Source organism: Caretta caretta, chromosome 13, assembly GCF_965140235.1.
Source record: "Caretta caretta isolate rCarCar2 chromosome 13, rCarCar1.hap1, whole genome shotgun sequence".
Classification (NCBI taxonomy): domain Eukaryota; kingdom Metazoa; phylum Chordata; order Testudines; family Cheloniidae; genus Caretta; species Caretta caretta.
In genome coordinates this window covers 8,796,253-8,940,431 of record NC_134218.1, presented here as the reverse complement: position 1 = coordinate 8,940,431, position 144,179 = coordinate 8,796,253, and the positions used below count along the sequence as shown (strand labels likewise).

The 144,179-nt window shown below is 42.1% G+C and overlaps 2 protein-coding genes across 5 annotated transcripts; one reads left to right on the top strand and one right to left on the bottom strand.

Annotated features, from left to right (window-relative positions):
• Window positions 1-32,852: 32,852 nt before the first annotated feature.
• Window positions 32,853-102,681, bottom strand: TAF4 (TATA-box binding protein associated factor 4). 2 transcript variants are annotated; one of them, XM_075118729.1, is made up of 16 exons: window positions 102,562-102,681; window positions 95,473-96,561; window positions 69,893-70,059; window positions 69,198-69,317; window positions 67,094-67,210; window positions 65,885-66,007; window positions 64,673-64,762; window positions 61,408-61,650; window positions 57,651-57,798; window positions 55,850-55,964; window positions 53,476-53,645; window positions 52,667-52,797; window positions 49,581-49,706; window positions 48,190-48,246; window positions 47,972-48,091; window positions 32,853-34,390 (listed from the first exon to the last, which is right to left on the bottom strand). In XM_075118729.1, the coding sequence occupies exons 2-16, from the start codon at window positions 96,386-96,388 to the stop codon at window positions 34,223-34,225; spliced, it is 2,811 nt and encodes a 936-aa protein (XP_074974830.1). In that variant the 5' UTR covers window positions 96,389-96,561; window positions 102,562-102,681; the 3' UTR covers window positions 32,853-34,222. The 2 variants fall into 2 exon arrangements, with proteins under 2 accessions (XP_074974830.1, XP_074974829.1); XM_075118728.1 differs by lacking the exon at window positions 102,562-102,681 and adding an exon at window positions 98,595-98,940.
• Window positions 102,682-126,426: 23,745 nt separating this feature from the next.
• On the top strand, window positions 126,427-143,564 carry LSM14B (LSM family member 14B). 3 transcript variants are annotated; one of them, XM_075118726.1, is made up of 10 exons: window positions 126,427-126,761; window positions 134,515-134,678; window positions 135,125-135,260; window positions 135,743-135,859; window positions 138,123-138,278; window positions 138,469-138,546; window positions 139,394-139,555; window positions 139,744-139,897; window positions 141,590-141,766; window positions 142,165-143,564. In XM_075118726.1, exons 1-9 carry the CDS (start codon window positions 126,641-126,643, stop codon window positions 141,759-141,761), a joined length of 1,260 nt encoding a protein of 419 aa, XP_074974827.1. In that variant the 5' UTR covers window positions 126,427-126,640; the 3' UTR covers window positions 141,762-141,766; window positions 142,165-143,564. The 3 variants fall into 3 exon arrangements, with proteins under 3 accessions (XP_074974827.1, XP_074974828.1, XP_074974826.1); XM_075118725.1 differs by having other exon boundaries at window positions 126,429-126,761; window positions 138,123-138,290; XM_075118727.1 differs by lacking the exon at window positions 135,743-135,859 and having other exon boundaries at window positions 138,123-138,290.
• Window positions 143,565-144,179: the final 615 nt, after the last annotated feature.

Here is a 144,179-nt window from a genome sequence, read left to right as displayed (position 1 = left end):
GTCTGTCAGCAGCTCTCTGTGCTGAAGAGCCCATGGAACAATGTGAGTGCCCAAGTAAAGAGAGAGAGGAGACGCACCCAACATGGCTGCATCTGAACTGCCAGACACAAGTATAGGCTAAGTGCCATCCCCAGATCTGCAGGAGAGGCTCATTAATATTAATGAAGGTGTGATGCAGTGGGTCTTTAGCAGATTCCATTAGCACTCAAAGAGGAAGGAAACATATTCATCCCCCAAGACAGGCAGTAACATATTTATGCCCTTTCTGCATTTAGCCTTACACATTCCAGTTTCTTTGTCCACCCAAGTGTTATGTTGAAATGTACATTGAAAACCATTTAAAAAACCATTCCCCAACCCAAACAATTCAAAAAACATTTTGGTTAACTTGACTCCACACGTTTAGGCCAAAAAATAAAAATCAGCAGAAAAAAATTTCTCAGCTTTACGTAGAACCCAGCTGTGGTGTCCTTTCTGGATGTTACAGGACAGAGGTGGAAAGTCGCCCACTTGTTGAGAAGGGGTTTGTTAGGTGGCAAAGATACAAAAGCTACCTGTAGGATTCTAACTGCCCCCATGATTTTTAAATCAAGGACAAAAGTGAACAGATGTGTAAGTTATAAAAATAGAGACAAATGCGCAGCCTTGCCTAATAATTATGGTCTTAACTTGAAAAACTTTGATTAATATTCTGATTACCAAGTGTCTGATCCAATATCCATTGACGTCAATGAAAAGACTTCCACTGATTTCAGTGGGCTTTGGGTCACCCGCTTACAGCCAGATTTTGAAAGTGTGCCCAGCGCTCAAAAGTGACTCCCGATTTTCAGAAATCCACTTAGGCTCTTAAGCAAAGTGGAGAGACTTTCAGAAGTTCTCAATGGAAGCTGCTGGATGCTGAGCATTTTCGAAAGTCTGTCTGCTTCATCAAGGTACCTAAAAGGAGGCTGGACCGCTTTTGAAAGTCCAGCCAGTTACTTAGGCTAAATGGGAACAGCTGGTTTTGAAAATCTGGCCCTATATGTTCAGAAAGCTGGCTTCCCTTCCGTAGCTGTGAAATAGTAGTATCTGGACAGCGAACAGCCTGATCTGCGGCTATTCAAATGCTAATATCTGTGCCCGCAATTAATTTGCAGGCATCCAAAAATTGTCTGCATGGGGTTTTTTTAGTGCAGACTATGCATGCCAGCAGGAAGGTTGAACCTCACCACACCTGAAAACTCACCTTTACGTCTATAATGACACATCAGGAGAATTTTTTTCTCAATTGAGCATGAAATCCTCATACTAATCATTCGAGTCGGGTTTGTCAGTTCTTGGAATGCAATAGTTTCCCTCCCCCTCCTAGACAGCCGATTCTTCCCATAAACCCAGAGGCTCCTGCTGTGAAGATAGCTAAAGTCAGAAGGGCACCATGTGGTTTTTTGTTGTTGAATGAGAAGGGAGCTTATGGAGGCTTGAGTTATTGAACTCCAAGCAAACCTTCAGGGATCTGTTCCCATGAGAAGCTTTTAGTGAACCAAGTACTGCAGGGCTGCCCCAACTCTCCTCTTAGCATCTCTCCAATGGCAGCCTGACTCTCACCCTTACTTTACAAGGTGGTTCATGCTTTACAGACATTTCAGTGCAGGTTCCCACTGCCCTGGAGCCCGGGGAAATCTCACAGTACTAAATTAAACCCAGTAATAATGTGTAAATTGGAGACAAAAGTACAGATGTGCTGTAAAAAAAGATTCCTGCAGGCAGATATTCCTGTTGGGAGACCATAGAGACCAACATGGCTGTTGTTTTTTTACACCCTCCAGAATCCGCCTGAAACCATCTGGCCTTTCACAGAAGGAAATTGTGGGGGCGGAGGGGAGGGAAGCTAATGCACCTGAAAAGAACAGGGTTTGTATTACACAGGCTCCTCCAGCATGTGCATATGCAAGTGAAGCACAGAGTGTGACCAAGGGAAGCTTGGCAAATGGTCCAAAGCAAGCCAGGGGACACGTCCCAAGCCGAAGAGAAACGTGAAAGCAGAAGTCTGTACATCAGCTCGCGACACGGTTGCATCTGAATCTCGGCATCTTTTTGGAGGCCACTGCCTTTTGATTTTGTGCAGTGGCAGAGCAAGCCCCTTTTGCATACACAAACTTCAGCCCATGCTGTTAGAAAGTCCCTAAGGAATGAGGGACATGGGACATTAAAAGCTTTTTTTTTTTTTAACGTGTATCTCTTTGCAGAATATCCATTATCTTTGCAGTTTTTGATGAGAAGGGAGGATGTGTACCACTCACTCTTGATTTAACCCCTTCTCTTCCCTTACTTTCCCTTGAAAAGAAAAATCCCAAAACTAATTTTTATTTCTTATCTATTTTATTCTTAAGTGGTTACTATAGAAACCACACACACACACACACACGCACACGCACACACACAATGTAGCGGTGGCTAATGTCAGTATAGGTGTCATTCCCTGGGTTGTATAACCCAGCTGTAATCCTGGCAAGGTTTATAAAAAGGGGTGAATTGGCCAAGCCCTTGGGGTGGAGGGAACACCGCTATGCCTTAAGGAATGATATTTGATAGAAATCATCTCCCCAACCCCACAAGAGGGACACTTACACCTGTGACTCAATCAGTCCATCTGAATATCAATTTCTCACTGCAGCCTGACAAGATCCAGAGAGTCCATTGTTCCTTTTCTGGGCAACAGCCATATATTTCAGAGAGCATATGTATAATGAAATATAAGCTATACAGAAGGAAGTGGCACTGAACAAATGGCTCTGCAGTATAATGTATTCAAAGAAGTTTGATTTAAATCTAGGTGAGAGGTAGGTGGAGGTCCTACAATCTGTTCAGCAGGCGTCTTGCCCTGCCAAGGGTTTAAAAGTTATTCACAACTAAATCAGATATGACACGAACCTGTGCTAAACTGCATTGGGGAAAAAAGACAACGGAGGAAGACTGCAAGATGCATCTTGTTTTATCCTCTCTGGATCTGAGAGAAGCAATTCAGGCTGCAGGAGTGAATCAAAGCTGAGCATCTTTCAGTGGGTTTTCTTGAGCTCACATTTCTCAAGCTGGCAGGAGCACATTACTAGGGCACATCTGTAATTTCCTTTATTTGGCTCTGTATTTGCTGGCATATGTACAGTCTCCCCCTGCAGTAGGAAGACGCATATGTTTGGACTCTTTTCTGGGTCAGAGAATGCTGCTGTAGTGGGAAGATCTAACACAGGATATTTGGTGTGTCTCTTGCAAAGTTATTAGTTGGGCAAGTAAAAAAAAAATCTGTCTCTAAGTAGCCTTCTGCTGATTGGGTGACCTTAATTAGGCTTTAAAATGGAAAAGGCTAATAGGAAAGAATGACATGCCTGTCGGGGTGAATAAAATATATCGATCTCTAAGTAGCAAGCTGGCAACCATTCGCTAGGAGGAAAATCTATGATTAAAAAGTAGCTTGGTGATAAACATAGCATAGCTCCTAATTCATTCATTTAGATCTACGTTAGTCAAACACATGTGATGTGCTCAATGTAGGAGCAACTGGAGGATATTCTACAGGCATGTGTTATACAGGAGGTCAGAGTAGATGATTAATGGTCCCTGCTCTGCCCTGAAAGTCTGTGAGTTCACTAAGCTACCATCAGGCTGATGGAAGATCCCATGTTATCTCAAAGAGATGCCGCCAGTAATCTCACAAAGATTTAGATACAGAAAAAGACGGAGGCAGCTACTGTCCCGCACATAAGGGATGTATATATTGTTACCCAGACCCTCATCAGCCTCCAGAAATGGGACTTTATTCCTCACAAGTGCTGTCAATCCCCAAAATGCGAGAAATTCTATAACCCATGATCAGTACTGAGCACCTCGCTCCAAATGAGCCTGAGGACTAGCCAGCCCATCCTGCCATGATCAATGAGCTCAGCTGGATTGCAGCAGGAGCACCTGATTGGCCAGCCCACCTGATCTGCTGGCCCCCCTCCGCCAACCTGCCTTTAAGTTCAGAACTGCAGTTCAGAACTGCTCAGTGCTTTGGCCCCCAGCTGCTCTTGTGCTTGTCCTGCCTCAGCTCCAGCCTTCTTCCTGGTTTCTGACTGAAGCTCCCACCCTTGGCTTTGGTTTCCAGCCCACTCAGCTCAGTTCTAACCAGGTAGCAGGACTGCTCGCACCCAGGCCTGACACTCATAACTATAATGTCTTTGACAGGAATGCCACTGTCTGGATTCTGTGTAGTACTTATGGGGAGTGGCTTTGAGACAAGATGGGTCAGCGCAAGGGACAAGCATGTTCTGGGGGTGCCTGACAGTAAATGGAACAAAGTATTTAATACCTGCTCATCACTTTAAAAACTGATTTTCTGCACACGAAGGAGAAGATTTATTACTCGCCTTGTTTGCTGCAGTAGCAATTGAATTCTCAGGGGCACACGTGTGAAAAAGCAAAGGTCAATCTAAGGAGGAGAAAATAGAAGAAGGCTGTTGTAGCATCCCTGAAGAAGGACAGCGTCTCAGATTTGAGTGAGTTAAACTATTACCAGTCACATTATGAATGGAACTGGATTTGGTTTCTCACTCAGAGATTCCCCAGATTGTCCCCATATAGCTTTCTAGCCTACTTCCTCCACCTCTGCACTTCCTGGTAGATCCTTGCAATGTCCACAAGTTAGTGGATCAACTGACACATCCATCATTTGAAAACAATTATTTCCATCTGCCTAATATTGCCATCCTCAATCATTCAAAATTCATTCAGAAGTCATGATATTGACTAAAACACCATGAGATCTTAAAAATAATACATTTGGAGTTCTGATTATTTACCTTAGTGGAACCTTTAGGTTTCATGTTTTCAAGCTTACTTCTACAAGGGCTAGAAATTTTCATTTAAAATAAAAGCTGAGATTCTAGTGTATTCACATGACTCCAGGAGTTGGGGCTTTAAGATAAACATCAAATGTGACAAAGGTTGGCAACAGTGAACACCAGTGCCAAAAGCTAGATGTACAGACACAGGTGTTATCACCCATGTCTCCTTCAGTCATGTGAGAAATGTTGTCTCTCTCCTTTAGCAGTGAAAGCAAAACAACATTCACATACTGATGTTCATGGGGGGGGGGGGAGCAGGTGGCAGGGAGAGTATCATAGAATGTCCTGAATGCACAAAGGGGGATTTCCATGATGACAGACTGAACAAAGGGTTATCACTGTGTATAAAAGAGACTACAAGGCCCATTTGCCAGTTCAGGGAGTACACTCAACAAGAGACTCACTAGGACATTCCCCTCTGGTATCATGTAACCCACATACTATATTCTGCCAGATTTGATTCCAAAGAAAGGGCAAGAAGTCATGGACCTTAGTGACTCTTTGGTGTCTCTGCATTTATGCAGAAAGCAGCAGCGTTTGTGAAATATTTCAAATACTGTTTAAAACAGGGATTGCTGTATGTAGTACTGTAAATGTTTATTTACTAACCCGTTGTGTGGTACTTGCTTTGAAATCGACTGGAAGATGTTCAAACCTACGGTCAGGATTTTGAATATTACAGCCCTGCGGTTTGACTTCAGGTAAAGCTCTCTGAAAAGTCCTGAAAAGACAGAACCTCTGCTCTGTGCTTCAACAAGAGCTAAGCTGAGACACAGGAAAGAGAAGTGTATGTGATTTACCCCAGCACCCGGCACACTCACTTACTAGCAGAAATGTCACAATTAACTTTGTTTTCTGAACCTAGGATCCATCCTGTAAGATTTAATTATTTTGTTCCATTTACCCTGAATAGCCCAGGGATTGCTGCTAATATAATAACACAACAGTCCCCTTTCCAGTCGGTGATAAATCCATGGCCCACAAGTGCATGCATTTGCAGAGAGTGGGGATGAAGGACTAGGGAATTTATTCTTTTGTTTTCCCATTTGAAGAAAACCTTTTTCCATAGTCACGACGGAGGAGGGGACAGGCGCACTTGGCAAAGAAACCAGTAGCAAGCCGCACTTTGCTGTTTAATATTTACACTTTGCTATACAGTCAGTATTCTCGGGGTATTTTGCAGGACCACAGTGTTCCACTGCTGTGTTCTGGAGAGGGCTCTGCGGGATGAACACCATTCAGGGAGCTGTGAGCATCCATTTCCAGGAGGACTGGGCTTTTTAAAACAAATCATTTGGTGCAATGTGATCCATTGCCTAGGCAAACAATTTGCTCTTCAGTGGGATTTTGTGAGCCAAGGAATAACTCAGTGTGATAGGGGGTACGGACCCCACACTGGGCCTAATGAGAGCCTGTGGGTGCAATCAGCCATAACCAGCTACACCTGCAATAGGTGTCAAGCTCCAAGGGAGGAGTTAAAATGGCTGAACCTGGCTCAGTTAGGCCCTGACCAGGAAGAGCAGATCTCTGGCTCCCACGCCACTGAGAAAAGCGTGGTTAGGGCGAGGGAGCTGAGTGGGACTGGGACAGCTGGCAGACAGGGCCTCCCTGGAGGAAGGTACGTCTGCAACAAGCAGCCCAAAGAAGTTGGGAAGGAGTGGCAGGATGTGACTCCGCCCAGGAATCTGTGTGCTGATGAACAGGATTGCATGGGGGAAGATGCCTGCTGACTACCCTCCCAGGGGAAAGGAGAAATCTCCCCTGGGGAAGAAGCAGCTGGGTGGCAGAAAGTGCTACAAAGCTCTGCAGGAAGCTGATGGCCAAGGCTTAAGGAGAGTGGAGGTGATACACTGGGAGCCAGCCTGGGAAGAGGTTGAGGCAAAGGCCCAAGAGAGGACAAGGTAGGAGGTGGTTCAGGGAGGTAGGAAGGGATCTGTGTAGTGCTGCCTTCACTGCCTATTCAAAAGGATCCTAACCCAGGACGCAGTGGAGAGAGCCTGGGTTCCCCTACTGGCCCACCTAGGAAGATAAAGAACCCACTGCTCTCTGAAAAGGGGGGAAGGACTACTGAAGCCCCTCTGATAACAGGGGTAAGGGCTAGTGAGTCTGGACTTGGACCAAAATGACATGGACAAACTTTTGTTGGACTACAGATTTACCCCAGAATGGGCAGGACTCTCTGTGACCCAGCTGGAGCAGCAATCAGCAGGGGGTGCAAAAGGAGAAGTGGCCAGACCTAGGCACTGTGGGGTGCACCAGATGGGGAGTCTCATGCTTACGGGCACCTCTAGCAAGTGCCTCCCAAGCTTCAGAGATCATGTAGGCTAGGTCCCCGCTTGCAACATGACATACCTGCACAGGTCATCAGTTGAACCCAGTTGGACCTCTGGATGTAAAACCACTGCTGCGAAAGCTAAAGATCCCTGTTTCCATAGAGTCAAACCCCTACATGTGGAGTCTCCACTAGAGGAGGGCAGAAACTCCTGGTACGAGTTACACTTCCTTTCCCTTCGTTTTCAAGGCAGGGGCTCCCAGATGTCTCCACCGATACGCCAGCCAGCAGTTTGATCAGAGCCCTGTACTCATTCAGCTTCGTAGCCATTCAGCACCTGCCTAGAGGAAGGACCGCATATTACATGTCTAGCGCATTGCCCGCCCAGTCACGGTGACACGCCAACCCCTGACCGAAGTAGTGCAGTGGAGCTGCGGAAACGGTTTCTTTCTTAAGTACTTTAGTTTATTAAAATCAACTGGAAGTAGAGTGGAGAGGGGATGGCGCTTAAGGGGATGTGTCAAATATTACTGCATTTGTGCAAACAGCCAAGAAACAGACAATAAGGGCACATTCACACTTTGAGCTGAGGGTGAGATTCCCAGCTCAAGGAGACATATGTGTGCTAGCTCTCATTGACCTATACACTATAAAAATATGGGATAGCCACAGCATCACAACCAGCAGAAATGACTGGCTGTCCCGAGTTCATGAGCCTAAACCTCGGATCCTTCAGTCCCATTGACAAGACTACTCACATGACTAATGGTACCAGACATGCTTAAATCTTTGCAGGATTGAGGCCTAAATGCCCTGTCCTATCAGCTGAGAATCTGGACAAACATTTCTAGTTGCTTTATATTTTAGCACCTGTAACGTTCTTGTTTATTACACAAAACACTTTAAGTTTTATTTCTTTGATTTCGACACTACACAGTGGCTAATCTGAGGGTTTAAAGATGTTCAGACATTCTATAAACAATATTCTCGACAAGCGTATCTGTCCAAATTGTTTTTAATATATTCTCTGGCTTAATCAGATTTCAGTGTCAGAATCTTACTACAATATGGAGTAAATACAGCCAAAAAAACTGCATGCATTTTAGAATACATATAATCTACATATGATAAATATATGTAATAATTAAGATGCTTAAAAGCTTTTTTTAATTAAGTGAAAATATGTAATGCACAATGCAAACTGCAAATATTTTTAAATGTTTAACCCCCACTATGTTATTTTCTGCTTCCTATTCTTCTACAAGTTTCTTCCAGGCATGCTGACAGCTAGCAACGTTAGCATTAAAATGAATCTTTTTTAAACAAATACAGCCTCATGTTGCTTACTGTAGTTGTGAATTAATATCACTTACTCAAGGTCTTGATTACATTCAATCATAATGTAATCATTTTATTTCCCAGTGGTTTAAATACATAAATAGCTGCAGCATATTTATTACGTTTGCATTTTAATATTTTCTTTAATTAGGTGCCAGTGTATTACAGACTATAACATAATTACACAGAGGGAGGGCATATTGTTTATAGTTAACTTCACATACTTGGGATTTTTTATTTTTTTTTGCTTTAATCTTTGTAAGGTGCCCCCAGATACTATGTACCTTGAAATCTATAAATAATAGGTCTTAATAAACTTCATTAATACTCACGGTTGTTTATATTCTGAATAAACAAACTCCAGATGAGGGTGCGGAGTCTCATTTAGGCCACATCTACGCTACAGATTTCTGCCAGCATAGCACTGTCAGTCAGTGGCATGAATTGGTGTGATCCCTGATTGAGAGCTGTGCTGAGAAGACCCCTTACCATATTATACTGGCAAAACTGCACTTTTGCTGGTGTCAGCCCCAGCTGCTCACCGTACCGGTAGGAAGTTATTCAAGATGGGGTAAATCTGCCTAGTGGCTTTTTACCCTGGTCTAACTAGTTTTGCTCAAGAGGGGGCTGGAATAATCTATACTGGTAAACGTGCTGCTTGGCTATCGCAGGAGAGCTGTAGCAGCAAAGCACTCCTAGACCCTACCCACGCTATGAGGACGCTAGTGGTATAGCTATGGGGCTGTAGCTAAGCTGGCATAGCCCCATAGTGTAGACACAACCTAAGAGGAGAAAAACAGGGCAAAGGACAGAGCCCACACAGGGCTCAGGAATGTCAAGAGTGTTCTCCCTACCCTACAGCCAGGCTATAAAGGGAACAAGGAAGCAGCAACCTCTCTGATAAGCCAGTTATTTAAAATCGATATACTAGCACTGGCAGATAGACCAGCCCTGCGGCAGCACTCCACAGTCTCAGAGGGGAGTCTTGCTTTAATTCATTTTATACAGAGTGACTTTTCAAGGATGCAGATCTTGAATACTGTGCAGTTCTCTAGACCCTTTCCTCTCAGCTTCTCCAAGGGCTGCACATACAGTAAAGACTTATGCCTCCACATACGGAAGTGACACATGCGCTGTGGGACATAATCTGTTTGGTTATCCCCATTTTACAGAGTGGAAAATCAAGGCAAGGAAGCCACCAGGTCCCAGTGAGAATCTGTGTCAGAGCCAGGAGGAGAACCCAGGCAGCTTCGTCCTGCGGTTCAACCACAGGTTTAGTTTCCCTCTCTCAGAAACACATTAATGCCAATAACGTCAGTGGGTCCAATAACAGAGAAACGTGGGTTCTAATAAAATATCAGAAAGGACAAGAGGTGCCATGCAGGGAGAACAAAACACTTGAACTTCAGGTGGTTGACAAGTATGAATTTGGCTTGGAGCCAGCTAAGACAGCCAAATCTAAACACACACAGATGTAGTGAATCAGAGTGCTGTCAATCATCCAGGGCTCTTTAAAACTAACAACAAAAACTCAGCTGTAATTTACACAGTCACTCTGTTTCCTGTCATGTGCCCTAACCCACAGGGATCCTGCAGGAGAAAGCAGATAGAGCTGATTGTGTGGGTGACTCAGGCCCTGATCCACAAAGGTACCTCGGCACCTAAACCTGAGACTTCGGTGTTTAAAACGTGGGTTTTAGGCTCCACTCTGATCCACCAAAATTCCATCATAGCCCATAGACACCTAAACTCACTCAGTGCCTACACTGACTGCATGAAAGTTCCCTTGGTGCCTATGTGTCGGCCTCTGGGCATGAACATTGCTGCCTCATTCTAGGCATCTGGTTGCCTGTCTCCTGCCTAAGCCCCAGGGTGATTCACGGATCAGCGGAAAACAGGCATTCAGCCACATAAATCGCGTACTCAGAGTGCCTACCTGATCAGGTCCCATTTAAAATCTGGCTGCTGGAGAAGATGGTGCCACCCACCTGATAACTTTTAGCCCAGTGGTTAGAGCCCTTGCCTGGAGTGTGGGAGACCCACCCGCACCACTTTCTCCAGCCATTTCTCTGTGGACCAAGACATGTACCCAACTCATTCCCGCAAGGAACAACTCAGGTACCTAAGCCACCTGACTCCAGAACAGAGGTATGCGTTCATGAATTGCTAAGCAGAGAGAGGCACCTCTCTCTGGACTGGACCTAGATGCCCATCTCTGAGGAGACAGGACTTAGGACACACACCTTTTGCTGGCCTCTCCATTGGTTAGCTTAGGTGACTCCCTGCCTAGCACGCTTGCTTTTGTGAATCACATTGTACTGTATCTCTCCCCCTACCCCCATTCATTATACAGGGAGTCTAAGCACCTAAGTCGAGCTTTGTGAATCACAGTGTCGTTCCTGTGATTTTCTAGGTGCTTGAAGGTAAGGCACCATGCCTGTGAGAGTTGCAACACTGCAGTCCCTTTACAGATCCAGGCCTTAGTGCTTATCCCAGATAAAGGAAGCTGTAAGTCTGGAGGCTTCCGGCCCGTGAGAATGGTATTGTTCTAAGGTCACATATACAGTTATATTTACTCCCCAAATCCAAACAACGGGCGCAGACTTGTATCGAACGGGAGAGTGCTAATTACAGGAAAGGTACAATAAGCTTAGCAGAGCTGGTCAGCTGCAGCTCCAGTTGTAAGCATTGTCAAGCAACCTAGCCAGCATTCAAGCTCTTGGGGACTAACACCTGCTTGGATGAAAGCCCAAAGCAAACCACCCCTTTCGGCCTCTGGCACACAGAGGCCTGCCTTTATACCTGGGTAATTGACACAGATGTTATCACTCATTAAATTGAGCATAGCTGGAATCTGAGTTATCAACCAGCTGATGCCCATTCTTTCTGGTGCTTCCCTGTGTTAATGCTAACCCAGGCAGCAAGCTGAGAGCCAAACCCACTGCCTTCCCTGGCACAAAAGGACTTAAGAAAGGTGACTAAGGTCCATAGCTCCCCATCCCAAGGAGGAATGAGGAAAGGGATGTGACATTTCTTCCACGTTATCTCCTCAGATGAGGAGGGGTTTGATCGCACAGCTGCAACAGGTGGCCTAGCCCGGACTCAGTAGATCCCCCAGGGGATCTATGGTCTCTCCTATAGCTGCAGCAGGTGGTCTGGCCTTCAGACTCAGTATATTGCCCATGATTTATGCAGACCTGTGGGATCTGTTAGAGGCACTAGGCCAATTCCTCTGCATTGGCTTTGCTTCTCCCTGTGCCAGCTCTCTGGCTGTACAACTGCAATTGAGCCTCTCTGTGCCTGTAGAACTGTCATAACAATAGTAGAGGGAACAACTGACAATGAGTGACGTATCCGATTGACTTAGCCTCTTTCCCTGCTCTCGGGATGTTAACTAGCAGCAAGTAGCTGCCTCACATTTATTTGTGGTTTTAAATAATTCAAATAGTTCTTTGTGCCAATTTTTTTCAGCTCTGTGGGTTGATTGCAAACAGTTCTTCGTAAGCATTCTCTGTTCCAGCTGTGCTGCTTGGTTGTGATAGGTCACGTAGACTTGTTTCTGCTCCCTGATTAGATGAGTGCACAAACACTTCCAGTGATAGGGCCCAACATGCAGTAATTTAAAATTTGGCTTCTGCAAAACCTCAAACTTATAACTTGGATGTTCGCGGCGGGTGGAATTCACCCAGGTGTCTTGGGCCTGCTGCTGAATCTCTGCACAGAGATGAGTTCTACCCATGCTGCCAACATTCGCGCTAGTAAAACTCAATGGCAGAAATGCTAAAACATATTAATCTTCCTCATGGGAGTGTTTGCAAAGGTCTTTGAAATCCCTGGGTAAATGGGGCTATGTAAGTGCAAACTAAGGCCCCCCGTCCTAGCAGCTGCTCAGAGTGAGCAGATCCCTGTGCAGTTCCCCATCAAAGCCATGGGGTTCTGCATTGGCACAGGAGAAAAGAAGGGCTAAAGTAGAGATGTTAAGATAATGACTTACTTAAATGAGATATAGGGTAAAAACCTTGTCTGCTTGTTGAATGGATTTCAAGGTTATTTCTGATGCTGTTGAATGTGCAACTCTCAGATTGTCTTGAAAAAGTTTTTAACCCCCATCCCCCAAATTTAAAACAATGCAAATTAAATCTAAAAATTCTAAATAGTATTTAGACTTGGACATATTTAGAATTGGAGATATTGCAATGTCCAGGTTATGAGAATGGAACTTACTCCTTGCTCACTGGGAAAGCTGCTCTTGGACTCTGGGTTTAGAGCACGGCAGCAAGCTCCCTGGGGTGAAATCCTGGCACCAGTGAAGTTGATATCAAAATTCCCATTTCTGAGACTGGAGGTCAGGATTTCATCCATGGAATGTTCTGCATACTCATGCTTACACAGACAGAAACGCTGCTTTTTTCTCTGCAGGCTGTTCAGGTTATGCAAAGTATTTAAAAGACTATGGGCTCTGTTTGCAATGTTTCTAAAGGCTTAAGAACTCAGCACCTACATGTGGCACTAAGTTCTCAGAAGGGCTCAGTTCCCTTTTAGGCACCAAAATAAAGGGTAGGGGTGCAATCCTGGCCCCACTGAAGTCAGGGTTTCACTCCTGATTTTTCAGAAGAGCTCAGCTCTGAAAAGCTTGCCCATTAGACCTATATAGGAATGGGACCTCTTGTCTCTCTCTGTTGTGCATGTACTTCATACTGCCATCTCCCAAGGACTTCTCTCTGCTTCCACAGTCACTTCAGTGAGAGCAGCAATGGCTCAGTTGGAGCTGTGCACCTGCCTATCAGGGTGGAATTGAGCCCTGTCGCTTTACTTGTGCGTCCGGAACTGGAAAGGATTTGCACGTGCAAAACAGTTGTAATTAGCGCCCTTGAAAGTTATACCAGTATAACCATATTGGTCAAGGGAGTGATTATTTTTTATTTAAAATGATATAGTTATGCTAGTACAAGCCCTAGTGTGGACACAGTTATAATGGTGCCAATAACTATACTGACAAACCCTCAGCGTAGATGCATGTTATGTTGGTCTAAAAGCTTCTGCTGGAAAGCTTACACCTTGAGACACATAAGTAGACTTGGCAGAGTTCAATTTTTACTTTGTTTAATTGACGGATAATATTGAATCTAAAGGTTTTCTTTTATTTAAATTTTCATAGTTGCACAAAATTATGGATTTTAAGCTATTTTATCAATTTAAATTTTCACAGCTGCAGGAAATTATGGGGGAATCAGACCATGGCGGGGAAAGAGGTCAGACAATTATTTAATGACAGGAGACATCGAGATTCGAAAAATTAAAGCTTTGTAAAACAGTAACGCACAAATTGTCAGCATCATATGTCAAAATATACAAAGTAAATAGCAATAAATGAGACTAATTAGTTCTCAAGCCACGTTTTTCTTACTTTTCCTCTGTGTATGTTTCAATTATTATTGATGGAAATATTTTTTCATCAGTTGGTGCATGTATGGTGAAATCAACGTTTCCAAATGCAACGGTTGCTCAGAACACACGCCGACCCTCTTGCAGCACCTAGAAAGCTGGCTTCAGCCTGCCTTCCTTTGCAGACAGAGGGTCCGCAGCTGTGATCATTCCTGTCATCCGCCCCACACCTTGCTCTCTTCTGTGCTTGACTGGTCTTGGGAAAGCTGCTGCATGTTCCTTCTCCAGAGGAGCAATGAAGCAGAGCAGGGCATTGCCGTTGATATCGTAATGACCATATCCAGACACTAGGGGTGCTTCCAGGCTCCCTCTGCCCATTCACCGCCCCAAACATGCAAACCCAGCTGGGGACGACACTGTGCTCAGAATAAATCAGTGGTGATGAACAGGGGCGAGTAATCCTGCAGTGGCACGGACATTGCCTGAAGGAGATCTACGCCGTGCAATCCTACACCAAACACAGCTTTAATTCTACCTGCTGTGTATTGAATGAGCAAGCTCTCATTTCTCACATATCACCACTGTCCACCGTAACTGTCCATAAATCACCCTGTGATGCTATACTTAGCAGGAGAGTTGGGAACCACCCGGGCTGCATTACACAACATCCTAATGAGCAGAGTGTCACATGAAGACATCCCTGCATCAGCCCTCAGACAGAGCCAGGGGTTCATCTCCAACACCAGGGGCTAGAAATTCCGCCGGTTGGGGTTTTTTTGTTTGTTTGTTTTCTCCATAAGTTGGCATGAGAGAGTGGCTTTGCAGCCCAGTTTGCATGCTGGGCACGCAGCCCACTTGATCTGCCACCTCTATTTTGAGCATCTTTCTCTATTGCCTGGGAAGATCGGGTTTGCTGAAACAATGGAGTTTAAAATTGCTTTGCAACCCACAATAAGTGGGTTTTATTTTTATTCCTCTGTGTTTTTCTAAACGCACATACACATCAAAAAAGTAGATATTTCAAGAGCATGCAAATGGATATACAGCTATCTATCTTGGATATTTATAATGGCCCCCAGTACCCTGGTATCGGAGCCATTCACAGTCTGTACCATATTTCTCTTCACAATATCCCCAGGTGGTAGGTAAGGGCTACTTTACAGATTAGGAACTGAGGCAGAGAGACTAAGAGACTTACCCAAAGTCACACAGGCAGCCTGTGGCAAAATAGGAAATGGAGTCCCTAAACACTGGGCCATCCTTCCTCTCTATGGAACGACTTCTAAACACCTCCACACTTCGAGCTCCTAGGCACAATCACATCCTTCCTTAACATCATGCTCACTTTGCTCCTTCGTCCACAATTAGCAAGATGGAGCTGCAAAGCAGAGGAAAAGACCTCACCATGTGTCATGATACAGCAGCCTTTCCTAGAATCCACTCCCCAGTCTCCAGAGGCAACTGCTGTGTTTGGCTTCGGAACGTCACAGAGTCTGCCCTAGAAAACATGAGCCATTTGGCCCCGGCCTCCATTTCGGCAGCAATACTGGAAATTGAATGGGGAAAAAAAGATGAGATGGGAGGAATTTATTTTCAGTTTCTGTTCATTATAGTGAGAGAGTAGGATGCTACAGAGAAGGTCTATATCCTGCAAATACTTAACTTTACTAAAAAAGAAAAGGAGGACTTGTGGCACCTTAGAGACTAACAAATTTACTTGAGCATAAGCTTTCGTGAGCTACAGCTCACTTCATCGGATGCATTCAGTTTTTCCACTGAATGAGCTGTAGCTCACGAAAGCTTATGCTCAAATAAATTTTAGTCTCTAAGGTGCCACAAGTACTCCTTTTCTTTTTGCGAATACAGACTAACACGGCTGCTACTCTGAAACCTTTAACTTTACTGACATGACTAATCCAACAGACTTTAATGGGACTAGTCACCTGGGTAAAGTCAAACATCTGTCTATGTGTTTGCAGAATTGGGCCTACATGGTCAAACCCATCTGTTCGTTTTTATTTCTCATTTCCTTTTATTGAGGAGACATTACACCATCTCCAGTCTCCATTACAAGGACATGGCAAGAGAGTTACTGCTGGTCACTCTTCTCACTGTCCTAATGAGCCCAGTTTTACTCACAGAAGCTAAAGTTATGCAGCAGAGAGCCCTTTGGAAAAGATGTAGCCTCCACTAGCAGATGGTTGACATGGTGACCTTCAATATGGAAATGAACTAAATGAAGCATTCTAGAGTTTACTTCAACCTGCTAACATATGTTGAAGCTAAAACTGCCTTTCTACCCCACCTTAACCAGCATGTGATTAAAAACCCTTCCTTTCTCCACAGTGAAGACAAGGCTACACATTGAACTTTAGCCCCCGTCACAGCCACATGGCTACAGTGCAACTTGGGAGAGTAATGAGAGTGTCTAACACAGCTGGACACCACAGTTCAGACTGTACTGTTGTGCATGGTTAGCTGGAGAAGTGTTAAGGTGATGGCTCTCCCAGCCACACGTTTATCCCTGATGGTTTTTCTTGCACTCAGATCAGAACACCTGCAGCCAGAACCCACAATACTGAAGCTATGCAGAAAGGACATTTTGTATTGGCTTAATGGGCCAGATTCACCCCAGTGGAATTCCACTGGGGTTAATGGAATCCTACCAGGGCCAACTGTGTCCCTTTGTCCATACAACACCAACAACCACGCACCGTCCTTCGGGCTTTGCCATTCAGACTGACATGAGGAAATGACCTTCCCTCAGCCCATTTTCCATTTTACAGCTCCTATGTTTGATGTTTGCATTCCAAGCCAATCAGCTGAGCTTGCTACTCCATATTCAGCCCAAAGGGTAAGCAGTGAGTGACCTCCCTTTAACTCCATGGAGTTGCACTTCATTTATAATTTGGCCCTTTGCCACATTTTATACTCCTTCTCTCAAGTTCAATTAAAAACACAACACGGAGTATCCAGGCCTAAGGCTCAGTGATTAACTGGGATAATACGTGCAGAGGGGCTGAAGCACAGCTGAAAAGCTGGTGGATTGCAGGTTTATAACCACTCTTTCTCAACTGGCTTTTAAACCACCATATGCCACAAAAAAAAGTTTCTTTGCATGTAGGATATAAAGGAGTATGTTCCTTTGCTTTTCATATTCACAGCTCAATGAAGACCCACCCATTCACCACTCCTCTTTATCTGACAAAGTGGAAGGCAAGACCAGAAGGGTTTTTTTTCTGTTTAATTGTTTGTATTACAAGAGTGCCTAGAGCCTCAACCAAGATCAAGGCCTCATTGTGCTAGGCCCTGTACACACACATAGTAAGAGACAGTCTCTTCAGCAATCCATTCTTCTCCACCCACAGAAGGTTTAAAAAAAAAGGGATGAAAACCACAAATCATAGAATTACGTTTTTCAGACGCTTTCAGAATTGGCTATATTCTACTCCCAGTAAAACTCCCATTACCGCTGACTTCAGTGTGGCAAGCGCTAGGCCGACACTGACTTGCCTTTGCAAATCCCGCCTAAAAATGTCTCCCTTCTGCATTGATACACTGGTGGTAACCATTAGCATGCAGGGTCATGGCTCCCAGTCGTGTGTGTGACCTCCCTCTCCCTTGTGCATGACAAGGCTGGAGAATTTTATTATGCTGGATGTTTTGTGATTGTATTTTCCTCCCTCATCTTACATAGCTAGAGAAGCCTGCAGTTACTGCATTAGTGTCATCTACATGAGATCTCCCTGTTTCGGCTGGCAAGTGCTCTCGTCCCACAGACTCTGTGAACTGCTAATTAACTCTCCATTATGATTTTTAGCAAAAGTAAAGCAATGTGACACAATTCAATTAAAATGACAAAAGGAGGGTTGAGCTGACATATGTTTCCCACAGTGGGGTTTTTTTCTAGTCAAGGAGAGGATGAGCCTATCTCACTAGTGTTGGTGTCAGGGATGACGGGAAACCTCTGGCTGCCCCAGATCAGGCCATTGGTGTATTTTATTTCCCTGGGAGAGACTTTGTCTCTCTGGTGGAGCCTGGAGAGCCCTCTCCTCTGCTTTACAGCCCTGGTCCTTGAGCGCCCTGTGTCACAGCCACAACCCTTCAGAGCCCTATCAGTGATGCTCCTTTCAAAGGCCTCAAAGATGGCTCAAGCGCCGTGGCCGGCTTCACCTGGAGTCTCCCTGAGGACATCCTGCCGATTCACTCCCACCAGCTGAGCTTGCATCTGCCTTTTTTCCTGGGGGTTTCTCTGGTCTCTCAGGAAAGCCCAGTTTCTCCATCATGTCACCTCCTTCCCTAGGCCCCACACCACAATCTTACCATTGCCCCTAAACCCTCTATTGCTGCCAGACCTCTCCCAGCATTTCATCCCTCTACTTCCAGTGCCTCCTTTCTACTGCCCCATCCACCTCCAGTTGCCCCTCTCTTCCTTCCTTCCTCTGATCCCTCCTTATCCTCACTTCTTCCAAGAATCCTTCCCAGCACCAGCTGCCCACCAAGGGCCCAATCCAGTAACGTACTTAAGAATGTGCTTGACTTTAAATGTGTGAGTAGTCCCATTGATTTTAACATCAGGAGTGGTGAAGGGATTTTAGGGCTTGTCTACATAGGGAGTTATACCAGAATAACTACTACTGATTAGAATAATAGATTTTAAGGTCAGAAGGGACCATTATGATCGTCTCATCTGACCTGCTGCACAACACAGGCCACAGAATCTCACCCACCCACTCCTGTAACAAACCTCTAACCTATGTCTGAGCTATTGAAGTCCTCAAATCGTGGTTTAAAGACTTGCAGATGGAAGCAGGACCGAAGAACTCTGAGGCGATAGTGCTGGGTGAGGAAAGTGGAAGCACGTGACTAAGAGAACCATCTTCGGTCCTGCTTCCATCTCCCTGTGTGGGTGCTTTTACTCCAGAGTAAGAGTTTGGCAGGCACACAGATGTGGGTAAGAGTTCCTCTGATGAATCCCGTCTCTAATCCTGTAGCCTGAGTCAATATGGACACCTAAGAAGGCTCTGGGATTCTGATTGTGGGAATACGGGAAGATATTTCTTTTGATGGGTTATTCTGGGTTATGATGTAACAGGGTTAGCCCCAGGGTTCAAAACCCACCATGTCCAGACTCAGTGGCCCAGGAGGAGAGCTCACTATCTTCCTACCTGGAGAAATTAAAACAGTGTTGGCTGAAGTAGATTCAGCTAAGTTTGAATTAGGCATTCTTATTCCAAAATAAGAGCATCCACACAGGCTCTTCCACTTTAAATTCACACCACAACCTTAATCCTAATTAATTTCTCAGCGTAGACAACAAGACTTTATTTGTGCTCCCTTTCCCTCCTTCCTACAGGAGGCCTATATCTATTTATGGAGACATCCCTATCTAGAAGGGCGCTATAGAAGCGCAGTATTTGCATCCCTACATATAGTGGTTCAGGTGTGTATCAGCTTCTGTTGCAGTCCAATCACCATCCCCTAACAGGCTTAGCTGCCAGTGAATCACAGAAATAAATATATATAAAAAAAACAAATCTTCTTGCACTTGCAAAAGTCTCAGATTAAATTACCACTGTACAACACGCCAGTGAGACAGGAAGTAGCTGTAGCTATAAAGAGAGGGAGCTCTGCCCTGCTAGACAGAGCACGAAACACCCTACGGCGCTGTTGCTACTGGTTGTGCATCACATGTTGTGCAGGAAGGGATGCTGATGCCATTATTTCTGGGAGCAGTGTATGGTTCCCCCCGCAGCACCTGTTTAATTAAACATGTTAAGAAACTGCAGTAGGAAGTTTATTGGCTTTTTCCTTTCGATGCACTGCAGCTCATTAAAAAGTAAAGAGGGAGTGTTTGCTGGAAACACGTCTTTCAAATAAGTCTTAATTTAAATAATTAAACGAGTGTCATTTATTTTTTGTGTTGTTTTTATTTTCCTACCAGCTTTCTTGTCAGTTTAGCTCAGGTGTAAGTTGATTGATGCAGGCTGTGTGCAGCGGGGTGGTAGTAGGAGGCTCTGCACGGACCCAGACAAAACCAGATTTTGATTGCTCCCTCTGCGCTCTCAGGCCCAGGGCCAGTGTTGCCCGATAGACGCTTTAGGTCTGCCTGTGCTGCAACAGAACACTCAGGGCAGGTGACTCAGGCTCGCAGGGCTCTAAAATGGCCGCGTAGATGTTCAGGCTCAGGTTGGAGCCCAGGCTCCGAGACCCTCTCTTCTCACAGGGTCCCAGGCCTGAGCCTGAACATCTACACGGCCGTTTGAGAGCCCCGTAGCCTGAATTCCGCAAGCCTCAGTCAGCTGCCCCAGGCCAGCTGTGGGTGTTTTATTGCAGCACAGACATACCCTTAACACCAAAGTAGCTGGTGCAATGGGATCAGAGAGCAGGAATACAGCCCTGCCTCTGCTCGTGAATAGGTCGGGCTACTGCTGCAGGGGCATTCTGGGGTGACCCCAGAGGCCATCTGCATGCTTAAGCGGAAGGTGCTCAGGACCCCAGCATGGGGGTAGGGAGTTCTGTGCTATTGGACGTGCTGTGCTCCAGCTGAGATGTGAACACAAGGTCCTCTTGACCAGGAAAGATCCTAGAGCACTTTCTGCATGAGCCAGAGTGTTAACCCCAGTTTCCTGGTCAAATTCCACCTGCCCAATTACGTCCAGCCTCTCTCACTCACTGCATGTTCAGCTGGATGCAGGATCTCGCGTCTTGTCCTGAGCTATTATGTTTAAACAGTTGGCCTGGTTCACCACAGAGGTAACCCACTAGACTGAACCATACGAAGTTTGTATTTCAGTTTTTAAAGAGCTTTGGGATCCATTAGATAAGATAAAAAAAATTATAAGGGATATAAACTCTCATGCTTCAGGATACAAGCCAACTACTAACTCCCTAGGGTCAGAAAGAAACTTCCTCCATGGGCATACTTGTCCATTATGGAAGTTTTACACCTTCCTCTGAAGCTACTGTTAGAGACAAGATACTAATAGAAAGATCACTAGTCTGATCCAGAAGCCTTACAGATGCAAGAGTAATCACTATTACTCAGGCAGAAAAATGGCAGTTGAAACTCGAGAAAGGAAAAGAAGTTGGGCCAGATCTTCACAGCTCAAATGGACACGCCGTCTGGAACCCAAACATACTCCAGCAGAGTTAGGGCATATTGAATGTCTACAAAACAAATAGCACCACAAGGTGATTCGAAGGAGATAGCACTGGCAAGTTAGGTTCAAAACAGCCTCTTCCTCTTCCCCAGCCCTGTTGCACCCTCCAAACCTGTAGGCAAGAATCTGTATTTGAAAACCATCGTATCCAGACTGACATTTCGACACAGGTGCCATGATCGACTGTGCCAGTGTCAATATGTCAAACCTGCCAGACTGTACCTCCATGTTCAGAACAAATGAATCCTGCTGTCACTCTGATGGAAAATGGTGGGCTGAACTTGCATCGTTTCTTTTGGGCTTACATCATTGTTTATTCTTATTACATGGCTCTTATGTAGCATCAAGACATAAGAATGGCCATACTGGGTCAGATCAATGGTCCATCTAGCCCAATAATCGGTCTTTTGACAGTGGCCAGTGCCAGAGGCTTCATAGAGATGAACAGAACTGGGCAATTACTGAATGATTCAACCTGTGACATCCAGTCCCAGCTTCCAGCAGGCAGAGGTTTAGAGACACCCAGAGCCTGGGGGTGTGTCCCTGACCATCTTGTCTAATAGCCTTTGATGGACTTATCCTCCATGAATTATCTAAGTCTTTTTTGAGCTCAGTTACACTTTGGTCCTCCCCAACCACACCCCTGGCAATGAGTTCCACAGCTTGACGATGCATTGTCTGAGAAATACTTCCTTAGGCAGCAGGTTTAAAACTAATATATTAATTAATTTGGTCTTGCGTTATGTGACAGAGTAAATAACACTTCCCTATTCACTTTCTCCACACCATTCACGATTGTATAGACCTCTATCATATCACCCCTTAGTTGTCTCTTTTCTAAGATTAACAGTTTTAGCCTGTTAGCAGTTACTTGAACAAGGTTACTTGTAGTTTCAGGTATTTTTGTGACATACTGTACAAATATAGTCTTTTTATAAAGAGGCATCTTAGCCTTTCCAAAACAACTGTCCTTGCCCTGGACTAAGCCGGTGGAAGTCAGCTTTTCCAGAGAACCTATAGTTTTCCAAACTCAGTTCCCATTTAGGAACCCAAATAAGGGCCAGATTTTCAGAAGAGCTCAACACCCAGGAGTTCCCATTGTGACACTTATTGCGGACACTGAGCCCTTCTGAAAATTCTGGTCCTGCTGTCCAGCAAATTAACACCCACTGCTGTTTAACTCACACAGAAGCACTAGGAAAGTTCACTTTAAAATATCACTAGAATTTCTCCTCTCTAATGACTTAAGAAAAATCTCCATAGGGACTGTCTAAGGATTTTTTCCGCATTCAAAAGCACTTCTTCCTCTCAGCGGTATGAAGAATTCTACTTCTTCAAAAGAGAAAGTTATTTAAACTTAGTTCCTCTCATGTAGGTGACCCACCTCTTCCATACGACCCTGGTCATGCACTTTCTTTGGCTTCCAGTGAAGATTTTGTCCAACATGCCAGATGCCCACTCATTTGTCCCCACCACGTCATATGATATCTACCTCCTCTTCACTTTGCCTTTGGTCTCCCGCCTAACGAGCTTGCTCTTCCAAGTGCCCCAGAAATCGTAGTCCTCTTTGCTCAACAGAGCTCAATAAAAATGGCTGGCTGGTGTGAATTTCTCAGTTCAAAATCTTCTGCTCTTACATGAGTCAAACGATTCTTCCCAGGCAATCTGCCGACAAAGCACTAGAGAAAGCAGAAAATGCCTTGTAGACAAGCATGACACTGGTCTCTTCACCCACTGGCTGAGGATATGAGCCAGAGGACTATGAAGACGCACCTAAATCCTATGACGACCTAAGCACATGAGTTTCCTTCACTCACATGAGCAGTCCCATTGACTTCAATGAGACAAGAAACATAAGCAAAGCTAAGCACATGCATAAGGATCATATTGAAGCCAATTGTCCAATCGGGCTCCAAACCTGAAGTCAAGATCTCCTTGGTTAAAAGATAACAAGTTTCACAATTTTAGTTCCCAGCTCCAGGCGTAATGGACTGTATCCTCAGCTGATGTAAATTAGTGTTGCTCCATTGAAGTCCACGGAGGAATGGCAATTTACAGCTCTTGAGCTGCCTCTACCTCCACTCAGCCACATGTTGCTCTGCTCATACAGGATTCAAGCTCTCGCAGGAGAACGGCAGGCTCCAGGCCTGCTGAAAATGATTTATGGATGCAGACGACAATGCTCTTTCACTTACTGACAATGATGTTCCTTCTCCCTCTACTACCCTCTTCTCTAAAACAGGCTATGTGATCAGTGGGCTTAATAAACCTCTCTTCCTCTGTCAGTCTTGATAAAACTGTAGCTGTTTTTTTCTATTAGCAAATTCAGTCAGGCTAATACCTTTACATTTCGAGTTGTGGGTTCCTCTTTGGATTGTGTCACATCTCCTAAGTATCTTAAAGTAATACTTGATGATATTCTCCCCTTCAGTAAACATATTGATTACATTACAAATAAGATTACTGCTGAACACGGCCCTTTACAGAGAGCCAGACGGTGCCTTTGCCTCCTCACCGCCAGAGATGCTGGAGTTTATTTGTTAGAGAACATCTTGATTACTGTGATTTATGCCGATTCTGTTCTTCCCACCTGCAAGGGAACAGGACACAATAGACCTTGCATTTTGGGGTGCTTATAACACACCTTGGGGATATGTAAATGGTAAGGAACTAAAGAGTGAGGGACCTTAATCTGGGGAATGAAATAATTCCCTAACAATGTACTGACCCTGGGGCTATTATGAACTGGAATTCATGCATCTGTAGAGCATTAGGGCTGTAGGCATGACAGCAGTTGCAGCCAGTCAGAAAGCTCCAGTTGGATCAGAGTCCTAAAGCTGTTGTGGAATATCACAGTATTTTCTCATCTTTTTGACCTGCATTAACACTAGCTCAGCAGGAGCTGTGCGCACTCAGAAGGTTGGCAGCGGTGTTGGAAGGGCAGGAATCCCAAGAGCAGAAGGAAGATGGAGCACTCGGGCCGCAGCTCCTCTCCAGCTGTGTGTGGGGATGGGATCCTACAGCCATGGAGGGAAGAGAGGGGTCATCTCTGCTGCATGCTCCGCTTCCCCTTGCTCTCACTCGAGGGTCCCAGGGTAATTAGCTAGTCAGACTCCTCCTGATTCTCCCCCTTACCAGCCAGCTGGGTAGCAACAATGCTGTGGTAACTTGCTGTTTCATCCCTCTGCTGAGGAAGCTTTGGGAGGTGATTTTGGAAACAGCCATACTAGAGGGAGCCCCTGAAAGCATGACTCCTACAGGAACTGTAGGACTGGGAGGATCTGGGAGGAATGGGCAGCAAAGTAGAGGCAACAGGAATACATATGGATACCCCTGGTTTTCTGCAATTCTTGGGGATCCTTGGAAAAGGGGCAGAGGGAACCCCTGATTTCATCAACGTGGTCCACAGACAACATTTTGATGGAATAAGTGGGCCGAAAGCATCAAGGGCATACAGCTACAGGGTCATGTTAACAACACAGCTTTCAAGTAAAGAGACCTCAGCCTGCTTAGCCTCATGGCAAAGATCCTGGACAACTCATGCCAAAGTGGAATTTACTGATTAGGATACACACAGGAAAATGAATTAAAACCAAGATAAAAAAGGCATTTAAAACAGAGACTGATCAGTTTTGCAGAACATAAATCAACACAACTGTGGAGGAGATTCCAGTGAGTTGCCTCTTTCCTACATGGGTTTATTCCCACAGAGGGGACAACAGAGATCTTTGTTTTCATATGAACAAGACATACAGCAAAGAGCCTACAGATAACTGTGTGACACTCACTCTCTCTCTCTCTCTCTCACACACACACCCCAGTTACACAGTAAGTGCAAACAGAAGCATTTAAACTAATTCAAAATAAACAGAGGCTGGCTGGTACTTCCCCACTAATCTAAACCTGCAAAGGAATTTGAAAACAATCAATGAAAAGAAAAATGCAGCTTTGCTCCAAGAAGACCAAACTTCCCAAAAGTCCCCAGAGCTGCACTCAATAGCGCTGAGTCTGGAGCATGTTTGTCTTTCCTGGGTGTCTGGGTTTTGTCTGCTTCTACATTTAAAAGCCTTTATTAAAGATAGTCCAGAGACATTTGGAAGAGAAATTACATTCCATCTCTGACAGCCATAAAAGCTCCATTTGGCTCAACCCCAACCTCTGAAAAACAGTTGTAGGGGAAATTTGCATTTTCTTCTCTCCAACCCGACGGATGCAAAACTTGAAGAAATTAGATTAGTTTAAAGAAAATGGAATCAAGGTGTTAAAAGATGAAGGTTAAAATGTTGATCTTGTAAGTACCGTGCATTTTGACATTGATTTCCTTACATCTCTACATCACCAAGGGTCCCCTTTCAGTGTTTGCGTCCTGTTTTGTAGATGCTTGTACTCCTGTGGCACTCTTTTAGTCAGCACCCTTATCAATTCCCCTAGCTTTTAAAGGGGGTTTCACTTGTAAACTCGCAGACATCTGCTAAACTCAGCTACTCTAACCTGCATAAAGATTTAAATGCATAAATAAGTAGTCTTTTGATCCAAGCATGCTGAAGTACTTAGAGAAATTCTACTTTTTATTTATTTGAAGATTTTTGCCAACTAAACTAATTCCTCCCCTCTTCCCCTTCCTATTTTCTATTATTTAGAGCAAGTTAGATGAATAATTTACATTAGATCTTGCATAAAATAGAAAAGCTTTTTCCTTGCATGCAAATTCAAAAGGACTTTTTTTCGCCAAAGACCGATCTAGAGGGACTGTAAAATCACAGTTTATTTCTTCATTCCCTGATACTGAATTTCATTATTTTACATAGGCTGACAGCACCATCTGCTGTCCAAAGAAGGACATGAGCTATTCTTGTCTATATAGCTGCTTATAATGTGCTCATCACTCTAATCTGAGCTGTCAGATTGACAGGAAACGCTGGTGTTTAAATCCACAGGCCTCTGTTCTTTCCTCTGATCACATCCGATCAGCACGTCTGCCAATATTGGATTCCTAAGCCATTTGGATACCAGATATGGGTAAAACAAGCAGAGATTGAATAGGTGCCGTGTACCTCTGTTTTTCTACCTGGGAGATAAAAGGATAATAAATAATAAAAGATTGTATAGCACTTTCCATCGCAGGTTCTCTAAGTGCTTCCTCAGCATTAAGTAAGCTCGCACCCGGGAGACAGGAATGGCAAGTATTATTGTCCACAGTGCGACTGGACCGTGAGTCTGAGTGTGCTGATCTGGGCTCTGAGACTTGCTGCCAGGTTTTTTTGTTTTGTTTTTTGGTGCTGTGTAGACTCCCTCAGATGTATAAAATCTGTATAAAAGGCAGTGTCACTACTCCCATTTTAAAGTGCTTTGAGAACTACAGAGGAAAAGCAATAGATCAGAGCTAGGTATTATTATTGGTAAGTGACTTTGGTGTCTGTGAAAGACAGTCAGTTGCCATACCTGGAGCGGCCAGCATTTTATTTATTCAACGAGCGGGGAGAGCAGGGGCAGTAGCATTACAGTTTTTACTACCCTACCCCTCTGCCTCATCCTTGCCCCGGAGGTGTTACCTGTGGGTGTGACTGTCAGTCACTCCTTGCTGGTTCTACTGAGACTGTCCTACATGTGCAAAATAGGACAGTACTCCCACTGGGGCTTTCTATGCTATGAACTCGTGCCCTAGAGTAAATGACTAGAGGCCACAACCAGCTCATTTCACATAGGCCACCAACCAGCCTGCATATAACTCTTGTCATTCACCATCATTGGGCTAGATTTGAACCAGAGAGCTAGAGGTAAAAGTCAATATTCCTTTATTGAATTTCACTCCTATCCCTTTAACAGAACTTCCTGACTTTGTAAAATTTGTTTAAAGAATTACCACTCTTGATCTACACACTTTCTTGGTGAATGAGAGATTTGGGCTTCTATTACAGCCAATATTTTGCCCAGGGGGAGGGACTCTTTTTTTTTTAAGCTGGTACTAAACTCTATGTATGATCTGCTATTTCAGCAATAGCTTCCTTCATGAAATGGTATTTTCCCTTTGCTTTTTCTTCAGTGGCATATTTACTACTGCTTCCTGTTTTTCACAAAGCAGCTAGGGTCAAATCTTGTTCGGCTTATCCCTGGGAGCTTTCCTGTTTACAAATCAGTAGGACTACTTGTATGAATTAATGAGCAGCATTTGGTTCCTTTGGAATGGGGTACATACTCCATATGGATAATGAAAGGAGTTAATGGGAGAGAGAGCAATTAGTGCAGCTGGTTGCACCTGGTGTATGGGCTAGACTCAATTGAAGATGAAGCCCAGTTGTGGGGAGGAGCTGGGTGTTGGGTATAAAAGGAGGAAGCCCAGATGAGAAGGTGGCTACAGGGAGAAGGGAAGGATTCAGCAGTACCTTGCTGGTTTACAGAGTAGAGGAAAGGCCTAGAGCAGCAGTATTGGTTGCTATAGAGCAAGGTGGTCTGTTTTGCCCCTGCCATTTCGTAGGTCTGTATGCTCCACTGTCTTCCATTCCTCCCCTCCCCTCCCACAAATGAGACAGCAAATATCAGCTACTGGCCACAGGGTCACAAAATCATAGAAGATTAGGGTTAGAAGAGACCTCAGAAGGTCATCTAGTCCAATCCCCTGCTCAAAGCTAAATCATCCCAGCTTGGGCTTTGTCAAGCTGGGCCTTAAAAACCCCTAAGGGGGGAGATTCCACTACTTCCCTAGTTAACTATTGCACTAGAGGGTGGGTAATTTCAATGCTTCACCACCCTCCTAGTGAAAAAGTTTTTTCTAATATCCAACCTAGACCTCCCCCACTGCAATTTGAGACCATTGCTCCTTGTTCGGTCATCTGCCACCACTGAGAACAGCCTAGCTCCATCGTCTTTGAAACCCCCTTCAGGTAGTTGGAAGCTACTATCAAATCCCCCCTCATTCTTCTCTTCTGCAGACTAAACAAGTCCAGTTCCCTCAGCCTCTCCTCATAAGTCATGTGTTTCAGCCCCCTAATCATTTTCATTGCCCTCCGCTGGACTCTCTCCAATTTGTCCACATTGTTTCTGTAGTGGGGGGCCCAAAACTGGGTGCAATACTCCAGATATGGCCTCACCCGTGCCGAATAGAGGGGAATAATCACTTCCCTCCATCTGCTGGCAGTGCTCCTACTAATGCAGCCCAATATGTCATTAGCCTTCCGAGCAACAAGGACACACTGTTGATTCATATCCAGCTTCTCATCCACTGTAATCTCCAGGTCCTTTTCTGCAGAACTGCTGCTTGGTCAGTCAGTCCCCAGCCTGAAGCAGTGCATGGGATTCTTCCATCCTAACTGCACTTGTCCTTGTTAAACCTCATCAGATTTCTTTTGGCCCAATCCTCCAATTTGTCTAGGTCACTCTGGACCCTATCCCTACCCTCCAGCCTACATACCTCTTTGTTGAACAAAACTGGCCCCAGGACTGACCCCTGGAGCACTCCACTTGATACTGGCTGCCAACTAGACATTGAGCCACTGATCACTACCCATTGAGCCTGACATTCTAGCTAACTTTCTATCCACTTTATAGTCCATTCATCCAATCCATACTTTTGCTGACACGAACACTCTGGGAGATCATATCAAAAGCTTTCCTAAAGTCAAGGTCCACTGCTTTCCCGCTATTCACAGAGCCAGTTATCTCATAGAAGGCAATCAGGTTAGTCAGGCATGACTTGTCCTTGGTGAATCTAATTTTTTTTTTTTTGGCACAGAATGCCCTCAGGAGTATTATACGCACATTACAGCCTCTTTGCCATGCCAAGGTGGTGTAAAATGTCCTTAGAGTAAAAGAATCAGGTGGTGTGTGTGGGGATGATGACATGTTATTTTGAAAACCATGTTCTCCCATAAAGACAGGGGCCAAACTTCTAACTGTTGTGGAGTGTTGGTCTCCTTGAAATATTGAAGGTATTTGTTCTCAGCAGCTTAGCCTACAAGCCAAGGGCAATGTTTCGGTTTGTCCTAGAAATCACACAGCTCCGTGCATGCTGAAAAAAGTTAGAGAAAATTTACTTAAAACTAAGGTTGCTCTCAATAGCTTAATTTTGCTATTGGATGGAATAGCACATAGACCAAATGCTATGAAAATAAATTTTACTGTCTAATTGCTCACTTCCTCCTACAGAGTACAGTGCATATAGGGGTGTCAACGAGTGGACTCAGTGCTGGAGCATCCCCTTGTCACTAGGCATGGCGTTGCAGGCACTTCTCCTCTAGCAACAAGTGGTCCACCTCTTCTTTTGACTCAGCCCTCCAGCCAGGTCACATTTAGTGCCACCCCTTCTAGGTAAATAAGGAGTCCAATAAACTAAACGCAAACATAACTTGACCCCACACCTGGGCTCACTCACTGCTCCACAGACTCTCCACCCCATCCCAGGCTCTGCAGGGTCATCCTGCCATTTTTGGGTAGAGCTATGCCCCTCAGGGCTTTCTCCCTAGAGGCCTAGCTCCAAACTCAATAGTCCTTCTCCCTCTTGCATGAGAAGGTTTCTGCATTCCCTTTTCCAGTTAACCAGAGAGCCCAGGCCCTCCCTCTCTTCTAGGTTCCACACCAGTGTTCTATCAATGCAACCACACTGCCTCCCTTAACTGAAAAACAAGATACTCACAAAAATGTAGGTCTGTGCTATATTTTCAAAAGTCAGAGGGATTAGGTTGAACTCTTTTCCATTTAAAATTTGTTCTGCACGTTATAACCAATTTTAATATTGAAGCTTGGCACATAGTTGCCTCCATCTTCACATTAAAAAACCCATGCTTGATTGTGCTGAACTTTGGGCCTTTATATATACTGGAACTTGAATAGCAAATAACCAAGTCATAGTACCTTATACCACACACCCCAGAAAAGTAGGGCTTTACTCTCTGGGCAGATATTTGAATATGGAAACAGTCATATTACAATCATTGTATTACTCAGTAGCTCAGCCAAGTGTCTAACTTAGGGTATGTCTACACTACCCGCCAGATCAGCAGGCAGCGATCGATCCACTGGGGATCGATTTATCGCGACTAGTCTAGACGTGATAAATCGACCCCCAAGCGCTCTCCCCTCGACTCCACCACCCTGAGAGGCGCAGGCGGAGTCGATGGGGGAGCAGCAGCAGTCGACTCACCACGGTGAAGACACCACGGTAAGTCCATCTAAGTATGTCAATTTCAGCTACGTTATTCATGTAGCTGAATTTGGTTAACTTAGATCAATCCTCCCCCCCCCCCTCCCCCCGTGTAGAGCAGGGCTTAGACACAAACTTTCTGGATCATATTAAAAAGCCTAATAAAATGATTACTGCAAATTTTATGGACATTATCAAAGTTTCACACGTCTCATTCTGAGAGGTTTGTTCATGGGACCCTTATTTTATTATACAGGTGCAAAATAGAAAAACAGGTTGAATTCAGAGCACCTTATTATATTCTAATTGTTTTGCTGACTTTTCATGCCAGATGAATAATATCAATAGTTCAGGTCCATTACAGCTACATACTGCCTTCTGAAACAGATAATCACAGAGTATCAGAGTGCTGCTTGGGCTAACAAAATAAAGTCAGTCATTCTATAATTTCTTTATTGCATTACAGATCTCTCTATAGCAGTTACTTGAACTCAAACTTCCCTAGTTTATTTTTTCCTACATCTCCATCACATGACACCTAGAGACCTAAGGAGGAATTGCAAAATATTTATTTGCATCATTCCTTTGTTAAGATTGTAGAGGCCATCCATAGGGGCAAAGATGACTTATCTTTATTTAGATTGAGTCTGGAATCCCTACACAGGAGCAGAAAATCTTCTAAAAAGACATTCAACCAAGTGATCCCCAAAATATGCATATGCACGCACACATGTGCCACATACATGGGGCAATAGCCATATGCTAAATTGTGGGTCCCTGAGCTAAAGTCACATTCATTAGGCAACTCAGACAACTTTGTCTGCTTGCTTCTCCATTAATCCCTCTCAAGCAGGACTTTTCCCCTAATATTCCAAATTTCTGAGCAACTTCATACAGTTGCCACTTATTTAAATAAAGTAATCAACATACTAAAAAACATTTCCTCCCAATTCTGGAAACCCCCGCAACCCCTCTTCTTCCTATCTCCCCCCCCCCCTCCAAAAAAAAAACTAATAACCCAACATCCTGATTAGGTAGTGTTCAGTTCTGCACTCGTGACAGGCTTAAGGTCCAGTACCTCAGTTACAAGAGTTCACAGATCCCAGGGCTAGCTTTGCACTATTGGAAAGGGGAGATTGTGCCATTTATCCCGCTGGCATTTACTAGCCCTGAGAAGTCCTAAGATATTTACTTTTGATATATAGAAAAAGGATTTTTGTTATTTCAAAAGAAGGTTTTAAAATTTCTTTTCAGAAGTCTGTATAAGTGGACTTATGCTACTTAGGGAGCAAAATGGATGGAGAGAGATAAAGTAACTTCTTTTCCCTCCCCAATACAATTTAAGTCTCTCCAGAATATTTCTACAACACTTTCTCTGCTAAATATGGCATATAAAAATAAGCTACAGCATTGGTATAGGCACGTTTGTGATGACTTTCATTACTCAAATATGGATTTGCCACTTGCCACATGGCCATGTCAGACCCCTACCAGTAAAACTTCTGGGCCAAGTCTTACCATCCCATACTGTGTTAAGAATTAAACATGGAAACTAACTTTTAAATATCACTTCTCCACTTACCTGCCAAGACCTAAATTCCAGCTTCTATGTTTTTCCTTGCTACTCTGAATGGCATCTAACATTTAGAAGAGGTGTTTTTATGTGTAAAGGAATGTTTCAATAATGCTTTGGCTCTAAAAACCAAGTTTCAAAGCTTTTAAAAACTAATTTAAAAAAATTGCAATGAAAGCAGATGTCTGGATTGGTTTGATTTCCCACCAGTATTTGTGAACTCAGCATTACAACAGAGCACAAGAACCAAGAGGTACCGCGTTAGCCCCAATTCGACAGACACTTGCTCAGGGGAGAAATTTACTCCTGGGAGTCATCCCATCGAGTTCAATGGCACTACACTCATGCGCAAATAGTTTCTCACAGGCTTAAGTTACTGCAGGGTTGTGTCCTAATTTGATATTAGCCAATAGTGAGTTTGGGACAGTAGCCAGCAATCCTATCTGCACTGGCAGTTCCATCCACCTGCAAGGATACCTGCTGAAATGAACAGGACTCTGCATGGGTCTGATGGCAGAACTTGGGCCTCACTAATGGAAACAAAAGGGAATGTGTGAGCAATCTTTTTGCAGTCCAATCTGAATAAAATCCAAAAAGTGAATGGACAGCATTAATAGTGAAAAATACAATAGATTTTAATGACCTACAGCACAGAAAAACACTTAAAGAAACTGAGCTATTTAAAAAAAAATTCCCTGACACTGTCCCTTTACAATTTAGCACCAAATTCTCTTTTGAGATACACACATGCCTCTTATTGATGTCAAAGACAGTAGCACATGTGCATTTGAGGGCAGAGTCTGGCCCTCAGTGTGAACACAGTATTTTATGAAGAATTTTATTAAGTCAAAATAAAATGTCACACACTCTATAGGAGACGTCCCTGCTACAGATATTCTACCCTTGATCTTTATACAGAACGCCTTAGGCGGACAGTGAAATTTCTGTATTCATAGCAAGGGTAGCTGTATGCCTTCAAAATATTGGTTAAAGCAAGCAAGCTTAAAAGAAATAAAGTGCATCATTGGAAGGTAGCATCCCCTCACAGAGAAGGATCTTATTACTGTGCTAAGAAAAATAAATCCAGGAGGAGGAAAGATGTAGAGAGTGAAAATGCATTAGCAAATACAGATAAATTTGTTTTTAATAAAGGAGTTAATTTTCTTTCAATCCTATATAAAACAATAGCAATTAAAAACTTCATTTTTGAAAGTAAAATATTTACATATGAACAAGTAACTGTGCAAAATTTACATGAAAAAAATGGAAAGACAGGATTTCCTAAAAGACAAAATAAAAGGTGTAACAGTTGTCAGGTGTTGATAAAAAATACTGATCAGCATTCAGTTTACACGCAAGAGAGTTAAATTCTAACATGAGAGTTCACACGAAGAAAGCCAAAGTATTTACAGTCATAAAAGTACTATCAATAGACAATTTAATACAATAACCTCTGAAAATATAAAGAACCAATTAGTATATTTGTAATAAAAAAATAGGTACAAAGAAGGGACTTTGCTCTGGACATCTTTAAAGTAGGCCCACAGCTTGCATACAGTCTTTTAGCAAAATAATTATAGTTTACATAGCCATTTTTTATGTTATGTGCCAAAAATTATGTACAATTACTGACAAAATACACCAACCATTTTTCAACACTTGATTCACACTGAGAAAGAGTCTTTTTGATGATTCCTCTCAACTTTGATTTTATTTAATCTAAGCTTTCACTTTAGCTAAAAACACAGTGCAAGTAAAATATATTTATGCTGAAAAGGTTTCTCTTTTTCTTTTTTTTCCTTTTTTCTTTTTTCAAACTTTACAGCTTTACAAACTATAGCAAATAAAATGCATTTTTACAGATGCTGATAAAAACATTCAGAAGTAACCCTCCTTTATGGGATTTCAGGGCCTCTAATAAGCAATAATGTGATTAAAAATTGAGGTTATGTTTCAATTAATTGTATATCCCTCTAGAATTTGAACATGTTGGGGAAAGATAAATATTCTTAAAAATCAGTTTGCTTTGCTAACTGACTGTTTAAAAAAAGCTAAAATGAAATGAGGTCATCTGCTGTAGACATATACCTATATAATCAATTTAGTTAAGTAAAACTGAACTAAAATGCACAATTAATGTTGAAACTGCTACAGGTATGACAAAGGGTAGCTAGTTATTTGCTAAACGATTCCATCAGTCTTTATATATGGCTTGTTTGGCAAGAAGGCCACTCAATCAAGAGATGAGTTAAGTTTAATTGTCCATTTATAGTATCCACAGGCCTTGTAAGTATCCTCACTGTTACAGAAATGTATTTCTCTTGTACTGAAGAGTTTGTTTTTTTTATAAACAAGAATAAAAAACTGTTCCATGTAAAGAGGTGGTTGTTTTTGAAACAATATCCCATTTGCTTGTTACAAAAAGGCGTAATCTGCAAATCTATAAAAAATGTCCTCAGGCGTCTCTCTGTCAAAAATACCTTGATCTTTTCCATTTTACTTAAGGAATGCTTTGTATAGCAATAGTGAATGGCTTGTCTCTCGCTCATTTTCTAAACAAAATATGAGGTCCCTGAGGTTCACCCGCGTTATCCTTTGTCGCGTAAATGGTCTGGTTGTTCCAACTCCAGAGCTGCCTGGGACTGGTGTATTTGTACTGGACCCCTGGAGGTGAGAAGAAAAGCTAGAGTCAGAATGTTTAAACATCCACAGAGAATATTTGTGACAAGAACTTGTGACAGTTCTACAAACAGGTGTGATATAAAACAAGGGACTTCTCATAGAAAGTACTGTATGCTATGTCACCCAAGGTTTTCAGAACCTAAAGCAGTGGTAACTTTACTGTTTCTCTCCAGGCGTCATCAGGAATAAATTAACGGGGGCACAGCTCATCCATCTGACAGATAATTGATACAAGCCAGAGTGTTTTTACCTAAAACTGCTTTATTAGATATTAAGCACACACACAGACACAGTTGCAGTAGGTATAGAGAATTTCAAAACATCTGTATTTATCTAAAGTTCGATGATTTTGAGGGATCAGCAGCCAGGCTTCAGAGGGCCCTCCTTCCATTTAACTGCTGGGGAACTTAGTTGTCAGATCCTTGCCCAAAGAAAGCTTCTTCAGATTGCTCCAAAGCAAATTCTTTCATCTAATCTTTTATAGCTAACTTCAAACAAAGCATATAGGAGTCACTATAGGTTAATTTCAGCAAAACTGTTCATCGCTTATCAAAAACAATAAAAAAACCTTACGTATCAGAAGTGTCAGAGGTGCCTAAGACGAACATTGGCCACCCAAACATTCCTTCTATTCTCACAATACATTCACTTTTTATCCCATGCTCCCATTCTGATAGCAAAACTGCAAACATGCAGCTATTTGGCCTGGCCTCTCAGGGCCTAAGATTTTCCCAACTATGTGATGTTTGGTTTTCAGCTGGTAGCTGGCTAAACATACAAAGTTGCTGACTGCAGTACTTTCAAATTCTGGGGTACATGTAGGAATGTCAAATTTGGGATAACAATTAGACATGGGAGATATTTTATTTTCAAACAGCAGCATCGCTCAGTTAGACTGAAGCACCCATTGTTCTACTATACAACCTGCAAAAATCTAGTTTTTATTGTCCACATCATCTGTTGGGAAAAACTGTTCAAATCATGTCCCTTAACACTCTTTAGTGGATACTGGTACTGCACAGATGTAGCTCTAAAGTAAAGTTTTCAGAAGTGCCTGAGGGACTTAGGCTCCTCAGTCCCAATTTAAAAATTGACTTAGGATGAGATCCTGACCCCCACTCCAACACCTTTACACAGAGTAAAAGGACTTTTATGGTAAAGGGTCCCTAAAGACTTGTGTCTGGCAGGGGGAGAATTCCCCCAATGCAGGGACTGTGGAAGTTTGCCATAAAAGCTGCCTTCTGAGGACCCCTTCACAAGCCTTGGTGAAGGCAGGGTGTGTCAGGGGCAGGCCCTGGCCCACAACTGCCATAACTTAGAAATGCCCCCAGGGACACGAGAACAGCCCATGATCAGGAAGGCACAAATGTGCTTTAAAACCACCTTAGCCCACTGCTGCTGCCACCCTCCTCCCCCGAGGTGCAGCACAGAATCTCACCCGTAGGACATTAATTCCTACTGAATTTCAATGGGATTTAGGCTCGAATCACGCAGGTGCTTTTGGTTTTTAGATCAACTTTTCTTGAAAGTGCACTGTCAGGTTAGCTTCGACTCTTCCCACCAAATAGCACAACCTGTTTGGTCTCCTGTGTGCAGATTAGTCAGGTGGAATTTACTTAAAACACAAAAGTGGGGAACAGAAGACAGATTTAACTCAAGAACAGTTACTTACCTCACAGCACCTGTGGTTCGTCAAGATGCGGTAGTCAGTAGGGCTCCCCCTGCTGGAGTGCATGCATCACAGGTGCATGAGATTGGATTTTTTTTTTTTTTAAACATGATCCAGCAGGGCACCCATGCATCTGGTGCTATCCCTGCTCCCATGTGAGGACATAAAGAGCAAAGTGACCATGACCCTCCCCCAGTTCCCTTTCAGTTAGACGCCCATGGTAGCCGAGGACTCCAAGAAGTGGGGATGGAGGGCAGGTTATAGGATCCACACTGACTACAAACATCTCAAAGAACCACAGTTACTGTAGGGTAACAGTTCGAGTATGTGTCAGTGTGGATCCCACTGAAAGTGGGTGATGAGAGAGCATTACGTATGCCCTCAGGATGGTGGTAGTGAGGAGCTCCAGCTGCATCAGTTGAACAATGAGTGTAGTACTGTTCTCCCAATGTTGGCATCTGACCTACAAGTCCAAGGCACAGTATTTGACAAACTGTCAGAGTTACTCCATGTTGCTGCTTTACAGATCTCCAATACTGGCACATTCCAGAAGCAAGCAGACAGTGTTGCTGGTGCTCTGGTGGAGTAGTCTTGTACTTTTCCTACTAAACATCACCAGCCAGCTGCTAACAGTGAGATACATTGTGATATCCCCGGTGAAGAGATGGCTTGACCTTTAGAATGTCTGGCTACATCCTGGCAGTTTATTGCCCACAGTCTAAATGATCTGGTCCTGTTAATATAATAAAGTGAAGTCCTGGAAACATCAAGTGCATGTAGTTTTTCCTCCTGGTGTCAAGTGTGGTTTCAGGTAGAAGGCAAATAAACTTACCTGACTGGTTTAGATCAGGTTTCAAGACCACCTTCCAAATAAATTTTGGAGAAGGTCTCAGCACTACTTTGTCCCTACGGAACATGTTATGGTGGTGGGTTCAGCCATAAGTACCTGAACCTCACTCACTCTCCTGCCTGAAACAATATCCAGCAGGAATCAGACATGTAGAACCCAAAGGGATCTTGAGAGGTCATTAAGTCCATCCCCCGGCACTGAGGCTGGACCAAGTAAACTAGACTATCCCTGACAGGTGTTTTGTCCCTCTTATTCTTTAACACCTCTAGCCTTTTGTACTGCCTTCTTCTCCCAGCTACCCAGGTGGTGAGCTAATTACCTCACAAGCTTATCAGGTTCTCTACAGGTGCAAATGATCACTTCTGTTCTTCCAATCCTGCTCAAACTACTTAACTCCCTCCTACTCTAACCACATCTGATGCCTTTAATGAGCTAAGTGACCTGGGTGCTGGCTTCCAAATGGCTCTATTTGTAGTTGCTAACCACCCCGTCACACACACACAATTTCCCACAAGGTCCAGGCCACTTTCCCAATGGCTAATGTGGCGAGGAGGGGGGGGGGGGCGTGGAAGAGGACCCAGGCTCACCAACTACTCCAGGTCCCAGCCCAAGGGCCCTCTACATAGCAGTCGTCTACCACAACCCTTTAACTAAACTGCATAGTGGCTACACTTCCCTGGGCCACTTCCCCACGGCCCCAGCACATTCTTCACCCTTACTTCAGAGCCTTGTTCTGGATGAGTCCCAGCAGCCAGCCTGGAGGTCCTTCTCGCTTCCTGGATCCCTGCCAGCACCATGCTGTTCAAGGTCCTGTAGCTTCCTCAGCCAGCCAGGCACACCATCCACACTCCTCCAGCTCCAGCCAGGAACTGACTGACTGACCCTACAGTTCCTTTTATATGAGGCTGCTGGACCCTGATTGGTTGCTCCCTGTGGCCTCCCTCATTGGCTGCTTCCCCACAACCACTCTAGGCCACTTGGAGGACTTCTTTTCTCTTCCTCTCTGGGACATGGTATGGCAGGACCACAGGGCCTTCAAGGGTCTGGTACAACCCATTACATGGCTCCATGAGGGATCTGTGTAGGGACCATTTGTGGTTGGTCAAAGATTGTCTGCTCAGGAAGTCCGCCAGATCGTTGCCAACTCCTGGGATAAGAAAGATCACGGGTCAACCCACTCTGATGAACCTGATAGCCTCCAGACACAAAAGGCAGGTGTCCTTTTGTTTGCTTATGTAGTGCATAATTAATTATTGTGTTGTCTGAAGATCAGCACGAACAAATTTCAGAAGACTGGCAGGAGCACCCTATGCAGGCCAGTCCAATAGCTCTGAGCTCCAGGATGTTCATATGCAACTTCACATTGTTCACTGGCGCAGCTGCAGCTGGTCAGCCCAACGTCATTTGTCTTGTTTGTGGCTGTGCTAGGAGAGGATCTCTAGTACCTGGTCTAGAGTTGCTCTCAGACTGTAATGGGGAGACATCCCAGCTCAACAATGGGGAGAAAGGGCAGTCTGGTGATGAGAAATGGTATTCCTCAAATAGCTGTGCTGAGGAGTGATATCCAGCTTCAGTTGTGAGCTCGACACCGCACTGATACCATCGATGTCTCTGGGGGGGATTTTGAAGGGTAGTACCTCAATCCATAATCCTTGCAGCTGCTGGTGCTTTCATCAGTGCTGATGCCTACAGTGCCATCTTACTCACTGCCACTCCCTTGGCAGATTACTTAGGTGCCTTTATCTCAGAGAGGAAATGATGCATCACTCCTTAATGTTTGGCACAGTGTGTGGTCTCCACTCAGCCCTTCCTTTCGGTCTCATCCTTATACTGAGCAGCAGTGCCAGATCCGATGAGGTCATGAGTCCCAGAAGGGCCAATGCCAACTCTGACGGTACTAGTGTGGAAGTGATAGCCTGCTTCGGTATTGAGACAGCAGTGCCTGATGCTGACAGCCCTGGTACTAGTGTGATCGTCATGGATGCGGCTGGTATCAGTTTTGCCAGAATTGTCCTGCCTACCTTCCTTTCATTGCTAGATCATGCAGTGGTGTGTGTCTGCTTGGAGGAGCACTTGCTGAGTATAACCCTTTGGGTTCCTTGAAACTGGGTCTAAGGTGACGCCCATCAATTGATCAAGCAGGTGTAGTTTCAGCCACGTGTCCCTTGACAAGAAAGATTTACACACCAAGCTCTTCAAGCAGGTGGTTCTCTCCCAGACAGAAAAGGCATTGGCTACACGCTTTAATCAGAGGAATGAGTCCACTGTATGTCAGATAGGGCTTAAATCCTGATGGTTTAGAGACTACCTTGGCAGTTGGCATGAGATGCCTTACCCCACTGTCCAGGGAAGTAAATTTTTTTGTGTGTGTGGAAAACATCCAAATTAGTGAATAAATCAAAGAGGATGGTCAAGTAGTATTTCCTCAACCTCATTTCCTAGATTCCGTTTGAAGCTAAGAAAGGTAGCAGGTTGGACACTCACCAGATACCGCCTGTGGCAGTGCAATGGGAAAAGGGAAACGCAGGAGGGTTGTGGCTGCTCTGTCCCTTAAGCCCTTGAATCGACACAGAGGGCTGCACTGGATGCATATCAGGCTCCAATTGACACTGCTATTCAAAAAAAATACAATCTCACATGCATGACGCGCACGCACACCTACCCTGGGATCCATATGACACATATTCAAAGAAGAACATCAGTTTATTTTACAGACAAGTCTCCAGAGAGGAGAGAGAGGCTGTTGCACTAACTCTCTGCAAGAGAGTTTGTGTGATTAAATACTGGTTTGGCTGCAGTGGGAAGAGCATGCTTCTTAGACCTAAGACAACATGAAGACATATACATATATAGTAATAAGAATAGGAAAAAGGGGCAAGAAGTAGTAAGGTAAAAATTAAGGACCCCATTGGAGAAAGCCTGGGAATGGCAGAGAAAGTGCCAATGCTACAATGTAAAGAGGCTTTAAAGGCAAAATTACATTAACTACAGAAGTAGAGAAGAAATTAGGGGGAAACGTTATGCTATAATTAAATATAATACTGAGACCAGAGTAGTCACGTGTTTAAAATGTTACAGCAAGCCACAGTAAAATGCAATACATCATTTTAAAGCTCACTGATTTACATTATGCTGACAGCATAAATATGAACAGCAAAAGCAAACACAATTTTCCATAAAATGCCTTATTAAGAAATTTGTCAAATTAATTTAATATTACCAGTTTTATAGAAATAAAATACTGGAGCTTGTTTGAATAACTAGACTGGAAAAACAGGCTGGTGCACATGGATGGCTGTCAAGTGTTTCCTTGTTACAGGCTAATTCAGATATATGTGGAGAAGTGCTATGACCAGCAGATGGCATTCACAGGCCAAGAAGTCTGCTTGTGCCTTAATTTTAAAAAGGCTTTATTGTCTTGACTGGTACTGCTGCTTTATAATAAATGCTTTTAAAAGACGTCAAAATAACCTTGCAGGTGGGATAGAAATGCACTCCACTTTTAGACGTCTGTTTTGCTAAGAATTTTAAAAAAACGCAGAGAGCTGATTTTCATTTTCTATGTTGTTACCATTTCATTTTACTTTATTTGAAAGGCAGCAATGTTTTATTGGAATACTGCAAACAGCACATTCTGTTTAGAACATGCTCATAGGTAAATAGTCATATTTTTCCATATCACTTTAACACCAAATGACACATCACAAAGGTCTCAAGTATTTCCACTGGTGAGCTCAAACATCAGCTATACCTTTTTTTAAAAAAATGAAACTATAGGGTATGTTCTGGAGAAAAAGTAGTACAATAAAGATTCAAGAAAAATTACAGTAATTTAACGCCATGTGAATGAGATACTGAGAAATGGACTGTAATACAATCCTCTAGACTGCAAAGCAATATATTCATGCTCAGACTACATTATTGATTAAGAAAGTAATGTGGTTGAGATTAGTGTTCCCTAGCAGGTACTTTATACTGTTCAGTGCAGCTCTTCCCAGTTCCATTCAGTTCTAATCATGAAATCAGACTTGTGCTTTTCAAGCAGGTTAAGCATGTTCATTGGCTCACCAGATAAATAATTATCCTAATTACAGGACTAAAGGGCCGGATTTTCAGAGGTGTTTAGGAGCCTTAAGATGCAGATAGGCACCTAGTGCAGGTTGGACACTTCTGAAGTTCCTAGTAGGTGCCTACCTGCATCTTTAGACTCTTAAATACTTAGGACCACATTTTAAAAGGTAAGGAAAGTGACACCTGTATTACATAATATATAGAGATTAACACTGTAAAAGGTGTGGCCACAAATGTTTGAGTTGTGGCATACAAGGCATTAAGAGCATTTTTTGCTAACTTTTAATTAAATGAACTAGTCAGGTATGAAATACCTAAACCGACTGCAATCTGTATTATTGAATTCTGAACCACCACAGTTACTACATAGAGATGACTTTACATGTAATTAAGATTCAGAAGTCCTTTGACATCAAAAGCTCACATTTACAAATCTGTGTCTAAGTAGTGACAAACCTTATTTTCCACACTTCTTGTGATATGCCTTAACTACAAATTGTATAAAAATGGTGACAAGTGGAACTCAATTTAAAAATGTCAAGTGAAACACAGCAAAGGCACAGCTGGGAATCTATCACATAAAAAGCAGCTGGTTCTTAATTAATCAGACAAAAGATTAGATTTCTAAGGGAACCTGTTTCTAATTGGTTAACCAGTAACTGATTAATCTGAGACAACTAAATTAGCCAGATTTAGTCAGAATACATCAGGCTTTCCCAGTGAATGTAAAATAGATCCCATAGCCTAGATGGCACTAAGAGAATAAGGTTGCACAGTCAAGCATGTAGAAATAGGTAGTGCCTATATTGTAACTGCATGTGCCAGTGACTTTTCCTGCATATCATGACAATCAGGCTTTAATTCCATATTTCTCAGAGCACATGAATTTTTATAGTCTTAGATAAGAATGTAGCATCTTGCAATTTTTACTGTTGTGTTTATACTGTTATAATTGACCCATATCTCTTTACCGGCTTAGATTTTTATATAAATTCTTTTCTCCCTCATGTATTTTAATAATCCTGAACACTAATATACTTCTGTCAACAGGCTAGACAGGCAACTTTTATTTGTACGCTTTCATGGGTCAAAATGTCATTTACTACTATCATATATTTGTTGCATAACCAATTCCATGTTATAACATAGCACGTCATCGAATTATTACTTCAAGAGCTGAATAAAATACATAAGATGAACTATTCTGAAACAAAAGGTCTCATGCAAATTATCTTACCAATAAAGAATACACGATGCTTAATACAGAAAGTGATATACAGGAAGAACTATTTAACTCTTTCTATGCTGCTATCAGTTTTGCATGAACAGTTAGCGAGCAACCTCTGCCATCCACAAGTCAAAAATTACAGACTAAACCCTTAAAACTCTACCAACTCCAAGAAGTTGTAATACTTAAAAGAATTACAGAAATTGTACTTTCAACAGGAAACACTGACTCCATTTCCTGTTTATTAACAAGTCTGCAAATGCACCAGAGCATAAAGCACACAGTTACCAAAAATGGAGTACACTGCTGACAAAGTCAAATGTAATTCTCCCCAGCAACTTCTCCCCCCTCCCGCCCCCAAACCTAGTAACTGTGCCTGGCAGAAAATGCAATTGAACAGTTAAAGTTTTAACTAAAAAAAAATCTCCGCCACTGAATCAATTGTCCTTAAATGTCAGCAAAAACTAGTGTTAGTCCAAAATTGTAAAACTGGCTAGTACATGTTTAGAAACCATACCGATTTTATAGATGTTCCTGCTGCCTAATTCAGTGATGATTTCAAACTACCTTGTTTCAGCATTTTTGCATAGCAGTGGTTCCCAATGCATTAACTGCTCCAAGAGGTAGTTACTCACCTTATAGTAACTGGAGGTTCTTCAAGATGTGTAGTCCCCTAGCTGTACGCATGCACCCCATGCACACACAGCTGGAGAATTTTGAAAGCAGTGTATGTTGGTCTCACATACGTCCTGGCTCACCTCACGCCTGACTCAGTAGATGAAGGTGTGGGGTGGGCCAGCCACCACTCCAGTTCCTTCTCTACCACAAACCAGAGAAGATCCAAAACAGATGGGAAAGACAGCAGGTAGTGGAATACAAATCGGGATCGCATATCTCAAAGAACCTCCAGTTACTATAAAGGTAAATAACTTTCTCTTCAAGTTCTAGTCCCTGCATGTATTCCACTGTGGATGACTGACCAGCAGTACTCAAACAGGAGGAGGGTGTGAGGTTGTAAATGGCAGAGTACAAAGGACTGCCATACCTAAAGATATAATCAGCAGAGCAGTCCTGTACTAAGGCACAGTGTCTCAACAAAGGTGCCGATGGAGCACCACGTAGCTGCCTTGCAAATGTCAAATAGACACCTCTTGAAACGATGCCACAGAGGTCGCTTTCACTCTTGTGGAATGAGCTCTTACCCCAAGAGGAGGTGGAAGATTAGAGACAGTCGATAGAGCAAAATACAGCTTGCGATGCATTTTAAGATTCCTTGAGAGCATCTAGCCTGACCCTTTCCACTACAGCAACAAATAGTCTAGGAGACTTCCTTATCAATTTTGTTCTCTCCACGTAAAAGGCTAAGGCTTGCTGAACATTGAGGGAACGGAGCCTCCTTTCTTCTGAGGAAGAGAGAGGTCTTTGAAAGAACACAAGTGTGAACTAATGGGTTCACAGACTGCTTTGTGGGTGAATTTAGAGTGTAAAAACAGTATGAGACTTTATCCTTATGGAACGTAGCATAAGGAAAATCTGCCATTAACACTCCAAGCTGATCAATCCCGGTGGCTGAGGTGACAGCTACCAGGAATGAGACCTTCATGGACAGGAGAGACATGGAGCAAAAAGCTAGTTCAAAAGGAAGATAATTGAGGACTGAGAGAACAAGATTCAAGTCCCATTGAGGAACAGGCTTTTTATAGGCAGAAAGATTCTGATTAGGCCTTTCCACCATGTGAAAGTAGGTATTCCTCATGTTGAGAGCTGTAAACTACAGGTCCTTTTTCAGGGATGAAATTACAGATGCCAGTGTGACCATGCAAAACTTGAGTTTGCAAATAAAAGGGCTGAGATGGCAGAGGTTGAAATGGGCCTCCAGCTACCACGCTTCTTTTTGAGTAATAGGAAGTAAGTTGAGTAAAAACTACTCCCTTACTACTGAAGAGGAACCCACTCTATCACTCCTTGCTATAAGAGAGAGATTCCATTTCTTGTCTGATAATGTTCTTGTGAGAGCAGCCCCTGAGAGGGGGTGGAGATGAGGGCTTTGGAGGGGGATGATTACTCTATCATATAGCAAAAATGGATGACATTCAACATTGGGAGTGCAATAACAATGGATAGGTGCTGTAAGAGTATTAGATTACCCCCAAAGGGTACATTGGAATCAGGAGGTGTTGTACTTACTGGTTTGCATCTCAAGCTACTGTCAAAAACATTTAGCTGAGAGCTGGGATTGGGATAAGGAACCTGCTGCAGGTGGTGTGGGGAAGGGAGTCTTTTGAACCCTTTGTCTCTTATGGGTTCTCATAAGGTCTCTGATGGAAGAACTGTTAAACCATTAGTCTAGGCTTGTATGATTGCTGGTGGAATTCTCTTTGGGGCAAGTGTAATATTCCTAGGGAGCCAAGAAGTGGTCCTGGAGTCCTTAAAGGTGTGTAAGGACTCATCTGTCTTCTAATTAAATAGATAAGTCTCATTGAAGGGTAGGTCATCAGCAGTGTTCTGGACCTCCCTGGGAAACCCCAAGATATGGAGCCATGACTCCCTGAGCATTACAATGGCAGAAGCTATTGTCCTGGAAGATACATCAGCCATATCTACTGTGATTGTAGAGTGGTCCTGGCAACCATTTTGACTTCCTCTTTGAGAGCCTAAAAATGAGCTCTGTCCTGCTGTGGGAGAGTGTCAGTAAAGTACATGAATTTGGAATAGTTAAGGAACTCATACGTAGTTATAAGTGCCTCATAGTCAGTTATCATGAACTGGAGGCTAGAACAAGAAAAGACTTTTCTTCCCAACAAGTCAAGGCACTTGCCCTCCTTGTCAGTCACGGTAGATCGGGGCAATCTTGCCTAGATCTCTCCACTGCAGCCTGGATGACTAAAGAGTTAGGAGCAGTGAGAGAACAGCAATTCCATCCCTTTGGCTGGGACACAATACTGTTTCCCTGCCCTCTTGGAATAGGAGCGCAGTAGCTGAAGTATGCCAGGTCACTCTAGCTAGCTCCATGATGGCTTTGTTAACAGGGAGCGCTATTTGACTGGAGCCGGAGGACTGAAGGACTTCCAGGAGCTTGTGTTGAGGATTCTCAATCTCCTCAAGAGGAACGTGCAGCTCCCCTGCAATTCTGCAAAGTAGTTCCTGGAATTGCTTATAGTGATTTGGGTGGAGAGGGGAGGGAAATGGAGAGAGTCACCACCTCATCTGGAGACAAAGAAGGCAATCTCATCAGTTCAGGTGGAACTGCCAGAACCAGTACGTACTCCTCTTCTTCAGCAGAATCTGGGGCAGCTACAGCTGTCCCCTCAGAGGTGAGGGAAGTCGCAACTCCCTACCAGACCAACTCTGAGGGATGGTACTGATCCCACAACCCCCAGTATGGCCAAAAAAATGGATCAAATGGGCAATGAGGAAATCCCCATGCTATGGGGGTACCAATGGCTATGAGGCAGGTGATGAGATGGAGGCTGGTCCCAAACTGGGCTAGGTCTTCTGACTGGGAAGGTGTGTCTTGGAGGAGGGAATAATGGTTCATCGGGCAAGACAATCTCCCAGTGAGGTGACAACCAATTCTGGTTCCAACAGTGGTACTGGCGGGAAATCATAGCTCAAAGATGGAATGGGAGGCAAACTCCTCCCAAAGGCCAGCTCCCCTGGTGGAGTTATAGCCTCTCTCAACAGGGAGAGACCCAGTGGCGCGGGAAACTACAGGTCTGGGAAAGCAAAGACATCCTCAGGAAGAGTGTAGGTCTCCGCTCTTTCCAGAGCGAGAGGGGCCCTGTTCGCCTGAACCACTGGAGATGCAGTAGAGAGAGTCTTGACACAGCCATTAAAATCAAAGATAGTACCGCAAATAAAGGAGGCTCTCGGTGATCAGTCTTCACTGGTGCCCACAGATCCTAGGGTTTGCAGTGTACCGGAGGCTGCCACTGGATTGTGATCAGGTGTTGATGGTGCCCTAGATATGTGAGCTTTCTTATCATGCCTCTGAGACTTAGTACATCCTAAATTTCCTTGAGCCTGAATTTAAAAGACTTGCTTGATTCAGGCAGGGCTTAATCCAACTTCTTCAAAGTGGATCTGGGGGAAGACTTAGCCTTGTGCTTGTGAGAATACTCCTTGCTCTCCTGGTAAAACTTCATCGAGGAATCTGTGGGGGTAGAATCCCTCACTCCTGAGTTGGACCTGGCGGCAGGAGATGCACTCCTTACTGACTCAAGCTGATGGGCGGGGGTGGGGGTTTTAAGGGTAGCCCAGCCTGGGTCTGAGTGCGGCTTCATGGCCTTTTCCATTAAGTGCTTCCTACAGCAAAGTTTCCATCCTTTCCAAGTGGGCAACAAAGGGCAGATATTGCACCTTGCTGCAACGTGGGCTTCCCCAAGGCAGTACGAGCAGCACTGATAGTTGTCAGTGACTGAGAAGGATCATGGACCGGACGCACAAATTTTGAAGCCTGGAGTTAGGGGCATAGTCTGGTACCCAATGGGTACCAGATCAGGGAGACTGACTAACCGTAAAACACAAACTATCAGATTAAAAAAAACCTTTAAAACTTTAGTACTATAAACACTATTTACAGATATCTAAATAGTCACAGATAAAGGAGAAAGCTGAAGCTTTGGACACTGGGGGTTCTGACCCAGATCCTATGGTGGTGAGAAGGAAATGGAGAGGTGGTCGGTCTGCCCGCTTGGTTCCTTTATCTCCTCAGTCAGACGCATGAGGTGAGCCAGGGTGCATGTGTGGACCAACGGACACTGCTTTCAAAATTCTCCAGCTCCAGGCACATGGAGCATATGCATACCCACAGTGGAATACACATAGGGACTCAAAGAAGCAGGATACATCTACACTGTAGCTGAGAGCATACTTTCCTATGTGGATAGGCAGACACACACTAGCTCTGCTCCAACTAGCACCCTGAGAGGAACAGTGTAGACAGGACTGGAATGGATGGCACCTTGGGCTAGCCATCCGAACACACATTCTGGACTGCACTGGTATTTTTAGCATGATAATTCGAGCAGAGCTAACACTCCTGCCTACCTGCACCGGGAAGCACACTTCCAGCTTATGTGTAGACATACCCAAAGAGCTGAGCAGTAAAGAAAGTCTACAGTTTGGCTACTGTTGCGGTTATCTATAGGCTTAAAGACAGCTTCCTATATGGATTAACAAGGTAACTGACTGCATTGTCTCCCCTGGTCTCTTCTCTGCATCATTGGAACATGTATCCTCCTAGAGACTGAACCTCATAGACTTCACTTCTGGAAGATTCCCTTCCCAAATCCCTTTCAGGGGATTCCAACCTACTATGGGAGAGACAAAGTTACAGGCTTTTATTTATTTATTTAACATGCACATGCCTCTTGGTAAAGAGAGAAATGACCACAAAGAAAGGAACCACTACCTCCTCTTCTTGCCAGTTTGCCTCCTCCAATGCTGTGGAGGCTGAACATAGCTGGGATTGGGAGGGAAGCATGCTGCAAGGCCAGCAGTTCCGAAGTTTCCTTTCTTGGGCCTGATCCATTGTGTTCTATTATGTTCTGCTCATGGAAGCAGTGCTAACATTAGCCCTAGTCTTTGGATCAAATGAGTCTTACTGCACTTTAAAATAATTTCTGCTGCTCAGGAAACTTTCAGCAACAAGGGAAGAAAATAATAAAAGGGAAAGACTGTTGCAGAGGACAGGGTAACAAAACCATAGCATATTTGCATACAAGAGTTATAATTATACTGTACCTCTGTCCCTGATCCAGATCCTGGAGAATCCACTTTTCTTTTCTTTCTAGGACCAATCGCAGCTAATGCGGTTAAGTTAGCATCCCTCTGTCTCATTTGTGCTAGCTCTTGTTGCTGCATCTGTGTTTTTCAGAACAAAAGTTACAATTATTTTTCCCCCCTTCTGATTTTCTGAGAATATTTAGATTGTTAAAGGACATGCTCATCTGAACACATACCTCCTTGGCCTTCTGTTTCAACCTTAGCTGTTCTGGGTCTTCTTGTCTAGACCGAGACTGTATATTGGTAAAGGGTATAGGAGAAAGTAGTACATAAATTAATAAAATCGCAAAAGAAGTGGACACTAAACTATATGTAGTTTCTTGAAATTATTTCGTTGGGTTCAATGGGAGTAGAGGGTGCACTTCTGAAAAATCAGACCACTTTGTAGATACCTAAAAATAGCTTTACATGTCTAACTTAGGGTACCCAAGTTTGGAATTTCTTCTCTTAATGCAAGTCTCTATAAGACTTTATGAATCATTACACACATGGCACCCAGATTCTATGGATTTCTAAGGTACCCATCACAGAAGGTACAGTTATTGATAATATACATTCATTCAGTATTTCACTTAGTAATCCAAAAATCATTGCTACATTCACTGTTCCAGTATTTTACTTTGATACCTGAAAAATCACTGTTCTTTAATTTCTTTATTCAGAGTCAGCATCCAATGAATGCAAAACAGTTCATATTTTGCATTTGACTTAAGTAGATAGGTTGCTTCCATAAAAATTCTACTTCACTGTAACCATGCAGCAAGGAAAAAGAGCATCCCTCTTCTGGTGGAAACAAATGGCACCCAAGCATCTGAATATTCATGTCTCTGGCTATCTGTGTAGGGGTCCAAACTACACACACTAGAGCTTGTGATTTATTGTATTCACAAACACGGATTAAATCTATGCATGCAAAAAGGAACTAGACTTTGACCTTTGTGAAATGTTACCCCTTTGGCATACAATTGCCCACCTAATTATGAACATAGGTACCACAACTGCCCATGCAAATCAGGTAACTGCTTGAACAAATGACCAGTTAAATGGCTAACTGCACATCTGCACTAGCAGTTACTATAGTTGCCTACACAAATTGGGGAACTGCTCGGTCAAAGAAACAGAAAAACCAGGGTCTAAGAGTCAGCAAATCCCTTCCTCTATCCACTAACTATAAATATTCATTTTCCAATTCAAATATTGCCTCATGCAGATTTATTCTCTTGGTTTCTTCTTTTCTCAAAGCAAGTGTGGAGATTAGTCCACAATGGAGGACCAGTGACTAAAAAATATTGTAGAAGTCTCTCTCTTGCTCAGAGGAGTGCAAAAAAAAAAAAAATTAGATTTATTTATTTATTTTTTATTTACGGGAATGAAATGGGGCAGGGAGGGGGCTACATTACATGATTTACAGTGGAAAACATAGAGCTCTAGCTAAAGTATGTGCTCTCCAAGCTGAGATTAGAAACAGAGTCCTCTCTTTCACTGTATGTCGTATAGAATGAAAGGCACCCTGTCCTTTTGACGTCAAAAGTGACTTTGTAAATCTAAGTAAAATCGAAGCACTTGCCTTTGCTGCACGCATTAAAATTTCCCTTTCTTGTTCATCTTTTCTCTGTTTTTCTATTTGATCAAGTTGTTCAAAGAACTTGAGCTGTGCCCGAACATCACTTGCTTGCTCATATCTTTCATCATCCTGAAAATGCAGTAAAAATGCTTTTCATTACAAATCTTAAAAACAAAGCTAGTAGCTTGTCCTGTACAGTTTAAGGAGATCCCATACTTTTAAGTTCAAATGCTCACTTAGTCTTTTTCAAACACCAAGTTTATCTTTAAACCAGTCAAACCAGCTAAAACCCATTTTAAAAAACCAAAACAAGCAGTCTGTACTGTTCTGTGATCTCATCAGGGTTTGACTTAAGTAATATCATCGCGTAACTTTGGCCTTTTAAACATGTTTCACAGAGGTGTTTTTTTAAATTGTGCTCTGTGAGGCACAGTGTTCTATCAGTGCTTACATGAATCATATATGGAATTCACATTTATCTGATAGTCGCTTATGGAGAATTACAGACTGACTGCTATCTCCACTCCCAACCCCATCGCAGCAGTGACAGATGAAGGATGTTGATCAGACCAGCAGGGGATGATCACTTGCTTGGAAGGACGATGATGATCATTCAGCCTTCAAGCACCTTCCCACCCAGAATGCATCTGGAGCACAAGCATGGGTAGGGGTAGAGGTGGGAGGGAACAACCAGGAATATTCACCTCCCTTGGCTGCTCAGAGTCCAACTGGAGTAAAGCAAAGGAACAGAATGGCTCCATCACAGTCCTTCCAGAGTAGGCCCACCATATTTAGTGCCCCAAGATGCTGCCCCATCTGACTTGCCCTACAGGAAGTTGTAGATGCAAGCGCTAGGCTTCCAGGTTTGCTGGGTATATGTCCAGACAGCTACGTTTTTTTATTTGGAGGGAGGGGAGACGACAATGGGAGGAGAGGAAGTAGTTTTCCCTCCTGGGCAAAATTAGAAAGGTGTCCAGTGTGGTTTTTTCCCCCCATACTCTGCACAGCATCTTGGGGGCCTGGCTGGTTAGAAGAGCAAGGATAAAGGATCATAATTTGAAAAGAAGGGGCAGAAGTTGATAAACTCAGCTATTTTTGCAACATACAACTAGCATCCAGTGTGGAGAAGAGACTTCTAGAGCACAGGTGTGCAAACTTTTTGGCCTGAGGGCCACATCGGGTTTCCAAAATTATAGGGAGGGCCTGTTAGGGGAGGCTGTGTTCCCGCAAACAGCCAGGCGTGGCCCGGCCCCTGCCTCCTATCCAATGACCCCCCGCTTCTCGCACCCTGAAGGCTCCCCTGGGATTCCTGCCCCATCCAACCCCTCCTTGTTCCCTGATGCGCCCCCTGGAACTCCTACCCCATCCACCACCCCCTGCTCCCTGTCCCCTGATAACCCCCGGATCCCCACCCCTGACTGCCCCCTGACGCCTCATCCAACCCCCCCTCTCATTCCTGACTTGCCCACAAGGACACCTGCCCCATCCAACCCCCCTATTCCCTGCCCTCTGATGGCCCCGCCCCTATCCACATCCCTGCCCCCTGACCACCACCCCCAACTCCCCTGCCCTCTATCCAACCCCCCCTGCTCCCTGCCCCCTTACCGCACTGCCTGGAGCACTGGTGGCTGGCAGCGCTAGTTAGAATAGCGAGGATGAAGGATCGTAATTTGAAAGGAAGAGGCAGAAGTTGATAAACTCAGCTATTTTTGGCACCAATGGAGCACTGGTGGCTGGCGGCAATACAGCTGCGCGGGCCAGAGCACCGGGTCAGGCCGCCGTTCTGCAACTGCGCTGCCTGGCCACCCAGAGCTGAGGCCGCGGGGGAGGAAGGACAGCGGGGGAGGGGCTCGCAAGCCATAGGTGGCCCACCGCTGCTCTAAAGGCTAGCTCCTGGAGTTAACCTGAGCATGGGACCTTGGAGATGACCGGCACAGACCCTGTTAGCCTGTGAGGTGGTGGTGGTGAGATCTTAAATCTTGTACAGATTAGAGCACCTCACCAGCACCATAATTCCCCCTTGTGTTGGGAGGTTCTTGGGATTCAGCAGCTAGACTGAATCTCATGTCCAGGTATGGAGGGTGAGGCTGAGGGAAGGCTTCCCTCCTTTCCTTGTGGCTGTATGGTTTTCGGCCACTTAATCCCACGCTGGACCCTATTAATGTGTGACAGGTGGGAAGGGGACAGTTTCCTCTCATCAGTTCATTTAAAAAGTTTATAAAGTTGAAGCCTGCTGCTTTAAAACCACCCACATATATCTTGTTTGGGTCTTCATTCTCCTTTGTTGATGATCTTAAATTTATAAGATCTCTTCATATTAAAAAAAGAAAATATCACTATGTGCATACTCTAGTCCAGTTTATTTAGATTCTCATGAGGAAATCTCAACTCTGACAGGCTTCATATTATACCTCCTACTTTAAAAAAAATCATAAAGACACAGAACATTCTTTTTAAATTCTATAGAAAGACTATTGCATAGAATAAGTATTTTTGATTGTTTTGAACGGGTACATTGACCAGGGTCTACACAGGGAACACTCAAACTTTATTTTTTTCTAAACTAGTCTAGGTCTAATTAAACTTTTTGTACACTAAAATATATATGATTCTTTCAAAAGGAACTGCAATAAATAACCTTTCTGTAATAAATTTCAGCCACCCAACAGAGCTTTCTATCTTGTCCACTCAAATGATCCATGGCATACGGCCAAGAGAGAACCTCAAATTCTCAAGGCAGTGTCCTCAAAAAACATGGAAGCCTAAGCAAGCTAGTTTGCAATATCACCACCCTGCAACCTTCCTCCCGACTGTCCTCCGTTCTGTCCTCTTTGTATATTGGGAGCTGCCATCTTACCGCCTGTGATATCAGTTTCCACAAAAGCTGTAATAGTAGACAAGGTTGGGCACTCAAAAATAATATTACTTAGAGCTTTTGTCTAGACCCATTCTTGTTCTAGAGGTTGGAAATGCTCCTTATAAGCAGCCCCAAGTTTCAGTGCAGTCCATGATCAGATCTGAATGCATTTGCCCGGGGCGAAAGCACAATTTGTGGAACACTATCATTTGCACAATTAAAATTTAATTACCTTATAAGAAACATTCTTTTGTTGGGCAGTCTCCGATACTTTTTCTACAAGGTTTTGTAACCTTTGTTGTGTTGCATGTGATACATAGCTAACTACATCAGGATGGATTTCCGTTATTCCATGTTTTTTACCTGTGGTTAAAATTGAAATGAAGTTTTTAGTAACCACTCGGTTGCAAAGACATTTTACAATACAGCTGACTTTTGCTAACCCAACTTCACAAATTTGTAAGTAATTCATGAACAAAAAATAGAGGCTGTTATGTATTTCTCAGCCAAGATTTAACGTGATGTTGTAGAGAAAGTCTCACTTTACTAAATTTTCATAGACACTGCAAAATATTCCATAGAAGATTTACCAGTATGCTATGAAGTATTAGAGATAAATAAAATTAATGAAGTTTTATGATGTTGTATCATTGCTCTGTTTACTCACTAATTTACAAAAGTAAGCAATTTATAATTAGTGTGAATTATTATACAGCTGGTCAAAATGTTTTTCCAGTTCCCCCTCCCCCCAATATTTGTTGCTGGTTATTGATCGGCTTATAGTATAAAAAATTCAGCAAAAGGGTTTCAATCAGATCTAGCGATATATTTATCTTGATATATAAAATAAGCAACACTTACCCTGGAGCCAGAGTTTTAGGAACTTTTCAAACACGTGTTATTTTTTCTAACATCAAGGTTATAGCAGTTGCAAATGAATATCAGAAAGTGCATAAAACTATTCTGGCATATTTAATTATTTTTAAACCCATTTAGTGAAACTAGTGTTTAGAACAATTAAATTAGCAGGTGTCAACATACCTATTTCTAGTATCCTTCTTTGCAAAGATGCTGGAAGTAGGAAGGTTTCATCTTTACAGGACCTTGTTAATGTGCCCACTAACTCAGAATTTGTTGCCAATATCCGTGCACTCTCTTCTGATAGGTTGACTCCAGCCATTGATGCAACATCATTAATATCATCATCATCCCTTGGGAAGAGAAAAATGGTTACAACATACTTAGGGCATGTGTAGACATGCTGCTCAATACAACTGTGTATAACACAAGTTCAACAACTCTGCTGCATAAGAGACTGACTTAAAAGCTCTTCAGTTGTCAATACCTATGCCTAATCAATTCTACTACCTCACAAAATAAAATTAGAATTTTAGAAGACTTCATTTTCTTGCTGCTTAATGAAGTCAAACTTAGAATTAATATATCCTTCAGAATTACTCTCTACCTATCCATCTCACCATACATGTCATGATTCCCCTAGCCTACTGCACATCGGTACTACACACCACAGGAAAAACTGCTGTTTCAAAGAAAGGTGGGACACAGAAATGGGTGCTCGTAGGGAAAAATGAGAAGAGAAATTGATTTGTGACAGCACAATATAAATGTACATCCCCTATTGGGCAGTATGATTAGTTTTAGCTTAATTTTTTATCTGTATTAAAAAAAACTTTAAAAAGCTATTAGGAATCTAAAGTGCTCTGTAAGTTCATTAGAAACCTGAGAGCCACTGAACTCCTGCAGCTTTGCAAAACCTTACTAATCTAAGGAGAATCTGTGTGTGAAGTTGTGGATGCCAAAAGCTAGTGTTGTTGATTCCGAGGACAGAGCTTTGTGTGCGCACTCATATTAACCACACACCCTGTGACCGACAGGGCAATTTCCTGCAATATCCTGGACAAACCTTATTGAATTAAGTTAAATCTTACTGAATTAAGTTCAATTATTTTAGGAGTTCATTGTATTAAAAATGCAAATGTTTATGTAACATCTCAAGGGAGAAGACTTGACTAATGTAAACAGTTTACAGGGAAGTGTTATGAGTTTCAAAAGATTATTTACAATCACGTGAACTTTTAAAGTGGGTTTCCCAGGAAATCTCTAGGGGGAGGTATATGTAAATATAACTCCTTTGGATAGACAAAAACCCAGCCTTTTGAAGCTATGCCCTGAGGAGAGACCCACTGTCTATGAATTACCTATTCCCAGATCAAAAACCCAAACTGTATAAAGCAGTAACTCTCAAATCCATGGGTATGCTTATTCTGGGCCAAGGCGGTTATGAACTTGTAACCGCAGAAAAACCCCTTGGTGGCATCTGAAGGACTGATCACCTGGCAGAGCCCCTTCTGGATTTGAGGCATGATCACTGGTAAGATTAGCATGTGTGTAGTCTCTTATTGTTTTTAAAATGTTTTCTCCATAATGCATTCGCTTTAAGAATAAAGGTGCTTGCTTAAGAAAAGCAAGTGTGGTAACTTATACCTATGGGCAACTATGCTGTTTATAGCCTCTGAGGGGCTATAAAAGCAGGTTTCAGCAGTCTGACTTGCTTGGGAATACAGTGTAGGCAGGGAACTGTGCAACCTGGAAAAACCCCAGTCAAGAGGGAGAGAGGCATACATCTCTGCCCAAGACAGGTATTGCTGGGGAGCCTGGGTGTCCTCAGGACCACAGACTCGAGAAATACAGGTGCAGTTGGCCTGAACTGTGACACTGTAGCAACAACTTTCAAAACATATAGAAATAGGTCAAAAGTTATAGCAGTCTTTTCCCCGTGAGTACATTCAATGATACACACCACGTTTACTGAAGTAAGAACATTGCAAATGTTCAGTCAATAAAGTAAACCTGTACATTTGTCTTGATCATACAAAAACGAAGTACGCAAAAAAAATTTTTGTTCCTTAAACACTCATTCAGCTTAGCCTTGCCCTGCCCGGCTGCTCTCACAAGTCCTCTCTTCCATCATCCTGGAGGTTTTCACATCTTGTAGAAACCCAGATTACATTGCTTCCACAAGACAGCAACAGAATGAGGTCACTACTATGGAAAAGGCTGGATGGCAGATGTGTTCAGCATAAAGTGGAGTGGAGAAAGCCTGAGCATAGTAGACAGAAGGAGAGGAATACTTTCTATTTGCTGCCCAGGCAAAGAACATTTGAGAGAGTTGTTTTAGGTACCAGTAAGCTAAGAGGCCAACAACGGGGGGCGGGGAGAGGGGGGCGGGGGGAGGGACAAACCAGCACTTAGAAGAAGCCTCCTCAAATCCTTTTTTCCCCCTCTGCAAATCTATACAGCCCTGACCCAACGCACCACCGAAGTCACTGGAAAGCCTCCCAGCGGTTTCAGCGTTCAGGCCCTCTGTACAGAAACAAGGATTTTGGTTCCTTACCTAAAAGAACCTCCCCCAGGTTCTTTCAGTTTATTCTTTTGAGCGGCAGCTGCTTGTGGTGAAACAGCGGACAGAGCTTTGTTTCCAGGTAATACTGTTGGCTTTACCACAGGTACTGCAAGAAAATAAAGTCAATATTTGTTTTCTCCACATCACTTGTGGTGGAGCTTCACATTTTAGCTCAACGTTTTAATTATTTTGCGGTGGGTTCATTGTCAGCTTTGGCACAAAGCTGTTTTTAAAAATGGCAGCAGTACAAAAGTAAAAAAATAGGATTGTGACATTTTTAGTTACTCTTCTGTCCCAACCATTTTTGCTGAAGCGTGTCCACCCCGAGCATTAAAGCATCACGCATGAAACAGTCTAGAAGCAACAGATATTTCAGTTCAGTCAGAGAATTTAAACTGATGTTCACACAAGAAACTTAATTGCCACAAACCCTATTTATACTACAGATAATCAGAGATATCTGTCCTATGGCCTGCGGACCTACATGGCCCACAAGAGCATTTCATAAGGCCTGCAGCCTGCTTTAACACAATATACTAACAGCAGATTCATCAGCCTTTTGTCATCAGGTTTACATCAGTTTAGGCTTTGTCTACACTGGCAAGGGAAAGACAAAACTTTTGTCATTCAGAAGTGTTAAAACACACACACCCACCCCTGAAAGACAAAAGTTTTGTTGACAACAGTGCCAGTATGAACAGTGCTTTGTCGGCAGGAGTCTCTCCTGCCAACAAACAGCGGCTATTCTGCGCGCCTTTTAGCAACGTGGCTGTAGCTGCACAGCCATGTCACTAAAAGCTGCATAGTGCAGACATAGCTTTAGCTTACACAAGTTTGTAAATAGGCTGTTTATACATACAGTATTGTCTAATACATACAAAACAAGCTGAACTTAAAATATAAAAATCAATACAAGTGACTTTAAATCTTATTAAACTAGGTAAATCTGTTTGGCCCACACAAAGTTGTGCTTAGGTTTATGTGGCCCTCCTGTGTAATAAGATTGGGCAACACTGCTAGAAAAGAGTCAGCTTTTTAAGGAAAAAAAAAAGTGTATTTTGTGTAAGAAAGATGGAGACTTTTTTATTGGAAACAAAAGCAAACCACTAGCTATAGCAACATGAATTTACTACAGTGCCTTGTGCAAAATTAGGAACCAGGATCTTTGCTGACCTCTAGTTTTATTCTCTAACTAGACAGAGGCTTTAACAAGCAACAACCAAATTCTGACTTTGAATGCATTTATCTAGTGGCTTCCTCTAAACTTGATAAAAGATTCACACATATCTAAGGAAAACATTTGGTTCTGAATGATTTAATGAGACACAGCAGTACTTGGCAGTGTTGCCTAGTGCAGTGTTTCTCAACATTTTTGATACAAGCTTGCTGCCTTCCTAAACCATGTCAGGGAGATCTCAGGGACTGGTGCCAATCCATAGACCAGTCATTGAGAAACACTGGCCTAGTGGATAGGGTACTGCACCGGGACTCAGGAAACCTGGGTTCTACTCCTAAATCTGACACTGGCCTACTGGGTAATCTTCAGAATGTCCTTTCACCTCTGTCTCGCTCAGCATCCCCAGCTTTAAAACCCTCCTTTGTCAAACCCCTCAAGATCTAATGATGCAAAGTGCTACATAATAGCGAAGTATTATTAACAGAAAAGTAAAACCTTTCAGCTATACTCATTCCCGAATAATGTAACAATCCTGTTTTAGAAGTGTATTAAGGGTCATTTTTTAAAAGACCCTTCATATTAAAGAACATCAGAGTATCAAAAATATTTTCTTACCTGTCTGAAGTTGGTTCAGTTGAATTTGTTGAGGAGCTGTAAGCATAATACGATTATGTGGTTGCCGCAATGCTACCATAGGGGTTTGTGTCAACGTTACCTGTGGAGGCCTTATCAATGCCCCTCCTTTTTGAGACTGTTGGATAACCTGCCAATAGATTGAGAGGAAATAATGTTAAACTATTTGAGGAACAATGATGCACAAGATGTTAATCAAATGGATAAACCAAATCCTTATGCCAACCTTTAGACTGGTGAATAGACGTGTTTGAGCAAAAGCAAATTATAATCAATACAATCTTCAAGTATTTATTTTTTAACCCTCTTTAGATATACCCTATTTCATGGAAAATTAACAGTCCAGTTGCTGCAGGTTAAATTTCTTCTCTATAGGCAAAAGTCAAAATTAGCCAACTTCTAAAGATATTTAGGGTCAAATGGTCAGCTAAAGTCTCTAAATCTCCATGTGCATGTTCAGATAAGGGTTAAAGTAGCTGAAAATTTGACCCTTAGATAAAAACTTGACTTTAAGACAGTTATTCATGTCTACCTTTCAGAATCACTGTCTCCTTCTCAAAAATAGATGGGAAAACATTTCAAGTGGTGGATTCATGAACTGAAGACAAGTTTAACAGGAAGCTTCTCTTTTTAGCCCACCTGCTCACTGCAACCTGTCAAATTGTGATTCAATGCTACCACAGATGCTAAAGAAAGTGATTTAGCATGAACGAGCTTTTTTGCCGCAACTAGAATTCTTCAGTTTTCAGTAATCCTTTACTACCAAACTGCCACAAAAAGAGAGTTTACGAACTCCTTCCAGACCCAAGATCATAACTTCCATAATTCTGTGACTCTGGCTTTACCTTTGCCCCATATGTTTCTTTATAAACAGTTACTGGGCATGTAGTCTGACTTCTTGTAAGTCAGCAACAAGTATTAAGGACTAAATGATAGATTTAGAATTCTCTTCGGTAGGCTCCAAATGCCTTAATAGAAAGTCAACACACCCGGTTATACATTAGTCAGACTGAACCTATCGGCTACTAAATATTTCTTTCAAGATGGTATCCTAACACTAGGTTTTTTTACTGGATTGTTACAAGCAACTCCCCTTTAGATTTTTTACTGAAAATTCTGAATAGCAAAGACCTTCTAATGTATCAAGTGAAGGTCTAACCCCTGGGAACGTCCAAGGCTTACCTAGTCCTACCACTAATTTGCTATTACCTTCAACAAGTCATTTAACATCACTGTTCCTCAGTCTTCTGGTGTGTAAAACCAGTTATAATCAAGTTTACTTCCTTGTCAGTTCTGAGGATTACTTAATTTAAGAAATCTCTTTGAAAATGTGAAGTGCCAGGCATTTAAGTCAGACCTTTCTTGAACAGAGGAAAACCAGTTATTTAAATGGAGAGAGTATAGCAGGATCAAAGATTCTTCTCTCACACAACAAATCTATAGTCCACTGGATAAACTCTAAGAGTTTACCATTTTCTCCTGCAAGGAAGTTTGGAGTACAGGCTAAGAGAGTTGGAGGCAGATCATTAGTTGAGGGACATATTTGCTGAAAATACTGATTCTGATCAGAGTGCAATACCCTAATTTTGCAATCTGCCTCTTAGGAATCTCAGGAGTTAAGCAGTGAGAAAGCCATCTATCCATTCCAGCCTATTTTTTAAATTTTCCACCTGTCTATGAAAATATTAGTAGAGTCTAAGACATCCACATGGAGTTATGTCCTATTCCCAGAACCACCCATAATCTTTCCTTTTTTCCAAGTGTAGATAGTTGACAGCAAGAGATGCTTTTGGTATTCAAACTAACATCTGAAAGAGATAGTTTTCTATTTGTTAAGATGAAGTTGCTATAGCTTCCACCTTCCCAAAAAAGAGCCCAGGGCACAAAAAGCAAAGTGGATTTTAAATCAGAAGGCATCACCATCATCAAATGAAAGTTTTTGAGAATGATGGTCTATCATGGCCCTCTCCAGAGAATTTGGTTAAGTATCAAATCTACTGCCACTCATCTACGGGATAGCTTTTAAAAATTCAATCATATATCTTAATCACTGCAAAGGCATCCCCTGTAGATAATTAGTTCCACATTTCTATTGCTAGATGTGCTCAAGTTCTCCACAAGTTATCCCACACTGCTACATATTGGTGTGAAGACCACACAACTGATACGCACATATATTCTAGTAAACTAGTAATTGTTCCATTCTAGTAAATATGGTCAGTGCCCCGTTAAACAAAAGAAGAAAATAATTCACACATTATGCTTAATTTTCATTATGCTTTCCCAGACTGCCGATAGGTCATAGTGAATCACAGAAATGTAGGCCTAGAAGGGACCTTGAGAAGTCATTAAATCCAGTGCCCTGCACTGAGACAGGATGAATTCATTTGTCTAAAGGAAATAAACAAATAATGCCTTTCTACAAAGATGCTATTAGTATTACAATTTCTGCCGCCTGCCCTCAATCCCTCAAATTCTGGACAGAAGTAGCTTCTAAGCAGACATGACAATAAATATCAATACTGGCCAATACACTACTAAATATAAATTATCTATATAAATAATCTTCAAACCCATCTGGAAAAACCACCATAAATACAGAACAATACTTTGCTGCCTCAAGGAGAAGGGATTCTACATCATCAGATTTGGTTTCTTCCTTTTCTGTTATCACTATTATCTTTATGTGCATTCCAGAAAATTGACCAAAGCAAAAGAGGAAGCACGGCCTTGTCATTAGTGTTAATGTGGACTGGGCCTGGAGACCTCCAGATTCTTGCTCTGCCACAAAGTTTCTTGTGTGACCTTGGGCAAAATATCAATCTCTCTGGCTACATTTACACAGCCTGTGGGAGCAAGCCTCCCAGCCCAGTTTGACAGACTTGAGCTAGTGAGGCTCATGGTAACATTGTAAAAATAGATATGTAGACAGCACTTTGAAGTTGCAGCATAGAGCCCAAAACCAGCCTAACCCTCAACTTCGAAGTGCTGTCTACACACCTATTTTTAAAGCACTAACATAAGCCCCACAAGCACAGAGTCTGTCAAATCAGAGGAGGCATGCTCCCACAGGCTGTGTAGACGTCCCCTCTGCGCCTCAGTAATACTTCCCTACATCACAGAAGTATTGCAAGGATAATATTTTAATCACTGTAACCATATTATGGTGATAAGTGCCACGTTAGTACTCAAAATAGATGTGAATACTTTTGTATTTTCTCTGGACAATTCGAAGTTTAACATGAGCACGTGGTAGACTGGTCTATTACAATATGTTGATCAAGTCCCTTAGAATGATATCAAAATTGTGTTATAACGGGCTTTTGTTAAATGGAATATTAATATTCTTTCCCATCTCTGATTAATACAAGCTACCAAATGATCTACATTCCTAAAAAAGCCACAAATCGTGTAACCTAGATTTAAAAAAAAAAAAAAAAAACATCCTACAATACTTTATCATTACACAGGCCTAAAATCTGCATCAGTTTTTATTTAAAACAATTCTAAGAATTTACGACCTGGCTCTGCATTGACTGAAAGAATTTGCTGATTTTTTATTTTTAATAATTAGGAAATGATAGAGGACTTTGATCATTGCTGTATTTAAAATACATTATTTTCTTCTTAGCAGTTACCTTCTTTAAATGTTCACAGAAAGGTCTCTGGCTGAGTTAAACTGTGAAGAATAGTCATTACACTTCAAAAGCCAATACATGATGCACTTCGGTTTACGTACCAGTGGTGTAGGTTGCCCTTGTTTGCCAACCCCAACTTGCGTAGGCTGAGTTAGACTAATTACAGGCTGTTGGAGAGTACTTGTTACAGTGGCAGTGGCCTTCCCCGCTGTGCGCTGAACTGAGCTGCTCAGCATCACAGCTGTCAGCGCAGTTGTTGCTTGCGTTGTGGGCTGCTGCTGTTGACTTTGCTGAATGAAAGCGGCCGAGTCTGGGGTTAACTGTCTCAAGGCAGGTAAACTCCTCTGAAGAAAAAAAGAGGATGAAAGAATTTACTTTCACATAACTATGGTGAATTCTGGTTCAGTTAAAATTTTTCTGAGCACAGAAATCCTAGACCACCATGGAGCTCTAACAGGAACTATGCAGCTATTATCTAAAATAATAAAAAAAGAATCAGTGTATTTAATCTCAAACAGTCAAAAATGTGTCTGGTTTTACAGTTAAAACATCATACGTGTGACCCAAGGACCTCTGGATACCATCTAACAGAAGACACGGGTATAAGGATCCCCTGGGTTCATCAAGAAAATGTAATGTAAGGTCTAATAAAAGCCTGTATCATACTGGTCATCATAATCATTGTAAGATGTATATATGGAGAATGTGAGAAGTTACATACATATATACATACACACACACGCACACACTTTATATATATAAAAAACACACACACATACACACACTGAAAATTATGTTCTCTAGGCATTGAAGTTAAAATGCTGACCATTCAACAGTAGCCTACCTTGAGACAAAATTCTCCAGATAGGAAGTGGGACACATCTCCTTGGTGGACCACTGTATGTCTCACAATGGAAGTCTATTAGCATACTGAGTCAAATGCTAACAGAGAGCTTGCAGAAACTTCAGAAAGAAATTAACAGGAAGAGTAAAACACGGAGTGTGGGGAATCCTGTTTTTCAGATGAAGATCAAAGGGCTTATAAAGTGTATCTTGGGGTGCAAAAAGACACTTCCACTGGTGAAGACAAACTGCCTGCAGGCTTGATCTGACTAAAGGGGCAACCTCAACCATCCTGGTTGAAAATGCTGGGAAAAGGACTTGGGGTATCTTGTAGAAGACAGGAGATTGTCTTGAGTTAAGTTTAGGTTATAGAAAGTTAGGCTTTTGTTTTATATATAACCATTTGTTTCCAGTATTCTTTCCGTCATTTACATCGCTGTTCTTTGATAAGTTTATTCTTGCTTTCACTATAAATATAGATCCCGAGTTGAATCTTGCAAGCTAGTCCGTACTATTTCTTTGGGAGGAGAGGATCTGAGAGTTCTGTGAGTATTCAGTGGAATAGGGGCTGAGCATGCCAAAGGGATGCTCTGAGGACTTAGGAGTCCTGGCGTGCCTAATCACTATCTGATACAGAGATAGCGAGGCCTGGAAGGTGGAGCATGTGTTGCCAGAGGCTGATGGAGTCAGCATGAGGAAGTCTTATCTGTGTTAAGGGCAGGTAGTAGCAAAGTACTGCCAACCTGGATTAACAGGGTGACTTGCCCCAGGAGCTGGTGAGCCTGGAGCTAAACCAATCTGGTTGAAGAATGGCTCCACCCAAGAGGAATGAAGTGATTCCTGTGTAAAAAGGAGCCAGGATTAAAGTAGTAATAAAGAGCAGATAGGGAAAGAGATGGACAGAAAGTCAGAGCAGGATAGGAAGCTCAGAGTAGGGAGGAAAGCGCTCGAGCAAGGAGGGAACCTGACTAGACAGGAAAGAGACTGGGAGACCCAGACGGAAAGCAAAAAGCCTCAAGGTAGGAAGTGGCCCAGGAAAAACTGCAACACAGGTAAAGGAGCAGATGTCACTGTTCAGTACAGGGCCCTGGGCCCAGGGCAAAGGTGGGACAGGATTCCCCTACCAGCCCCAGTGAAAGGGGTTGCAGGCTGAACCTCAGACAGGCTAAGAAACAGCCCCAAAGAGGGCAGAAGGATCTGTTTTGTGTTAAGACTTTGAGATTTTGTTTTTAGTTTGGACAGTTCTGACTTAAGAGGGTGACCCAGCCAGAGGGCTAGGTCACTGGAAGAGGAATTACTATAGCACCAGAGCAACAGTTGCCAGGGTGCACTAGCCCAGTGAGAGAGCTGCGACACCATGCCTGGCCACAGGGGGGCATCTAGTGCTGAGTGGACTGATACATCTCGGTATCCCCTCCTCCAGCAGTGAAGCATCACAGTATGGTAACGCTGCTCGAAGATTTTAGAATCCTAAACCACAATTTTCCATTTGCTACATAGGTCAGAGATTTCCTTATATATCAAAGGCAGGAAAAGGCAATAACAATGTTAAGTGCTTAGCTATGCAGCCTTAAGAGACAGGAAATGCCAAAGTGCAGGCTGCACATGCAACCTTAACTCTGCCCCCCTTAAACATTTATACAGTCAAACACTGTTATTGTGTGCTCCTTGTCCTCCCAAGCCTCCTCTTTTTGTAGTTTTCCTTGTTGCACTTTGTGTAATTTTAGCTTGCAAGTTCCTTTGGGGCACGTATAGTGACGTTCTACTTGTTCTGTGAGGTGCCTACCACACTTTTGGGTTCCAGAGACAATAATCATGATTACATAAGTATTTATGAAAAGTACCAGCTAGACAGCCCTGGAAAGTATATTTTCTGGTTTATCCATAAAACACAACAGCAGAAGCACCAACAGTGCAAGTTTCCCCATACTGCTCCATCAGAGTGCTTCGAGCTTGTTCCTCTGAGATCACTTCTACGAATGAGAGAATACATCAGTCTCCATGCTATTCAATCCTTGGGTCTACCTGCCAAGGCTGCACTAGGGTGACCAGACAACAAATGTGAAAAATCGGGGTGGGGGGTAATAGGAGCCTATATAAGAAAGAGACCCAAAAACTGGGACTGTCCCTATAAAATTGGGACATCTGGTCACGCTGGGCTGCACACTAAGGTGCAAATTGCTTGAAGGGTTTTGCACCGTGCAGAGATAAATGGCTTTGATCATTGAAAAGAATAATTACGTTCCAGATTTCTCACAAAAATAACTTAGCCATTACAGTGGAACCTGTGTTCATTTAGTACAGTTAAAATATTGGAGGGGTGCGGGGGGCAGAAATCTCAGGAGACTGGGAAGCAAAACATGTATTTGTGTATTTTAAAGGATCTTTTTAAAAATCTGATCAGGTAACATTTAAAACATGCACGCATATTGTTCTAGAAGAGCATCTTTCTCATTAAATTGATGTGCTCCTGCTCAGATAAGCACGGAAAGATAATAAAAGAATATGGAACTTATGAATTACCTTCAGGAAAGGCACAAGGTAAGGTTGAGGTGAAGAATTAAGTTCTCGGTACAGCCTGCTGGTAAAATCTTCTGCTTCAATTTTTCCATCCTATGAAACAAAATAGATATTCAAATTCACCAAATAAATGAACTCTGGACATTAAGGCCCACACCTATTTCTAAAGGTCAACTAATTTTTTAAAAGTAAGTTGTCATTTCCATCGTGGCTGGCTATTTTTATCTATCAGGAGTATTATGGTCATATACATTTTGTAGAGTGCAACTGTGAAATACAAGTTACACCAGTCTCAGACAATTAACCAACCTAGACCAGATCAAAAATTCCACAGCCCTGATTGATTTAGAGAGTGGAAACTGAATTGCAACATTACTTGAAAGTTTTAATATTATGAATAGATCCTAACACACAACTTTCCTTTTGGTCCACAAAAAGCACATTCAGTTTTAAAAATTCATAGGCTATACAATTTTGCCAGGTATTCTACAAATACTAAAAATTTCATCTTTTTTAATATTGGTATGTAATGTTATTGTCCAAAAATACAGCTATAAATAAGAAATTATGAATTTTCATACTCAGAGCATAATAATGGGCCTTTAATTAAAAAATCCTTATACTTGTTAATACCACCTTAGATCAGTAAAACGTTTAGAATTTGAAACTCTAATTTAAATATTCACCATTCATACTGCATTATTTTTGCATTCCACTTATCTCATATCATGACAGTAGGCTAATCAGTTGCACATTCTAGTACAGTGGTTCTCAAACTTTTTTTTTTTTTTTTTTTACACACTAGTGACCCCTTTCAAATAGCAAGCCTCTGAGTGCGACCCCCCCCCCACCTTATAAATTAAACACACTTTTTAATATATTTAACACCATTATAAATGCTGGATGCAAAGCGGGTTTGGGGTGCAGGCTGACAGCTCATGACCCCCCATGTAATAACCTCACAACCCCGAGGGGTTCCGATCTCCAGATTGAGAACCCCATTCTAGTACAATGGTAGGATATCTGCATTGCAAATGTTACAGGAAACTTTTGGGTTTAAAAAAGTCCATTTTAATTAACAAGAAAAACCATATGCAGAATATCTACTTATCTTAGGTTTTATAAAACCCTGTTTTTCGTAAAACTTAATTTAGTGAATTAAAAATTTAGCCAGCATCTCTTGATTTCTCAGTAGTTTTAATGAGCTTTTCTTACCAACAAGTTTTGTACTAGCTCTTTCACGTTAGCTGTAGTCTCTGAAGACTGTTTTCCAGATGAAGCCAGTTTTATTAATGTGGATAGAAAATTCTTGCATTTCTTCACATTCTCCATAGTTTCCTATTGGGGAGGGAAAAGAAAGTTAGGCAGAATAAGAGGAAGGCAAGATGTGCCTCTTCAGTTGGAAGTTTACCGGACATGCTTTTTTACATGATGGTATAAAAAAAATAAGCAGCAAATATTTTATTCCTACCAAAAAGTTTGTCATATGGGAAGCACTGGTTTCAAAGTGACCTGGGGACTTCCAGTTCCCGCTACCCTGAAATATGAAAGCACCACACAGGTGATACTCTCAAAGGCCGGGTGCTTCCAAAGTGGTTGCGTGCTCTAATGGTTGCTTACAAAGAAAGAACTCCTTTGGCTTACGACCTGGTTGTGGTCTGTGAGGTGCAAGGTCCTCTGACCCCTTAGATCTTTCTGCTGTAGCCCCACAACACACAGAATATTAGCTAAGATTTTACATATCAGATAGTGTGACGTGTATAATAAAATTGACAGAATGTTTGCAGGTGTGATGCAATGAAACATTTTATATTTCAATTATGAAAACATAGTAATTTACAATTATGTTTGAAGTTGGTGTGCATATAAGATATTTAGGGAATGGAAGTCAAGACCACACCATATAACCTCATGCTTAAATAGTGTATTATAATAGGAGAAGCAAGTAGGTATTGATGCTTATCTCCTTATAGAACAAAGGGCACTCCAGCTTGATTCTGTCTCTTATGCCATCACTCACTGCCTATCTTGAAGATATTTGATATATATCTTGAACCAGGAATTCTTGAGTTCTAATCCTATTCGGACACTAAATAAATCACAGTGATTTGCCCATGTCCCAGAGGGCAGTCAAAGTGCTTTGAAGAGTTCTATATAAATGCTACATTACCAACCATAAAGAAAGGTTGTTATAAATCAAAAAATTCAGCTCATTCTTGCTTACAAGTATCCTAAATTATATTTTTTCTGCTAAATTTCATTATTTGCTGTAAGACCAATAACTCAAGGGAACTCAGTCTTGATTTGCTCCTTACTCTGATAATGTTACATTTACTTACGTGTATGTACACCAGGTGTATAATGAGAACAGTAGCACAGAATTTTAAACATATGTATAGTTTGAGCTGGTAACCATGATCTTACTGTGGCAGCAGTAGAGGTTGCTGTTGCTCCTTGCACAGTTCTCTGAGTTCCAGTCTGTACAGCTGTGGCTGTACCTAATGCAGTTGTTTGTGCGGTACCACCCAGAACAATCTGAGGCTGTAGAGAATACAGACATGGGTTATCCCTTTTGGAGTGTGTGAAAATCTGTCTTTGTACCACATAACCGAAGGAGAAGGAATAACCAAATCACAGAACTATGGAACATCCTTCACAGCTGCTATAAAAAACCAAAACTGGTACTGATAGTATCAGCCATCTGTCGCAGTTCAAAGAAAGAACCACCAGATGGCAGAACACACTACATATTTAAAACTGAAAATACTGAAAGTTGATTAAAGAATACATGAGTTTTGGTTACAGGATAAAAGAAAGTATAACACTGAGCGTGAAAACATGCTCAAATCCCAAAGCATTATTAAGCTAGTGCTATATTTCTGCTACCTAGACATCCAAAGTTGTTTACCTGTTTCCCTCACCTGCCATTCCTCCCGAAAGGAGGATTTGGTTTTTTTAGAAGGCATAATGGGTAAAGACTTCACTCTCAGTTGTTTCTATTACCTTTTGGTTGAATAGCTGGAGAGAATAATTTTCTTCATAAAGTTATACAAAACTCATTGAATATGCCTCTAAAATTAATCTAACGCACAGAAAAATCCAAGTTTTTTTGTATAATATTATTTTTAATTTGAATATTCCTTTAAAAAAATGGCTGTAGTGGTAGAACCCTTCAGCCAGATTCTGAAATTTAGGGAGAACATGCAGAAGAGGGAGACGAGCTCTTTCAAACAATTTAGTAGTTCCAAGCATGTTTTAAACAGACAAAACAGCGAACGATGCAGAAATAACGTCTTTAAAGAACTAAAATTATAACTAGATCCTTCTTTCGTCTATACTACTTGCCTGTTGGCTTTCAAGGTGTATTTCTAAACTACTGATGACAATGCCTTTGCATCAAGAAAATAATTGCACATTAGGACTAGTTTTCAGCATTTGTATTAATAGCCCATTTATCAAAAGTTACTCTTCTGTACTATACAAGGTACCCAAGAGAAGGCACTCTAGATTTTTCAAAGCAATGTTTCATTGTGTTTTGGGAGGAGGGGAAGGAGAAGATTACCCAACTTACACCGCTGTTAGGAAAATGGAAGAACGAAGTGAAAACCATTGTGTGTTCACTCCAAAAGGCAATGAAGACAGAGTGAATTTGCTCATCCAGCACAAGAGTAGTGAAAATGAGGGAGGCACTATTGCATAAAAGAAGGCTCAAATCTGGAAAGGCCACTGCAGATTCTTCCCCCTCAGTATAGGCTAAAATTAGGTTAAAGGGGAACAAGAACTGTGCACTTGGTGCTCAGTGTAAAGGAGGGGAACGTTTAAGAAAACCCTTAATTGATTCATCTGTTGTCAGGTTAAAGGGGAAAGAAAGCATGAAAAAATGAAGGTTAGGATGTAGGAATCAGATGGTATCAGTACTGCATATAACATTCCATCCCTACTTTCAGATTTTCTTGGTGGTGTGGTTAGAAAGTGTGAGTCACCCTATCAGTCAGGCTGAACTTAGGACAGAGTCCCCCAAGTTGAGGAGGCACCATGAGACATCCTTGAGGCATACTGAATCCCTGTGGATACATAAAAACCAAAAGCAGAAGAGCTGGAGGCGGGAGACGATAAAGCAATGGTATGAAAAGGTAAAAGAAGAATTACAGGGGAGGAGGAAGTTTAGAATAAGAACCCTTTAAAAAGCTTAAGGAGAGACAATAATGGAACTATAGTCCTGTAGCATCAAAGAGGGTTTCAAATCCAAAGAGAAACGTGTGTCTGTTCCTTTGGAGGAAAGCACAGAAGGTATTTTAAACAAACACAGGACTTTCAAAAAGAAAGTTGACTTTGAAAGGAATGTTGCTGAGTAGCTGAAGTCTAAAATCTGACATAGTTGAAGATTATCAGACATTTTAGGGAGTGGAGAAAAGTGTCCTATGTACTCTAAGTGCTCACCCAGAGATATTCCCAAACAGAATTTTACTCCAAGTTATTTTTGCAATTCATAGCTTCATTGTTCATATGTATGTTTCTACAAACTCACCTGCACTACAGGAGGACGCTGTAACGTTGTTGTGGGCTGTACAGTTGTCTGAGCCTGAGACACCTGCTTGATTATAGTAGTTGGTGTCACCTGCCGTGCAATTATAGGCGTTCCAGGAGCCTACAAAAGAATCCAAACTATGTTAGAGTTTGAACATAAGAACTGCAATACAAGACCAGAGGAATGGTTCATCTAGTCCAGTACCCTGCCTCTGATAGCAGCCAGTAGAAGATACTTCAGAGGAAGGTGCAAGAAACCCCATAGCGGGCTATTATGGAACAACCTGCCAATAGGATTTTTTTTACCCTATTTAATGTAACCATGGTGGTCTCAGACATAGAAATACCTAATCCTTGAAACAAAAAAATCATGCTAAGCTCTTGGCCTCAATGACTTATTATGGCAATGAGCTCCATGGGTTAATTATGCATGGTCTAAAAGTATTTCTTTTAATTAGTTTTAAATTTACTGCCAGCCAACTGCAGTGAAGATCAGTTTCAGTGAAAACCAGCCGAAGTGTAACACACTAGGGTTGGGGCGCTATGGCAGTGCTGTTTGGGGAAGCTTGTACAGCACTGCCTTGACTTATTACTGCCTAGAACCAGCATTATTAGTCCCTCGCTTTCCTAAGGACTACATTCACAGACATATTTAAGGAAAATGATTTTCTTACTTATGTAAAGTGAGAAACTCACCGGCACCGTTGATATCTGTACTGGTGGTGCACTGGTAGGCGTTGCAGGACGAGGAGTCATGGTATTCTGGGGCTGGGACTGGGCATGTGCCTGCGCCTGCATTTGTGCCAAGGCTTGTTGAGGGATCATCAGTAACTGTCCATTTTCGCTACGCACAAGGACCATGCCTGCGAAAAAAGAAAGAGGTCAAGAAATATTCTGCACACGCAAATGGCTACAGAACAAAAAGGGAACAGCTCTAAATATCTTTAAAAAGCCCAACACATTTGAAATTAGCAGGTACACTGGAATGTATATCCAACTGTGAATAGTCTGGATTCGCACAAAACTGGTTTATAAAATTTTATATAAAGAAAAATTAAATATCCCAACGCTCATCATAAAATCTCGATTAAAACTAAAGAACATTTCTGTCGTCAGTCTATCAAGTTATGGTACAATACTACATGCACATAATATACAATACCATAAACATTCCACATGGCTAAGAGGTTAAAACGAGTAATCCTGAAAATATCTTAGTTATTCTTTTCTGACTTTAAAGCATTCACTTTTATGAAGTGCTTCAATTGAAAGAAAATCCTGTCATTAAACCAGATTCCCATTAGCCTGGCTTAAAAAAAGTTATCAGAAACTTCTAAATTAATTTTCCATAACAATTTTAGCAATGAAAATGGTTATAAAATCATAATCCCTCTCAAGAGCATCTGTAACAGATGGTACTGTGCTGCATTACACCCCAAAAGATAAATAAAATAGAGAGGGCAATGAGGCAGTCATTCCCTGTTCAGTCACATATCCAAACACTTAACTCAACTGGATAGTTGTTGAGAACCAGACTAAGTGTTCGATTTTCAGATGGTAGCTGCTATGTTTGTTTTTGTAACCAGGGCCTGGGATATCTAACCAAAACATTTCCCCAGTGCTTATTAATTTTGTGTGCTACAGTCAGGCCAACAGGAGCAGTCAGTCCTCAGCACCTCTGAAGAAGCCCAAGGAGTCAAGTTGGGGACCCAAAAATAGTGGCAAAAAAAACAACACCAGTTAACATTTCTAAAAGTTTTGGCTTAAGTGAAAAACTGCACCTACATTTATTTGCATGCACACAAAAAATAGAGGTGTTATTAAGATCAGAAAACTAAATCTTAGGCCTTGTCCAAAGTTGGGTTGACATAAGCTGCCTTACATCAACCTAACTAAGCACCTACACTAAAATGTAGCTCCCTACCAATAAATCGCTCCCTACACCAACGTAATAACTCTACCTCTGTGAAAGGTGTAGCACTTAGGTTGATTTAGTTAGGTCAATCCAGTATCCATATAGACACCATATTGCTTACATCACACTGCTCCATTTCAGACTATTCTGGCTGTCAGCACCCCACAATGGCAGGGTTCAAACTGTCAGCACCTCACACTGACAGTGAAATCAGTGCAAGAGCTCCTGGTGAGGATACACACTGCCGATAGAAGCGTAGTGTGGACATGCGAAAACAATTTAATTACTATGGTGGCTGTACGTTGACGTAACTTAAGTCAACTTTATTTTGTAGTGTAGACTCAGCCTTACGTGTCACTTAGCAAATAAGTTAGAGCATTCTAGATCTCCATCTATAGCTGAAGATCTGTTCTAAGGCACTTTTAGAAGATGAGACTCTGAAATGGTCATGCTCTAGGTTGCTTTTCTAAACAATTCAACACATCTGTATGTGGACAAAGATGTCACACCATTTTCTTGGCATGTTTTCAATCTAGTGCTCTCAAACTAAACACACTTGTTTAATTTCTCCACCAGAGGACTTCAAAAGATAAAGATGACATATTGAATTCAGACTGGTTTTCCTCTATATATCCTCACACTGCAATTTAAAAAACACTGATCTCCAAGATTTCAGAGTAGCAGCCGTGTTAGTCTGTATTCGCAAAAAGAAAAAGAGTACTTGTGGCACCTCAGAGACTAACACATTTATTTGAGCATAAGCTTTCGTGAGCTACAGCTCACTTCATCGGATGCATCTTTGATCTCCAAGAGTTATGCAGTTACCTCTCTTCACAGAAGCAAATCAATACAAAAAGAATTTAAGATAGTTTTCATCAACAAGGGGCCAATTTAAATGACGTCCCTCAACTAGTGTCCAGTTATGACCACTGCACACAATGAGAGTTATACCACAAAACGTGAATATTTTAAGTGTATTTTTCCTGAGGAAAAGTTACTCGTTTTTTCAACGAATATAATCTTGCAAATCATGGATTTTAATTGGATTTAGTTTCTACATCAGATTACAAAGAAAAACATTTTCTAGCTAATCAATTAAAAGCAGCATAAAACCTTTCACTTGTGTCATTACTTAGATTTTATCCTGCTATGTTTATGCTTGCGGAGCTTAGAGACACGGTAAAACAACCGCTAAACTTTCACGCGAGTAATATCTTATAAAGCAACATTACTTCAGTACAGAAAATTTTGAATACTCAACCGGGTCAAATTCTCTGTTCACTTTTAACTGCTGTCAGAACCTCCATTGAATTTTTCCTCTCTATCACCCTTTATATACTATACTGATCACTGCAAAAATGGACAATTTCAGAATGTTTTTGAATGAGTAGAAAACGATAAAATACAAACTTGTTCACATCCTCAATGAGTAATTATATATAAAATATTTATATATAAATATTATATTTAATGTGTCACTACACAAACTGAACTTGACATTTTATTCCAGTGTGTAAATGTGAAATATTGGGCAACAAATCCATTTCACCCATTGCTTGGTCACATCTTACACTAATCAGATCTGGAAAGAAACATTGAATCAGTAGAATTGAATAAGATTATTTTCATTTTAATCAAACTCCTGCTATACTTATAAACACACCAAGTGCCACGTTCAAGACAAATGCAGTTTCTTGTGACAAATTAGGAAATTTCATCTGGCCTTATCAATTGGTAAAAAATTAAACTACAAATCCTTCAGTGACAAAGGCCATTACCTTGCATGTGCATGTGATGGACTTAGTTCTTACAATTCACAACTTTTGAATTCATCCAAAAAAATATAAAATTAACTTAAACTTCTGTTCCCCTCCCCCCAGAAAGAGAAACCGTGAGTGATTCCACCCTATAATGGATTCCACCTATATAATGCCATAACTCTTGGCATTGCCCTACTAGTGCAAAGAGGGTTTAAAACAGTCCTAAAGGGGTGGGTTGGGGATGGTGCCCTTGCATGGGGGGGCTCTCCAGACAGTACAGAGCCAACATAGCCAGCTCTATCCTACTTGTTCCAGGCCCCACCTTGGTATAGGGGCCACGCTCATTGCATGGCTGGAGTGTGCTGTACTTTTATGGTCCTAGGCTGGCAGAACTGCACCTAGGACACATTACTGTCAATAAGGGCTATCAGGCGATTAATTTTTTTAATCACAATTAATCGCACTGTTAATAGAACACCATTTATTTAAATATTTTGGAGGTTTTCTGCAACACAGGATACGAAGTTTACAGTACTCACTTTATATTTATTTTTATTACAAATATTTGAACTGTAAAAAAACAAAAGAAATAGTATTTTCAATTCACTTAAGTACTGTAGTGCAATCTCTGTCGTGAAAGTTAAACTTACAAATGTAGAATTACGTACAAAAAAACTGCATTCAAAAATAAAACAATGTAAAATATTAGAGCCTAAGTCCACTCAGTCCTACTTCTTGTTCAGCCAATCGCTCAGATAAACAAGTTTGTTTACACTTGCAGGAGATGCTGCTGCCTGCTTCTTGTTCACAATGTCACCTGAAAGCGAGAACAGGCATTCGCATAGAACCGTTGGTAGCCGACGTCACAAGATATTTACATGCCAGATGCGCTAAAGATTCATATGTCCCTTCATGCTTCAACCACCATTCCAGGGGACATGTGTCCATGATGAGGATAGGCTCTGCTCAATAACAATCCAAAGCAGTGCGGACTGACGCACGCTGATGTTCATCATCTGAGTCGGATGCCACTAGTAGAAGGTTGATTTTCTTTTTGGTGGTTCAGGTTCTGTAGTTTCCACTTTGGAGTGTTTTAAGATTTCTGAAAGCATGCTCCACACCTGGTCCCTCAGATTTGGGAAGGCACTTCAGATTCTTAAACCCTGGGGTGAGTGCTGTAGCTATCTTTAGAAATCTCACATTGGTACCTTCTTTGCATTTTGTCAAATCTGCAGTGAAAGTGTTCTTAAAACAAACAACATGTGCCAAGTCATCATCTGAAACTACTAGATCATGAAATACATGGCAGAATGTGGGTAAAACAGAGCTGGAGACATACAATTCTCCCCCAAGGAGTTAAATCAGAAATTTAATTAACGCATTATTTTTTTAACAAGCGTCAACAGCACATCGTCTGGAATGGTGGCCGAAGCATGAAGGGGCATATGAACGTTTAGCATATCTTGTAGCCAACATTGCAAGGTATTTATTTGGCAAAGTTCCATGCGAACACCTGTTGTCACTGTCTGGGGACATTGTAAATAAGAAGTGGGCAACATCATCTCCCATAAATGTAAACAAACTTGACTGTCTTAGTGATTGGCTGAACAAGAAGTAGGACTGAGTGGACTTGTAGGCTCTGAAGTTTTACATTGTTTTGTTTTTGAATGCAGTTATGTAATGAAAAAAACTACATTTGTAAATTGCATTACAGCAGGAGTTCTCAAACTGGGGGTCGGGACCCCTCAGGGGTTGCAAGGTTATTAAATGGGGGTCGCGAGTTGTCTGCCTCCAACCCAAACTATGCTTTGCCTCCAGCATTTATAATGGTGTTAAATATATAAGCAAGTGTTTTTAATTTATAAGGGGGGATGGTCACACTCAGAGGCTTGCTATGTGAAAGAGGTCGCCAGTACAACAGTTTGAGAACCACTGCACTACAGTACTTGTGTGAGGTGAACTGAAAAATACTATTTTGTTCATCATTTTTACAGTGCAAATATTTGTAATCAAAAATAATATAAAGTGAGCAGTGTACACTTTGTATTCTGTGTTGTAATTTAAATCAATATTTGAAAATGTAGAAAAATATCCAAAAATATTTAATACATTTCAATTGGTATTCTATTAAAACTGCAATTCATTTTTTTAATCGCTATTATTTTTTTTAATCGTTAATCACGTGAATTAGCTGCGATTAATCGACAGCCCTACTGTCAACCTAAGTCAGAACCACCTTAAGGCTCCTCTATTTCACACTCACAGGACAGAAAGTGGGTGAAAGAAGGGAGGGAGAAACAGACACCAAATGGAGCTGTGGTCCACCTGAAGATCAAGCCCATTAAAGTATAATTCCTGTTCTGAGAGCTAACAAGCAGAATTGGAACATGCATATGCATTATATAGAATAACTATACTAACTACCTGAAACCTACAGTTGTGAAACATACTGCAAACAGGCAATAGAATACATACCAAGTAAGTTTGACCTCTGGAATGATGGAGGCAAAAATAAATTTTAGGCACAATTTGTACAAAAGGCTAGAAATTCACATTTGGCAATTAAAACCTTGAACCTGAAAAATGGAGAAGCACTATCTCTTCTATTACTTTCCACCCTACCTGGCTATTGAAAGCTTGATCTTCAACTGCAAATTCAAAGGGCTTGTTTAAGTAACAATATAAATTATTTTAATATAGTTTTTGTATTAGTTTAATATAGTTTATCTTTTTAAAGTAATTCAAATAAACTTACTGATCTAAAGTTAGTCTGTTGATCTAGTTGGTAGATAGTTACTCTGGAGAGACACATACTGTGGTATTGATACAAGTTAATCCTCCTTGTATTTGGGTTATAACAGGATTATTTATAAATTGTCCTGTTCACCTATGGTGCTATAAAAATTAATAATGTTAATAATAAATTACAGAAACAGCCAGTGTCAACATAAGACTAGAAAAATACTGTAAGATTAATCAGGTTGTAACCTTGCTACAATCCTATACTAAAATCTAAGTGCCTGAAATTGCTCAAATTAAAAATTGTTAGTATTTTGATAATTTATGAAGATGTACAAAATTATTCAAAGACGTTTCAAAGAAAGAACTTTTAGTGTGGAAATCTTAGCCTCCAAATAAAGTTAATCAGTAATACAATGCTAGCATACCTTACGTTGATATGGAGTCTTGGCTAAGAGAAAAGTGTGGGTTTTTTTTTTTTTTTCAATTGAACTAGCTTAACTCATCAAAACAGGACCCTAGTTGTTATAACTTGCTAAAAATCAAGCTGAAGGTGTAAAACTGTCTACATAAGTGTAGCGTGGGGTTTTCAATCAAGTTAAACTGGCTCAACAGAGCAAACTTAATTGGAAAAAAAAACAACTTTTTCTAGTCTAGACAGAGCCCGTTAGTCTAAACTACAGACAAGTCTACGCTACATCGCTGCAGCTGTGCCACTGTAGTACCATAGTGTATGTGCTTCCAATCAACATCAACGGAAGGGGTTTTTCCATCAATGTAGTTAATCCATACCTCCTGTCAGAGACAACTATGTCAACAAAAGAATGCCATCTATATTTGAAGTTAAGTCGATCTAACTACAGTGCCCAGAGAGCAAAATTTTTCACACCCTGAGTGACATAGCTGTTCGGTCTAATTTTTAAGTGTAGACCAGGTTTAAGAAAAACTACATTATAAGCAATCACCACAAAGGGCTAAAAGCCATATATGCATGTGAGAACAAAGCAGAGGTAGGGAACAGCAGCATTCTGAATTACACAAGGAATATAAACAAAGTCATCAATCCATAATGTTCAGGAACTGAGATGAACACATCCCTAAATGAATAAATTAATGGAGAAGGCCAGAGATAAGTTATCGGTGGGGGGTTGGGGGGGGAGTGAGTTGAGAAATGACGGACTGAAGAATGACTGAATTAACTTGAGCCAATAATGGCGTGGTGTCCAATTTTTACTTGCAAAGCCAAGGTGTTTCACTAAGTTCTCTTCTATAGCATGACTTGACAGCACTACATAGAGTTGTACAATGGATGAACATTCAATGTAGTGAATCAGAGAAAGGACAGAGTTAATAGAGAGCTTCCCAGAGAAACAGTGGCAGGGGCAGTAGGGGCCTGCCACTGGGCCAATACAAGTTGTCCCACAGAACCCTCCTTTCTTCGCCCTACGACTGACCAGCCTGTGTTGGTGGCCATGATGTTTGTTTGCAACTTTTTCCCCCGCTGAGCTTTTTTCGTTCAAGACCTTGGCTCAACATTTGTCAAAAAGCCAGGCACCTATATTGTATGACAAGCTAAGTTGTACACAGTTGGCGTGCCCTTTGAAGTTGCTGTTGGAACAATTTACCCACTGCCAGTGTTGATCAGGGGCCTAATCCCAAACCCTGTCCTAGGTGCATGTGTAAAGACTGTCCTCCTATCAGAGGTAAGCCAACCTAGTCGGAGGAAGAAAAAAAAAATGAAAGTCTGTCTTGTAAGGAAGAAGCCTGAGGGAAGTTCAGAGGAATCTCCGCTTCTGATCATAGAGGCAGAAAATCGGAAATATGACAGCAGTTCCATAGGTACACTACTAGAGAGCACTGTCAAACAAGGTACAAGGCTAACCTGCCGCTCTGCCCACAACACTTGGAACCCAACAGTTTTCCAAGCCTGATAAAGCAGTGGATTTCCATAAAAGAGAACCTTTCCACATACACTAAGGTCAATAGGTATTTTGGGCTCTCCAAAAAGGATTGAGCCTACAGTTTGTAAGGTGCTTGGGATTCTTTTCAACAAGAGACACCAAACCATTTATAATAGTATTTATACTAATCAGATGCACTCAATCCAACTCTGAAATCCATAACATTAAGGAGCAAGTACGACAACTTTCTAGTATCCTGATATTATAACCACCACCCTTATTGGCATTATTGACAAAATCAGAAAGGTCCCTTGCTAGCCATAACTCATTTTGTGCCTTAGCCTAAGAGACTATAAGAGGTTCTTTAGATACCTTAGGTATAAGACTAGGTTCACTCGTGGCCTAGAAGAACTGCCATCACTTGGCCAGATGACTATGCACACATTAAATAAACAGGTACAAGAGAAAGATGAAGGAAAGTGTACGTCCCTATATTTAGTGGGGGGGAAGAACTAATAACTGATGATGTCAAGAAAGCTAAGGAGTTTGACTATTTTGCTTCAGTCTGTACTAAAAAGGTTAATGGTGACCACATACTCAACACAATTAACATTAACAAGAGGCAAGGAACTCAAGCCACAATAGAGAAAGAACAGATTAAAGAATATTTAGATAAGGTAGATGAATTCAAGTCATCAGAGTCAGATGAAATTAATCCTAGAATACTTAAAGAGCTAGCTGAAACAATCTTGGAATGCTTAGCAGCCACCTGCAAGAACTCTTGGAGAATGGTTTAGGTCCCAGAGGACTGGAGAAGGGAAAATATAGTACCTATCTTTAAAAAGGGAAATAAAGAGGACCCAGGGAATTACAGACCACTCAGCCTAATTTCAACACCTGGAAAGATACTGGAACAAATTATTACACAATAAATTTGTAAGCACCTTGAGGATCATAGGGTTATAAGCGGCAGCCAGCATTGATTTGCAAAGAACAAATCATTCCATGTAAACCTAATTTCCTTGTTGACATGGTTATTGACCTAATGGAAAGTGGGGGAAGCAGCAGACATGATATCCTGATTTTTAGTAAGACTTGACAATCCCACATGACATTCTCAAACAACCTAGATGAAATTACTGTAAGGTTGGTGCATTACTAGTTGAAAGACCATACTCAAAAGAATAGTTAATCAATGGCTTGCTGTCAAATTGGGAGGGCATATCTAGTGGGATCCCACATGGGTCAGTCCTGAGACTGGTACTACTCAATAATTTTGATTAATGACTTGAGAATTGAGTGGAGAATATGCTTTTAAAACTTGGAGACCACCAAGCTGGGAGGGGTTACAAGCACTTTGGAGGACAAGATTAGAATTCAGAATGACCTTGACAAATAAGGAGAATTAGACTGAATTCAACCAAATGAAATTCAACAGGGACAAGTGAAAGTACTACACTTAGGAAGTAAAAAAATCAAATGCATAACTATAAAATGAGGAATAACTGGCCACATGAAAGTATTGCTGAAGACTATCTAGGAGTTATAATGGATCACAAATCGAATGAGCCAATAATGTTATGCAGTTGTGAAAAAGGCTAATGGCATTCTGTGGTGTATTAACAGGAGTGTTGTAAGACACAGGAGATAACTCAGTACTGGTGAAGCCTCAGCTGAACAGTGTGTCCAATTGTGGGCACCACCCTTTAGGAAAGATGTGGAAAAATTGGAGAGTCCAGTGGACAGCTACAAAAGTGATAAAAGGTTTAGAAAACTTGACCTATGAGAAAAGGTTAAAAAACTGTGCATGTGTAGTCTTGAGAAAAGGTGACTGAGGTGGGGGACCTGATAATAGTCTTCAAATATGTAAAGGGTTGTTATAAAAAGAGGACAGGGATCAATTGTTCTCCATGCCAACCAAAGGTAGGACAGGAGGTGATGGGTTTGATCCGCTATAAAGGAGAGTGAAGTTAGATATTAGGAAATCTTTCTAACTATAAAGGTAGTTAACTCTAGAATAGGCTTCCAAGCAAGGCTGTAAAATTCCCACAATTGGAGGACTTTAAGAACGGGTTTGACAAACACCTGTCAGGGATAGCTTAGGTTTAACTTGATCCTGCCTCAGTGCAGGGAGCTGGACGCATTGACCTTTGAGGCTCCTTCCAACCCTACATTTCTATTTTAAAATGGAAGAGTTCCATGACTTTTAAACATCTTAAATGAATAACTGCCTTTGATTTCTATTCACAGAGGAACAGACGGGGAAAAAAAATAGTTTTTAAAGCTACTTCTCCAGCCAATCTTAAAAAAAAGTCAGAAGGACAAGATAGTGTAGAGAACCCATAAAAATTTCATATTAAAAAAGAAAGTCTTGCTCTCAAGCACTAATTATGACATAAAACTGTATCCATTATATTACCAAAAGCCTCACAAAATAAACATCTGACCACTAGACTGTTACTGCAAAAAAACCACCACTGAATTAGTTAAACATATAGTCTACAAATCATATTCTCCTGCCATGAAACCTATCCAGCTACACACATCAGAGTAAAGCTAACAGGTACCTGGAATTAGATCAGGGTCCTGCAAAGGAGTCATATGGAATGGGGCAGTTTAATGTTAAAATAACTATTCATACACAATACACTTAGTGTGCCAGTCCTATCATTCCTTTAGGGCTATATGTCTTCCACAGAGGAGGATTCTCCTTTTAAAAAAAATTAAGACTTTTGTAGAACTTACACTAGTCCCCTGGTTGAAATTTTGGGCAAAGGACTTCAAAGTCCTGTGTGCTTTGCTGCAAAAAAGCATGGAGTCTTCCACAATTTATGGGGTGCAAAAACAGTAACAAAGTTTTCATGAAGTTTTATGGGGAGGGTCTTGTCCCCACTTCACTCAGCTCCAGTCAAAATAAGAAGTTACTTTCAGAGTTCAGAAATGGTCTGACACCTGTGCAAAGTGGCTAAAAAGGAGATTTCATCAGGTCTCAGAGGACCAAGTTAAGATTCCACTGGTTTGTTTTCTTAGTCATTTGATGAGTACTGAAAGGAGCAAAGCCTGGCTACTTCTGTAAAGAATTCATGAAATACAAGGATAAACAGCAAAGATGTCACTTAATTTGATGTGTCCAAGACTGTGCACAGGAACTTGAAAACAGCTGAGACAACTGTTTTCTAAACATGAAAAGAGCATGTTCTATATTTGACATGGAGGTCTACAAAATAATTTGTTCATCCCTATTGCACCACCACCACACAAAAAAATTACTCTGGTACTACTATTTCTGAAATCCAGGAAGGATAAAAGTCAGTTGGCTCTCATGAGTAACCATGCTCTTGGAGCCTTTGCCTCAAGTTCTAGGCCAACAAGTTGAGCTTCTGGAGGCATGGAACAAGTGGGCTTTTCCTTCAGCAGATCCTTATAAGCAGCAAGTGGCCATGGGCCATAAATTGACACAATCAGCAAATGAGGGAACTGGGGACTATGGTCTTGTCTTCCTTGATTCTCCAAGCTACTCTTGCTGGAAGGCAAAGTCCATAGACTTTTTTTTTTTTTTTGGAGGGGGGGGGGGGGAAAGAGACCACAAGATACAATATTTGTTCTCCACATTTGGCTCTACAATAGCCTCAGGCCAGGTGACCCTGGGAAGCATTGTGGAAGGAACCATACATCTTTGATACATGAATGAACATTTTCTGGTCAAGTTCCCAATCTCCAGTTGAACGTGTCTTTTGCTTAGCCAGTCAGCTCTGGGGTTGAACTTCCTCTTGAATTGCTTGGATAAATAAGGTCTTGCTCTCTAAGAATGAATTTTCTAACATACCAGATCAATGAGAGGCTTTCAAGGACCCTTCAGGACCTAGTTTGCCATCACATTGGCATAAAATGGCAACTGGACTACAGTGGGCATGTTGAAGTAGCTTGGGAAGAACTTGAAAACGCTACATAGGTTGAGGCTCTCCATGCATGGCACAATGGACCAAATTTTTCAACAACCCCTAAATTATGCTACAATATTAATCTATCGTACTGCTCAAAATACCTCCAACCCATGCAAACATACACAACTGTGACTCATAATTGAAAAAATATTCATTGTTATAAAAAAATTTTCCACAGTGATTTCTGAGGATATGTTTTTCCAGTATGCTCTCCAAACAGCCTGGCTTCTCTCCCTATCCCCCAGGGAATGAGGAAACTCATAGCTGACTTCTGCAGCTTATCTCCCCAGTCCCTAAGCCTTGACTATTCAGCTATTTTCCAGGCAGCCCAGCTCCCCTTAACCTCTTTCTGCCTGGTTAGGTAAAACAGTGCAGTGAGCATGTACTAGAATCTAACTCCCTCTTGTGGGGAAACCTGGAAACAAAAGGAAGCTGCAAGCTGGTCCCAGAAAGATAGTGACACCGAAAAATATATATAAAAACAGGATACCAGGTGTCCGGCTACAGCAAAATGGAAAAAATCTATGGCAAACTAGAGACTGACTGACAAATGAATGGGGCCGTTCACACCCCTACGAACTATTGTTTCAGGTGCTATGCAAACTCAGGAAGATACAACCACATCAGTTTACACTCAGTTTAGATTTCACAACTGTGAAGGTTAGAAACACTGCTCTTTAAAAATGAAAGCTGGGATTCTGGTGCACAATTCTGTGGCATTAGTATGCCTTCTGTGGCAAGTTCTATGGCCACAGAATGAGAGATTACATAGGGCCCCAATTATAGTTCACTCATGGTCTAATTTTTGTAAATTAAATAAAGACAAGTTTGGATAATGCAAAAGTAATTTTCATAAGTGTGTTTTTCCTAATTGCTTGATATATAAAAGGTAAGACTAATTTCATGCCAAAGGCTTTTTCTCATTAACCCTACACAAGAACTTCATTGCAGCCATACAGCTTAAATTACTATATTGATTACCAATTCAATAGGTGAAGCAAGTATGAACTGCTAATGAAAATATTTTAAGAATTAACAGTTAAAGCAAATGTCAATGTCAAAGTGCCAAAAAATGACCACACTTGATGGTGGACTCATTTGAAAAGTCTTTTAAGATGTGGGAGCAGTGTTGGTAGCCATTGCAAAATTAAATAATAAAGTAACAAATGCCCCAACTGCAGTCAGCTTTGAAACTATGTTAACACCTCTCTAGAAAGCTATGTTACCTGCAAAGGTGTAAACATGCTTTCAAGTCTGTATGTGAAGAGCCAAAACATCAAACACCTTTCTGTCAAGCTATAAACAAACTGATGCAGGTTCGGTTTTAGTCTGAAATTCACAGAGCAGGTTTTTCATGCTTAACATGGCCTAGTTGTACATTATTAGCAAAGTCCAAGAAGGCAAGAACTTAGAAGGAAAACCAACATCAAGAAGTAAACCAAATTTTTCTTCAATAATTTTGATCTCAATAAACAAAGTGGATTAAATTTATCCCTGGTGTAATGCCACTAACTTCAAAAGAGTTACATGAGAGAATATGGCCCAGTAGTATATGAATCTAACTTTTTTTGAGGAAGGAAGAATTAAATTCACAAGTGGGTCACCAATTTTTTTAATATGTTAAATTGCACTTGTGGTTTTGCAAACCAGCTAGTTTTCATTCCATGCTAAAGTCTTGTCTACATTAGAGAGTCTTAGGAAAAATTTCCACTAGTGCTACTTGTTCTGTTGCAGTGGCAGGAGCCATAATGCAGAAAGATTCCTCTGACTTGTGGCACTTTTACCACCGTGCCAATACATAGCTGAACCAGTGGTGGCACCACTGAGGTTTTTTTCCCGCCTCGAGTTCCCTAGGTAGGCACAGAATTTCCTATTTTAGAGATTTACAGCACTATACTGCTCCTGGAAGTTCAGATACAAGAGAAACCAAAAGGCCCTCTGCAATTAGAAGTAAAATTAAACTGGCACATGGACATGATACAAACATGTCTTTTTCATAACATTATTCAGTACCATCTCTTTTTCAAACAGCACTAATTTTAATAAAGGAAAAAAAACCCTCACCAAAAACATAAAATCTTCTCTCCACTTCTGTAAATGTTTCTCATTCTAACAACTCATCAGTTAAGAAACCTTAAAAAGTTTTTTTTTAAACCTAGATTTAACAAGGGAACAATGTGGGGTAACAAGTAATAAGACTTAGTTTTTTCTTTTTTTTAAAAGGGACCATGGAAAAAGAGAAGTAGCTGGCGTACTAGAAAGAGAGGAACAAGACAAAATACTTGAGAATGACACATATTGCATGGACAGGATCCCTTTTTGGTTCCCTGTGCTAGGACCTGTGTGTGTGTCAGTGTATATCTTTATTAGAAAGTAACCACCACTGCACCAAATTTGAGCTCCTAGTACTTCTACAATGTGCTGCGCAACTTCTCCTTCCTCTGGGGTTTTATTTTTATCACTTCATCCTTTTTTCTAAAACACTCTACTAATCACCCTCTTTAGATTTTCCTCTCCCCTGTCACTGCGATTTGTTCCATTCTGCTCCTTATGACTGGAACACCCTCTTTGATCACGTCCACCATGACCCACCCTCATTTCTTTCAAGTCCTCCCTGAAAATATATTTCCTCTAAGAGGTTTACCGGTCCTAGCTTTTCTTCACGGAAACACATACACTGGATTATTAATAGTTACTTTTCAAATGTTAAATGTTGTTGTTCAGTCATCTGCTTTTTGTTTGTGACACCTTAGAGACTAACATGGCTGCTACTCTGAAACCTGCTTTTTGTTTGTGTCCCATCACCTAGCCTTTCTTTCTACACTGATATTTAGATGGTATGCCCTATGGCTGTGATTCCCAAACATTTTACTAAGGTGACCCACCAATTGTATTTTCTCTCTTTTTGCAACCCACCATTACATATGTGCACCTTTCACCCCAGAACCAAAACCCTAATCCCAGCGCAGTGTAAAGGAAAGGCCCCCAGGGCGGGGTGGGGGCAGAGAGGGAGCCCCCCCTCCACTGAACCTGCAGCGATGGCTCCCGTCCCATGAGGCTGGCTGCCTACTCCTGGGCATATGAGGTCATCTCTGTGTGATAGAGGGGCAGCCAGTACAAACCTGACTGGTTACGCAACTCTGTGCCACAGATCTCAACGCCCAGAGTACCCAATGGCACTGAAGCTGCTGCTGTGGGGTAAGCTTGCTCTCCAACCACTCCACCCCCATCCCCAATCACCTTTCCAGGCCTCATCTCTGCACTGAGTCAAGAGAAGTGGATGTTTGCCTAGGGCCTAGTGATAGGTTAATCCAGCCCTACACATGGCAACCCACCTAGAACCTTCCTACGACCCACTGGTAGGTCAGGTCCCACCATTTAGGAAACATTGCACTATGGGACAAGGATAATATTATTTTAGCTGTCTGTACAGTACCTAGCATACTTTTAATTCTATATAATAAACTGATGCTATGTGTTTCATAATTCAGCAACTCACAAGGGCGTATATTAGGACAGTAATGTTTAAAAGTTATATAGACTGCTCTTACTAGAAGAATAAACTACACCTCTACCCAGATATAACATGACCCAATATAACAAGGATTTGGATATAATGCGGTAAAGCAGTGCTCTGGGGGGCGGAGCTGTGCGCTTCGGCGGATCAGCATGTCAGCATGTCAGGCTCCGAGACGCTGCTCTAAGCTGCATGTTAAAGGTGCCGGGCCATGGCTGAGGGGTTGGATAAGCGGCAGAGGGTCTCAGGGAGTGGTCAGGGGACAGGGGGGCGGCTGGATGGTTCGGAGGTTCTGGGGGTGGGGCGGTCAGGGGACGGAGACATTGTATAGGGCTTGGGAGTCCCGGGGGGCCTGTCAGGGGGCGGGGGTGTGGATAGGGGTCGGGGCAGTCAGGGGACAGGGAGCGGTGGGGGGGGGTTGGATAGGTCAGGGGTTCTGAGGGGTCAGTCAAGGAGCGGGAAGGGACTATTAACGGAAATGCTCGAGGCCAAAGCATGTTCGATATAACGCAGTTTCACCTATAAACGCGGTAAGATTTTTTCGCTCCCGAGGACAGCATTATATCTATGAATCCATATGAACTCTTCCATACAAAGCATGACAGTGTTTTAAAATGATACAAACTTCTTACATAATACAAATTCAAGAGAGAGCTTGTTTTGTTTGGTACAATGTATCACTGAAAATGTTTCTCAGCAACACTTTGTCAAGAACCAATGCTAAAAGGGAGATTGCCAGGTAGATGAGGTTCAAAATATACATTTTTGGTTCTTTATTTGAAAAAATTACCTAGTGTCATTGATATAATTTTCTACCTTTGGTTATTTGCTTGGATTTACTTGTGGTTCAGAACTACATAAAGACCCAAATAGGATCCCAGCCTCATTGTGCTAGATACTCCACAAAGAGTAAATACAGTCTTGCCCAGAAGAACTTTATTTGAACACCTCCCTACAGCGTTAACCTATTGCAGAGCTATGCTAATGCCAGCTTACCAGAAAGTGAAAGAGCAGAAACAAAAAGTGACACTGACTTGTTTGCCCAAGATGATCAAAATCCAATAAATTAATAATAAAAAAGGAAAGTCACCCTTTACATTCAAATGTAAATAATCTACTAGTCATCTGTAATACAGATAAGGAGGCTGATCTTTTAAAATTATGATTTTAACCTGACAGCATTACATAGGCAGGAACAGTCTTTTACTCTATATTTGTACACTGCCTTCAGAGGGGCTATGGGTGAGTACAGGGAGCATTCTGTGCAAATCTTTTTGCAGGATTGGGATCTATATGTTTCAATCCCATCTGAGTTCAAATCAATTAGTATTTTCCAGTAAAAAAACATTTAGCATATAGAGCTAGTCAAAGAAAGAGTTTGTATATACATGAGAAAATTTTACCAGTTTAGTTAAGTGTGTCATTTTAAACATATTTAGTTAAACCAGTGTGAAAGGCTGTGTGAACAGTTATTTCAATTTATTCCAGTGTAGGTTAAGTCTTAACCAAAATAAATATGTCCACACAGCATCTTGCACTGATTTTGCTAAAGCCTGGTTTGCAGTTTTCATACTGGTATAATCAAACTATTTAAGTGTGTGATTTAAAAAATAAATAAATAAATAAATAAACAAGAATAGTTATACTGGTACAATCCCTACTGTGGATACAATTATACCATAAAATGTATCTTACCAATAGTATAGGTAATAGGTCCCATCACGTTCCCTTACGGGAATTAGGTTTACAGTGCACCTCACTAGGGAGGCTGTACTACTTTACTGTACTGGTATAAAGTACAACTTTTGATATTTAGAAAAGATCTAAATCAGTTTTAAAAAAATTAATTAAACCCATGTACATATCATGTAGAGCATTAGCACTCTAAAGGTTCAGTAACAGGGGTCAGATATAGTATTCCCTCTAATTTTTACACCCATGTGCGGAATGAATTTTGTTATGTGCACCAATATGGAGGTGATGTGTGACTGAGGGTGGGGCTGAGGCGTTCTGAGTGTGGGAGGGGGCTCAGGGCTGGGGCAGAGGGTTGGGGTATGGGAGGTGCAGACTCTGGAGTGGGACCGGGGATGAGGGGTTTGGGGTGCAGGCTGCTCCGGTGGGAAGAGATGACTCCCCCCAGCCCTCTCACACTGCAGTAGCTTGGGGCTGGGGGAAAAGGCACCTCTTCCCCACTGCGAAAGCTCCAGCAGAGCTGGGCTGGGCCAAGGGAGCTGGGCTCCTCTCCCTCAGCCACACCAAGTCCAGGGCTAGTCCATGCAGGCACCTCTCCCCACCGCGGCAGGTCTGTGCTGGGGGAGAGGCATCTCTCCCCACTACAGCCTTGAGCGGGGCTTAATAGGCAGCTGCGCAGCCACACAGCTTAGAGGGAACTTAGGTCAGATATTAGAACGGATTCCTAGTTTTGATTTAAGACGTGCATCAGGGAAGGAAATTATTCAGAAGAAGGGAGGCTATTTCAACTGCATCCTCATTGCACCAGTGTTCACTGAGGTCCTCATTGCACAAGTGACTGGCACAAGGGTACCCATGTGGCCACAGGTAAACACTATTGACACCGCAGAGGTTCCATCAGGAGCAGGGGTACACCTGACCATACATAGAATCTTTACAGTTGATAATATCAGGTGTTTTAGCTGATAAAGACTGTCAAAAGATATTTTCTCCACTACTAAGGTCAGTAGTAAAAAATGTTTTCCTATATTTATTTTCAAGTGACCAACTGTTTCTAGAATGTTATATCTTCAGTTAGTTTATATTTTGTTCTTGAAAAAGTAATTAGCGTGACTGACAAATAACTTTGTAACTGAGTGTCTCAAAATCAAACAATATTGATCAAATTCAGACATGGGCAAATAGAGATATGCCTACCCACCCAAGGCTGAGTTTGACCCCTGGTGACTAACACTGCCAAGAGTATTTTAACCTAACCCCTTTTCACATTAAAATATTTTTAATAAAAACATCAAGTAGTGTAAAGAGGCATTCTGGGTCTTTATTTGAAATGAATTCTATATATAGCCCAGGCAACCAAAAAAAACCTCCTTTAAAATTTTATTTACAAGCATCGAAAGCAGCACTTTTTGGTAATTAGAACTGAAGGTGATCAAAATACTCAAAAAAGCAAAGCAATCTCAAGGGTGTTTTGTAATAACTGACTTGTCTTATCACCATGTTGGTTGACCAATGCACATTTTTTCTGATTAATATGAAGTGCTGACATTTACATTTTCCATTGCCAGCTTAGCTAAAATAGAGTACTGCAGCTAAGTTGTGAACTCAAGTTGAGAGAAGCATCCAAAATTTTGGTCCCCAGGCCAAAATAATTTCAGTGCCTTTCAGAAGTGGCCCACTTAGATTCATGGAAATAGAAAATTATGGTGACTCATTGAGTAAACACACTGTGTTGGACAGTTCCTGTACTAGCAGTGGTGTGCAGAATACCTCAGAAGCAGCAACTAACCCATATCCACAGCTTTTGGGCCACTGCCTTGATCATACGCATCTGCATGGCCCTTAAACTGAAGGGGTAAGTAATCCCCAAAACACCAAACCTCAACCAAAATTAAGCATGTTTAAAAAAAAAAATCTGAATTTGTTATGAAGACTGGCATGAATACAAATTTTTGCATAACTACTCTAACCCTAAAATGGAACTGTATACAGCTCAAGATAACAAAATGCTTTCAACAAGTGAGTTTTGAAGAATCACAATTATACTCCCTATAAAGCCTGGTCACTGAAAGTGTCAATTTGTATTTTACTGGCCATGTAAAACAATTTATTGCTCTGCCTCATCATATGCTGTTTTAAAATAAATAATCACCTTCTCAACCTTAAGTTCTTATTGGGCAAAACTTAAAATATAATAAAATTATGATAACCTTATCACATTTTAACAAGTCTATAAAGTTCTTTTTCTCCCCTTAGTCTTGAAATATATGGTAAACGTGATGGATCTACATATAAAAAGACATTTCAAATCAAGCAAAATGTTCCTTTTGCTGAGAAAATAATTTGAGCCGTTTTCCCCCCAACCCTTTTAAATGTAGAACAGAGGAAATCCATAATTTTCTCTTTTGGAAACAGATATCATCCAGTGATCTGAGCACAGAACTTCCAAGTTTTAATTTTGGCTTTGACATTGACATCGCCGACCCCCGCTCCCACCCCCAGCCATGGGAAAGTCACAACTTTTCTCCCTCAGTTTCCCCAGCTTTCAAGTTGAGGTAATACACTTACTTTCCAACCACACAGGGGTTGTGAAAGGATTAACATTTGTAATATGCTTTGAAAGTGAAAAGTACTACAGTAAGCTGCTTTTATCCTTGCTTGTTAAGACACCTTTTTTTTAAAAAAACCCACACACAAAAAATATGGCCATGCTAACAGTTAGCAGGCATAACACTGGTAGGCTGTAGTGTAGTAGACAAAAGCTGCAAGCAGGTGAAAACATTTGGACTTGCTCACAAGTTGGTGGGAATTAGAACAGGAGATATATTTCAATATTTAGCATTCTTCCCTCAGATACTTTGCATGTATCTTTCCACCTGAAAGTCAGCAAGTTTTCACATGTGTATTCACATTCACAGAAACTTAAATATACAATTAAGCATTTCAGAGATGCCTACTTGAAAAAAAGAGAATGGACCCAAAAAGCAATAACAAATATCAGCTATAACAAATATCAGAGCTTTACAATGGAAAAAACTATTTAAATTGTTTTATTCAAAATCTGTTAGCTTTCCCTTTTTTCTTTCCACCCTCTTATGCTTACTAGTCTAGGATGCCAATCCTGGAAAAGCATTAGTAGATGCATATCTTTACTGAAGTCAGTGGGACCATTCATCTGAGTACGATTACATGTACGTAAACTGTTTGCAGGATTGGGACCAAAGTCTATCTCTGTGCCTTCATGCCAATTTTATGACTTAATTATTGTGGCGTGCCCAGCTGATTTTTGGTGACAAACGTTTGGATTTTTAAATACACAGAAGACTGTTTGTCAAAAAAAAAAAAAATACACACTACAGGTGTGCAAACTGTTTTTAAATGGCTCCAATTCAGGAAAGCATCACCATTCAAGTCAACGAGACTTGAGTATATGCTTAAGGTGAGGCATAAAGTACTTTTCTAAATGGGACCACAATAAGCAGAGTTTGGAAAAAAGAACAAAACAAAAAACAAGAAGAGTAAGAATCCTCCTCCAGCAAGTGACAGAGCCAAAACCCATACATTTCTGTAGAATTTAAACCTCCATTTAAAACAAATTAAGTATCCAGCCTCTATGGTCGTGAAGAAAACCGTCCAAATGTGAGACAAATATAAATGGATAATGTTGTCCTCTTCAGTATACAGATTACATAGGTGCCAGTGGAAGCACTGGAGCTATAGTTCTACCAAGTAGCAGCAGCATGAAATTAACATTGGTCATTTTTACTACTGCTGCTCAGAACCCCACAACAATGAAACTCTTCAAATCACGTCAGTTTCATGCTGCTATTGCTTGGGAAAGCTATGAGTGGTGGCAGCCACTGGAGTTATTCATAGCGTATGAGGACCCCAAAAAACCCAGAAGCTAGGTGCTAGAATACAATACACTTGTGTCCCCGTTTCCCACATCCAACTACTAGCAGATGCTAGGAAATACTGAGGGAGGAGTAAAGCAGTAGAGACCCTCTACCATTACCATCTGATGGTTGTTCTATGACCCATATAAAAATTAATTTGTGGCATCAGTTCAGTGACTAGTGGACAACTGTGATATCCTTGTTGGCAGTCTCAGCCAGAAGTACAGAGGATTAAATGGGCACAGAGAATGATCTACCCCTCCTCCATCACCTAGAGGCGATCCCTCCAGATTGGTGTGTAGGGAAGCTTTAACAATCACTACATTTTGCTGTACTATTCTGTGGACAAGGAGGAAAGTCCTCAGCAAGTGTCATAAGTACTAAAACTTACTCAAAAGAAAAAAAAGGGGGGGGGGTTTGTCTATATTTCACTTTTGCCTAGGCTGGGGGGGGGGAGACAGGGGGAAAACTCCCCAGATCTACCAGCTCTTTACTGTTTAATTCAATATATGCATATAGTACTTTCCCCCTCCACTACGCTGCGTACCTTTTAGCAGGCTTCTTCAGCTCGGTCTACACTACAAGCGAGGCTGTGATTCCCAGCTCATCTAGACATACTCGTGGTAGCTCAATGAGAGCTAGCTGAAATATAAATAGTAGCATAGCCGTGGCAGAATGGGCAGCAGGAGCACGGCTTAGCTGTGCTGTGTACAGACCTGTCTGAACCCTCCGAATACATACTCAGCATGGCTAAACTGTGCCATCGCTGCTACTGCCCATGCTACCGCAGCTACACTTCCATTTATTACACCAGTGCCAGCTGTCACTGAGCTACTGCGCCTATGAACGTGTGAGCTGGGAACCACACCCCCTAGCTCATACTGTAGACTTAGCCTAAGACAATTCATTAGAATGCCTTTTCATAAGAAAATAGCAGAACAGAGTAACAGTATAATATACCTGTGATCAGAGAAACCTGTTTCATCTTTTGTTAAATTCTCGAGGCTGACAATACAGTTATGGTAAGTAGATTGCAGATTTCAGTTGTGGCTCGTTTTGAGAACCTGTTATATATCACTGCAATTGAAAATACTGCTTTGCTAATCCAAAAATTAACTTTTTCAGGGGGAAAAATCAAATGTACAGAAGTGTGAAAATCATTAAAAAAACATTTGCAGCACATGCCAATTATGACTTCTGGTCACTTTTTACTATCTCATGTATGCTGCATAGTTCTCTTCTACTTGCAAACTTCTGTTCCATCTATGAGCAACCAAGATACTTTTCTGTGTATCTGAAACAACTGCCAAATGTCATGATGTTTTAATATCAATTGTCCCAGCTATTACCAGATGAGTGCATAAAAGATCTCCTCACACTATTTACTTCAGAACAATGCAAGTAGTTAAAAACCTAACACAACTTCATAAAATGCACTATAAATCAATAAGTCATCTTTAAATAAACTCCTTGCATATTTGACAGAATCATCCTTGCTAAAGTCAATTCAAGAGTATTTCCAGCATCTCTGCTAAAGCCAAAAAGATGGTCTTTTATGCAATTTTTGGAATTTTATAGCACTGCTCCAAATGTTCAGGCGACAAGTTCCAAATTTGGGCTGCTGCATAAAAGACAAAGTGCAGATACACACACACTTCTCCCACCCTCCTAAGATTTTGGTAAAACAGAAATGAAGCCATTATTAACCAAAACAAATGTTGATAACCTTTTTTCTCTGGGGAGGAGGAAAACAATTAAGAATGTGGCAGAATCCAACAGCACCGCAACAATTAATCTCCCTGCTTTCACACATTTCTAATTTGGCCATTTAAATTCTAGCTAGCTAAAAATTGATACAGCATACACCATTAAGGTGACACTCTAAAAGCAATATATTTTAAGTGGAAATCAACTAAACTGTTTTAAAAGGTAAAGGTAGACTACCTCAAAAACACTTTTTTTTTTTTTTTTAAAAGACAAGCATTGTGAAAACCCAGGTTAATAAAAACAACAAGGAGTCTGGTAGCACCTTAAAGTCTTTAAGGTGCCATCGGACTCCTTGTTGTTTTTGTGGATACAGACTAACAGGGCTACCTCCTGATACTTGACACCAGGTTAATAAAAATATTGACATTTTTATATTCAGTGTCATTTATGTGGAATAGTAATTGGACATGTGGGGGTGGAGCCTGGAAATTAAACAACTAGTTTATTTTTGTTTGGAAAATAAATACGGAACATATGCTATACCAGTGGTTTTCAGCCAGGGGTATGTGTGCCCCGGGGGTACGTAGAGGTCTTCCAGGGGGTACATCAACTCATCTACATATTTGCCTGGTTTTACAAAAGCCTACATAAAAAGCACTAGTGAAGTGAGTAAAAACTAAAATTTCATACAATAACTTGTTTATATTGCTATATATAGTATACACTGAAATGTAAGTACAATATTTATATTCCAGTTGATTTTATAATTATATAGTAAAAAGAAAAGAAGCAATTTTTCAGTCATAGTGTGCTGTAACACGTTAGTATTTTTGTATCTGATTTTGTAGGCAAATAGTTTAAGTGAGGTGAAACTATGGGGTACGCAAAACAAATTAGACTCCTGAAAGGGGTACAGTAGTCTGGAAAGGTTGAGAGCCACTGTGCTACACAACAGGCAATTCTTTCAAAAGTGGATGCTAAATTGTTGTTACTCTGTGCACACAGTTTGCACATGCAGTTTTTGTTCTCTAGTTATATCATGCATAAATTCCTCAGATTTGCATGAGCAAACTGTACTAGCATACATCTCTCCAATTTTTACATGCAAATATTGCTTGCAGAGACTTATTTGAGGTTTTGTACATGCAAAAACTTGGATGTACAAACTTTGCTGGTGCAACTTTAGAGATGGGGAAAACTTCCTTTGAAAATTTGGTCACTGTGTTGTACTTTGAAATGCAATTAATTCATTATGTTTTTGTATAGTAGCCTACTCTCCCCTCATACATGAATGTAAACCGTATTAAAGTTAATGGCACTTATAAGTATAAATGGAGGAAGAGAGGGAGAAGCCTAAACATCTAGGGCTAGATTTTCTGAAGTACTCAGCATCCGTAACAGTGACCAGATTTTCAAAACAGCATCCAGCAGCAGCATCTAGCAGTTCCCACCGTGCTCTATAGAAGCTGCTGAGCACTGAGCTCTTGTGAAAATGTGGCCATTTCATTTAAGTGCTTAAGTGGGAACTGAGTTCTGTTGAAACTTTATACCTAAAAATATAATTGCCTCACCTCTCAATAGTCTCTAATATCACAACCATTTAAAAAAAATTTTAGATCTTTTTTAAATTTAAAGGACTTAGTCCTAAAAATGAAAGGTTAGATCCTGCAAAGCCCTACTTTGTTTCACTGGGACCATGCATAGGAGTAAGTTATGCATGCTCAAGCCCTAATGATTGGGGCCCTTGTTGATAAACGGGGCATATTTTAGTAAGTTGATAAAGTGTTTTTAAACCACTAATATTTTTATTAGAAACTGGCTGATCATGTCCAGTCAATATCTTCCATAATTAGTTATACTATGTAGTATTGCCATATTGCCACTATGGAGCGATATACCTAAATTTTACTAACATCAACTGCAAACCTTAAGGGCAATTTGATTAATATTGGAGCAAGAGAACATCTTAAAATCCTGGAAAGTATGACATTTTTAGTTTAGTGGTTTTTTTGTTTTTTAAACAGGCTCCAACTTAAAAACAGGGATTTCAGGATTAAAATTTTGATAAATTTAAAAACAGTTTTGAAACTTCAGCATATGCATTATTCTTGCCAGGCAATATCTTTCTATGCAAGAAAAAAATGTAGATTTTTAATATCCCAATTGTGATTTAAATATACAGAATGTTTGACAGACTTCACGGAACCATGCAGTGTCACATATTGTAAATGGAGTATTATACATAAATATAGTGTACAGTAAGATATGGTTGCTGGTATCTTATGGGATAATGCATCAGTCTAAGGTTGGGTAGTAGTTTCAACAGATATCATTTTTACTGCTCTAAGACCTATTGAAATGAATTGCATATGCACACCATTGATTTCATTAGGTAGTAATAATAAAATTTAATTGGCTGTTCTTTGTATAGTAAGATCACCTACCAAAATGACAAAAAAAATAATAATCAAGGATATTTGACAGAGCATAGACCAGTTCTCAGAACAGAAGGGTTTTTTATTCTGCCTTTAACTCACTCCCTACTGGTCTAGGGCTTGGTTCCCTGACTAAGCGTGATGTTAGTTACTACAGGAGCTGCAACCCTACACACAACAGGGTAAGGTAAGGACAGAGTATGATTGCCTTTGTACTGTAGTCCAGTGATAAAAGATCATCATGAGCTTCAAATTTGAAAGCATAACTCAGATTTCTAATATTATTTTAATGTATTTATGGTAAAAGAAGGCAGCTTCTCTCCTTATGCTGTACCTGCTGCTGCACTACCAAGCAATGATCCTTGTATGGTACAGGGGGGCATGCAGGGACAGGGAAAAGAGCAGCATGCTAGATTATATGAATTACTGACAAAACTGCTTTAAAGTCAAAATGCATCATGTCAAAATGAAACCGCACGGTGCATTACAATAGCATTTGTGTTGGTTTGCACCTTTGTTCACACCTGCACTTTAGTAAAAAGGAAAATCTAAACAATAGTAAGATTTCTAAAATAATTCTGTCAACATGCCTTTGTCACCTGAAACAGGATAAAAATCATGAAACATCCCATGCCACTGTCCAAAAAACAAGTGATATCTGGAATAAGAACTTCCCCATGATTTACAACTAAATCTAGATATATTAGTCATTCATCTTCCTCTCAACAACATATACAGCCACAAATTAAAAATCTCTAGTCTTTACTTACCTGGTGGTAACTGAAAGTTCTGAATATTAGTTGGATTCTGAGGTGCCTGAGGCAGACGAGGTGCTAAAACTGTAGGAGTCAAAGTTGCTCTGATACCACTTGTAGTTGCTGTTGGAGTCCTTGGCAGACTTTGTGCCACTGTACTGGTAGTGCCCTTAGCCATTCCTGTAGGGGTACCAGGAGCTGTAGGAGGTATCCCACCGGGATTGGGGGCCACATTGGAGAGCCCAGCTTGCATAGTTTGCCCAATTATCATGTTACCCCCTGTAGTACTGGGCTGGCCACTAGCAACTAGTGTCTGCTGCTGGGATACTGCATGCCCTATAGTTTTAGGAGACTCTGATTTGATGACCTGTGTGGTGGGTGCTGCCGGCACACTGGAACCAGGCTGGCTGTTCACAAGTGATGTTTGGAGGGAAACTCCAGAACCCACAGTGACTGCAGCAACAGCAGGAAAACTCCCCACACCAATGGCTGAATTGATCACAGTATTGCTCCCGTTCTGGGTGGCTGCAGCAGCTGCAGCAACCGTGGGTCCTGCTGTGTGAATTGGTGGCCTCACCAGTGCTACAGTAGGCCCCCCACCTACAATGCTTGGTGGTGGTTGCGAAGAGATTACTGTGGGTGATGGGGATGAGGCAGAGGACACAGCAGTGCTGAGGAAAGAAGTCTGGATGACAGTGTTAGAAGCTGATGGCAAAACAGCATTAACTGTATTTCCTTTCCCCACAGATCCAGGTCCATTGTTAACTAGAGGGGCAACAGCAGGTGCAGCAGCAGGATTAGCAGTTGCAGGAGTCCCAGAGAAAGCAGCACTTCCCGAATGATGAGAGTTCATCACGACGTTACTCCCATTCAAAGTTTGCACCGTTGTGGTCCCAATTTTGCCATTCCTGGTAGATAAGGCAGTTGCCATGGTACTGATAACCACTGATTTGCCCTGACTGAGGGTCCCTGGAGCAGCAGCAGCTTCAGATCCTCCTGCTGCTGTTGTGGTGGTGGTGGTGCTAGCTGTAGTGACTCCATCCAGAGCTGAACTCTGGGACCTGGTGTTATGATTAATAACGCCCCCTTGCACTCCTCCAGCTCCTGAAACAACAACAACAAGGTTCAAAGGAGAGAATGTGCAGGAGGGGAAAACAAATGTAGAGGGAATGTGCTCCTCCGCCCTCCAAATCCTTCTTCACCCCCTTCCCCCCACATACACACACCCCATACTGCCTGCAATGAGGCAAGCAAAAAGGGGTTGAAAATACAAATCCTCTTCCTCTGTGTAGAGAGATTACCCTGAGGCCCATTTATCCCCCATACTGACACCTGGCAGCAGCGATATTAATTTTAGCACCCCCTTGAACCCACTAAAACAAGAGAAAAAAGGAAGACAGACACACAACAAGATAAGATCTGGACAATAAAGGGGGTTTAAGATGCTTCTTTTCCCTACACTTCCTTCTCTCCCCCATTCCAGGCCTGACATTATGTTTAACAACATCTTTTGCATTCCAGTTCCTGCAACTAGACAGGGGGGTGGGGGGTGGGGGGTGGAGGAGAAAAAAAAAAGAGTGGGGAAGACATCAATAAAGAGTTCTCCCTGTACCCTCTATACCTTGCACACTCTACCCCCAATCCTTTCATCTCCTATAATAGGACCTAGTAGTACCATGCAGTTCAACTAGTACAACAACAATGTAAGAAGTAGGGGATGAGAGCTGTCAGTCTGACAAAGAAAAAGTTGCCATAAGAGGACTTTGTCCATACCGGGGCCTGCTGTTGTGATTCTGTGCCTCAAGCTCCCACAACCATAAAGAAAAATATGAGGAGAAAACAGACTTGGGCATTGAGGAAACTACAATGTGGCCTCCTGCCCTGAGACCTCCTCATCCTGCTTTAATGAGGCCTGGTATCATGATTAACACCAGCCTTGGCAGTCCAGGTCCTGAATTAAGGAGAGAGAAATGAGGAGGGAGCTGTCACAGATAACCCTTATAATGTGTGTCTCAGTAGCTAAGAGGACCCTCCTGTAAGATTCTCCTTATAGACCTACTATTATTAAGGTCAGCATCCTCTTACATTTCAGCAACAAGAAGCAGAGAAAAGTGGGGTGGTGGGGGGGAACAGAGCCACAGATAGATACTGGACAGATCAGGATATTTGTCCCTTCCCTAAAAACAACCTCCCACCCATTCTCAACGTGAGATCTAATATTATGATTAACATAATTCCCTTTTAACCCAGCTCCTCCATCAAGGGGGGCAAACATTCACAGATCAATATGGAGAAGACCTTCTAAGGAGGATGATAGGGGTTGTGCCCTGAATTCCCCCCCTCCCTCCCCCCAATACTAGGGCCTTGTATTGCCACAACACCCCCTTGAGGGAGAAAGAGGAATGAAAGGTGTTGAATGCCCCCTCCAAGCTCCTGTTACAAGAGAGGCAAGGGGAAATATCCAGACAGATATGGAGGGAGGCATTTTTAGGGGTTTCTTTCCCATGAAATCCCTCCTCACTTCCTCCTATACAGGAAACGGGTGTCATGATTAATAACACCCCTTTGCACTTGAGCAACAGAGAAGGGGGAGGGGAAGGAGCACTCAGAGATTGGAAGGGATTATTAAGTGGGAATCCCCCCAATAAACCCCACCATCCAATGTACACCAGCAACAGGGAAGGCAGAGGAACATTCAAACAAACTGGGGGAAAGCCATTATCAAAGGGATACTTACCCCCCACTAGTTCCCCCCCACCCTTATGATTAATAGTACCCTTTTACACTCCAGCAACAAGGGAAGAAAAAAGAGGGACTGATAACCCATCAGTGTCTGTATATGGCTCTATTATGGGGGGCAGTACCCCCTTATGACAAGAAACACCTCATCTACACCCCAGGAGCAAGGGGGGGGGGAAGAGGAGCACAGTCAGACATATACTAAAGGGCCTGGTGTGGGGGGGGCGCTCCCCAATATGATTTATACCACCCTTGCACTCCAGTTCTTGCCACAACAACAAGGAGGAGGAGAGAGGGAAAAGGGGGGAAAGCAGTAAGGGAGAGAGGCAATCAGAGCTTGGGAGTGGGGGGAGGGGAGGCCCCTTTCCCAGAGAGCCCCCCACCCCTGTCCAGGTTACCTGCTTTTGTGATCTCTGGGGCACTGAGTCCCATCTTGCTGCTGCTGCTGCTGCTCTCTGTTTGGACATTAGCATTGCCTCCTACTACTACTCCTCCAGGGCTAGGGCTAGGGCTGCTGCTGCTGCTACTGCTGCTCACAACATGGTTCCCCAGCAGCCCCCCAGCGGCCCTGAGGGGCTCCTGCGCCTTGTGGTGCTGGTGGTGATGACCGGAGGCCGCCAGCTGGGACTCCAGGGAGCCCACCAGGTCGCTCACCACCTTCTCATCCACCTCCGTGTTCAGGAAAACCTCATCCAGCAGATCCGAGCCCGCCGCCATCTTTTTTTTGGAGGGTTCCTGTGAGCTGCTCCCTCCTCCCCCTCCTCCCCTTTCACTCCTCCCTCCCACCCCCCCCACACACGCTGCCCTCTCACTGCGCAGGCGCACAGGCCTAGGCTCACATCACCGGCCGGAGAGGGATTCCGCTCGCCGATGATTGGACGCCAGCCGCCTATAAAAGCCTGGGCAAATGGCTGCGAAGGCTTAGTTAGGAGTCGGGCTGCGGCGGCCCGGACGCGACGCTGCAGGAGCAGCGGGGGCAGAAGGTGGGGGGTGGCTGGCCAGGGAGGGTGATGAGGCTAGTTCGTGCCGCGGGGGGGAGACGGGGGGCGCCCGCGGGGAGGGGACGGGAGGCGGAGAAGGCAGCTCTTTGTCCGCCTGAACCCAAGATGGCTGCATGTTTCCCTGCTGCTCCCTGCGTCTGGCCCTTGTCGCTGGAGCGAGTCTGAAGGGCGCCCCACACCTGTGCCAGCTGCGTGTAACTGATCCACCGGGAGGGCGGGGGAGGAGACGCGGCCTCAGGCCCCACGCCCAGCCGCGGGAGGGGGCAGCGAGCAGCAGCCGTGGGGGGGCCGGGGGCAAAGAGCCCCCGGAGAGGCAGCGTAGCCCAGGCGGGCGCTGAAGGGGCAGGGCGGGTAGCCGCGACCCTGCGCCCCTCTCCTCTGGGCTGAGGCAGGCGCTTTCCCGCGCCTGTGCCGCCTGCCTCCCCTCGCGGCGGAGCGGCCCTGGGGAGAGGGCGAGCCTGGCTGCAGGCGCGGGGCTCTGCGGCGGCTTCTGCCCTGGGCTCCACAGGAAACCAACCACCCCTTGTCTTTTCCCCTCGCGGATTTCAAACGCCTCCCGTCGGCTCCCAACCACAGCTAACTGCCCCGCTGGCTGGGCCGGCTGCGCTCCCGGAGCTGGGAGTGGGACGCAGCGAAGGACGGCGTCTTAGGAAGGCAAGGGCGCCACAAATCGATGTGCATCGGCAAGGTGCTGTCGCGCTTCCCTGACAGTGAATTTAGGAAACTGACTCAGCAGACTGGGGGCCTCGGGGTGGGCAGTCCCTTCAACCAGACAGGCTAGAATAAATGAGCGCCGCGAATGCGTATATCGGGGGAAGGGAGTGGGGTGCTTGGATTTAAATCCTGGAAAAAGAAACTGGGAGGTGGCTGTGCTGAAAACTCAACAGCAAAGGGGGGGGGGGGGCTTAGTCAAATACCTCAGCTGTTAAACATCTTATCCACAACTTCAGCCTTTCAGAGGAAACTCTGAATCCGGAGCAGCTACAGTTTCACAAAGAATGCACTGTTGTGACAATCAAACTTTAAATGCTATTCCAAATTACAGCCCGAGAAATGCATTGAACTTAAGTTCCATTTTGAACTGAACTGCAGAGGATAGTACCCATTTAGTTTATAAACTCTTCCCACGAGTGCTTGAGGGAACAGCAGTCTTTAGCCATGCTGAATAGTAGTAGATATGCTTCTTAGTGATCACTAATCTTACAGAGATACTAGAAATTGCATTTGAACATTGTGTATCATCAGAAGCAAGGAGGCTCAGTGAAGGTAAAAATGTAGCCTGTCCTTTAACAGTGATGAATTATTTACTGAATACTACTTTCACTGTCCAGAGTATAAAAATATTGCTCGGGCATGTAGGAATGATATCAGGAGGGCCAAATCGCACCTGGAGCTGCAGCTAGCCAGAGATGTCAAGAGTAACAAGAAGGGTTTCTTCAGGTATGTTGGCAACAAGAAGAAAGCCAAGGAAAGTGTGGGCCCCTTACTGAATGAGGGAGGCAACCTAGTGACAGAGGATGTGGAAAAAGCTAATGTACTCAATGCTTTTTTTGCCTCTGTTTTCACTAACAAGGTCAGCTCCCAGACTGCTGCGCTGGGCATCGCAAAATGGGGAAGAGATGGCCAGCCCTCTGTGGAGATAGAGGTGGTTAGGGACTATTTAGAAAAGCTGGACGTGCACAAGTCCATGGGGCCGGACGAGTTGCATCCGAGAGTGCTGAAGGAATTGGCGGCTGTGATTGCAGAGCCATTAGCCATTATCTTTGAAAACTTGTGGCGAACGGGGGAAGTCCCGGATGACTGGAAAAAGGCTAATGTAGTGCCAATCTTTAAAAAAGGGAAGAAGGAGGATCCTGGGAACTACAGGCTAGTCAGCCTCACCTCAGTCCCTGGAAAAATCATGGAGCAGGTCCTCAAAGAATCAATCCTGAAGCACTTGCATGAGAGGAAAGTGATCAGGAACAGCCAGCATGGATTCACCAAGGGAAGGTCATGCCTGACTAATCTAATCGCCTTTTATGATGAGATTACTGGTTCTGTGGATGAAGGGAAAGCAGTGGATGTATTGTTTCTTGACTTTAGCAAAGCTTTTGACACGGTCTCCCACAGTATTCTTGTCAGCAAGTTAAGAAAGTATGGGCTGGATGAATGCACTATAAGGTGGGTAGAAAGCTGGCTAGATTGTCGGGCTCAACGGGTAGTGATCAATGGCTCCATGTCTAGTTGGCAGCCGGTATCAAGTGGAGTGCCCCAAGGGTCGGTCCTGGGGCCGGTTTTGTTCAATATCTTCATAAATGATCTGGAGGATGGTGTGGATTGCACTCTCAGCAAATTTGCGGATGATACTAAACTGGGAGGAGTGGTAGATACGCTGGAGGGGAGGGATAGGATACAGAAGGACCTAGACAAATTGGAGGATTGGGCCAAAAGAAATCTGATGAGGTTCAATAAGGATAAGTGCAGGGTCCTGCACTTAGGACGGAAGAACCCAATGCACAGCTACAGACTAGGGACCGAATGGCTAGGCAGCAGTTCTGCGGAAAAGGACCTAGGGGTGACAGTGGACGAGAAGCTGGATATGAGTCAGCAGTGTGCCCTTGTTGCCAAGAAGGCCAATGGCATTTTGGGATGTATAAGTAGGGACATAGCAAGCAGATCGAGGGACGTGATCGTTCCCCTCTATTCGACATTGGTGAGGCCTCATCTGGAGTACTGTGTCCAGTTTTGGGCCCCACACTTCAAGAAGGATGTGGATAAATTGGAGAGAGTCCAGCGAAGGGCAACAAAAATGATTAGGGGTCTGGAACACATGACTTATGAGGAGAGGCTGAGGGAGCTGGGATTGTTTAGCCTGCAGAAGAGAAGAATGAGGGGGGATTTGATAGCTGCTTTCAACTACCTGAAAGGGGGTTCCAAAGAGGATGGCTCTAGACTGTTCTCAATGGTAGCAGATGACAGAACGAGGAGTAATGGTCTCAAGTTGCAATGGGGGAGGTTTAGATTGGATATTAGGAAAAACTTTTTCACTAAGAGGGTGGTGAAACACTGGAATGCGTTACCTAGGGAGGTGGTAGAATCTCCTTCCTTAGAGGTTTTTAAGGTCAGGCTTGACAAAGCCCTGGCTGGGATGATTTAACTGGGAATTGGTCCTGCTTCGAGCAGGGGGTTGGACTAGATGACCTTCTGGGGTCCCTTCCAACCCTGATATTCTATGATTCTATGAGTAACAAATATTAAGTGCAAGATAAAATTCCTGCTATAGTGTCCAGTCACGTTTATGCTGCCACTCATTAAAAAGGTATACCGAAGGCAAGTTAAGGTAGTAACAACTTGTTTAAATATTACAGATCATGGTTTGCCTTACCTCTGTTTTGTTGTTCACTTGGAGTGGCTAGAACTTAATGTTGAAATTTTTGTTGCAGTAGGATAGGACTCAGATCCTGTGTAGTTCATCAGTGCATGAATCTTCGTGTCCTAATAAGTCACGATGGGCTGCAAAGATGGAGACATGTCAGTGACACTCAAATGTTCTCCAAGGCTTCTCTACTTCAAATAGGCTAGAGACAAAATATTGTATACTTATAAATCCCTCAGTATTAGGGTATCATTACTTTCTGTATTATACATCTGCTGTGATCCATGTAGCCAGCACTTCTGTTACATGAAGTGAGTCACTTGAGCAATGTTTAGCTGTTAGGAGGCAAGAAGGAAAAAAGTACAGAAAACCCCCTTGTATATCTTAGTCACAAATGCCCCTCCCTAAAATCATCTGGCCAGTCTATAAAATGGTAAAGTCAGCTATCCAAATTCATGTGAAGGAAAGACATTAGATAATTAACTGTCTTACTCCTCAAGTACACATGTTTGCAATTAATACTTGCCTTAAGAGGTACTGGATCTCTTAGGAATACATTGCTTATAGTTGTAAAGTCTTGCTTCTGCTGCTCTTCTACTTCCAAAATTAGTGACACACATTTTTCTCCTGTTAATAGTTGGAGATATGTATTCATATTGTAGAACTCTCTCTATACTGTGGTTCTTATTCTTCCCTCCCAATCAGCCCTATTAGAATTCTAATCTCTTCACAGAGAATTTTTAAAAGTACTGAAAGTGGTTGTCTCACTCCTTCAGACATCTGAATTTATTAATCAGTGTCTAAATTCCCCTAGCCGAACATGTCAGTTAACTAGCCTTTAAAATGAATAATGTATCTTTCTAGCCTTGTTTTTAATGATTTGATATAAACTTGTCATCCACCATTTCAACACCAGCTTGAAAGGAGGAGCAAAGAAAGGACCTGTTTCCTCTTCATACTTCTTCCAAGCTTTATTTTCTAATCCATATTGGCTGAACTAATCAATACTGGTTGAACTAAACAGCTGTAGTATTCTAAAGACAAGTGTTATCTTAGGGCTTGTTGCTCAATTCCAGCAATAAAAACATAAGAATGGCCATACTGGGTCAGACCAAAGGTCCATCTAACCCAGTATCCCGTCTTCAAACAATGGCCCATGCCAGGTGCCCCAGAGGAAATGAGCAGAACAGGTGATCCATCCCCTATTAAAGCAAACAGGCTAGGGACACCATCCCTGTCCATCCATGAACTAGTCTAGTTCTTTTCTGAACCCTGTTATAGTCTTGGCCTTCACAACATCCTCTGGCAAGGAGTTCCACAGGTTGACTGTGCATTGTGTGAAAAAAATACTTCCTTTTGTTTGTTTTAAACCTGCTACCTAATTTCATTTGTGTCATGAGGAGTAAATAACACTTCCTTCTTTACTTTCTCTGCACCAGTCATGATTTCATAGACCTCTATCAAATCCTCCCCCTTAGTAGTCTCTTTTCCAAGCTGAAAAGTCCCAGTCTTATTTATCTCTCCTCCTACAGCAGCCTTTCCAGACTCCTAATAATTTTGGTTGCCCTTTTCTGCACCTTTTCCAATTCCAATATATCTTTTTTCAGATGGGGACAAGAACATTTGCACACAGCATGGATTTATATAGAGGCAATATGATATTTTCTGTCTTATCTATCCCTTTCTTAATGATTCCCCACATTCTGTTTGCTCTTTTGACTGCCGCTGCACATTGAGTGGATGTTTGGAAGAGAACTATCCACAACAGAGGTGGGCAAACTATGGCTCGCAGGTCACATCCACCCCACGGGACCCTCCTGCCCAGCCCCTGAGCTCCTGGCCTGGGAGGCTAGTCCTCGGCCCCTCTCCTGCTGTTCCCCCTCTCCCACAGCCTCAGCTAACTGCGCCACTGGCCGCAATGCTCTGGGTGGTGGGACTGAGAGCTCTTGCCAGGCAGTGCAGCTGCAGAGCCGCAGCCTGACCCGATACTCTGTGCTGCGTGGTGGCGTGGCTGGCTCCAGCTGGGCGGCACTCCAGGCAACGCAGTAAAGGGGCAGGGAGCGTTGGACAGAGGGCAGGGGAGTTCAGGGTGGTGGGCAGGGGTGTGGATAGGGGTTGGAGCAGACCCCATCATTTTATATGTATAGATGGGATTATGTTTTCCAATGTGCATTACGTGGCATTTATCAACAGCAATGCAGTGGCAGGGCAGGTCTCCTTTTAAGTGCCTCTTTTACAAGCGAATGGTACCTTCCCATGCTGCTGCCTTAGGTAGGCATACCTCCATCTAGGCATTACTCACAAAGCTCTTTCCAATTCAGTTAATCAAAAAGGAGCAGGAAATCTTGAGGAGAGGTCCAAGTACATCCCAGAAGTGGGATAGTGATTAGTAGCTTACAGCAGCTGCCAGAATGGGTCCAAGGACAAAGGAAGCAGATGTAAACTGTAGCAGCCCTGATCACGTCAGGATGACAAAGGTAGCCAAAAGCCATCCTTTCTTCCCCTTTGCCCACCTGGGCCGAGTAGAGCCCCAGGTTGTCGCCATAATGGAAAAAGGTGAAAATGAGCAATGGAGAGGAGAAGTGGGGTAAGAGGGAAGAGCTTAAGTAAAGGCAGAATTAAAATAGCAATAGGGACATATGGAATCACTAAATGGCAGTATTGTGGTCAGCAACCAGGGAGGAACAGATGACATCTGATTTAAGGACATTGAGAGCTAGCAGGACTCTACATTCTTCTACTGCCAGTGTTTTTAGGGCAGTTAGACCCTATCTTATGGTCACATAGGCCCAGATCCACAAAAGGTACATAGGTGCCTAAGTTTCTGTTTTGACTCCACAAAACTACTGTCAAACCACGTAGGCACTTAAGTTTTCAAAGTAAAAGTTCCCTAGGCATCTGTGTTTCAGTCTCTGGACGTACACACATGTGCCTTCTTCTAAACATCTGGCTGCCTGTCTCTTCCCTAAACCCCAGAAGGATTCATGAACCAGGGGAAGATAGGAACTTGACTGCCTAACTTGCAGGCAGGGCCCAATCCAGTAGGCATGCTCAGAGGCTGCTTACCAGAGTGGATCCCATTCAAAATCTGACCATAGGAGGAGGTGCTGCTCACCAGTGTTCCCTCTAATTTTTGACAGGCCGTGTGTGCAAAAAATTTCTGTGCAAGTTTTTGTGTTGTGCAAATTTTTGTGAGCGTGGTGTTTCGACGTGTGTGCGGGGTTTAGGATCTGTATGCGTGCGCACACGCGCACAGCTTAGAGGGAACAGTTCTGCTCACCTTAACTTTTAGCCCAGTGGTGAGAGCACTGGACCTCCTCTGGAGGAAAGGGGGGAATTGAATTGAACCTGGGTCTCGAACAAACTATGTAAGTGTTCTAACTACTGGGCTAAAAGTTAAGGTGGGAAGCACACACTCCTCTCAAGAAACAGCTTAGGAACCTAAGCCACTTTATTTTAGCTAGCAGGTTCCCATTTGTGGATTGCTAAGTAGAACCAGATGCCTCCCCTGCAGTCTAGACTTAGATGCCTATCTCAGAGAGGAGCAGGGCTTAGCACATACCCACTCTGGTCAGCATCTCCCATTGGCTAGCTTAGACAATTCCCCACCAAATGGAATGGCTTTTGTGGATCACATTCTTAGGTGCCTGTGCACCTAAACTCAGGCTTTGTAGATTGCAGTATTGCAACCCGTAAATCCCTTTGTGGATCCCACCCATAGTGAATTAGAAATAAAAATCCAGAAGTCTTCATTCTCAGAGGCTTGTTTTAAACACTGGACAAGGCTCCTATCATATGGTAATAACTACCCTATTTAGGTCCATTGATGGCTGTTAGGCAGGATGGGCAGGAATGGTGTCCCTAGCCCTTTTTGCCAGAAGATGGGATTGAGTGACAGGGCATGGATCACTTTATGATAACCTGTCTGTTCATTCCCTTTGGGGGACCAGCCATTGGCCACTATCAGAGGACAGGATACTGGACTTGACAGACCTTTGGTCTGACCCAGTATAGTCATTCTTATGTTCTTAAGTAACGGCAGTACAAAATTTCTATAGAAACTCATTTAACTTGTATATTACTCTATAAGCAATCCTACAAGCTCCTATCCTTTCACTCTCCCTGCATGGTTTTTCAGTGGAAGCCATTTATTACATCGTGTGTTTAGAGTATGAGCCCTTCAGTGTAGGGAACCATGCCTTCTTTAAGTTCTGTGATGTGCCTTCTGCTCTTTTGGATGCTGTAAAACAATAAACAGACTTTAAAATCAGTATCACAGTGGGCATTTCCTTGTAATACATTACTCATTTTTGGTGTCACTGCCTAAAGTCCAAAATTCTACATACAGTAAGAACTACACTGTCCACCTCACAATTACAAAGGAAAGGTCTTCACCTTAGTCTGCAAGGGTCAATCGTACAGGTGAACCATGGAAATTGTTGATGGGAAGGACTGGAATATTAGTCCTGCATCTTTGACTGAAAGTCTTGTTTTGTGCTCACAAAAGTGTACCTTTATAATGTAATCCCCCTCTTAATTGCAGCTATAGCACAGGATGGTAGATAGACTGATGCTTTTAGTATTTAAAACTTTAAATAACATAGGAAGTTCCCTTCAGACAGCCTGCAAAGATCATGGCACATAGGCGTTACCATATGAGGCTGAAGGTGTTGGAGTTGTTTAAGAGCCCTTAACTTGGGCCTAAAGCTCATTATAACAATCTATCTTATAACACAGTGATCAGTTAGTGGAGTGAGAACATCTCTGAGCGTAAGATACAATTTTCAAGTGTTTCAATGGAGGGGGAGTAGTTTCTGATCATAAACATATTGAATATCTGTTAATGCCTAGTGAAAAATGACCCACAATACTCACATGATCAATCATAGCTGTAGCATAAGTCCCCATCAATAAATGGGTGAGTTGTGGAACAGCCAACCTACTACTGATGGGTTTTCTTTGTTTTACACGCACGGACCCACACACTCACTCCCCCAACCCACCCATTGGTGCTTCCAACATACACAAGTTGGGTTTTAACCATTGACACATTCAGTCCATAAATGCAGTTGAAGTTGACAGAGTCTTACCCTAATTAGATCATACTAACCTACCTGGATCAGCGTAACAACTCAAACTACGCTATAAAATACACACTGAGCACTAAGGGTGATATGCCAAACCCTTGGAAAAAACTTTGTTCGTTCTGATGACTAGTTACTCATTAATACCAACTGACATCTACTGGAAAGGATCTGAGCCACTCCAAGGTACTTTATATATTGTGTAATTATTCTAGTAAGATATTCTATTTAAAAATTATGAGCTCTGTATACTAATATTGACATTGATTGACATCATGAAGTCAGACTTTGCACTTCAAATCTGATTACCTGTATCTTAAAGTGCTCTGTATAAATAAGTACTATGAAACACACTCAAGTGATTTGGCCAGGGTTGCACACTGAGATAGCAAAAGAACTGAAAACAGAATGGGGGGTCTCCTGCCTCAGTCCTGTATTTTGACTATTAGACTATACAGCTTCTCACTGATTGAGACATGTTGCGCCTGTGATGTGTGTACTGGTTTATGGAATTCTTTAGAAGCTATATTATACTAAATGGAATGGGTGCCAACTAAGAATTCCTGATAACCTAGCCGGAATTTACTGCTACATATTCATGTGAAAAGAAAAGGAGGACTTGTGGCACCTTAGAGACTAACCAATTTATTTGAGCATAAGCTTTTGTGAGCTACAGTTCACTTCATCGGATGCAAGATGCCTTTTCTTTTTGTGAATACAGACTAACACGGCTGCTGCTCTGAAAAATCTTCATGTGAAGAAGTTCAGCACATCAATCCAGGTAACAACATTCTCTTAAACTGGGCTAGTATAACTATTTCACAATTTACAGCAAAACAAATACTTCAATAAGTACAAAGAGGACAACTCACTAGTTGCAGGCAGCACAGAAGTGGGTTTTAGTCATTTAAAAAACTGTCATAGAATTAAGGTCTCCTGTTTTCAAAATAAATGTTTGCTTTACTTCAGCATGTTTGTGCTATAAAAGCCTCTGTATTTTACCTAGCAACAAAAGACTATGACTGTATGAGAATATTCTGTCCTATTGATTTCAGTGTCCCAGTTTTTTTATGCTGTTCAGCTGTTACAGAATTAGGGATCTACTTTTGCAGAAATACTTCTTTTCCACCACCTTTATTCTTAACACTTTGTTCACATGTCTTCATGTAAGAGAGAGAGGATCTAGTAACAAATTTAGGTGTGCTATGCCAAGCAAGAGGGACATAAAGCTCCTGTTGAAGATGATGCAGCTGTACATCAATATGCCCACACGTTGGCCAACCTGAAAATCCACATGCTGATTTTTTCTGCACATGAGTCAAGTGGCATAGTCTCTGTACAAATAAGTGTACGGTGCGTCCAGATCAGTTCCATACAAACACCAAGAATATTGTTATACATATATTAGAAATACAACCCTATAGTGAAAAAAGAAAAGGAGTACTTGTAGCACCTTAGAGACTAACCAATTTATTTGAGCATAAGCTTTCGTGAGCTACAGTGCAGCTACAGAGCTCAAGTGAGCTGTAGCTCACGAAAGCTTATGCTCAAATAAATTGGTTAGTCTCTAAGGTGCCACAAGTACTCCTTTTCTTTTTGCGAATACAGACTAACAAGGCTGTTACTCTGAACCCTATACTGATACACAGGAGGAAGAATTAGAGGAAAAGAGTTATTTTACTTTCAATTTAGGAATAAATGCACACACTACAGATATGCCCATCAAGATCAAACAAGCAACTGTTTAATTATAAAGATATAATGCCTCTGGAGGCTCTCTCGTGACCTTCAACCACATGAGCAGAGCTTGATTGGATAGCAAAATCAAATCTTTAATGGTGGTTGGGTTTCTTGTTTCTCTGTATCAGCTTATGTAAATTCAATTGGGTGTCAAATTTTTGTTTTACAATGTCTTTAGGCTAGTCTGTTTTTTTTTTCTACCCCCTTTAAAAGTAATTTGATTAAATTATCGCTCTTAACAATAAGGGATTAATAAATAGAAATGGTTAGAGCTACATATGATCCAGGCAAGTGTGGTGAAAGCTTCTCTACGCACTGTCCTAGGTCAGACAGATTTTCCAGTCTTGCCATATTTTATGATATGACAAATCATTCCTAATCATTGAGGTACTAAATTTTTATCTGTGAAATAAACAGCATATGAACATACAGAAGATTCCTGGAAGTGAATTATGCAATCCCTTTCTATTGTAATCTTACCCCACCCACTCAATCCCTATTTGCCATTTAGAGACAACATTTATCTTGACACTTGCCTACTTTACTAGCTATAGAACCACTAACCCTGGGGTTCTCAAACGGGGGGTCGGGGCCTCACAGGGGGTCGTGAGGTTATTACATGGGGGGTCATGAGCTGTCAGCCTCCACCCCAAACCTCGCTTTGCCTCCAACATTTATAATGGTGTTAAATATATTTAAAAGTGTTTTTAATTTATAAGGGGGGGGGGTCACACTTAGAGGCTTGCTATGTGAAAGGGGTCACCAGAAGAAAAGTTTGAGAACCACTGCCTTAACCCTTAGATTGCAACTGAATGTGTCAGGTACAACAGATATAGCATAATGCTATGATGTAGCAAGTACATCATAATCATTCATGCACACCAGTAGAGCATACATACCAGTGACAGAAGGTTCAGTGGAACTCCAGCAATGGCATTAAAAGAACCATCCTCCATATACATTAAGGCTATTTAGATGCAGTGATATAAGATGTGATGTGGTTTAACAGAACAACCTAACTGTTTTTCTTGAAAGTATGGGAAGAACCTTTTTCTTCAGAAAACTCAAATTCTCTAACAAAGGCCTCTTGACTAATTGAGAAACAAATAAAGCATGGAGGCTGTAACTATCTGCTGGAAAGAGTCCTTCTGACAATTTAGGGAAGATTTTTCAAAGGCAAAAAGGGCAGCTAGGCACCCAACTCCCCTTTACTTGTTAGGGGACATATTCAATCCATTTTACTTTGTCATATGCTTGCTCTTCAAATGGAAAATATCATGGCAGGCAATTCATTTAGAGAGCAGTCCTTTATCATGTTGTTCCTAAAGGCCTTCAGGGATTTATAGTTCACACAAATGTCTGGGGGTCTTCTCTTTTCTAACAGCTCTTAATTTAACTCCTCACTCTGCTCTCTTATTGCTTGCCAAGGGAGGAGGTATCAAGATCTGGAGTCATCTGCAAGGGAGGGGCCTGGGAATATTACTGATAGAAGCAGAGTGCCAGCTTGAGAAGATTCCAAGGATTCCAACTACACATTCAAACTGCCATTAGGTTTTTTGTTTGTTTCAGAAGTCTCAACAATTCCGGAATGTAGGCTACTAGAAATGTACAACATTCTATCTGTGCCATTGAAGATTTGAGTTTTATAGTGTACTTGAAAGTCCTCTATCCACCATTAATTTCTTGCTTAAGTCAAGATGTTTCATGGAAGTGATTAGAGTATTATCCAGGTAAGTATGCCAGGATTTTATAGTCCTCAAGCTCACCAAAACTGATTTCAACAATTTCAGATATTGGTGGTTATGACAAGTTACAGTATTAGACAAACTGAAAATAATTTACCTCTGAACTAATTCATATAATTTCTGGTAACTTTAAAGTAATCAGTCTTGCCAAACTGTGATCCTTTAACCATGTTGTCTTGACTGATAAAGTCTTACAAGAAGTGAATTCACTAACCCATATGCAACTGGGTCTCACTTTATTATTGGAGGGAGTCATCCAATTTGCACTCTTTATTATAAGGGCCAAAAAGGGATCCCTATTTTCTGTTAGAATAACATTTAATCATTATGGTTACCTTGCTGGAAGTCTGAGTGTCAAGAAAATGACTGACAGCAAAAAAAGTGAACTCTAGCTGGAATGTGGTCACTTTTTATTACAAAGTGGTCAGTCCACAACAGAAATCCCACTCCACCCCACCCCCAAGCAGAGTATTTACACCAAAAAGGAAAACAGCTAGAGATTCCATGAAGTCCACTAAGGATTTCACTATTGCTATCGATTTTACATGGAAGGAGCTCAGTTATGAGCAACAGTGTGAAACCCTAGGATAGATATATTCCCATTACTTTTGTGCTAAAGAGCGTCAGCATATTAGAAAACGTGTCTCCAAATACTCACACAAACTGGAACTTCCTACATGACGTCATACCAATTAAAACTATCAAAGTGGTTCAGTGCAGAAATTCAGTAATTTCCCCTTCCTATGCCCTGCACCTCCCAGAATGTGTAATACAGAAATGTGGGAGTTGTCAGGCTAAAATGCTGGAAAAACAAAGTTACTACCTAAAACTGATAACTTTAATGATGCCATCAACTTGCTATTGGTAGACACCCAAACTTTGATGCACCCATATAGAAAGGTTTAATTGGTGCCTGATGACATCTAGGCACCATCTTAAGCAACCTTAAGCATGCAGTTGTGTACAGCTTCTGCATGTCCCCTCCCCCAGCCTCTTCTGTGGTTCTACTCATGCTCACTGCCACAGAAAAAAAGAAGTTCTCAGGACAGAATGATACAATTCCTTACCCAGCTCAATCTTAACCTTTCTACATTTCTTCCCTAAAAAGGGCAGAATATGTCCTTAAAATTTAAACTTTCAATAATTGACAAGACACTTGAACTTTGTCTATAGATGCATAGGTACAACAGAGAGGGAATTAGGGAAGTATTATCCCCATTTTACAGATGGGGAACTGGGATACAGAGGGTATGTTTACACAGCTGCTGGGAGCAAGTCTCACAGCCCAGGTGGACAGACTGGTGCTGGTGGGGCTCAGAGCAGTGTACAAAAATAGCTGCGGAGGCATTTGCTTTGATGTTTGGGCTCAGAAGTCCATGCTCCCTCCCCTAGGCTTCAGTGCCCAAACATCCATATTGCTATTTTTAAGCCTGTTACAGTAAGTCTGTCAACCCAGGCTGCAGTTCACAGCAGCCACGTAGACATACCCAGAAAAGCTAAGCGGCACAAGGTCACAAAGGAAGTCTGTGGTAGAGCACAAATTCAAGGTAGGTTTCCCAAGTCCTAGGCTAGTACCTAAACCACTGGACCAATCTCCCCCTCTAGACTCAACATGGACTCAACATGCATGCCTACCTCTCCGCGACAGTGACTGATTTTGCCAGTTCTAGATCAGGGTCATCCTTTTATTCCATTTGCTTGCTACCATACTATTCCATTCCCTCCCACATATCTCCCAACCGAAAAAAAAAGGAGGAGGAAAATTAGGAAACACTGAAGGTAAAGAGTTGACTTGCTTTTCCTAGGTCAGCATCTAAGAACAGGTATAGCTTCATAACTGACACAGCATCAACAATAGTTGCTGTAGATGAATACATTCATTCAGCAGAACCTGATATTTTATTATTTGTATTACAGTAGCATCTAGGAGCCTTAATCAAGATTAGGACACTTACGGAGGCATTGCACAAACATAAAATAAGAGACATTCTCTGTCCTTAAGATCTTATAATTAAATTGAGCAATAGGTGGCAGTGTATGCAGGACCGAGTCTCGTACCTGAAAATACACATTATGGCTTACTGTTGAAAGGTTCTGATGGGTATCTAATGGCCCAAAGAGCTTTTGTCAAAGCTTTCAGCATGTCTACAATGCTTAGGTCAAAATCCAGACTCCATTAGTTTTTTGAGCTGGAAGAACTGGCAGATTGTGTGAGCGGGCCTTTCACCCTTTATTAGACAGTGACAGAGATGGTTAAATCATCAATCTGCTATGTTCAAGACCCAAACTATAAGCCTAGCAAAAGGTTTTATCAAGCACTATGGGCCACTACAGAATCTTTCATGGCAGCACCAGACTGATTTCAGTGACCTTAAGAAGAGAAGTGGATGCAAGAGGTATTGAACCATATAGCTAAGGTAAAGAGTGTAGTGTGTATCACTTTACTCAATTCTAGAAGATGAAAGCAAGGGGGAGAGAAAGGTATTTGCTGATTTTCTATGCAGATTGTATCTAATAATTTTATAAATTTGGAACCCCAAAAGTCAATGGCAACATTATACCAATTTTCTTGAGACTCTGCCTTTTTTTCCTGCCTTCTCTTTATAAATGTGATTATGACATGAAATTGATTAAAATAATAGTGTCATAGCTCCTTCACAGAGCTGGCTCACACAATGAAAACATCATAGTGTAAAAGGGCTATTAAACAGGTGTTTTTCTGAACTTTGCAACAGTCTAAAATGTTTGTGGACTTAACCTATAGTAGATGGAATAATTTTCTTAAAAAAAAAAAAAAAAAGCAAAAAAACGAACAACTCATACTTTCAGGCTGGCCGAATCTGACTGTTGGAGAATAATCAGTGGGCCAACTTGCAGAGTAAGGTGCTATTCATTGTGAATAACAGTTGCTGAATCTGGCCCCAAGTAAATTATAACAAAACAGGTCAGACTTAGAACACTCTAAGCCGATCTCTACTGAAGTTTGCAGATTTAGGCATACATGTCTCCTTCACCCCATCTTTCTAAGAGATCATCTCCTTTTCTGATGGAGTTTGAGGATCTTCCTATGTTTCCTTCCCCCATTTTTCATGCTTTAGCACACCTACGATTTCAAAACTCCAGAAGGAAGGACTGACCGAAATATAGAATAAAATACAATAGGCAGCAAAAGAAGAAACTAGCGTAAGTTTAAAAAGGAGTCAAATATTTTACCCCTCAAAATACATAATGGGGTACAAACGCCAATTCAAAGGAGATGATGCACCCAGGTGGACATTTAGATTCTTATGTTCTAAATTGTCCCTTTATAGTAGTGCTTTTCTTCATGAGGCTGCTCATGATATCCCTTTCATTATTGCAGAGACACAACAATACCTGTACTAACTATTAGTTAATTTTTCAGAGAGGACAGCCAACCCATGTGTTTGTGTAAACAGTCTATGTATGTATTACCAGATAGGAGGTAATTTGCATACAACACTATTTTAAAAAGAATACTAATGGAGGTAGCAATAAAGAATGTGTACGTATATCCCTCAGTCTTCTGTCAGAAAGTCAAGTTGGTTTTGAGACTATAAAACTTGTTTCCCTTAATTATTGTCCACAGAGCAAAACAGACATCCAGTTCTCCTGCAATAATCAGTTCAGTGAACCAATAAGTTTATTGTTCCTTTAGTATTCCTTGAACTGAATATTCAGCAAGCGAAGTACAATTTTACTACTTGGTAGCCTGGCACAGCTGAAGTACGAACGCACAGTACCCAAAGAACAATAAAGTTATAAATCAGAAGTTAATGTCAAGTCTACCATGGTATCGTACTGCAACATGAGAATATAAAATAGTCTTAATACTACAGAACACTTACATACAATTAAAATTCATTAGTAAAACAGAGTTTGGTAAGCAGAGCGAGGCTTCCAAGACCAGTGTCTTAAGTTTTCAAAACATGTAAAAGACGAAGTAAACAAAGGGGATTTTAAGCTTAGTTTGAATTACTTATTGTATTATATAGTGTCTGAATTACCTGTGACAGCGTCACACCCCTCCTAGGTAACTTCAAATAACTTTCTAGAAAACCATTTTGCTTATATCACTGGGAAGACTGGCATAAAAACAAAACTTCTTGAATTCATCTACTCTTGCTACTTATCCCCTATCTGTTCAGCCTAACACAACAACTCTGGAAGGACCACTTTAAAGGGTTAGAGAATAAATCTCTCTCCATTCTTGGCCTCCCTCTGAGCTTCCCAACAATTATGCTAAATTGTGATGTGGACCACAAGTCCACTAGAAACTGAAGTCACTATATACCACCATCAACTTTGGAATGTTAGTTCCACAAAAACCTTGACAGGCTACATCAACCTCCCTTCATCATTACTTTTCTTCTGATAATACAGAGATTGTCAGTGTTTCTGAGCAGGTAAACATAAGTTGTATAGAATCAAAAATTCACCCGCTTCCTGAGGTTTGGCTATATTAAAGAAATTAATAAAGTTCATCTCAAGGCTTCTTCCTATGCTCTATTTCTTCTGAGGTTTCTATCTCAGGATTACTCAACCTGCATCATATCTTCTCTTTTTGTAGAGCCACACCCACCTCTATTTTACCTGGGTGGAGTAATTCAATGAGACAGTAGAATCAATGTAACCTTTTGACTGTAAACATCAGCAAGGAACACTACCTACATCAGTGACTTTAATGGGTTCATAGAATATCAGGGTTGGAAGGGACCTCAGGAGGTCATCTAGTCCAACCCCCTGCTCAAAGCAGGACCAGTCCCCAATTTTTGCCCCAGATCCCTAAATGGCCCCCTCAAGGATTGAACTCACAATCCCGGGTTTAGCAGGCCAATGCTCAAACCACTGAGCTATCCCTCCCCTCCATCCTATTACAGGATTGTTCTAGCCTGATCAGTGATTCTATACATCGTCATTATGGGGTTCCAATTCACTGATTTTTCCTTTCAGTTTACAAAAAAAAAAAATAAGATTTTTTTGTCTAACTCACATTACCACCCTGGGTGCCAAAGCCAAACTGGGTTCTTTCTAGATCATGCATCATCAGTAATTACGATTATTCAGGTCAATTAATGCTCTCAGTTACACCTGTGCAAAAGTGTCTTCCTATGATGCTTCAGTGACAACTGTGAATCCAAATTAGCTTTCAGTAGGTTGGCGCAGGTAGCATTACGGGCATAGTAAATTACTGATGATGATTATGAGTGAGATGGAAAGAACCCAGGATACATCTGTGTGGGTGGCAATTAGGGGGAAAAAACCCCTCCTTTTACTTGTAAACTAAGGAAATTTGATATGGAAAGCAGTGAAAAAATATGAATACTAAATCTCATATGTTATTAGAGCCACTTTTCAGGGCAGAACTGCACTTTAATGGTCATTAACCACAAGACCCTTGTCCAGCTGTAAGAGTAAAGCGAGGTATTAACAAGTGCAATAATACAAAACACTTTGAAGTAGTAAAGGTCACAACTTACAAATGCACATGCAAACTATAAGGTACCACTACAACAGCCACAGCTGACAATTCAGAAAAACAGTGCAGGGATACAATTCTAATCAGAGACTGATCTAGAGTAGTTTGGCTTCTGAAAGGTAAGAATTAAATAAAATAAACAATCTGCCTCCTGAAACTTCACTAAAACCCTCCTGTTATTACGGTTATTGTGTTGGGGAGCTACTGCTATTCCCAACACCTTGTAACAGAGAAACAATTTGAATCCACGTCCCATTTAGAGATAAGCTGCATTTTTTTAGTAAGTATAAAATACCAAAAAAACCCAACACCCGGGCAGAAAAACAGTGAGAATTTATTGACATCCTCAAAGGTGTTTTTGAAACTTACCTTTTACAACACATCCAAGACCTACTGCAGAGAAAAGTCAAGCTATAGATCTTGCAGCAGGTGTTATGCGTGGAAAGAATGAGCATGCCACCTCGTTCCACATAAGATGGTCTGCTCCCCCCTTGAATAGAAAGGAAGAGAATCTACTAGTGACTTGCAGGTGAGGTGAGAGAGATTAATATCTCTGGCTCCAGCACTGAGTCTAGTGTAGAGAATTAATGCTATTCAGGTCTCTACACTGAAACATTTAACAAAAGAACTCTCTTTCCCTTATGTCCTCTCCTTACTCACACTTATTGTATATACTGCTTTCTTCTAACAAGAGGAATGGGTGGCACAATCCTACTTCATCCTCTATTTAAAACTTGGTGCCAAGGAACTAGTGTTCAATGCAACTGTGACTGATCCTGCTCAAAAAATTGGTCTAATGTAGAAAGAGAAGTAGCCATATTGTTTTTAAGAGATCTTTGAAAGGTTTTTGAGTTTTCAGATAAAATGATAAGTTTTTCAGAATTTAGTATGTAGGCTTCTTTATATAGAATACTAAAGCTTTCTATTCTGTTGATGTTCCAGAGAGATTAATATATATGTGCTCACTAACATGTCTTTGACTTGTTCTGTAGGGAGTGAGTTTTCATTCTCCACTCCCCTCCATTCCCTAGTCTCTATACTGAGGCTTCTTGAGAAGGTCACTAGTTAGCAGCAAATGCAGTGTTTAAATGGGTCTGAAAAGGGGTGAGGCATCCTATCATAATCAGGATGTAGCACTTTTGGTAAGACAGTGCTTAAGTGCATACCTCAGCAACCCACTTTGCTTTTTAATTTTTGCCAGCTCTGTGACCCCTTGTGACACACCATTCCCTCCCCACACACAGTTTAAATGCTGGTCCAGTGTGATGATGGGTTTGTAGTCTGGACACAATGAATTTGATTTAGAGCATTAGTTATCACTGTTACAAACTGTATATATCTTAACTAAAGAGTGGAGCTATTGGAAACTGGCTATAGGGCAAAGTTCATGGACTCCTGCCATCCCAGTTAATGCAGATCTTAACCTCAAACTTTATTTACAGACTAATCTTCTGAAGTATTGTATTTCCCACAGATGAGTTCATGGCCACCCCATCTCTATTTTATCATCTTGTAAATTCTCAGTATTCAACCTTAGGTACCACATCTTTCTCTCACTCTTGTCTCTTTTCTCACTTTCTGCCTGAAAGCTTTACGAAATCCTGCCTCCATTCTATCTTCTTTTAAGTCAGCAAAGCTGTGAGAGTAGCACAGATGTACTAAGGTTTCTGAATAGAAGCCGTGTTAGTCTGTATTCACAAAAAGAAAAGGAGTACTTGGGGCACCTTAGAGACTAACAAGTTTACTTTAGCATAAGCTTTCGTGAGCTACAGCTCACTGTACCAAGACTCACACCAGAAATGCTATGCAGCCTAAGATCATAAGAGCAAAGCAACACAAACTATGTAGCAAAACACAACTGCAAGTTTTTCCACCTTGTACTTAGGTGCTTTAGGCCTAGACTCAGCACTCCCCACTGTTCTTGAAAGGCTATCTTTGTATCCTAATTATTTCCAGCCTCAGGTTCTTTGTCTTCAGTTTGTATCACGAAGTGAGCTGTGGCTCACGAAAGCTCATGCTCAAATAAATTGGTTAGTCTCTAAGGTGCCACAAGTACTCCTTTTCTTTTTGCATAACAGCAATGTTCAGCTGAGTCAGTCGTTTATATCCCATTCATTTTACCAATTAACCCACCTTCTTGAAAGGATCTCTTTTAAACTAACAGCCTCCAGTCCTGTGAACAATCATCATCCAAATATCCAAAATCGTTTAGTCAATCCTGCCTCACCTGATTCAGAACAACTTCAGCATAAAAGATGCTCATGCAGCTCAGGCTGCTATATTCTTGCGTGCCTTTAATAACAGGTATGGTTCAGTGTTTAGAGACTTGGGACTGAGCATCAGAATGCCTAGGTTCTGTTCTTGGCTTTGCTACTGAGTTGAAGGTGGGTATGTCACTCTGTACCTTATCTGCCCGTATGCAATATAAATATAAACACTTTAGAGAGGTATGTTAGAATGAATTATTGTAAAGCACTGTGAGATCATCTGACAAAAGGTGTCATGTATGTCCAAAGTGTTGTTTTTGTTAAATAACATAAATGTATGGTCCCTCCTTTCTCCATTCCATTAGGGGACCATAGTTAACTTGAAATCTCTACAGTTTCAAAGAACAAGTTATAAGTAGTTCTACTTTGAATGGTCTCTGTATATTCCTTTGCATAAGATGCACCAACAGTGCAGCCTGAACCAGTCTAGGATGTACCATTAGCATACCCTGTGAATGTGAAACGTCCATCACAAAACCCACCAGTTTCAGGTGAGTAACCTCCATTTTCAGACATTATTATTTAATATCTATAGCACCATAGCGTGTAGAGGCCGCATTTGGAATTGGGACTCCATTGTGCTAGGTACTGTACAAATACAAAGTCAGAAAAGATCACTGTATCAAAAATCAAGTCCCTCTGCCAATGTTTGTAGTTGTACAAACACATTTTCTATTTTAATAAAAGCTTTTTCTCTCACCTCCTTGATGTGTGAAAGACTCCTATACACTGGCACCAAAACCACAAATTAAACAAACTAGAAAATAAATATTTTCTCTCTAATCTCTGGGTTTATTTGTAATAATAGTCGGTTTAAAAAAATAAATGAGATTTTTTTAAATTGACTGTGTCCCAAAATTCCCTGACCATGTTTTCATCATTTCCATCTCTCCTCAACATAAACTATCTTGTGGGGCAGCTGCTGTCCTATTTATAGATAATCACTGTTGGACAAGATTCCACCATCTTCATAGCTATCTAAATTTATCTTATCTTTAATGTAGGTATTAAACTTATCACTGTTATCTCACTGCTTTACAAGCAAACTAGTCTAGAACCAGTAGTTCTTTGCTGATTGGTTCTCTCAATCCCCTCTGCCCTATGAAAGAGAGGGATAGTTTCATAGTCCTTTGAGGGGTTTTTTTTTAAAAAGTTGTGGGAAAGCTATAGTGAAAAATTGGGTTCTTATTAGCGCAAATCTCTTATTTGCTCCTATTGTCAGGAACCTGAAATTTGACTCACCCTGAATTCATAAATAAAATCAAGCTGGACAATGAAAATGCACACAGTAAGACTTCAGTAAGCTTAGCAAAACCAGCCTCTTCTGGGCCCAGTTTTGCACTGAAAAAAATTGCTAGCATGTTACATAAACTGTGGCTGTACAAATAAAATGACGAAGGTGTTGGGGCTATTTAAGGTTAGCTAATGTACCCAGTTTCGCAGTTTTTGTTTACCAAGTTTTCTTAGTATGTTATGTATGGATAGTAATCTGGTTTAATGCTCCTATTTTTTAAATTATTTTTTTGAGCTGGGGTAGGGTTTGTGCAATTACAAATTGTACCTGCTGTAGATTTGTTTTTCTTTAGAGGTGCTCAGATACTACAATGATGAGCACAGTACAAGAACCTAATAGAATTTTGGAATCCTATACTACTGTTCTAGAGGTAAAATCTAATCCCCCCCCGCCCCCAGTCGAAGACCTACTGCCCGGTGACTGTACCTATGACTTAATTTACTGTGTTATCAGCCTATATGAAATCAAAGTTTTCACCTTCCTAAATACATTATTACTCCGAGTGGTTTGAGTACTCAGATATGACCCTGGCTCTGACACTGTGATAGCCTCTGTGGTGTGAGGCTTTTCTTTTCCTTTTTTCCATTTCTTTATTAACTTTTCTATTTCTTTCCTTTAATCTCCTTCTTCCAGTGTTGTCTTCTCCCTCCACTTTCTTTCTTCCATATTACTACTATTCTCTCTGTATATCTACATTTTATTTATTCCATCTTTGCCCCCTGCATTTCTTTTTTTGAAAAAAAAATCCTCAGTTTTATACAGACAGACAGAGCATATTTTTTCTTCTCATGTTTCCTATCTCTTTTCATTCCCCTTCACTTCTCTCCCTCACTCCTATACTTTGTTATCCATTCCCTACTCCATAGCTAACTATTGAACATTGTTTCTCCATCCTTGCTCTCCTTCCCTCCTGGCACGTTCATTTCTTTCAACCCATTACTCAATTCCCCCACTTTTCTACTTCTTAGGCTCACGCATCTCTTTACTCCTTTATATGTTATCTGTCCCCTTTTCCCCTCACCCACTCTAGAGAAAGTTCTTCCTCTCACTTTCAACTCCCCCTTCCTACCCCCCCCTTGAACCACCAGCCTTTCCTGGGCCATTTCTACAATTACTCCCAGCCACCTCACAATAACTATGTAGCAGCCCTGAGGAAATTAGGGCCTCCTTTCTCTCACCCCCATACTGCAGCAGTGGAAAGAGACTGGCTCTATGATATATGGCCTTCCTCTCTCTTCCAACTGCCACAACTGTCCCTCTATTGCTACTTCTCCACTGTATAAGACCTAGGTATTATTATTATATACTACTAACCCCACATGTGACCTTCCAGTTATATCAGCTGCCACAGTTGTCCTGCCAAACTGCCTGTAACTGTTACCAGTTGCCACAGATTTCCCTTCAGCTTCTGCTATCACCAGCTTCCATGGTCACCAGTTGCCATATGTTTTCCTCCAACTGTCTTCAGGTTCCACAAGTATCTCTCCAGCAGACAGTCAACAGCTGCCCGCACTTGTGTTCCTTCAGCTGGCACTGTTAGAGATCGTTTTCCAATTGACGTTCTGTCAGCAATTCCCATGTCCGAACAACTCACACTGCCACAGCCTTCCTCCTAAATGCCACTGTCATCAACTACTGTATGTCCCTCCAACTGCCACTGGTTGCTTCCAACTGCCACTAACACCAGTGGCCATAGGTGTCCTACATACTTCCACTGTCACCAGCTGCCACCGGTTTCACTCCAACTGCCATTAACGTCATCCGCTACCACACGTGTCCCTTCAACTGACGCTGTTATCAACTACTGTTAGGGACCCACACAGTCACCAGCTTCCACTTCCTGTCACCAAATGCCACAGAAGTCCTTTCAACTCTGCCACCAATTGCCACACTGTCACCAACTGCCACTTATATCCAACTTCCACTGTCTCTAACTGCTTCTGTCATCAACTTCTACTGGTTGTTTTCCTACTGTCCCAAATGCCAGCCTGTCAAACTCACATCTGCCACAACTGTCCCTCCATTGTCATCAAATGCCACTATCATGGGTTTCCCTGCAACTCCTCTTAACAGACACAAACTTCCACACAGATATATTCCAGATATATTCCGTCAACACACACTGAGAGGTTTCAGAGTAGCAGCCGTGTTAGTCTGTATTCACAAAAAGAAAAGGAGTACTAGTGGCACCTTAGAGACTAACAAATTTATTTGAGCATAAGCTTTTGTGAGCTACAGCATCCGATGAAGTGAGCTGTAGCTCACGAAAGCTTATGCGCAAATAAACTGATTAGTCTCTAAGGTGCCACTAGTACTCCTTTTCTTTTTACACACTGAGAGGGAGCTTTATCCAATCTTCTGACACTTAAGGGGCCAATGGCTACACTATAGATCCCCCTGAGCAACATAACTTATGCCGTCTTAAGCGCTGGGGGAGAGCTCTCTCCTGTCGGCTTAAAGCTGCTACACTAGAGAGTTTACAGCTGAGCCAATGCAGCTGCGCTGCTGTAAGCTCTCTAGGGTAGCCATAGCCTTAACTAAGCCTATGGGGGCATTACAAGTGAAAGCTGTCATATTTCTTTTCACTGATCTTCTATGATATCTGTCTTTTGTCATCCAGAAGATGCAACAATGCATAATTTAGGGCCACGCTGTGCATGAGTTTATTATTGTGTATCTCCCTTCCTGTGTGAAGTTTATGCCACTTCGTTCCATTCCTTTTTACCTTAATTATTGTCCCCACATGACAATTCCTGTCCTAACAGGGAATGGTGGTCTTTTCCTCTCTCTTGCTTTAAGCCAGGGAGTTTAAAACTACTGTGATCACTTTTTCTGGTACAGGATGGAACACTGGAATCACAAGTTTCCATGAAGTCTGGAATCACAATGGCAGAAGTCTTCTGGTGTGTGTCTGCATGTTCATGAGAAACAAAAGGAGGTGGATTGAAAATACTGGAGGCCCATAAGCCATCATCACACTTCTAAAAATATGTAAGATTGGAAATGAGGACTATTAGATCAACAGTATTGTGAAGATTTGGGGACACAGTGAAAGAGGATTCAGAGGAACAGCCGTGTTAGTCTGTATTTGCAAAAAGAAAAGGAGTACTTGTGGCACCTTAGAGACTAACCAATTTATTTGAGCATGAGCTTTCGTGAGCTACAGCTCACTTCATCAGATGTATACCGTGGAAACTGCAGCAGACTTTATATACACACAGAGAATATGAAACAATACCTCCTCCCACCCCACTGTCCTGCTGGTAATAGCTTATCTAAAGTGATCAACAGGTGGGCCATTTCCAGCACAAATCCAGGTTTTCTCACCCTCCACCCCCCCACACAAATTCACTCTCCTGCTGGTGCTAGCCCATCCAAAGTGACAACTCTTTACATAATCAAGTCGGGCTATTTCCTGCATAGATCCAGGTTTTCTCACATCCCCCCCACCCCCATACACACACAAACTCACTCTCCTGCTGGTAATAGCTCATCTAAACTGACCACTCTCCAAGTTTAAATCCAAGTTAAACCAGAACATCTGGGGGAGGGGGTAGGAAAAAACAAGAGGAAACAGGCTACCTTGCATAATGACTTAGCCACTCCCAGTCTCTATTTAAGCCTAAATTAATAGTATCCAATTTGCAAATGAATTCCAATTCAGCAGTTTCTCGCTGGAGTCTGGATTTGAAGTTTTTTTGTTTTAAGATAGCGACCTTCATGTCTGTGATTGCGTGACCAGAGAGATTGAAGTGTTCTCCGACTGGTTTATGAATGTTATAATTCTTGACATCTGATTTGTCAAGATGACGCCACTAGCGGTCACCTTCAGCCCCCAACTAAAACCCCTCCAACGCATTATTAAGGATCTACAACCTATCCTAAAGGATGACCCAACACTCTCACAAGTCTTGGGAGACAGGCCAGTCCTTGCCTACAGACAGCCCCGCAACCTGAAGCAAATACTCACCAACAACCACATACCACACAACAGAACCACTAACCCAGGAACTTATCCTTGCAACAAAGCCTGTTGCCAATTGTGCCCACATATCTATTCAGGGGACACCATCACAGGGCCTAATAACATCAGCCACACTATCAGAGGCTCGTTCACCTGCACATCCACCAATGTGATCTATGCCATCATGTGCCAGCAATGCCCCTCTGCCATGTACATTGGTCAAACTGGACAGTCTCTACGTAAAAGAATAAATGGACACAAATCAGATGTCAAGAATGGAGGGTGAGAAAACCTGGATTTGTGCTGGAAATGGCCCACCTGTTGATCACTTTAGATAAGCTATTACCAGCAGGACAGTGGGGTGGGAGGAGGTATTGTTTCATATTCTCTGTGTGTATATAAAGTCTGCTGCAGTTTCCACGGTATACATCTGATGAAGTGAGCTGTAGCTCACGAAAGCTCATGCTCAAATTGGTTAGTCTCTAAGGTGCCACAAGTACTCCTTTTCTTTTAGTGAAAGAGGAAATACTTGTTCTCCAGACTTGGCTACATTTTCTCCACTATCTCATACAGAATAATTAGCCCTGATGCCTCTGAACTGACTTCATTATTAAATTTTCATTATTTCTGCTTGCCTTATTTTTTGCAGTTTTAAGTTTTCCACAGACCTCAGTTAGATGCACCTTAAACAGGGAGTTAAATGAATTTCCTCATGTAGGGAAGTTTCTAATTGGTAGCTTTCAGGGATATAGGTATTTAAAATCAGCCTTGTTGTGCTTCAGTATAGTTATATCTTCTATTTAGAGCCAGGTTATGGGCATCTAATCAAAATGCCAATAGAAAGGTTATTAATACCAGAAAACAATGATCAAATTTAAAAGCAACTTTTATTTTCAAGTATGTTGTTTTTTAATTCACATTTCATATTCAGGTTTTTTATTTTGTACATTTTAACATTTAATTACAGGGCTTCATTAGTGAAAAGGGTGTGTGTGTGTGTGTGTGTGTACGTACATGTGTATTCCAGGGTCAGAAAAGAGATGTCTGTGCTTTTCATGCTATATCAACCATAAAGCACGATGGTAAAGGGGGAGAACTGCTCTCCAAGCCATGGAGCACAGCTCTGCAGTGCCTTGGGGAAAGGGAAGAAATCTGTGCATGCTATTTAATGTGATCCTACAGGTCCCCTCCTTGTTGTAGAGCTTGTGGAAGGCAGGGTCCCACATAGATCTTTCAGGGATCTCTGTACTCTATACTGTAGGTCACTCCATATTACAGGGCACTGGAGGGCACCACAGTCCCTGAGGGAAAGGTTCTTCCTGGTGTAGGGCTCTGGGGGAGGTCTCTGCTTACTGAGGCATTGAAGGTAGTATGGGAGTCACTACAGGGCCTTGGCTCGGGAGGTGAGGTCCATGCTCTCTTTGTTATAGAGCCCTGGGATCTCTGCTTACTGGAATCCTGAAGGACTAATCAAAGAGGTGCTCCAGGGCCTTGAGAAGTCTCGGTCTTCCCATCATGGCCCTGCAGCTCTCTGGGAGAGGCTTCTGTTTTGTCTCTACTGCAGAGCTCTCGGGGGCCTTGCTATGCTGTAGAACTGCAGGGGGACACTGTGGGGCCCTGGGTGGGAAGCGGAGTGGTCTATACTCCCTGCAGCAGAGTGCACTGCTGGTAGGGGGTCCACAGGGCCCAGCTACCTACAGTCCATGTTGCTATCTCTGGTGATCTGATAGCGTGTCTTGTGGCATCCTTAATGCGGCTTCTGGAGCGATGGCAAAAGATGAGAATTTAAATTTCCAGGAGGAAGTTTCTAGCCCTTGCGGTTGTAGAGACAAGCTGGAGGGCGTGACCCAAGGGTCACCTCAAAGCTTAACCACCAGAAGGCAAACAAACAGAGCCCCAAACTTATCCTCCTAAGAATCTCACGAGCGGGGGGGGGGGCTGACCAGCAACGGTTTTAACGCTTGTGGTGGACGGCTGGGTGGGTGGGCTTCTCACCCTGCGGTCCTGGAGCACGGGAGGAGCGCGGAGGGTCCCAAAGGGGGTCGGGGGGGAGTACTCGCCTCTGGAGTGCATGCTGACAGTGGGATCCTGCACAGCCCTACGCTTTGCCCTGTGCCGGCACCGGAGCGGGGTCAGGAGCGGGGTCCCGGCACGCGCCCTCCGCCCCGCGGCGCACGTGGCACGCACAGCCGGCAGGATCACGTGACTGCCGTCTGACCCGGTTTCTCCCGTCCGGTCAGTGATGGAGAGAGGCGCATGCGCGATCTCGCACCAGACCCCCCCCCCACCCCAGTCTCCCTCCGCCCTATATAAGGCGCCGACGGCCGCAGCGGGGCTCCCGACTCCGCAGTGCGTGAGGGGGTGAGGCTGGGCGGGCAGCGCAGCTACCTGAGCGGCCTCTCCCCCGCGTCTCGCCAGGGCCTATACCACTGAGCGGAGCCTCCTGCCGCTTTCTCCTCAGCCCCAGCCAGGCCGCGCGGCTGGCCCCGGCGGAGCCATGAGCTCGGGCACCCCCTACATCGGGAGCAAGATCAGTCTCATTTCCAAGGCGCAGATCCGCTACGAGGGCATCCTCTACACCATCGACACCGAGAACTCCACCGTGGCGCTGGCCAAAGGTGAGGGCGGCCGGGCCAGGCATCCTCCGCACGGCGGGGGCGGCTTCTCCCTACAGAGCAGCCCGCGGGGCCGGCCCTGGGAGGGACGGGGGAGTCGGGCCGAGGCGTCCGTCCGGCTGCTCGGTGGAGAACCGGGGGGCGGTGGGACCCCTGGTGCGGGATAGCGGAGGCGCCGAGAGTCGCCTCCCGCCTCGACGACGGCAGCGATGCGGGGGCGGCGGGGGGCTGCGGAGTCGACGTGCCCGGACTCATTTACGGGGAGACGGCTGAGCAGGGGCCGGGAAACCTGCCGTGGCTGGCTGGCCGCCCCCGGCCTCGGGGGCTGTGGGCCCCGGCAGCGCCTCCCTGCCGTGGCTCCGAGGCGGCTCCCTCCCGATGTTGCCTGGAACGCGGCTTCAGTCCGTGTTCACTCCCTCTCCCGGGGTCTGGGAGGCTCTTTCAGCCCCCACCCGCCTGAACAATGAGCCTGGCGAGGGAGGTGTAAACAGGCAGCAGCTGGAGAGCCAAGCTGCTTTGCCGCGGTGGTCTGGCGAAAGCCCCAGGGACCCCGCATCTTGTTTCAGTCTGGGGATGGCTGACTCGGACTCCAGCTCTGAAATACCAACCTGCCCAAGCTCAAGTGTGGGGGCCGAGTGAGGCGCAAAGCCTTAATTACAGCCGGGGCTGGTTCATTTCGCTGTGGCCCCATTCGTGATTCAGCATTTGATTAATTACTTTGCAGTGTCAGAGCTACAGCGTGCAGCATAGTGAGCCTGGCTTGTAGTGCAAATGGTCCAATGCAAGTCAAATAGTCACAAGAGAGCTAACTGCTGGATATACTACACCTTACTTAGAGGCTGGTGGGAATAGTACAAGGCCTTTTTTGGACACTTGTTTAATTTCTCAAGCATAGTGCAGCAATTCAGCTTTTTTGTGAAGAAAATATGTGAAAGAGCTGCTAGTATCTGAAGTTTCCCTGTTAGTCTTAAACAACCACACTTCCTTCTCTTAGAACAGAATTTTATGACTAAATTGTTGTAACAGTATAATTTCTATTACTTGGATGATAGCTTTCAGAGTAACAGCCATGTTAGTCTGTATTCGCAAAAAGAAAAGGAGTACTTGTGGCACCTTAGAGACTAACCGATTTATTTGAGCATGAGCTTTCGTGAGCTACAGCTCACTTCATCGGATGCATACCGTGGAAACTGCAGCAGACATTATATACACACAGAGATCATGAAACAATACCTCCTCCCAGCCCACTGTCCTGCTGGTAATAGCTTATCTAAAGTGATCATCAGGTTGGGCCATTTCCAGCACAAATCCAGGTTTTCTCACCCTCCACCCCCCCCACACAAATTCACTCTCCTGCTGGTGATAGCCCATCCAAAGTGACAACTCTTTACACAATGTGCATGATAATCAAGTTGGGCCATTTCCTGCACAAATCCAGGTTCCGTCACCCCCCTCCCAAAAACCACACACACAAACTCACTCTCCTGCTGGTAATAGCTCGTCCAAACTGACCACTCTCCAAGTTTAAATCCAAGTTAAACCAGAACATTGGGGGGGGGGGGGGTAGGAAAAAAACAAGGGGAAATAGGCTACCTTGCATAATGACTTAGCCACTCCCAGTCTCTATTTAAGCCTAAATTAATAGTATCCAATTTGCAAATGAATTCCAATTCAGCAGTTTCTCGCTGGAGTCTGGATTTGAAGCTTTTTTGTTTTAAGATAGCGACCTTCATGTCTGTGATTGCGTGACCAGAGAGATTGAAGTGTTCTCCGACTGGTTTATGAATGTTATAATTCTTGACATCTGATTTGTGTCCATTTATTCTTTTACGTAGAGACTGTCCAGTTTGACCAATGTAAATGGCAGAGGGGCATTGCTGGCACATGATGGCATATATCACATTGGTGGATGTGCAGGTGAACGAGCCTCTGATAGTGTGGCTGATGTTATTAGGCCCTGTGATGGTGTCCCCTGAATAGATATGTGGGCACAATTGGCAACGGGCTTTGTTGCAAGGATAAGTTCCTGGGTTAGTGGTTCTGTTGTGTGGTATGTGGTTGTTGGTGAGTATTTGCTTCAGTGTTTGGATTGGGTGAGTAACCGATCAGAGTGTTTGTGGAAATGGAAGAATCTTAAATTCTGTTAGATTTTTTTAGTAAAATAAGGTACAAAACCTAAATCTTGATTCCTCATTTTAATACTTGTGATCAAGAATTGGACTACATTCAAACTGTATAATAATCTGGAATAGTAATCTCTTGTGCAGTGCCCTTAAATCCTGTGTATACTCTTCAGTCTGTTTACCTTGGTTTTTGACACTCCATGCTTTTCTGGTTCTCCTATCTTGCAGACTGCTTCTTCACTTACTCCTTATTTTGCTATTTGTCCTTGGGCATACTGATCTTGATTCTCTCCTAGACTTTCGCTGTCTCTTATTTTCATCTACCACCTACACAAGTGACTCTCAAACTTGCTTCTGACTAGAATCTTAAGTCTGTTTGCCATCTCATAAGTCTCTCAAACCAGATTTGTTCCATGATGCTTTTCTAACCATCACCTCCACTATCCTCCTTTTATTCCCAGCCTGCTATCTCAGTGTAAGCTTTTTCTTCCTTCGTCTCTGCCTTGTATCTTTAGTTTTGTTGCTTTCTCTCTCTCCACATTTTACCCTCTCCTCATTTCCCTAATAGGGGAAAAGATTTTGTGCCCTTTGTCATGTCTAACTTTCCTTGCTATCACTTCTTCCTCTCCAGTCTGTTGAAAATATTACTTCTAAAATCATTGAACTCCTCCTGTCTCTCAAACTTTAATCCTTCCACTAGCAATGTCTTACTGCATCAGATTCAAGGACCTCATCTTACCATACTGGGAAGTATTCAGGGGATCCAGGCAGTCTTTCCTGGTCCACAGTTCCTATGTGCCGAATTGCAGATAAAGAAAATCTAACTTGGACATTTGAAACCTACTTAAAATGAGTTTTTTGAATTTCTGATATCGGACTAATTTCAAATAATGAGATGTAGCTGATCAGGATTTGCCTCCCCATAAGCATGCATGTGTCTAACACTATGTACTTCATCACATGCTTAACAAAGCCTGAGTAACATATTGTATGTAAGGAAGCTAGGAGAAGAGAATGGAATTCATTTGGATGCCAACAAGGCTGTCTGTCAACTGGAACAGCAGGGCTATGGCTGCGGCTGCTTTTCCCTTTAAGCGCGGGTCCTAGCATCCATATATATATACACACACAAATTCAATTTCTTTACCTATGTCCTATCTACACTGCTGATTCAGAGCCTCCTTTGTAATGAGTGGGATGCAGCAGTCTCCTCTGTAGCCTTTGTTTTCCACCTAGCATTCACTACTTCAGTGCTTAAGTGGAGTGAGTGCCTTTCACAGGACCTCTACCAGAAGAATGTCTTCATATGTATTAAATTAGTGGGGGAAAATACATGCTGTTTGCCTTAGAAGTCTATAAGTCTTAAAAGTATTTTGGATGTTGGTCACTTTTTAATTTGGTGCACTGCCTGCAGCGTATTGGCATCTGTGTTGTAACTTAATTTCTTAACTGGCAGATTCATATTCCATTGTTAAAATGCTACTTTAGAAGTTTTTCAGATCAAATTTTGCTTTTGAGCTGAGACTAAGATTTCTTAAACTACAGGATTTATGTCAAAAGTGTTTTCTGATGCCTGACCACAATAATAGTGCTGCAGTCATACTTAGACCCATGCCATTGTGACAGAAGTGTAGCTCATAAATAAGACATTTGATTTGTTTGGAGAAGTAAAGAAGCATTTTGAACTCTTTACAGAATCTCTCAAATTGCAGATAACTAGCAAATGTAGCAATGTCAATTTAAAAGACTTGCAATAACAGACTTCTGTCCAACGTTCTAGGTGTCCTAACATCATTTTAGAGCAGTAAGATCTCAGCAGTACAGAAATCATGTTAGCAGGAACTAACCCAGACATCTATAGAAACTCTTTTGCACCCCCTTATCGTTTTGGGATGTATCTCCTCAATTTTCTCTAAAACTGACATTTCTTTTGCAGTGTGTCTGGAAGGTCACCACATTCAGGCTATTTCAGACCAAGGGAGGAGCAAGTTAGAGTTTTGAGGCTATCGCAGCACACGCTGCAAGCTGCTACCTCTCTGAGGTGATCCAGCTTGGGTAGCCCCTGCTGACTGCACATATAATAGTATGGCATGGGGTGAGAGGCAGTCCCTCGGTTAGGCTGGTCTCAGACCCTTTCAGCTTTTAAACATCAAAACACGTTAAACTCCACCTGGAGACTGATGGGAAGCCAGTGCAGATCCCAGAGCTCTTGTACCATATGCTCCCAGTGAGATGCCCCACTTAGTAAGCAAGTTGCTGTGTTCTGCACCAGCTACAGGCCCTGATAAGTATAGCCCCATGTAGAATGCACTGCAGTAGTCTGATCTTGAGGTAACAAATGCATGGAGAACAGTGGCAAAGTACAAATCTGAAAGGAAGGGTTGCAGCCTTCTAGTTAGCTGTAGATGGTAAGCTGCCTGGGTTACTGCGTTAATCAGAAAGATTGATGTTACCTCTGGCTGCTTCCCCAGTCCATCACCTCTTATGTGCATTGAGCATCAGTCAGTTTACTCTCATCCATGCTCCAGTTTCAGCTAAACACCAGATTAAGTACAGAATCACGTGAGCAGAGTTGGACAAGACAGATGTACAGGTGAGTCTCATCAGTCTATTGAAAGTTCTGCTCCCTGTTCCAAATATGGCTCCATATACGCATTGGACAAGAAGGTGACAAATGGCAACCTGCAGCACTCCTCACTGCTTCTGAGGAAGAGGAGCAGTTTCCTACAACTAGCTCTTGAGAGCCGTCTGAGAAAGGAATAAAGCCACTGACAAGCAGCACTGTCTATTCTGCTAGGGTTAGCTGGTGAGACAACAATTCAGGCTGTAATCAGCTGTATCAGAGGCAGCTGATCTAATGCCTGATGGGACACCTAGTCTTCATCCATCACAAGTCTTACTGTACCAGTCTAGAGCCCTGTTGATCAAGGGTTAAGGTGATAAAGGCATCTAGATAATGAATTATCTTCCCTTTTTTAGGAAAGGCTGTGGAGAGGGGATGCTGGTTGATAATTAGCTAGATTGTCAGCATCAAGCTGCAGTATTATCACCACTTTGTTTAGCATGGTTTCTGGCTTTTACATTTAGAAAAGGTGGATGACACACCTTACTTGTTAGATTCTAAACATAAACAAGAGTTCAGTTATATGCTGGGATTAAGTTGAAAACACTTATGTTTGAGACTGTTTCTCTGGAAGTGGACAAGCAGTCAGTTTTTATAAGCTGTTAGATGGGATGAGATAAGAGGTCTCAGTTGCTCTTCCTGAGTATGAAAAATACAAAATCTCTAGCTTGTGCTAATCTTTTGAAGATCCGTTTTAGGTAGCAAAATTTTGCTACATAACAAGTGTCCAAATTGCATGAATAGTGCATGAGAGAAGTATAAAGTAGAATCTTGCTATTCCGCCCTTTGGGTGGGGGGACATGTTCAATCTGAAGCTATGTCCACACTACAGACTAGAGGTGTGATTCCCTCCACTTATGTGCACATGCTTGCACTAACACTCACTGAGCTAGCGTGAGTATTAATAGCATAGCTGCAGTAGCTCTGGTAATGGCAGTGGACACCGCTGAGCTGTGCCAAATACGAACCTGCCTGGAACAGGTGGGGATGTACTTGGCATGACTGAGCTGTGCATCCTCTTCCCATGCTACTGTGGCTACACTGCTATTTATACTTGTGCTAGCTCACTGAGAACTAGCATGAGCGTGTATACTCAATCAGGAGAATCGCACCTCTAGCTTATGGTGTTTGAAGTAGCTTAAAAGGCTTTTGCAGACTCAGCAGTGCTGGAACAGAGGAGCATTAATCAGTTACTAGTGTCCTAGCCCTGTTCCAAGGATGTGCCAGGTAATGTAGTGCTCTGCATTGACCTGTAAGGAGAATATGATTGACACTAGTCCTGCTCAAATACGAGCAACATCTTAGTCTGTGCTTCAAGAAACTGCAAATCTAGAAGTCCATTCAGTGCAACTTTGCAGTTTAGTGATAGCTCAGTGTTCACAAAATGAAGTTCAATTGTGTTTGAGTTCTTTGCTTAAGGTGTAAGGTAGGCAGTATATGTATTAATCATGAAACGAATGGCATTCCGCTCTGGGAGTGGAGAGAGGTGAATAATGTGCGTTAACTTGTGTTTTACCTGTAGCTACCACACTTTCTTGAAAAACTAAATTAAATATAAGGTCATGGTTTGAACTCTAAAGCTTTAAATGGAATGGGACTAGAGCTAGGTGAAATCTTTTTATGGAAAACAATTTTGGATTGACCACAAATATTAATGAATTTGTGCCGAGTTCATCAAATAGTTTTGACCAAGTAATAAAAAAAATCTTTAAAAACCTCTATCTTGATAATGTCAAAACAAAATGTTTTGTTTCAGCTATACTTGACTTTTTTGTGGGGGAGGCATTTTGCCAAAAGCAAAGGAAAACTAGTGTCACAAAATATTTGTAGGGGTAGGAGGAGAGATTTTAATTTGTCTTCCACATCACAGGCCAGTACCCTTGCCACTGGTCTATGACAGATTCTGATATGAGGCTTTCTCAGTCTGTATCCGCAAACAGAACAGGAGACTTGTGGCACCTTAGAGACTAACACATTTATTTGAGCATCAGCTTTCGTGAGCTACAGCTCACATCGCATGCATGCCACAAAAGCTCATGCTGAAATAAATGTTAGTCTTGAAGGTGCCACAAGTCTCCTGTTCTGTTTGCAGATACAGACTGACACGGCTGCTCCTCTGAGACCGGTCCGTCTCCTGTGCTGCCGCTGTTCACTCTTTTAATAAAGAAACTGGTTATTGGAGCAGGAACTAGAACTTGAATACCCCTCGTTCTAGGTGGGTGCATAAGCCCCCAGACGAGAGTTGTCCTCACTTTTTCCCTATCCCAGTGACAGCTGTAAGAACAGCCCAGGTGAGTACCCAAACCACTGGACTAAAGCTTGTAAGGGAGCTGCTGCTCCTAGGTGTTCCGTGAATCTAGTTCTCCTTCGTTTTTGTCAGATTGCCCAAATTGTGGCTGCAGGATCAAGCTGGGATGTTTTTGACTCTTTGGAAAGATTCAGCAAATGTTTGGCCCCAAACTATTTTTTAATTTTTTTTGGAATTGCCAGTGAACACAAGAATCCATTATTTGCTCAACTGTAGTTGGGACCTTGCTGCTTGAGATGGCCCCTCTTGTGCTATTCTGCCACAGTTGTGGTGGTTGGAGGAACTCAAGCTCGATCCCAGTTTAAGAGGAGGCTGATGGTAGAGCAGCCTTGGGTAAGGGGGCGATGGCAGCTCACCTTAGAAACAGGCTTCATCAATACAAAATAGCCCAAGTCATTGACTTTAAGAATCACCTGTTTACATAGACTACTGCTGAGGTGTGCTTTAGAAAAATCTGATGTGTGGGGATCGGGAAGAGTTTGTTCTAACATTGTGACCTGATTTATTTGGGTGTGTGTGTGTGTGTATATATATATATATATATATAAATTAAAAATATAGGAGGGATACTTATAGCCTTGAGTACATGCCCTTTGCTGTGGCATAAAGCTAAACTTCACCTGAAACTATATAGTGCTGGAGAAATAAGTTGCAGTACTAGTAGAGGCTAATATCTACTACTTTCTCTCTTAAATGCTGAAGTGCGGTCATTTGGTACTGAAGACCGTCCCACAGACAGACCTGCTCCTCCAAGAGAAGAGATTTATGAATACATAATTTTCCGGGGAAGTGACATCAAAGACATTACTGTATGTGAACCTCCTAAAGCTCAACATACTCTGCCTCAGGATCCTGCCATTGTCCAGGTAAGAATTTCAGTTTTAAATGATGGTGGAAAGTTTTGAGGCAATATACTAGCAGTTCAAAGCTTGACCTAAACAAGTCTTCAGGTTATAAAGATGGTGTTACAAAACTGAAGGTCAGTGTAAATGTTTCCAAGAACTTTCATAATTCAAGTGGAAACACTGGTTTTCAACCAAATACTTCCCTTCAATCTTTGTGGCCAAAGTATTGCAGCATTGAAAACCTGGTAAGCAGTCCAGATTTTAATAGACCCAGGTGTAATCACCACAGTAAGTTATCTTTAAATATTTTCATATTCATTTACATTTTAAACAACCTTGTTACTTTTAGTACCTTAAAAGCACAAAATCCCCCACTGCAAGGACAGTGGGGAAACAGGAAATACAAGAGTTCAGAAACTGCTGGGTAGTCAGTGAAAATGTACTTACACTATTATCTTGTTATGCAGTCTTCACTGGGCTCTGCCTCTACATCATCCTTCCAGCCACATGTGCCTTATAGTCCATTTAGAGGCATGCAACCCTACAGCCAGCTTGCTGCCAGCTCTTTACTTAGCCAGCAATATGCAGCTTCATTAGGTTTAGGTGAGTAAAAGCTTGAAGATGTACTCTTTGAAATTGTAACCCCGTCTTTAAGGCGTGGTTACACAATGGTTTGTGCCCTAGTGTTACTAATAACTACATTTTTCTGAATTGACTGTTTGTATCCTCTGTCAGCAGTTAAAGCAACCAGCCTTATGAAATGAGGCTTCATTCTAAAAAATCTTAAATTAAGAAGTGTGTGTAGAGACAGTAAGAACAGCATGAGTCTACTAGCATCTGTTTGAAAGTACTGTATATAAGCTTAAACATTTGGTTATTGACTTAATGAGGACATAGTCTGTTTCTAGTTTAAGATGCCCTGCATATACTGCACTCTGGTAAAGAAAATTGACTCCAAATATGTAGCATCTCAATACTATTCTAGGTAACTTCTTGTATCTCTTTCCAAGTCCTCACAGTGTCTCAACTACCTTGCCTTATTTGTGTACCTTTTTTGCTTTCTCTTCTCCCCTCTGTATCTTTAGAGAAATTGGTAAGCCCTCCAACATCAGCAGCTGCTTCCAGCCCTAGCTCTTCTCCGTCTCCACAACCTGTTTCAGAGCCTGACATGTCTTCCGAGCCACATCCGCTCTCTTCCAAGGGTAACAGCAGTTTGAGGACTCTAAATATTTGGAAGAACCTGCATGGTGTTTGCAAAACATTCTGTTCTGCTTGTTAACCCTCTCAAAATGACAGTACTTATGTGTAACTATAGCAAAACGGATACATCGTTCTTAGTTCTTGCTTTGTTGACCATTTGTTAGCACTCTGGCTTACTACTACTCTAGAAGAATTGATTGGCGGGCTGGGGAAGGAGAACAAGTACAGGATAGTGGTTAGTCTTCGCAGGGAAGGCTGGCTGCAGAAGATGTTTGCTTGTTGGGACATACCAATGGATATTTATTGCCAACTTTTACAGAATGGCATGAAGTAGACCTTTCCTTTCTGTAGAGGAAGGAATGATGCTTAGAGCCCTACAAATCCGTGGATATCTGCTCTATATCTCTGGATATCCACAGATAATTTTTGTGGATCAGATGCAGATACAAATTTTGTTTCCAGGTAGGGCTATAATGATACTAAATTGTGGGGTAACTGCTAATTAGCTAGGTCCTTAAGGAAATACTAGTGCCTTCTCCCATTTGTTGTTGGAGAGGAATTTTTGAATGCATTCCACACTTGACATGGGCCATGAATGCAGTTTTCATGCTTTACTGATTGAACGTCTTGTTTGACCATCTGGATTCATGAAAACTATCATATCTGAGCTAAGACGTGACCGTTTGATCTTAAATTTTATGCACTAGATTGAATCCAGTTCAAAAGTAGGTTAAGGGGAAAACTAGGTTGAAGAGCTTTGCAGTGTTTTCAGGGCAAATAATGTGGGTACAATCCACATGTGTAGGTAGCTGTCATGAATCTTATCTACACTTAAAAAAATGCTTGGGTCAAGTTGGAAAGCATGCATGCGTGTAGCTCCCCTCCTCTTTTTGGCCCATCTCTATCTCTCTGAACCATATCAAAGATCCAACTAAAGTAAGCTTCAAAGTGCTGCTTGCTGACAGTAACTACTGGGAAGGCTTAATATCTAGACATACTCTAAGGGTATTATTTCTTCTTGTGGAAGTCTTAAGTGTATACTAGATTAGTATGTGGCACAATAGAGAATCCTAGAAATAAAATGCAGGTTCAGGATGCACTAAAATAAGCAATGGCTTGGCTCATGTAATAGTGTAATGCATTTCTTGATCTTAAACTGAACCAGTTGCATGAAGAAAATATCTCTATCCTCATTTATGCAAAACTACCTAACATTCTGTTCATCAAATTTTATGTTCATATAAAGAGTTAAGTGTGTGATGTCTCAAAGTACCAAACATTAACTTCTTTGCAATCATAGGGAATGAGTATTTGTCTGAACACTTAGTCTGACTTTCTAATGTGGCTTGTTATACTTCACACCATCAAGATACATTCCTAAATGTGCCATAGTATAAAAGAAGTCTTGAAACAAAAGTCCAGGAGCTTGGTTAAGGTTGAAATGTTACCCTCTAACTCCTGTACTATATGCTTTAATATCTAGGAAACATTGAGAGACTGGACTAGTTTTAACTTGTTTCTGGGTTTTCTTGGTGGTTTTTTAACAGTACCCAGCTACTTGATGTAGTGTCCTTATGGAACGACTTCCAAATGCATGTAAATATGACTTGTACTTGATGAACCATAACTACTAGAGCCATTAAACATTTATTTTAACAATAGATCTGACATGGATGCCACGTTAATCTGGTTCTACTTATCAGAAAGCTGAGTACAGTAAGACCAAGCTATTGATACAGTAAAGGTTATGCACATTGAGACATTCTCAGCTACTTTGAAAACGAAGCACTTTCAGGAAAAGTCTGAAGCAAGCTTCTTTTAGCTAAAAAATGTACTTATTCTGTAAAATTATACACAAACAAGAATACCTAATGAAGAGAAATGGGAATTCGTACGTTTTGGAAGCTTATTGCATATATAGTGACTTCTTAATTTGATATGCATATTAACTTTGTCCTTAACTATTACTATAACATAGCAAATTGGTAACTTTGCATTCTTCAGGAGTGACATTGTTGACTTGGTTTATGGCCCTGAGCTCATGGGGCGAAACTTGTATGCCAACACTTACTCAAATGTGTAGTGACGCATTGCAAACCCCCATAGCAGAATAATGGAAGTGCCTAGGAGGTTCTGTGGAGGTATTGTTAAATCTGTTTTTGATCATGGAGGTTCAGGAGCAATGTTGGCATATTTCTTGCATGCAGTACTTCCTGGAATGCAACTAAAAAACTAGTTATTGTAATAACCCCTTTGTTTTTCCAGGTGCTGGCTTCCCATTGGTTCACCAAGTACGCAAAAGCCCCATGGTGGAGCAGGCTGTTCAGACTGGTCCAGTTGATAACATGAATCAAAAAAAGCCACCCCCAGCAAAAGTAGTTTCTGGTATCCAACGCAATGGTCGGCAGATTCCGCAAAGTAGTAAGACAAATGGTATACAAGTCTTGTTTTCAAATGGGTATTTGGTAGAGCTTCCTTCAGAAAAATGTTGAAGTAACTTAGAACAGTCCTTAAGCCTGCTTGATGAGTTAACTTTCAACTTCTAAGGTAAGCTAACTTTGTTCTTGTATGCTTGGGTTATAAACAGTCTTCCTTTCCCTGTTTGCTTTAGATACAGTTCAGCCACCACCTGTGCAAACTCAGGGCCAGGTGAATGATGAAAACAGAAGACCTCAAAGGAGAAGATCGGGTAGGCTAACTTGACCTTAAACATGCAAACTGCTGTATAGAACTCCAATTCCCTGCTCATATAATTGAGAATAATGGCTAACATAAGATGCTTATGAGCAGCACCATGTTAATAAATAAAATAAAGGGGGAACAAAACACAGCCAAAAGAGCATTCAGGTATGCAGAAGTAATGCTTTCTTAGCTCCAGAGGTTCCTCTACAAAAACCTTGCAGAGCCATAGAGAACATACCAGGGGAGAATTGCTCTGTTGTATCTCCCCTGAAACTCAGGTTTACGCATGTAAACTTGCTATAAATTGTTGTCTTTACACAGGCTACCCCTCGTACTGTGTAAGGATCTTCAAAAGGGATTTGAGGTAGCCATAACCAGCCAGACCATGTTATCACAGCTTATCTAAGTTGTCTTCCTCATGTATTGTAGAGAACCATGTAACTGGTTCCAGCCTTGTGTGGGTTTCCTGAAATATGTACATATCCCAATGTGTGTGGATTTATGGACTGAAATTCCTTCAGATTCCTTGGGAAACTTTAATTGTTTAGTTTTTTCACCACAGACTGTTTGGCATTATCTTTATAGTAGTTGAATGCAATGCTGGCAGGGAAAATTGGCTGTAGTCATCTAACTTAACAGTAAGACTAACTTTTTGGAAAACCTTCTTGGATGTTAAAAGTATTGCTATAATGTGTTTCTACAGTGAAGAGCAGACGTCTCTTTCAAAGAGGTGTGGCATAATCACAGGACTGGAAGCCAGAAACTCCTGAGTTCTAATCCTGGTTTTCTCTGGCCTTGACCAAGTCATTAACCTTCCTACGCGTTACCAAGTGTTTAAACTCTCCTGCTTTCAGGAAACAGGAGAACCAGGAATCGTTCTAGAGGACAAAATAGACCAGCCACTGTGAAGGAAAACACAATAAAGTTTGAAGGTGACTTTGATTTTGAAAGTGCAAATGCACAGTTCAACCGAGAGGAACTTGATAAAGAATTCAAGAAGAAACTGAACTTTAAAGGTTTGTGTCTTTAGTAAAGCCATTTACATTTGATAACTTTAAGGATGGTGTATAAACAACCTCTTGCTTTGAGAAATTACATGATTGATTAACATAGGGAAGAATCTCAATCTAGTTTGAAGGAGCAAGAAAACTGATGGCTCTTCAGTACGCAGCAAGGAAGTGTGTAATTAATCTTCTATCTTCAGATGACAAAGCTGAGGCAGGGGAAGAAAAGAAGAGTGATCCTGGAGTAGCAACTCAGCATGATGGCAATGCAGATGAAGACCTCCTTGGACCCAATTGCTATTATGATAAATCAAAGTCTTTCTTTGACAACATCTCTTCAGAACTAAAATCCAGGTAATTAGCTTTCTGAAGCTCAGCCTGTCTTATGCCACTTAGTGCAGGCAGTATCTTAGAGAGGTCCTATGCTAGGTAATGCCTAGCCCTTTGTAAGAACATGGATAAATGAAACTGCGTCTTGAAAGGCTGCTTCTATTCAGTTTTGGATGATCAGTAACCAGGCCTTTGAAAGGCATGTGGCCACAGAATTTGACAGCTCACTAGATGCTACTAAACTTTCAAATACTGATATCTGATCTTGGTTTGTTTTTTTGGGGGGGGATTCACTTGACCTAACACTTGATCACATCTGATATGCCAAAAGCTTTAAACACAGATGTGAACACAAGACATCCAAATGGTAAACTATTGGAATATCATAAACTATCTTTTAGACATTCTAGAAACTGTTTTAAAATATCCTTAAAACGTCTTTACCCAATTTTTTTTCTGCTTAGTCTTTACCATTTGTCCTCCAAGCCTGAATTTGTTCCATTAAGACTATGGAGTTGCTTGCTGTTCTTCCATGTAAAAGTGCTGCAGTGTTCGTAGGGGAAAGGCTAAATCCAAGCTGTTCTATGCTTCCATTAGAATTTCCTAAAGATAATTCCTTAATTTAAGGATTTTATTTAAAACATTGGCTCTAAACTATGTGTCCCTTAAATGTCTATTTAAAAAGTTATCCTGGGTTTTAAAATATTAATCCCCTGGTCACCTATCCATTCCTGTCTCTTTACAGACAAGTGGTGGCTAGATTGTCCTAGATTGTTTCTGAAGTTCTAAACCTCCTCCTCTCCCATTACTGTATGCTGCACTTCCTTGGTTAACAGTTGCATTTTTATCCCTCTGAGTCGCTAATTGCACTCTATTTTTCTTCCTATATAAATTGTGCAAAGTAATCAATGTTCATCTTTATCTTGCGGGGGAGGGGTGGCAAGGTCTAAAGTAGAGCTCTATTGTAGAAGTCAGACCTCTAATGCTTTAATCCAGGCTCTGCTGCTGAATTTGTGTGGACCTTAGGCAAATCACTTCAGCTGTTTCCTTGTACCCTCTTTTCCCTTTATTTAGGCTGCAAGCTCCTGAGTTCAGGAACTGTTCTTGTACAGCTTGCACAACAGCCGTGATCTTGATTGATTCTAGGGGCTACTGTAATTCTGAATCTTTAAACTATGAGACTTGACTTAAGTGAAGGATCTATCTGTGTCAGCACTCAAACCCAACTTTGATAGTCTCATTTGTTGAAAGTGGAACTAGGAAATATAATCCTGTCTCTGTATAGTGATCTAGAGTTACCGTTTTTGTGGGGAAGGAGGAATCTAGTGCTTTCTAGTTACTAAAGCTGGTCTAAAACAGTCTCTCCTTTCCTGGTTGTCATGATTGAAACTTGGTAGATCTTAATTGCTCTAAAAGTACCAATAGCATTTCAGGAAAACAGGTGGAGGGTACTGCAGCACTATTGGAAACAGGACTGTTCAGTCCCTTTTAAGGCACTTGTGGTTCCAGCTTCCAGTTAGGGTGAAATGGTAACTAACAAGAAGACAGTTGAGTTATCACTTAATATGTGACTTGAGTAAGGGTGCAGAGAAAGCAGACTGCAGTACATCAGGCTTTCTAGATCTCTGTAAAATGAGTTCCTCGCTCCTGCCCAAGTGATATGGACTTTCCCCAGAACCATCTTCTGAATAATGTTCATGCTTGACTCTTGTTCAGTTCCAGGCGTACAACGTGGGCTGAAGAAAGGAAGCTTAATACAGAGACATTTGGCGTGTCTGGCAGGTTTCTTCGTGGACGTAGCTTTCGTGGTGGGTTTCGAGGTGGAAGGGGTAGTGGAGCAGCACGGCGAAACCAAACAACTCACAGAGCTGGTACTGGAAGAGTGTAATGGAGGCAAGTTTTGTAGCAAATGTTGTGTCTAAATATCTGTTCAACTTTTAACTTGGCTGCTAGTTTTGCAAGCAGACCTAAGGTGATTCCTTATGGATGCACCTTTCATGCTCTCTTCATATCAGGTGGGATCTGGATAGAGCAGTCTTAATATCATTATCATGCCACTCGTGGTTATTCTTTGCTGGGGCTGACATTCTGACCAAGTCTGAATAAAAGTGGCCCTTGCCTTCCTCCAAGATAATGGAATGCAAATGCAATCTCAGTGTTTTGTGTTTTGGTTGAGCAAGTGTAGCTTGACCAGGGGAACTAATCTCAGATTAGTGTTTCTGTGGGCAGGGATGGGAAGGAGGTGGGATTGGTCTCCTTTATTTGATACCAAATACTCTCTTTCTCTGCAGGCTCTAAATTCCTCTGCCATGAAGGTGAAAATTATGTATATAGGATGAAAACTAACTGCTGCACCAATGTGGGATAAGAATAAGCCCTTGTTTACTGTCTGAAAGTCAATTACAGAAGTTCATGTACAACTAGTATTTTGGGCTTCAGCTTAATTTGAACCAGTGTCTAAGAGCTGGAATGTTTTTGGAAGAGGGAATGTGTTCAGGATTATCTTTTGAAGTCTTTTTTTTTTATTTTCCGAAGTGCAGGCTAACTTAAAATATGGTGGTTTTTTCTGGGACTCTAAAAGGATGCTGTAGTTGAAACAAAGTAAAACTCCCTTTCTGTACCCTGAAGATCATGCTATTTTAACTTTCTTTAAAACAGAACCAAAGCTTACTTGAAATAAACCAGCTAACTTGTTTGTTCTGAGCAACCAAATGTACCCTTTGCTGCTGCTGATCGCTCATTAAGGCAGCATAACTTCAATACCATGTGGTGTCTGGAAATATAGATTTCCAGTGCTGAAGGGGGTTGTGTATAGTGTGACTTGGGAATACTGGGTGGCTGCTGATCATGTGATAGTGGGGGGGAAAAAAGGTTGTACAGTTATTTGCAAGTCCACTATTCTTTCAGGGGTACTGCATGATTCCATGCAATGGCACAAGATCAGTCACTTGAGGCTGTTTCTGAAGTCCTGTTTGGAGGAGAGAGCCCAAAGCCTCTAACTAGCCAGGCTCTATGTAGGGGAGTGCTATGCTGTGTATCCTCACTCATTAAAACAGTGCTAGAACAGCAAGTGATCTCCTACATGCAGTGCTAAATACTCTGTTAAATGCTTTTGCAGTAGCTTACCTGTAAACTAAGCAAGAATAAAGGCGGAGAAACATCTCAAAAGGAGCAATTTGAGGAATGGCTTATGACTTATTGCCCCCCAACGGTACCAGATTGTGTAAACAGTATACACTGCAAACAGTTTTATGTACACTAGTAGGCTCTGTGATGGAACACTATAAAATGTTGCTTTCCCTAAACTAAGGAAGGGGAACCCATGTAATGAAGCTTATCGGATGGGTGTTTTTTAATTTCTCTAACCCCCCAAACTGTAAATAGTTCTTGTTTTTTGTTGAGGTGTGGGGAAAATTGGGGGGGGGGAGGGGTTATAAACTTGTTTGCATGAATAAGTGGGTTAAGCTTATAAGTTATAGGCATGTGTTCTTTTCACGATGGGGAATTTTGTTGAAAAAGCACTTTGATAACTGAACCCATGACATAGCCAGAGTTTTAGTTTATGCATCGACTAAGTTACTGTAAAAGCTTGGATTTATTTTTGTTAGGACATCATTGTTAAGAGTTAGAACAGAGCTGCCCCATTGCTATGGAGTAATGTAAATTGTAATAAATAAACATGTATGTTTAACACTTCTCTTATTTTTGTTCCTGTAAACGGCTAACGGTTGGTTGCTTGCAGGAGTGTTACTCAGTGGCTATATGGCTGAAACCTCTGCTTTGAAATAAGCCAGAGACCTAGTATCTAATGAAGGGTGGGCTTGGTGTTAATCACAGCTAGAACTGTGTGTAACTTATTTGTATGAAACCACTCGACAGATCTGTACTTCCTCCACAGCTTCATATTTCCATCCCTTCATTTTGGATGACCACTTCTCTTGCTTCAGTGGCAATGAAGACTTCAGCACTTCTTATCCTTGGAGAGTCGGTTTGACTACTGTTCATCTTTGATGGAGCATCTCATGGCCGAGCATCATGCATCTGAAACCATTAGAAGCAGCAGCTGAACTAACTTATTTTCTGTACTAATAAGAGGGCCAGCTGGCTGGATCAAATATCCTTATGTTTTAACACTGAATCTAATGGCTTTCTCCTTTGCATTTCCCTGTGAGCTTAAACTTCATAAGTGATCCCCTGAAGCATTCAGCTATCTTCATGCAAATACCCTGAAGTGGGAGGCTCATGCCAGATAAAATCTCTTTGAGAAGAACGAAGAAATTGTTCCATAAGCCTTGTGTAAGGGGAA

Bases quoted from the DNA above. Each gene is read 5' to 3' on its own strand.
- TAF4 (XM_075118728.1), bottom strand. From the start codon at position 98,913: ATGGCGGCGGGCTCGGATCTGCTGGATGAGGTTTTCCTGAACACGGAG. The intron at 61,651-64,672 runs GTAATTCATAAG...TTTTTTCTTCAG, and splicing joins ACCTTGTGCCTTTCCTGAAG to AGGAGTTTACCTGCCTTGAG. The intron at 52,798-53,475 runs GTATGTTGACAC...TTTTAACCACAG, and splicing joins AAGAAGGATACTAGAAATAG to GTAAAAAACATGGAATAACG.
- LSM14B (XM_075118725.1), top strand. From the start codon at position 126,641: ATGAGCTCGGGCACCCCCTACATCGGGAGCAAGATCAGTCTCATTTCC. The intron at 135,860-138,122 runs GTAACAGCAGTT...TTGTTTTTCCAG, and splicing joins ACATCCGCTCTCTTCCAAGG to GTGCTGGCTTCCCATTGGTT. The intron at 138,547-139,393 runs GTAGGCTAACTT...TCCTGCTTTCAG, and splicing joins ACCTCAAAGGAGAAGATCGG to GAAACAGGAGAACCAGGAAT.